This window comes from Vitis vinifera, chromosome 7 (assembly GCF_030704535.1).
Source record: "Vitis vinifera cultivar Pinot Noir 40024 chromosome 7, ASM3070453v1".
Lineage (NCBI taxonomy): Eukaryota > Viridiplantae > Streptophyta > Magnoliopsida > Vitales > Vitaceae > Vitis > Vitis vinifera.
Window position 1 is genome coordinate 1,363,953 of NC_081811.1, and position 121,896 is coordinate 1,485,848.

A 121,896-nucleotide genomic window follows, 5' to 3' on the forward strand; every position below is an offset into this window, starting at 1 on the left:
ATGAATATTATTAAACATAATAAAATTTTTATTTTTTTTAAATAGAAAGCATTTGAATGTAGCATAATTTTTATTTTAAATAATATATATTTCATATTATTTTTTATTTATTTCAAAAATTAAATATAAATATACTATAACATATTTAATTGGATATGATACTTTAAAATATCATATCCATTGAATATGTATATCCAAAAATATCATATTTCATTGGAAATCATATCCATTAATATACATATGATATACATATCCTGTCAACCAAACGTAACATAAATGGAATCAGTGTCACCTGACTCAAGGCTTCATAAGTTACCACCATAATCCATGAATCTAGGCAATGAGGATTCAGGATGACCAAGTCCCAAGTCAACACAGATTCAAGCTTAATAACAACTAAAGGCGAAATTTTTTAGCTCTGTATTGCCTGCAAGTATTAAAGGAGGATAAGCAATGTAGGAGCTGAAATAGATCAACCTAGAATCCCTCTTCTACAATTGAGATATCTCTTATGTAACACTAAAATTCAGGTAGCATGTCGTGTAATTACGAAAGCTAAAGACAGCAATGGTGAGAATGAGAAAACTCTTGCAGGAAGGACAAGGAAAAAACAAAACGTAGCAATGACTTGAAAGCACAACAGTATTATATGGTCCTACAGAAAAATGGAATGGCAGCACAATGTTGTGTGGTCCAACTAGTTGAGGTCAAAACCATTGATGGTTATAACAAGAAGGCACCTTGTTTGAAGAGGAAAAGAAAAACAAATATTTTGATATATCATATACAGCAAAAGGCATAAGCAAGAAGGAAAAAAAAAAAAAAAAAACCAAGAATCAGTCTCTGGCATGCATCCCTAAATATTTTCACATGCTCATGGCTCCTCTAAACATCTCTAATAACTCAGCAAGGATTATAAAATTTTCATCAGTCATGAATTGGAGGACTCATAATGGGAATCATTGGGGAAAAGGACCCAAATAAAGAAGAATGTATGAAAAGAAGGTGAGGTGCAGCGATATGTTTAAGGGTTTCTCATGCCTCAGCTAGTACTAAAATCTCATTATGTAAATAAGCTCTCACACCATAAATCTTAAACAAAACCAGTAGTCATAAAACCAAAAAATAAATCACGAGATGCCTTATTATGCACTTTTGTAGATAAGATAGAAAGGATGGATCAGGATTGTAATGGTTTTCATCCTGAGTTTGATATGCACAAGAGCACACTGATCAACAGCTTCATGATTCAGTTGCTCTAGCAAACGAACCAATTCAATATTCCTCATCAACCAAGACCATCATTACATCCTATGAAAGCCAAATTCATATGAAGCCACTTATGAGGAGGGAAGGCACATGAACTCTCTTCTTTCAGCACTCATAATCTCACATTCAATATGAAGAGAAATGTAAGAGCCTACTCGCATCAGCACATTATGTGATGCCTCCGAGAGGTGTGGAGAGTTCTCCATGCATTAGTCCCATGCCCTCAGTTGCTCAAGACAACCACTTCATATATCTCTCTCATTAGTTGCAAGATACTCTAGGGAATGGTTTCTCCAGGAGCCATGGAGATGCACCAAATGATACATTTCTGCCTTCACTCCAGTACCTGTGCTTTTGCTTACTCAGTATCCTACAGTCTTAGAGCCCTACTAGTTTGAGAAATGATTCTCGAAAATTTAATTTAATTCATAGACAAATTTAATCACATTAAAGTAAAATAAAAACATGAACAAGATGCTCACCAACAAAAAGGGAGCAGAAAGACTTCTATCAGTCAAGCAGAGTAAAGTTCAGGATCCAACTAATGAGGGGGATCAATCAAACTCTTCTACAACAAAGTCAAGAAATAATGCATGCCTACAGAACATGTCCAGTATTCATACAATTTGATTGTTTCAGAAAGAAGCCCAAAAAGGAAGCAACAGGGAAATGGATGAGCACATGATTAACTGGTTTTGAACTCACATCATACAATGCACACTGACAAAGGATAGATCGATCTCTAAAAATAAGATGATCACCGCTGAAATCTTCAAAAAAGAAACTGTTAAATCTTACAACTTCCTCATTAGGAAAAGAACACCAACAACATAACTAGGAAAATTCTACATCTAATCAACATTTCAGCTGACTAGTGAACTGTTAAAGAGAAAAGACATACAGATACAGAAACTGATTCACAATCATCATCTTACCATCATTAAGGCTGTCAATATTTTGCAAGCACTTTAATATATCTTTGCTTACCTATAAAAAAAAAAATTAAACTAAAGCCTTAAAACCTTATAGGGCAAGCCTAAGAATAATTTCCACAACCCACGACTGTGGAGACCTTACCCAAGCTGTTGGCTTATTAAGGGGGGAAATTTCATACACAGGTTCAATCATCTCTATGCAAATCTTCGCTGTCCCTAGGATGGAAACCTTGTATCAAACTCTACAAAGTGAAATCTAAACATTTCAATTTATGGATAGCAATTTTGATATGACACAACAACACAACTTGAGAACTACATAAACTGTAGCGAGTTCGGGATAAGTATAATCATATTTGTGTCATAATCATGTCAATCCATATAACCTGTTTAATAAACGGATCATATTCATGTTTGACTGCTCAACTTGTCTAATTTGTTTAACTTGTTTGCTTAACCATGTCTTTAACCCATATAAATTTATTAATTTTATATATTTAAAAATTAAAATAATTTTTTAAAATTTAAATAACCAAACTACTAAATTTCATAGATTTCATTACAAAAATTAAAAATGCAAATTAAAACAACTAACAAGTTTTTTAAAATAATACACTTATAAATTCAAAATTTTAAATAGGTTAAACAGTTCTAACCATGTTAATAGTTTTAACGAATAAAAATTGTGCTAACTGGTTTAACAAGTTGGAATCATGTTAGCAGATTTAATGGATTAGAATCATATTAATGTGTCATCCATGTCAATTCATACACAATCCAACTTGGGTTATATGGATTGTATTGGGTTATCCATGTAATAAACAAGTCATGTTTAGGTTGAATAAATTTTCACTATTTCTTACCTTAACATGGTGTGACCCATTGTCGCCTTAATTTTCATCCTTCTCCAAGGGACTTCTTTGTGCAATCTATTTGCAACATCCATAGGAATAACAAACATTGAAGGCAAGTAAGGAGGAGACTAGACTGGATACTCATCAATGTAGTAAATTTTCTCCTCTACATGAAAAACCTCTCTTTTGTCAAGCCAACAACCATTAATACTGCTCCACCACCATTGTTCCACACACATGAAACTTTTCATGTGAGCTCCAAAAAAGAAAAAAAGTCTCTACAATATGTTAGGGTAAGTGGGGTATGGCTCTTCGAGAACACAGATATAAAAGAAGGGGTTGCAAATGCCTTATATGGTTTTATTCTCAGAGGTAAGAGACTAGAAGCATAGTATCAATGAGATGTTCACTCTTCTAAAAAGTGCAAATTCAAAGAGTTTGGAGGCCCCTTTCTCAAAAAAGGAAATATTTTTGCCTTGTCTAGCTTGAGTGGAGATAAAGCTCTTAGGTCAGATGGGTTCACTATGGCTTTTTGGTAACATTGTTGGGATTTGTTAAGGTTAAGGTGACAGAACTTTTCAGTGAGTTTTTTAGGGTGACTCCTTTGTTAGAAGTTTACATGCTACTTTCTTGGTTTTAATCCCCAAAACAAGGGCAATAAAGGATCTAAAAGACTTTAAACCCATTAGTTTGGTAGGAGGGTTATACAAGGTGTTAGCTAACAAGTTAAAGAAGGCAGTGGGCAAAGCTGTTTCCGATGTTCAACATGCTTTTGCCGAAGGTAGACAAATTTGAATGTGATTCTTATAGCACATGAGGCCATAGACTCAAGAATACAAAGTAATTCCCCTAGGATTATTTGCAAATTTAACATTGCGAAAGCTTACGACCATGTAAATTAGAGTATATTACTAGCAATCATGGAGAAAATGAACTTCAATCAAAAGTGCATAGGATGAATGAAATGGTGTATATCTTCAATTTTTTTTCTCCGTTCTAATTAATGGGACTCCCATAGATATTTTTTTTCAAAGCTCTAGGGATTTGAGGTAGGTGGATCTCCTTTTCCCTTATTTATTTGTTTTGGCCATAGAGGTATCAGTTGTTTATTAATGAAGACTTTAGTAAGGAGATTTCATTTATGGCTTCAAGTGGGAGGGAGTCGTAATGATGTTGAAGTGACTCACCAACTTTATGCTAACAACACTATTATTTTCTCTGAGGCTAGCTAAGAGCAACTGGTTTTCTTGAATTAGACTCTCATGTGAGACAATTTTCGGGCTAAAGATTAATGTGGGAAAGAGTGAGTTTATACTAGTTAGGAGAGTAGATAATGTGGAAATGTTGGCTTCTAAATTAGGATGTTGGGAGGGGAAGCTTCCTTCCACGTATTTGGGACTTCCTTGAGGATGTGCCTTTTAGGTTGATGATAGTATGGGATGTGGTGGAATTTGATTTAAAAAAAAAAAAAGGCCTGGGCTGTGGTGAACGAAAGATTTTAGAAAAGGTTCTCTTGTTGAAGAGACAATATCTATTGATCAAGTTCACTCTGTCTAGCATATCAATATACTATGTTCTTCTTGGTGATTCCAAGAAGGGTGAGTTTAATACATGAGAAGATCCAAAGAGACTTCTAATGGGAGGTGGAGCTCATGAGAAAAACCCTCATCTAGTCAACTAATCAATGGTTTGCAAACCTAAGAAAAATGAGGCCTTAGCATTAGAAATCTATCTGTTGTAAATCTTTTGGGCAAGCAAGGGTAGAGATTGGCCTTGAAAGGTGTTCCTATATGGAAGCGAGTTATTATTGGTAAGTTTAGGGAAGAAGTGGGAGGTTGGTGCTCCAATGTGCTAAGGGAAGGTTTTGGTAAAGGATTGTGGAAGGAAATAAGGAACAAATGGAACGTTTTTAAGAGTAGAGTTTACTTTATTCGAGAGGATGAAAAAAGGGTGGTAAAATTTTGGTCAGATAGGTGGTGTGGTGACTTCACTTGGTGAGACTCATTCCCTCCTTACATGGTATTACTAGTTCAAAAGACTAATTGTACTTTAATGTATACTCTTGTGTATTTTAATGTGCTTCATTTGTAATTCTTATTTCATTTTTATATACATTGCATACTTATCAATATATATATTTGTGTGTGTGTGTTAAGATTTAGTCATTTTCCAATTCTTGAATGTTGTTAATGTCAACAATTACACATGTCTTTCTCTTGGAAGCAAATGCTTAAAGACTAGTACTCTCTTTAAATAGTAAAGAAGGTATCTATCTTTTTACATCGAACACAACCTCTATCCAATGAATCAAATGTCGATGCCTAATTTTATAGTGAAGGAGATCAATAAATATGTGGCATATATTCATCATAGAAACTAGATTCGGTAACAAGTGTACGTACATACAAACGTTATGTCAATAGTGCCACCACTCCATACAAGCTTTTTAATAGAGTACCACATGTCAACCCATGTCCATGTATTTCCTATAACCATAGCCTCTTGGTTGTCTTCTCAATTTGAAACTACAAGACATGGAAACAATCAAGCCTAGATACCTGCCTTATGGGTGGATGCATGAGTTACTTGGATGGTTGCACTCCTCAAATGTCCACATATGAGGATTCCCCTTAAAGATGAAGTGGGGAAAGCTCGTGTATCCATCTTAAGTTGGAAACATTAACTTCAAAAAGTAAATAAAAAAGAGTCAACCCTAACATGCTAAGGTGGGTGACGGAAGTTCACTCTCCATCTTCAGTTGTTGTGGCTCTATCAAGAGGGTATTTTCAATGGTTACCTCCATACCCTCTTAAGAGGGACGATTCGTACACGTCTTTATCATGCCAAGAGTATCTCACACTTTCTCAAAAGTGCCTAATAACAAAACACTCAAATTTTTTTTATAGGCAAATAGCGAAAATATATTAAAGATACCTAAGCAAAGGTGTAGCAATGTACGCACAATATATACATTTGACACACACATAAGGTGATGTAAGAAAAGGGAGAGAAAACTGTGTCTGAAGAGAAGAAATGATAGAAATGGCTGGAGAAAGATAGAGGAGGAGATAGAGTTCACCAAAAAACAGAGAAGATAGGAATAACTAAAAAGAAATGGAGATGAGGTTTTGAAAAAATGGAGAATTTATATGATGGCATAAATGTAATGAATGATAAGAAGGATAACAAAAGTAAACTTACATCTTACACAAGCCAATCTAAGGTAGTAAAATATCATGATGGGCCTAGACCTAATTTAGGCTTTCCAAAAGTAACTAGAACCTATTCTATAACATATTATACCTCCATCAAATCTATCTCATTAGGGCCAAGGTTTGTGTTAATCCCACCCCACACCTATTAACCCGTAAATCACACCGTGTATCTAAGTGTTTTTACATAATGACAAAATAAATAGAAGAAACATGCACATATATACAAAATACATATATATTGGGAAGTACAAAGTATAAAGTAACATATTATTGATTTCATAAAAAATAGTAGGATTTAAAGAGTTAAACTAAATTAGGATGTTGAAAAGTTCAACTCAATAAAATATATGTTTCATGCATTTATTCATCACAAAATATACAAAAAAAATAAACATTTTAAATATTTAGCTATGATTTTTAATTCCAAGTTCTAACTAGGCATCTATACTTATGTGTTGTTACTTGTGAATACATATGTATTTATATATCAACTCTAAACTTTAGGTTTTGCGTGTTTGTTACAAAGTAAACTATTAAGTAAAAAATTTTAATCACCAATCACCGTCGTTTTTAATGTCAACAATCAAATCATTCAAACAACAATTCATATTTGCCTTTGACAACAATTATGTAACTTTTTCATTTAGGATTATTTTACCTCTCTTTTATGATCAATTTCTAACCTTAAAGTGCATTTTAAATAATTAATATAATATTTTTTAAAAATAAATTGAATTTCATTTTTCTTAGAAACTATTAAAATACTTGAAGGTGCATATGCCATTGTACCATTGTATTGCTATCATAACATGTATACTAAGAAGATATACTTAAGGTATGAACTAGCATTATGTATTAGTTTCCATAAAAATATATCACATCATTGTATCTTATCGTGTGATGTAAGTTTTAACAACTATGATTACATTTATTGTCAAAATGGTCAACTAGTTATGCGAGTTTAGCCATTTTATTTGCTCACAAGTTCATTCTTTAAACTCTCCACTTGAAACTCTTTAGAGGGTTACTACTACATTCTTCAACCATTTGTTACCTTTCACTCTATTCCACTCTCTCCTTGAACTTGGACACCTCACTATTCATTTGAGTAAAGAATCTATTACAACTTGTAAGTAAAGAAGAAAATTCCAATTCATGTGGTCTTGCACCTTCTCAATGCCCATTTTCCAAACCAAGGATGGAAGCTAATGTTCTAAAATCAATTTCTGATTAACATATTACTATCTCAAAATTCACATTGAATGAGCCATTTAGCATGAGAAAATGATCCTAAGCAACACTATCCTTGGCTTGATGACAAGCATTTTGATATATAATGTCTATCATTAGGGTAATGGTTGTCAATTAGTCAAAAGTCATCACTCATCCCTTCTTTAGATTAGCAAGTTATTAGGCTGTCAGAATTAGGAATGAGAATTCTAGATAGAATAGCCCACTTTATGCCTAAGATTAAGATCAAAAATTACAAAATTCTACAAAATAGGGAAAATGACAAAAATATTAATATAGCTATATGTTTAAAAACATTAAAAACATTTGGAAAGGCTAAACATGAAGCAAAAAATAAATGAACACAACTATAAGATTGGGCAGAAAAGGCAATAGAAAAAGACCATGGAAAAATGGATTACAATGTAACCAGGGAAGTAAATTCCATCATTTTGTAACAGAATTACATTCTAATGCTTACAAGTGAAGGTTCTGAGTTTCAAACTTTTATTTTGTTTTATAGGTAACATATGGATATTGTCCACGGTAGGAAGAAAAGATGACTCTCCCCCTCCTACTAAGGAAAAATATATGAATCACAATGAGCAACCATTTGCTAAAAACACCAATAACCACTCTTACATTCTAATAATTGGTAGCAGAGACTCTTTTAAGTTCTTTTAACTTTCATATGTTACCATATAAATAATATTTCAGGCGCAAAGAAGGGTGGAGTTCCCACCCCTCCCAATAAGTGAACATATATCAATCACAACATGTAATCAATTTCTTATGCTTTCAATGATAATCATACAACATCGTAAGACTTTTGATCAGTGGTGCTAATGGAGTGAGAGAGTGATGGCAATGAGGGAGATACTCGAGAGGAAAATCGGAGAAGAAGAAAAGAGGGTAGCTTTGGGGTGGAGTCAAAGACGTTCAAGATCGGTGTAGAGGAGAAGAAGGGTAAAACACAAGTCATTATTGTGGAGAGCAAGGGAGGGGTTTCATCTTGGGTCCGTCTGGGGCCGATGAGTGTAGAAGTCTTCTTGGACAGTCTGAACCAATGCATCAAGGAAGAGAAAAATGGAAAATGGGAAAGGGGATGGAAAGAAAATGGGAGAACTTATTCCTTGGTGCGGGATGAGAACAGAGCAGGGTACTATCTTCGATTAGGGATGGTCAACAAGGAGAAGAGGAGGTTTAGTATCTTTATCCCGAAAGGTAAAGGCGCAAGGGGGGGATGGATCTCTATGGTGGAGATGTTACAAAGATTGGTAAGAAACCTTGGCAAAAAGGAGAACAAGCAAGAAGAAAGGGCCATGGTGAAACCGAGAATGGAAAGGTCGTACGCGGAAATGGTGAAAGGGTCGAGGGGCAGGGAGGGTAAAGTGGTCAGAGTGGAAGTTAGAGGGGAGGAAATCAGTGAAAACCTGCGCAAATTAGAGCATTGTCTTGTCGGCAGCTGGAACCCTAGCTCAGCAACAGGAGTGGATTTGGAGAGATAGGACGGTTAATGGCGAGGTCTTGGGGGTTGCAGGGTAAGTTAGGGCTGGCAAGGTTGGAAAAGGGTAGGATTATTTTGGAGTTTGAATTTGTGGGTGACCACTTTCCTGTGTTGCTAGAGGGTGGTGCTATAAGAAGAGGCCCCTCCCCTTTCAGATTCGAAAATATGTGGCTTAAAGTTGAAGGGTTTAAAGATCTCATCCATAGCTGGTGGCAGGGAATAGAGGGTAGAGGCAGTGCTAGCTATAGATTGGCTACAAAAATGAAAGAGATCAAACAAAAGCTTAAAGTGTGGAATAGGGAAGTGTTTAGGAGATTAGAATACAATAAAGTTGTTGCTCTCCAACTAGTGGACCACTGGGACCTGGTGGAAAGTGAGAGAAGATTATCAGAAGAGGAAACAACTTCAAAAAAGGAAGCTAAGGAGAGTTATGCTAAGTGGGCCTCTTTGGAAGAAACTCATTGGAGGCAGCATTCAAGGAAGTTATGGTTAAGGGAAGGGGGCAGAAATACAAGCTATTTTCATCGAATGGCGGCTGCTCATCATAGAATCAATCATATGGGCAGAATTAAGATAAACGGGGTGTGGCTGTCCGAGGAGAAGGAAGTGAGAGAAGGGGTAGCTAATGCTTATAAATATTTACTCATAGAAAATTCGGATTGGAAGGCAGATATAGAAAGGTTGCAGTTAGAGCATATTAGTCAGCAAGAAGCGGAGAACTTGGAACACCCTTTCTTTGAGGATGAAATTCATAGTGCCCTGATGGAGATGAATGGGGACAAAGTCTCAGGACCGGATGGATTTACTATGGCATTTTGGCAAAGCTGCTGGGTTTTTGTTAAAGAGGAGGTCTTGGATTTGTTTAAGGAGTTCCATGAGCAAAGTGTCTTCATCAAGAGTCTCAACAATACATTTCTGGTATTGTTACCCAAGAAGGGGGGGCTGAGGATCTTAGGGATTTTAGGCCAATCAGTCTTTTGGGGGGGCTGTACAAACTATTGGTTAAGGTGTTGGCCAATAGACTCAAGAAAGTGATAGGGAAAGTGGTCTCCCTAGATCAAAATGCATTTGTGATGGGTAGGCGGATCCTTGATGCCTCTTTAATTGCAAATGAGGTGATTGATGCTTGGCAAAAAAGGGAAGAGAAGGGTCTCATCTGTAAACTGGATATTGAGAAAGCTTACGACAGTTTAAATTGGCAGTTTTTTATGAAAGTCATGAAAAAAATGGGGTTCGGATCAAAGTGGTTGGGTTGGATGTAGAGTTGCATATCCACAGCCAAGTTTTCAGTGTTGGTGAATGGAGTGCCAACTGGTTTTTTCCCAAGTTCTAAGGGGTTGCGGCAAGGAGATCCTCTTTCTCCTTACCTCTTTGTTATGGGAATGGAAGTTTTGAGTACTCTCATTAGGAGGGTTGTAGAAGGGGGATTTTTGTCAGGGTGTAGGATCTGAGGAGGTGGAAGACAGTCGGTGCATATATCCCATCTGTTATTTGCTGATGATACAATAGTTTTCTGTGAGGCTAGGAAAGAGCATCGGACTCTTTGGAAGGAAAGAAATAGACTAGCATTTAAGAAAGGGGGGGGGGGGGGAGGGTGATAGCAATTCAGAAATTAAAAAATTCTTTTGTCTGTAATTTATGGTGTTGGGCTAGATTGTATAGTGGAGAGAGTTCGCTGTCTCTTATAGGCTTCTTGGAGTGGATAGCCTCCAGATAAGGGCTGGTGGGATTTTTTTGCTTTCTTTTTGGTTGTGAGGCTTAGCTGGTTTGTATACTCCCTGTATACTTTGTGGCTTTTTGGCCTCTTTTTAATATATTCAACGCTTATCTATCAAAAAAACACAAAAAAAAAAAAAATGATAATCATACAACATCATCCACATTTGAAATCAAGTAATATCATATTTATCCAACCACATGATCATAGAGAAAAGATATAGCTATGATTATAATAGAAGGAACAAAACAAAATAGAAAGATCATAAAATTTACCTACTCAATCTTCTGGGTAATCAAAACAAAAACAAATCCTAAAAAAAATCTACATTCATTATGGCAGTCTGCAGATAAGCAAGCATATAAATAGTTCCAGATTTCAGTTAAGCAAATGCAGAAAGTAGCTATTCCAGTAGCAGATGCATATTAATAAGATCAAAACTGCATTTAGAACATACATGACTTTGTAATACATTTCAGTACTACTTCAGTATCTTTCACCACATATGCATCATATTGTAATATAATGGAAACCATTTCCACTGAAAGCTAAACCAAAATACAGAAACAAGTTCAACTCCTCACAAACATGGTACTTCTGACCCTAAAACAAACATGCAGAACTATACAAGACCCAGTGATCTGACAGCCATGAGAAACTAAAGGCAAGAAGCCCATTCTATGCAAACGTGCAAGCTAATCTTAAAAACCTGACAGCTATGCACCACCACAGTTAGTACATGCAATTATGAGCCTATGGAGCTGCCTTCTTTTCCAGTTGAAAACCAAACTGATTCTTCATACGGCTCACCCTGCGGTGCTCATTCATGGCTTCTATTGGTTTTGCAGATGCTTTCTCCAGCTCCTTGTCAAAGATGATCTGTCTGTCACGGCAGTCAGAGGTGCAAAATGCATGCAGGTAACTGCATTGCATCACCCAATCTCAGTAAAGTTTTGAAAAACTACAGCTTAAATACCCAGAAAGAGAGGGGGGAGGGGGACTTAAAAACACACACACAGAAAACAAAATCTGAACAATAAAATAAAACTTCCATTTGATACATAATCATGTATATCAACAAACTGAACCATGTAAAATCATGTTAATAGAATAATACATATTTAACCTCCATTAGAAAGTGGACATCTCCCATCTCACAGAGAAGAAAAACAAATAGGGAATCTACAGATGCCAGTGCTCAAACCAAAATATAAAATGAGAATGAAAAGGAATATAACCTGATAGTTTTCTGCATCAGGAACTGCAGAAGCATGTCACAGTTAATGAATATAGAAATGACAAACATTGCGAAAAAATTTGGTTTGAATTCGGTTTTCCATTTTGTTGAATTCGGTCTTCCATTTTGTGTTCTTTCCATTCCCTCACCTTTTTCTTAGTGATCAAACTGAGGGCTAATGAAAAATTAACAAACATTGGGAGAAAAAGGAAAAAAGAAGAATAAATAACAAATAAAAAAAGAAAAGCAGCAATCCAATTGGTTTCTAAGAAAATATATAGGTGCACAAAGGTATACTTTAGATGTTGATCAAGTTACATGAAGGGTTTCCACAAATAAAATCTACTATGAAAAATCTTCCAATATACTCCAAAAATCAAACTTATGAATGCAATTTAATGCATCATAGAGGAATTTCTAGGCAGTGATTTGATCTTTTTTATAAGAAAGGCATCTAATGAGAAAAAAAAAAGGGGGGCGCAACCCATGTGCATGGGGGTATACAAAGGGCACCAACAGATGGGAAAAACAATATCCAAGGACCCCAATATACTAAGGAGTCCCCAAGCAGTCTATGAGTCAAACAAGGACAAGGGGGCCGACATCTATAGATTCACAGCATGATAGAAAAAGAAAGTCTTTAAGTGGTTGAACCAAATGCTCCACACCTTCAAAAGTTATGCAATTTAAGTTCCTACCAAATACTCCCAAAAAGGCATATAGCTGCAGTTCTCCAAGCTGTCCCCCTCTTTTTCCCCCACAAAGCTCCCTTAATTTGGTATTTTTAGAAATAAGGCGATCAAAAAAAGGTTCAGATCAAAATAAATGTCATCCTACAAATACAACTTATCCAAATAGGATCTTGAATGCCTTAAAAAGACATCTTTTTAGCACAAACCCTCTCTCAAATCCCCCCAATCAAGTATGATTGATTGACTTGATTGACCTGTCTTTCCATCTTTTGGAAACCTCAACAACAGATAGCATGTTATTCAGAATTTCATTTTCTTCTATATTCTCTGATTTTTCATCAACTAAACAGAGGAAGGAAAAGAAAATTAGAACAATGAAAAATAAATCAAATCTATATGGAAAATAATAAAAAGCAATAACAGATTAGATTTGTTGTTTCATATCAGAGACATAATTTTTTTTTAAAAAAAAAAAAAGGAAAAGGAAAAAGAATTATATATAGGAAATTTTGCATTAGATGCTAATTAGCTTTCAAAAAAACCCAAATATGATGCCAGTTTCAAAAGTAAAAGGAAAAAGGGGTGTAGGTGTGCATGCATCAAAGAAATGAGAGCTTATTGGAAAGAAAACAAAGTAAAATTTTAAATCTATGAATTCTCATTATTTACAGGCCAAAAGATAATCACTTAGTAGTGCCTAGCAATGGTATTAGCCAGATTGTCCTTCTTTTCCTCCAGTTTCATAGCAACCAAACATAGCATAATAGAAAACGACAAAAGAAAGCTAGACGTCAGAGCTTAGATAAGGACCAAGAATCATTGAAACCAATCTTGAAAAACGCATTAGGTACTTCACATGGTTAAAGCTCAACAGAAAGACGAAACAGACAACAGAGACAAAAGATCAGTGATGAGTTTCTGTTTGGTTTCTGAGAAAATAGATTAAAAAGGATAATAATAAAAAAAAAAAAGGAAAGAAAAAGAAAGAAATCAAAATTCTGAATCTCAGAATTTCCATCATGTAGAACTCAAGAAAACAAGAAATTCCGCTCAAACTAGCCCTAAAAAGCAAGTTGCCTTTAGAATCTTAACATTTTCTTCACATTGCTTTTCTTTTCCTTCATTTTCTAGGCAATAAAAAAGACCAAAAAAAAAAAAGAACCATACCCATACATAAAAACTTCAGCATTCTCATGGATCTTCTTCTTGCAATAGTAACACTTCTGGAGGAATCCACCAATGGGGCCCTCAAAACTCTCATCAAACTTCCCCTTCTCCGTCTCTGGAGATGCCACTGTCAGAATCTTTGGTCGAGACTGGTGGTCCGCCACCAGCTCTGAAGGCTTCAAAATCTTAGCTGAATCACTTGCCCCATTAGCTGAAGCAGTTTCTGCAGCTATAGCACTGTGCTTCTCCCATCGGAGGTCCGGCGACCCCATAGCCAGTGGAGATACCTGGCTAAGAAAACTAGCATCATCAAAGCTTAACGACCTACCAACCCGTGGGCGCTTCATCGGCATTTGAGAAATGTTAAGGTTTAGATAGGTTAAAGGTAGAATTGTACATAGCAGAGAGAGTGAGAGAAGGGGAGGGCTAAAGTGCATGGGAGGTATATATAGGGTATTGTGGTCCCCAGATCAGCCACTCCACTAACAAGCAAAGAAAATGATTATTTTTTATGGTGAACTTCGTGATTTTCCTACAGTGACGAAAGCTCCTGCAACCCCTCTATTTGGAATTTTGCCAGAATCTTTCTTTCAATGGCGGAGAATCCGTGGCTCCCAGTCACGAACACTCTATACTTGTTTAAACCACTTCATGTATCTCATAGAATGAGTTCCACAAGATCATGGTGTTTCTTATAAGGGGGAAAAAGTGTTGGACTCATTCTTGTGTAGGCACTTGCAAAATGACTCAACTTGCAGCACACTAACAAATGATGAAGTTCTACTGTGTGACTAATAAAAAGGTATTCTATGGCTAGGAGGTAATATCCATGGTCCATGGTTATGTCATAATCACATAAATCCACAAGGCCCCAAAACACAAAAATTCCCCAGCCAGTCTATGAATTCAAACAAGATAAAGGGATGAACATCTACCAACTCATGGAACCAGCCTTCAAGTGATTGAACCAAACACTTCACCCCTTCAAAGTTATGTGATTGTGTCCCTACCAAATAGTCCAAAAAAGACGTAAAAAGGAGCGTTTCTCTAAGCTTTCCCCTCATTTTACCAAAATGTTCCTGTGATTTAGTATTTTTTGTAACAAGGTAATCAATAAGAAGTTTAGATCAAAATAAATGCCATCCCATAAATATAAATCATCAAATTAAATGCCTTAAAAAGGCATCTTTTCTTTTAGCACAAAGCCATTCTCCAACCCAAAAGCACAATCTTCCCAAAAAACAAGATAAAAGAAGGAAATAAACCTGTGAACCTTAGATTTTCAATTTTTTTTTTTTTTCATTTGAATAAACAAAAGGCCTCAATCAAGCACAACTGATGACTCAATTGAGCGGTCTTTCCATTTTTTGAGAACCTAAATAACAAAATAACATGCTACTCATTTTCTTCTATTTTCACTAGTTTTTCATTAACTAGAGAGAGGGGAAAGGAAAGGAAAATTGAACAAAGAAAAGTAAATAAAATCTATATGGAAAATAATAAAAAGGAACAGTAGATTAGATATGTAGTTTTCAAATCAGAGCCAAAAAGTTCAAAGACAAAAAGAGAGAGATTATCAAGCCTCTAGTGTCCATATAGGAAACTTTTGTATTAATTTTTAAATGCTAATTAGCTCCCAAAGAAAACCTAGATCTGATGACAGTTTCAAAAGCAAAAGGAGGAAGGGAGTGTGGATGTAGGCATCATGGAAATGAGAAGTTGTAGGACACGAAAAGAATGTAAAATTTGCTTTTACAAATTTTCCTTATTGACAAGCCAAAGACAATCACTTAGTTGTGCCTAGCTATAGCGTTTGTTAGATTTTCCTTCATTTACTCCAAGTTCTCAGCAACCAAATAGAGCACAATAGAAAAAAGACAAACAAAGGCAGATATCAAAGCCTATATAAGGACCAAGACTCTTTGACACTAATCTTTAAAAAACCATTAGGCATTCACAAGGTTAAAGGTCAATAAAAAGAAGAAACAAACAACAAAGAGAAAAGAATAGTGATATGGTTCCTGAGAACATGGAGTAGAAGGAAAGAAGGAAGTCAAATTACTTAATCTCAAAATTCTTTTCACGTAGTATTCAAGAAAACAAGAAATTCCACTCAAACTAGTCCACGATCTAAACATTTTCTTCCCATTTCTTTTCTTTTCCTTCATTGTCTTGACAAACAAATAGACAACAAAAGTAACCAAAAAAAAGAAAAAACCTATCCATACATAAAAACGTCTATATTCTCATGAATCCTCTTCTTATAGAGGTAAGACTTATGAAGAAACTCCACAATCAATCCCTCAAAACTCACATCAAGCTTCCCCTTGTCCATCTCCAAAGATGACACCATCAAGATCTTTGGTCAAGACCGGCGGTCCCCCATCAACTTTGAACATTTCAAAATCTAAGCTGAATCGCTCACACCTTTGGTAGAAGCAACCATTGCAGACATAGCAGTTTGTTTTTCCCACCGATGCTCCGGTGACCCCATAGAAACCTAGTTGAGAAAATTAGCATCATTGAAGTTTGAGGACCATCCAACTTGAAACTGCTTGTCTAGCATTTGAGAAATAATAGGGTTTAGATTTGTGGGATAAAGGTAGAGTCGTATAGAGCAGAGATAGAATAAGAGAGAAGGGAGGAAGGGGTAAGGTGCAATGAAGCATATTATATAGGATATGGTGGTCCCCAGATCAGCTACTCAACTAACAAACAAAGAAAATGCTAATGCTTTATGGTGAGCTTTTGGGTTTTCCTATAGTTAAGAAAGCTCTATTAACCCCTCTATCTAGAATTTTCTTAGAATCTTTCTTTTAATGGCGGAAAATACATGAACTCCCATTTACATATGATTTTGACTAGAACTCCATACCAGTGTATCCCACTTTAAGGTTCTCATATAATGAGTTCTACAAGATTACACTTTTTCTTATAAACGGGAAAATGTGTTACACTCATTTCTGTATAGACAATTGCAAAATGGCTCAACTTGTAGGACACTTGCAAATGATTGAGCTTCATCATGTGACCATTGAAAAAACATTCTAGGATTGGAAGGTAATATCCATGGACCATAGTTACATAAAAATGCAATAGAGGAGTCCCTGACCAATCTACGAAGTCAAACAGAGACAAGGGGCCAGTATCTATGAACTTGAGGCACCATAGGATCATGGTAGAAATAAGAGAGGCATTAAGTAATTGAACCAAACATTCCCCTCCTTCAAAAGTTGTGATTACATTCCTACCAAATAGTCCAAAAAAGACATAAAGGAATGGTTCTCCATGCTTTCCCCTCATTTTCCCCCAAAAGCTCTTGTGATTTGGTATTTTTGGTAATAAGCCATCAATAAAATGTTCAAATCAAAATAAATGTTACTTAACTAATGATATATTCAATGCCCTAAAAGACATATTTTCTTTAACATAAATCCACTCTCAAATCTGAAAGCTCAATTCTGTGTAAAAGAAGGAAAATACAAATGTGGAATTTAGATTTTCAATTTCATTTGATTGAACAAATTAAAAGCCTCGATCATGCAGAGCCGATTAACCCAATTGACTTTTGATCTTTCCATTTTCTTGAAACCTCGACAACCAAAAACATGTTATTCAAAATTTAGAACATGTTTTGAGATTGTTCTTGGAAACAGTTTTCTGTTCCTTAGAACAAAGAACAGTTTTCTAACTAAAAAAACATGTTTGAAATTTTTTTTACTTAAGTGTTTTGAGAAACCATTGAGAATATTTTTTGTACTTGAATTCTCAAATAGAATTTTATTTAAGAAAACAACTGAGAACAGTTTTTTTTTAAAATTCAAACAGACCCATATTTTCTTCTATTTCCTCTGATTTCTGATAAGATTAGATCTGTTGTTTCCAAAACAAAGCCATAAAATTAATAACAACAACAATAATAATAATAATAAAAAAGTCTTTAGTGTTCATATAAGAAACTTTTGCATTCGACGCTAATTAGCTGCCAAAAAAATTCGAGATATGATGTTGGTTTCAAAGCAAAAAGTCGGCGTAGGTGTAGGCATCATAGTAGGGAACAAAAAAATTAAAATTTTGAATCTATGAATTTTCATTATTTTCAGACCAAAAGACAATCACTTAGCTGTGCCTAGCAATAGTATTTGCCACATTTTCCTACTTTTACTCCAGTTTCTGAGCAACCAAACATAGTAAAACAAAAAACCAAAAAAGAAAACATACAAAAGCTAGACGGTCAAAGCCTTTATAAGGACCAAGAATCATTGAAACCAAAATTGAAAAACCCATTAGGCACTTCACATGGTTAAAAGCTCAAGAAAAAAGAACAAACAGGCAACAAAGCGGTTTCTGAGGTTCTATTTGGTTTCTGAGAAAAAGCAGTAAAAGGAAAAAAAAAGAAAAAGAAAAAAAGAAATCCAAATTCTAAATCTTGAAAGTTTCTTCAAGCAGAAGTTTCCACTCAAACTAGTACTAAAAGAGTAAGTTGTCATTAGGATCTAAACATTTTCTTCCCATGTTTTCCCCCTCCAATTTCTGGGCAACCAAATAGACAAAAAACAGAGACAAAAAAAAAACCTTACCCATACATAAAAACTTCAACATTCTCACGGATCTTACTATTGCAGTAGTAACACTTCTCAAGAAACGCCCCAATCGGCTTCTCAGAACTCACATCAACCCTCCCCCTGTCCATCTCCGGAGACGCCACCGTCAGAATCGTCGGCCGAGCCTGCTGGTCCCCCGCCACATCCGAAGGCTTCAAAATCTTAGCCGAATTGCTCGGCGTAGCGCTGCGCTTGTCCCACCGGTGCTCCGGCGTAGGAACCTGGCTGAGGAAACCAGCGTCTCCAAAGCTCGAAGAGCGACCGACCCGCGAACGCTTGACCGGCATTTGTTAAATTCTAGGGTTTAGATTTGTGGAATAGTACAGAGCAGAGAGAGAGAGAGAGAGAGAGTGAGTATGAGAAAGAAGAAAAGGGCGGGTTAAGGTGCATGGGAGGTATATATAGGGTACTGTGGTCCCCAGATCAACTCCTCCACTAAAAAACAAAGAAGATGCCCCAATTTTTTTAAGCCGGTTTTGGTGTTATCCTTCAGTCGCGAAAGCTCCACTTACCCCACTGTTTGGAATTTTCCCCGGAATCCTTCTTCCCATGGCGGAAAATCCGTGACCTCTCTCAGTCAAATTTGATTTTGACTGAAACTCTTTGCCTTTCCATACTGTGCTTGGATCCGATGTCCCTATGCTTGTTTATTTTTTTTAAACCAATATAGTATATTTTACCCTGATTCTTAGCCACGTAAGCATCCACGTGAATTATATCAATTATTAAAAAATTAGATCGCTCGAATCACGCAAGTGATTACGAAATTTTTAATTATTACCGATATCAAATACGTGTATGATGACGTGGCTCTCCTAATTAGCTCCTGCATCCCTTGTAAATATAAGAAACCTTAGAGGGTAATGTAGTAAATTACATGTATATATATAGAAATGATGACGCATGCCTCTTCCAAATTCAGATGTATCCATCCTTCACTGCACTTTTTGACTTTTTCCAACTGCATGCATCCCTCGTGCCGTTGAGAAATATCGACCACAAAACCAATAAATAAATAAAATATGCCATTCTCTCCCAGCACCAAAATAAGATTACGTGTCATACCTATTTTAAAAAAAATTAGAATTTATTTTGGTAATTATTTTAAAATATAATTTTTAAAAACAATTTAAAAAAATTATTCTCTAATTTTTATAAAATTGTTTAAAAATAAAAAATGTTTTAAATTTCTTTTTAATATTTTTAAATATGTTTTAAAAATAAAAATTTATATTTAATATTTTATTTTTAATCATATAATTATTTGTTAAAATAGTTATTAGAAAATAAGTGAAAATAATATAAAATAACTAAAAGATATTTTTAAAAAATATCTTGTATTTTATTTTTAATAATATAAAATAAAAAATATTTTTTAGTTGTCAAAAGTGTTTTTTATGTTTTTTGTTCTAAAAAATAAAAAATATTCTAAAAAACAATTCCAAATACTTAATTTTTTTTTTCATATTCTTAAAAGTATAAAATATAATATTTTTAGAAAACACTTTTATAGTTATTTTTACTTATTTGAAAATTATTTTTAAAATAATTATATAATTATGAAGAATAATTACAAATAAAATATCATTTTAAAAATTAAAAATATGAAAAAAAAAAAGATTAAAAATATTTCAAATTCCAAAAAGGAATTTTGTTTTACAAAACATTTAATAATAATTTTTAGAATTATTTTCAAACACACCTTCCAAACAAAATGAAAATTTTTTGGGAAAATTTATATGTTAGGTTAAAAATAACTCTTTACTTTAAATTCTTTCTCCATGTAAATTAGATGTTTTTTTATTTATTATTTATCATTTTTTTAATTTTCTTCATTTATTCTTAATTTTTTAATTATTACCGATATCAAATATGTGTATGATGACGTGGCTCTCCTAATTCGCTCTTGCATCCCTTGTAAATATTAAAAACCTTAGAGGGTAATGTAGTAAATTACATGTATATATATAGAAATGATGACGCATGCCTCTTCCAAGTTCAGATGTATGCATCCTCCACTGCACTTTTTGACTTTTTCCAACTGCATGCTTCCCTCGTGCCGTTGAGAGATATCGACCACAAAACCAATAAATAAATAAAATATGCCATTCTCTCCCAGCACCAAAATAAGATTACGCGTCATACCTATTTTTAAAAAAATTAGGATTTATTTTATAACTATTTTAAAATATAAATTTTAAAAATAATTTTTAAAAATTATTCTCTAATTTTTATAAAATTGTTTAAAAATTCAAAATGTTTCAAATCTCTTTTAAATATTTTAAAATATGTTTTAAAAATAAATTTTATATTTAATGTTTTATTTTTAATTATATAATTATTTGTTAAAATAATTCTTAAAAAATAAGTGAAAACAAAATATTTTGAAAAAAAATCTTACATTTTATTTTTAATAATATAAAATAAAAAATAATTTTTAATTATCAAAAGTGTTTTTTATATTTTTTGTTCTAAAAAATAAAAAATGTTCTAAAAAATAGTTCCAAATACTTAATTTTTTTTTTTTCATATTCTTAAAAGTATAAAATATAATATTTTTAGAAAACACTTTTATAGTTATTTTTACTTATTTGAAATTTATTTTTAAAATAATTATATAATTATGAAGAATAATTAAAAATAAAATATCATTTTAAAAATATGGAAAAAAAATAAAAATATTTCAAATTCCAAAAAGGAATTTTGTTTTACAAAATATTTAATAACAATTTTTAGAATTATTTTTTAACACACTTTCCAAACAAAATGAAAAACTTTTGGAAAAAAATCTCTATTAGGTTAAAAATAACTCTTTACTTTAAATTCTTTCTCCATGTAAATTAGATGTTTTTTTATTTATTATTTATCATTTTTTTTTTATCTTCTTCATTTATTCTTAATTTTTTTCAATCATCTATTTGAATTCATGATTCTTGGCTTGGTGCCAATTATTGAATCATATTTTGATTATCTCATTTAAAAATCAATTAAATTTTAATAATAATAGATTAAACCTTGGTGAGATTCGATATACCATCTTACAAATTTCTTTTAATAACCATCATTTAAGTGTTCTATCTTCAAGCTCGTTTGATAGCGATTTTAGGAAGTGCTTCTAACTTTTTTTTTAACACTTGAAATATTTTATCATTCAAGTATTATAAGGACTAAAAATGTTCGATGGACTGATGTGGAGCTGCGGGGACCTTGGCACCTTTGGATTTTTCTTCCACAACGACATCCAAGCTTCCATGTTTGGAGATGGGTTTAGCTTCAATGGTGGCGGCAAAGATGGACTGAGCTATGGCGGCAATGACCTTGGCACCTCCGGATTTTTCTTTTCCTTCAACTGCTACGACTATTGTTAAGATAGAGGTGGATCAGCCGTGAATAGGTATTGAAGGATTGGAATTTGGTGTGGTGAAGACGGAGATGATTTTAGAGTTGGAAGTCACCGGAACTGGAGATGCGAAGAAGTTGCAACGGTGATGGTGGGTTCTGGCCATGATTAAGGGGAAGCTGGTGGTGATTAATGGCGACAGTGGCCGACGCTCACCTCGTGCGACGGCTCTGCTTCAACTCTCTTTTTTTTTCAGTGGAAAAACCTAGAAAACGAAGAAGATGACGAAGGAAGAGGGGAAATAAAAAAGATGAGCCAAGAAACCTCTTCAAATTTTGATCGATGTTGACATGGAGATTTGGATGCTGCGGAGGAAGAAAAATCCGAAGGTGCCAAGACCACTGCAACTCCACATCAATCCATCGCCGCCGCACCACTATAATCTATTTTTTTTTATCGGTGATGGAGATTGGAAGGGCAATCTTAGCACAAAAAAGGAGGCTAGCTCAAAGTGCATGAAGACAATATTATTTTCCATATTAAAATCTGGTTATCATATTTCATAAAATTGGGTTTCAAAAACCATATATTTATCAAATGACCCCATCAAAACACAAGTTTCCCAAAGAAGTACAAAATAATAGGATTGAACTTGGATACAAAGAATGAGATCAATTTCCCTAGGAGCACAGATAAACAGTTGATTTTTTTCCACCAGAAATTGAGAAGGGTGAGCATTGGTGACCTGATGCTATAGTCCAAGATATCGGTCGTTCCATCAGGTGAAGCTCGGCAGAAGAGTGTTGGTGATTGGCACCGAATACCCAGAAGGGTCTGTACAAAATTGAATATGTCAAAGCACTGGCTATGCACTCAACTCCAAGATGAGATGATGTCTCAAGACTCTCGGTCCTTGAAAGTGAGTCACTGTGAGCTCAGCAACAGGATTCATAGTCCTTAAGGGGTTCCTGAAACCAGTTATTTCATTCTCAGGATTTTCTTGGTGCCACAGGATTTTCTCACAAGATGGATTACCAACATGATATTGCAAAAGGGTTATTGAGGTATAGGTGTAGTTTAATCTCTCAGAGATTCTAGCTCCTCTGATACCACTGACTTCTTCATAGTGTGTTTCGGCTGAATCCTTCTGCAAGAACATGGTGCCAAGCAGCATTAGTCAGAACCCATATTGAATTTAACATTTTAAGACACTGATTAAGAATGAAACCAAAATATAAACTAGCGCACACCGGTTCAAGTGGGGTTTTCAGAGGTCGTCATTTATATTTAACCAAAAATTGAACAACAGAGATTAACATCCTTCAAATGGTCAGGAAACCACAAACCATTTTTATGTAGCATACAGAAACTGAACATTCATCAACCCAAAATGGCTCAAGAAGTTCACCCACCAGCTGAACCTGTCACCCAATCAATGATATTCATATCAATGTAATGCAGAGTATTATCATACAAAATTATGTTGCTATATACCATTTGAAAGCATCACAAATCTTTGCATGATTGACAATGGACTAATTCAAGTTGCATCCAAGGCAACTTCTCAAGGGCTTCTATTGGGAAAAAGAATCCCATGAAATAGTATCTTGTGGTCCTTCAGTCAATTTTCTATTGAAAGATTGGTAGGATCCTTTTGTAACTAATAGCATTTATAGTTTATCAGGCCCAATTATGCAGCAATTGGATAGATCAAGCTTTTCTCTCTTCAGGGTAGGGATAACAAAGTCATCAATCGAATGAGCAATTGAAGGTATCTTTATAAGGGCAATTAGTACCAACAAGAGAGAGTAGACCAAGTCAGTATCTTATGAGAACATAAATTTATACTTGTATTGAGAGCCTGTTCTTCCTTCCTATGTAGTACTAGAAATACCAGGAAACAAGAAAATCAAAATAAACAATAAGAAATTCGAATACCCAACATAAATAAAAAAAATCAATAAACATGCTTTAAAAGAACAAAACATCCAAAACCTTACAAGTGGAGTACATAAAGTGAGACCATGAAGAGAAAGAACTCTGTTCTGATTTTCTCCTGCATTTCAAGATGAATTTAGTTACTATTATCCATGATACCATTCTTAAAATATTATGAATTAACAACATGTAGGACTATTTCAGTCAACCCTTGGGATCATCCAAATACAATTTTAATCACTATGGATTTGGATGGCACTTTACATGGCCATCCAAATCACTACTAGTACTAGTTTTGCAAATCCAGGAGCACTAGGAAGACGAAAGTAATAAAGCAATCCACTAAACCACAAACAATGCCTAGTCCCACAAACCACTGAACAAAGCCCGTGACATACTGATATATTGCATAGTTTACATAAATTCCTTGGTAGGTGCCCTTCCAAGGTATCAACAGAAGTTTTCACTGACATAAAAAAGACTTGGAATTCTCAGTTTCAAACACAACAACCAAAAGCCTTTTGAATCTGATGAAAGAAGTAGGCAGCTGAGAATTCCATCCACCCAAAACCATTTTTTTGCACAATTGCAATTGACCAAAATAAACAATCAGGACATATGGTGATAATTCAGAAAAGTAGTCAGCGGTTTTAAATCCCATACCACCTTAGGTTGATTTTGAAGTCTTCTTTTCAATCTTCATCTGCATTCAAAATAACCACATTCTATCGCATTACCACATCTCACAGGCAGGATTTTGAAAATTTTCAGAAGTAGGATTCAAGAATCTGTCATTATGTATGGATGAGCAAAATATCAAAGATTTTAATTATGTTATGTTATTCATTTAATGGTATATAATCTATGACTTCACCAATATTTCACCTAGCACTCCTGGTAACTTCTTATGTAGTGATTCAGTTTCCATTTCAATAGATGTTAAGAACTTACGTATTTCTAGAACACAAACGACTAACGAATATGAAACCCAGAAATGCTGCCTGTGTGAATTAAGCTGGCAAAAATTAGGAGAGTCATACAGGAATCTGAAGTTAGCATTGTCTGATTTGTTTTTGAAATGGTACTTTCAAATAAAAAATAATACATATTGGAGAGGAGTGTTAAATAGGTTAGCGTTCAAGGGAGGGGTGTTAAATATACAGAAACTCAAAAATTCTTTTGTTTGTACCTTGTGGAGTTGGGCTAGGGTGTATATTGGAGAGGAGTCCTCTTCACTCTTAGGTTTTTTTGAGTGGCTAGCAACCACTTAAGGGAGGGTAAGGGTCTTTGTTTTTGTGCTCTCGTTTTGAGGCAGATTTGTATACGTCCTGTATGCTTGGTGGCCTTTGCCCTTTAATATATTTGCGATATTTATCAAAAAATAAAAAATAATACATATTAAGAGTTTAAAATATCATTTGAGGGTTACAGACATAAAAACGAAAGAAAGGCAACTCTTCATTGGTCTGATTTTTTTTTGAGATAGCACATGCTTTGGCCATTGTTATCACATAAAATGAACAAAATCTGTCAAAGCCATCAATGAAGATTTCTTTTTAAGTATCTAGCCCATGGAAGAGCAGGAGTTGGATATCATGAATTGCAACTGAAGAAGTTTGAGAAGAAAAGGGAGTCAAAAGGGCAAAATGTTACCATATTAAAACTCAATTTTGTTGGGGAAGACTGGCTTGCCAAACATGCAAACTCACTGCAACATTTCTACACACTTGAGAATCTCCTTTGGAGTTAGAAATGCAACAATTTGATCAGACACCCAAGAATGGTGGAAATGTAACACTTTGATCTGATCCCTAGATCATCTAAGAATTGGTGAAGCAATTAATTCTTTGCCTTGTCTCCACTTCTCAGAAATAAGTAAACAGAGGTAAACCACTGATGACTCAAAAGTTTAAGCTACTAGATAGAGCCAATAACATATGTTCAAGCTATTAGCGACTGAGTCAGTACTGTATATTAAGCCGACTCAGATGAAACCCTTATATACTGTGTCTAATGTGCAACCTTTTGCCACATGCCTAAGGGCTAAATAAATGGAGGGGAAAAAACAAGCAGTCGCATGGGCACAAATCTAGGGCAACACCAAGGCTAATACAATGTTAACCCATGAGTTGACTTTAAACTTTAACCTGTCAGGTAATGGACCAGTAACATATCAAGCCTACACAGCTAAAGCCCTAATCAACTGAGATAGACTCCATTATATTCTCATGTACAAGGAAATAAACATGGAACCAAAAGAGAAACTTTAGAACTATCCACTCAGACTTTTATGAAGTTATCACCTGAAATTTTATGCAAGATGAATGTACCTAACATGGACCTGTACCTTTTTTCCTTTTTTCTGTTGATGTTACTGAAGCAAGGAGGAAGTCAAACAGAAAATGCCATAAAATGAAAAAAGGTAGCCCAAACTATAGACTCTTAACTGATTTCATTTTAACTAGTTCTGAAAATGGCTATTAATCAAGCTCTCCACAAACAAACAACCAGTCAAAATTCAGAAATTCAACTAAAATAGAGTGTTGATGACACAAACATATTCTGCAGCTGCCCTAAAAGATTCATGAAAGCAACATCATCAGATCCAGACAAATGAGTGATCAGACTGGAATCTTAGACTACATAGCTCACAATTTTCAAATTTAAATCCCTTTGTACTGCAGCCTTACAAATATCCTACAGAACAAGGAAAAGACTATAAATCCTACTTAGTTTTATATGACATGATGAAAATAAAAACTAAATAATTAATGTTATGTTTTCATCCTCATCAAAACTACTTGAGAGAAAAAAAAATCCAATGCGTAGGGCACACCAATGAAAGGATCTTTCTTTCCCTGTTTAGCAGGGATTTCTCCCCATATTGTTTAGGTAAATAGTCAGAAAAGAGTGGTGACTCGTGAATAAATGCCAATAGCACCGCACACAAGAAGCAAACATGACAAAACAGTTTGAATGAATAAGTTGTGCTAATGAATGTGTAAGTTGTAATGCTCAACAGGTATCAGCAATCTTAACCTTAACATACATTTTTCTGTATTCAAGGTAAACCCCACCTGGGCCCTGTCTTCCAATTTAATATATCTACTTACCAATGCTAGTGCAAGAAAGCAGAAGATATGTGTAGAAGACAACTGGTGTAGCTTTGTAACTGTTGGAAGAATTTGTAGGGCATTGAGGGCCATTAGAGTAGACTCAGTAGAGCTCCGAAATGCAAGTAATAGACCGAAAGCTCCATTAAAACAAGCCTACCCATTTCTTAAAAGTCAATGCAGCATCTCTCCTTCTGAATTGGGCTTCTGTTTGGACTTTGGGAGGCTTGCTCTTATAAAGTGTTTTATGGTATTTCAAGAAGAGGGTTCTGTACTTATATTTGTCAATGAACATCTTTCCTCTCTCCATCATCTCCACAACTTCATTAGCTCTAACAAAAAAACCCCCTCTGACAAATGTATAAAGTACAGCATCTAGGAGTTCCTGATCAAACTTCATCGAGGAAGAAGAAGCAAAAGACTTCATCTCGCCCCACAGCTCTGTTACCTCCACATATTTTCCCCCAATAGCAGCATACCCAGTGACCATAGAATGAAAAGTTTGTGCATTTGGGGCATGCCCTAAACTCCTCATCTTCTTCAGAGCCTTCTCAGCATCTTGCATCAGTCTCTTCCTACAGAAAAAATGGATTACATTATTCCAATCATGAACTCCACAATCCACTCTTTGCTCTTCCTTGATTTCATGCAACAGCTTTGCCATCAGACCTGCTTCACCACTCTCTGCACATCCCTTAACCAACATCTCAAATTCTCGATGACCAGATCTTGGTATTTTAGCCTCTTTCATCTCTTTGAATACATGGAGGGCCCCTTCAGTATCTTTTTGAAGCACTCGGGATTGAATCAATGCTTCATAACAACTTGAATCCAGCTGGACTCCAGCCTTTCGGGCATCTCGAAGCAGTGATGTGATCTCTCCTGCTCGATTTGCTTTACAATATGCTTTTAGGAGGGAAGAATACACAGAAGAACCAGTTCTAACCCCAGCCAAGCGCATCTCATCCAGTAGGTCATGTGCTTGATCTAACCAACCAAGCAAGATGCATGAATTAATGACATGAACCAAGGCTGAATTATCAGTGGAAACTGGAGAATCTTCCTTTTCTGCCTTGATTAGAAACTCCGCCAATTGCTTCGTCTTGCCAGCTTCCAGAAAAGCCTTGACCAATTTCACATAAATTCTTTCAGTTGGTTGGAGAATTCCACGTTCAGTTGTAATAAACTCAACCTGCATCTGCAATTTTGCTAACAGCCTATCAAGTATTTCTTTTGCCTCGGCCTCAAGCTTTAAGAAATTTCTGTCTCTAGAAAACTCCTCATAAGATATGGACAGGCTTGTATTTGGTCTAGCATTCTCTAAACCATCTGACTTTCTATGGCTTAAGCTTTTTTCAGAAACCTGTTCTTGAGTAGATGTATTACCACTTCCAACAGCTTCAAACATGAGTGTAGCAGCTGAAAGGGAATTCCGTGCTTCCCTTGCCTTTCGAAGCATTTCCAAAACCATATGGGATGCAGAATCTAAATCCCCAAACTTCAAATGGCATGTAAGCAAACAATTGTAGAATTGCCGAAACTGAATATCACTTAGATTATGGGCTTCATCTATGTGTCTCTTAAGCTTCCTAAGATCTTCTCTTCGCCCATTTCTTTCATAAATATGTGCCATTATGATAAGTAAATTCACATCAGGTTTGACACCAACTCGAGGCATCATGTCAAGGAGCTTCTCTGCTTTCCTAGTAGTCCCAAACAAAAGGCACCCGGCTAAAGCAATGTTGAAGGCCGTAGTATTAGGCTTCATGGCAAGCAAAGGCCTATTACTCTTTTTACGCGGATCCACCCTGCCATCCTGGAACAAGTAACCTATCTCAAGAATCAACTCGGCAGCAAGATATGCTCCTGAAGCCGTTTGTGACATGTGGGCCAAGATAGCAGACCAAGCAGAGACAGGAGGGAACTCTTCCATTTCAACCAATTTCCTCAAAACAGTAGATGCAGGAACTGGCAATCCACAACTTGCAAGACCAAAAGAGATGTAAATCAGAGTCTCCTTCTCCAACAAATTCTGCTTACTCTCTGCAAAAGCCCGTTCCACCAACCCATAAGCCTTCTCAAGCCACTGAACATCAAGGCTTTCTGAAAAACTTGTCAATACCGTGTTCACGATGGATTTCCTAGGAAACCCTTCCATACCCATATGCTGTTCAAACAACTTCCATGCATCACTATACCTATGACCATCAATTGCATTCTCCAATTCCTCACATAGTTTAGCTGGGTCCCGAGCCTGGACCAAGATTGTTCCACCCATACTCGAAAAGGACTGAATTGACCCACTCCGAGAATCCAGAACAGCATTTCCCATGTTTAAGTTTGTCAAATAAGGGCTGATAAACTGAAAAAATGGCCTGTCTCTCGAGAACCCACGAATTCGGCATATGGGAATGCTGTGATCACTGCAAAGAAGCGAGGAAAGCAGGGAGTAAGGGGAAAGCGGTGTGATATGAGACTTGAGTTTCCTGATTGACAGCATTTTCTCAATTCAAATAACGAGTACTAAGACGAGCAAAGTTGAGACCAAAATGAGCCAAAATCTGTAATGCGCTCAGAGATATTGAGACTCAACAGATGAATGATACAACAGGAAGATAAATTTCAGAGAAATGAGATATCCCCATCGGGGTATAAAAGAGAGCAATCGAGTGAATGGGTCTCCAATTGCAATTTCAGAAACACGCCCAAAAGGGAAATTTCACATACTTGAGATTACAGAGAGGGGAAGGGTCTAAGGGTTTTGAGAGAGAGAAAACAAGGGTTTAAGGGAGGAGATGATTTGACACGTGGCAGAAAAGTAACAACCCCGTGATAACTCAGGTTTATTTTATTTTATTACTATATCAGAGGTTTTAATAGCCTATCTTATAATATTTTAAATTTTAATTTTAAATTTAAAAAAAAAAAAAACCGTTTGAATTGTTTTGGCTACGTGACTCTAAAGGTTTTTGATATTTTATTATTTAAAATTAAAAAATATATTAATAACTAAAAAAAGAAAATGTTTTCAAGTAACATATTTTAATTATTTTTATTTATTTTTAAAAAATAATTAGAAATAAATTACTATATATAAAAATTATTTTAAAATATAAAAAATATGTTAAAAATATTTCAGATTCTTAAATAAATATTTATTTTATAAAAAAACATAAAACAAATTTTAAAAAATATTTTTCAAAAACTGTTTTACAAAACAGATATCAACATTGGAGTTTCATTTATTTATTCATGGCCGTACACACTAGAGCAGCTAACGTTAACGCTCTGTCTCAATACACGAAGACATAGTAAGGTGGAATTAAGCAAATTCCTCCGCAATACCCTCTCAGCTAAAGCCCTGCCTCATCATCAATCTTCCTCTGATCATGCATAGGCATGGCCCTTATGATGATGATGGTGTTGCTGTTTTTGCAGTTGTGGCCCTGGGAAGAACAACTCCTCTTTCTGCTTCCTGAATACCTTATCCACCTCTCTTGCAGGGAGGGCAAAGGCCAGCTCCTTCGCCTCTTTCTCCAGTCCGTTCACAACGTTGCCTTTCCCTGCAAGAGGTTCTCTCCGGTTGTTTTCAGCGTTGATGCCAAAGCACACAATCTCCAAATTCCAGCTGGTTCCGGCGACGATGGCAATGGGGTGGCCTGCCGGGACGACGAAGAGTGTACCACGGCGCAAAGATGAGCTTACTTTCTGGTAAATGGGACTGGCCCCCTGTTGCTGCTGCTTCTCTCCAGAGAGGTGAGGACATACCATCTCCAAGTACCCTTCTCCTTCGAGCACTGCAGCCACCATTGTTGACCTTGAGTTAAAGAACGGACCCATCATTCCTTCCTGTGGGGAAAAAAAAGTCAGAATTCCGAATGAGATATTCGAAAAGGAGATGGGGTTGGGAGGAGAGAGATATATGTACTTGGGTGATGTTAGCATAAGAGATTTCAATGTCCATATCTTTCAGCTGCCTGAAGTCTTCCGCGTCTGCCTCATGGAGTCGTCCATAATTGTTACAAACGGAGGGATCCTTGTTCAGAAGATTGAATACCGGCCGCTTGGATTCCCCTGAGGTGAAGGGCCAGATCCCAGCTGCTTCCCCATGCTGGCCGCCGCTCAAGGCCTGAATCTGCTCTCCTGATGCTTTGATGAAGTGTCCTTTCGTCTGTTGCTGAAACACCCTCTCCAGTGTTCCTTCTTCAACCTGCTTCTTTTCCATATCATATACATATATAAAAGAAAAAACCCAATTCACAAACAGTAGTACCTTTACCTTAAAAGCAGAGGAGAGTAACTTAGGGCTGAATGCCCTGTAAAATGATTGTGGGTTCTCACCAGCTGCGCCATGAAATGGCTGCATCACAACTCACATCCAAGAACTTTAGTGTGTATATATATATATATACAGGTATGCCTGATGGGAAAGAAATTTCAATGATACATGGCAGAATGATCACCTCGAATCTGCCAGGAATGCCAACAGGTAGCAAAAAGTAGGCGATTCTCAGTTTCTGATTTTTGTGAGAGTTGATCAGGTGAAGAGTAATCCCTGCGGGAATCCTCACTATATCTCCTATTCTGATACGAAAGCTTATCCTCTTACCTTGGCACACCATTGTGATGGTTCCTTGCCCTGTAATGGAACAGACATGGTTCGAAATTCATGATCAAGAATGGTGGTCGACTTGGTAGAAATCGGAAGAGGATAAGAGGAGATGTACCCGAGCAGACGAAGCCGACGATCTCGGCATCATAGTGGGTTGGAACCACGAAGGTTTGAGGGTTGGCTTCAAGGCATATGAAACGGTAGTTCTTGAGGCCGCGGAGGAGGCGGGACCTTCGGTCGAACATCTCTAGGATTTTCACTTCGCCTTGGTTGGTCCGGAGGAAAGCAAAATGTTGGTCCCGGAACACATAAGGGTTGTTTTCTTCTTCCTCCTCTCCTCCTTCCTCTAGCTGTTGCTGGTCATACTTCTCCTGGCATTCTTGGTGGCACTGCTCTCTCTGCCTCCCTGGTTGCAGCAGCTCACACTGCTTGCGGCATTGCTGGAGCTGCTTCTCGGGATCCACGACAGGCCCGTGGTGCTCTCTGTAGTAATCCTCGCACTTATGCTCGCACTCTCCACTCTGGCGCTCGCTCACTTGCTGCTGGACCCGGCACTGGTGCTTGCACTGCTGGAGCTCAGGGTCTTCCTGGGCTGCAACTAGAGAGAGAGCCACCCACAAACAGAAAGTACAACACAAGAAGAAGGCGAAAGGAAATTTAGCATTGTTGATCACCATTTTTGGCAGAGAGATCTTGCTCAAGGAAAAGGGTGAAGATGGGGGTTATATGTGTTGTAGGTGGGGGAGAGAGGAAGAGGGAAAGGGAGGAGAGAGAGAGACGTGGAGTTGAGAGGACATGCATGGAGACGGGTGGCAATCATACGTGTCCATCACTAGTGTTCAGAATCATCCCCAAGTTTGAGTAGGGACAAGGATCTGACAAAAGCTCTTCTACCCTCTCGAAAAACCGCGAATTTGGCTTCTGGTTATGCTGAAACCACTGTGAATTAATGAACCATGGAGGAAAACGAAGAAACATAGGAAGTGAATTTCAAGTATTATGTCCCTGGCAGATAAGAAGAAAGAAGAGGCACTTTCAGAAAACAGTTTCAATCTTCTATTTAAAATGTTGTCAATTTTCTAAAATTAGTATTAAGAAACAAGGAAAATGCCAAGTATGAAGTCGATTAAAAGATTGGAAATGTTATAATATTAAACCATACCTATAATTAATCCATGGTTAATTTCTTCTGGATACCAAACTCACAAGCATATAATCTAACAGTTTAAATGAAACTAACCAGAAATGGAGGATTTTCGGATGAAATGAGTAATGAGAAAGAAAGAAGGGGAGGAACACAAAAACTTAGGAAAAGAAAGGCCGAGAGTAGGGCCTCTATTTATTTATTTATGGAAGTGGTTGGGCTTTACACTCATCTACATACAGAACAGCAGAACATCACTCAAGTCTGAGTCTTAATATACATAGATAATATATAAGAGAGAAGAAGCAAACTCCTTCATACAACCCTCAAAACTAAAGCCGCCTCCAACATAGAAGGATGGAAACCCAACCCACTCATGACTCAAGCCTCCACACCCCACCAGCACCAACTCAGGCGTAGGCATGGCCTCCACGTGGCCCTGGGAAGAACCACCATTCATTCTGTTTTGCGAACACCTCGTCCACCTCTCTTGCTGGGATGCTGAAAGCCAGCTCCTTCGCCTCTTTCTCCAGTGCATTCACTATGTTCTTGTCCCCTGAAATTTGTCAAAGAAAAGGAACTTAAAAGATTGTGGAAAGAGCAGGAGGAAGAGTGGAAATGGTGGGTGTTTAGTTCATTTGATTCAGTACCTGCAAGAGACTCCCTCCTGTTGTTTTCAGCATTCACATCAAAGCACACAATCTCCAAATTCCGGTTGTTTCCGGCGACTACGATTAGGGGGTGGCCTGCTGGGACAACGAAGAGCATCCCACGTTTCAGAGGTGAGCTTAGTCTCTGGTAATGTGGGCTCGCACTCTGCTGCTGCTGCTCACGCCTTTGTTCACCTGTGCTTTGTCCTTGGCCCTGCTGCTGCTGAGAGACATGGGGACAAGCCATCTCCATGTACCCTTCACCTTTAACCACCACAGCTATCTTAGTAGCCCTTGTGTTGAAGAAGGGACCTTCCATTGATCCCTGAAGAAGCAGGGAGAAAGGAAAAGAAGTTCAGAAATAAGATACAGAACTGAAAATTCAGAAAAATTAAGAAGATAATTAGAGTTGGGAGAAAGGAAATACTTTGGTGATGTTAGAATAAGAGACTGCAATGTCCATATCTTGTAGCTGCTGGAATTCATTGGCATCAGCCTCATGGAGTCGTCCATATCTATTAGAAATGGAGGGTTCCTTGCTTAGAAGATTGAATACTCTCTTGGATTCTGTTGACCCGAATGGGAAGGGAAACATTCCAGATTCCTCGCGTTGGCTCAAGGCCTGGATCTGTTGTTCTGAAGCTTTGACGATGACTCCCTTATTCTGTTGCTTAATCACCCTCTGCACCCTATCTTGTTCAACCTGCTTGATTTTAAAATCAAAGACATTAATCCACATGTACAAGAATTAAAAGGAAAACCCATTTCATAAAACAAAAGAATCATAAACTCAAATCCAAGAGAAAAAAAAAAAGTGAGAATGTCAGAATCTACCTTCAAAGCAGATGAAAGTAACTCTTCGCTGAAAGCCCTGTAGAATGATTGTGGGTTCTCACCAGCTGGGCCATAAAATGGCTACATCAGAACAAAAAATCAGTATACATATGTGTTTGTTGAGAGGCTATATGAGTGTAAGGCCACAAATTCACCTGGAATTCGTCTGGAAGAGCAACAGGTTGTAGCAGCTTGGCGATTCTGAGTTTCTTATTTTTGTCTCTGTTGATCATGTAAATGGTAGTCCCTGCGCGGATCCTCACTATATCTCCCTGTTTGATATTGAAGCTTTCCCTCTTACCTTGGGACACCAGGCTGAGAGTTCCTCGTCCTGAGATCAAATTAGTATAAACCCAGATTTATTAATGAACTTGGTAGTTAGAAAAAGGAAGGTAAGGAAAATGGGAAGAAATTATGGCTATACCGGAAGCGACATAGACCACGGCCTCAGCATCAAGATGCGCTGGAAGCACAAAGGTTTGGGGGTTGGCTTCAAGGTAGACGAAGCGGTAGTTCTTGAGGCCGCGGAGAAGCCGGGACCTTTGGTGGAACCTCTGAAGGATCTTGATTCTGCCCTCGTTGGTCTCTAGTGATGCAGTATAGTGTTGGTCCTGGAACACATAAGGGTTTTGCTCTTGTTGCTCTTGCCCCTGCTCCTGCTCCTGCTCCTGCCCCTGCTCCTGCTGGCGGCCTTGTTCGTCCTTCTCTCCTGACTGCCCTCCTCCTCCTTTACCTTCCTCCCCACGTTGCCGCTCATAAGTGTCTTGGCACTGTCGGCGGCACTGCTCTTTCTGCTGTTCCCTCTGGCGCTCGCACTGTTTCTGGCATTGCTGGAGCTGCTTCTCGGGGTCAGTGTTAGAGTTCAGCACAATGCGACTGCCGCCGCCACCTTCTCCTTCACCCTCTCCGTGATTCTGTCCGTGGTAATCCTCGCACTTTTGCTCGCACTCCCGCCTCTGCCGATGGCTGAATTCGTGATAGGTCCTGCACTGGCTCTTGCACAATTGGAGCTCCGGGTCTACGTTGGCGACAGCTAGAGAGAAAGTTACAGACAAAAAGAAGAGGGAGAATAGTAGGAAAGCAAAGGAAAGTTTGGTGTTGATCACCATCGTGGATTCTTTGCTGGACTACAACTCTCAGAGAGACTTTTGACACTGTTGTAAAGAAAGTTGAGGATGGGGTGTGGCATTTATAGGTGGGAAAGAGGGGAGAGATGGGAGATAGAGGTGGGGATAAGGGAAACATGCATGGAGACGGGTGGCAATGCCATACCAGACGTGTCAATGATTTCACATATACATATCGCCGCGTATGAAAAGGACAATAACCACAACTCACTGTCACCTGAGCTGAAGAGAGAGAGAGACGTGGCGGTGACAAGGACTAATGTGTCGCAGTTGTGGAGGCATGCAGGGGGGACGCGTCGCCGAGTCTGGACACCCTCTTCACGTGCCTCTACCGTCACATGCGTGTATGTTTCTGCCGTCACTCCCCCAAATCAAACACTAGCTTGTGTTTGTTTTTTGGTTTAATAGAAAAAGCCAAATATTTTACTTTTTCTATTCAGCTAAAAATAACTCATTGACATCAACCAACATCATTAAACTAAACTTATTGATAATAAGTTCACTTTAATTATGTTGGTTAGTATCAATAAGGTACTTTTAGCTGAATAGAAAAAGTCAAAATATTTAACTTTTTCTATTCAGCCAAAAAACAAACACCACCAGCTATCACCTTCCACTTTAATTTTTTTTCGACGGCTTCTAGTTTCTTTCCCCTCGAGCGTTTTTAAAAAAGAAAATATTGAGAAATTTAGTAAGGCATCAGAGTTCATTATAATTATCCTCTTTATACCCAAGGAATAACACCCAAATATATACACACAACATCACATCATCTATGATGATTAATTTTAAATTTAAAAAATATTTAACAAAATTTTAAATAAATGATTTCACAAACTCCGGGGAGTTCGTGAAATTAACCCAATTATGAGTAATATTCTTTTATACCATGGTCTCTCTTCTTCCTTTTTCCCAGTCATTCAGTCTCCACATTGGAGTATTACCCTATAGAGCTTTTTTATTGTGAGGAAGTACATTCCAAATCACTGCAAGAAAAGGGTTGGAACGGAAAATGAAAAAATCTTACGAGTTCTTGATATACATGAGGATTGCTTGTTGGCACTTGGTACCCGGTGACAAAGCAGTTATATGCCAAGAGACAAAAAGCCCACCACATGGAGGGCCTTATCCTTCCCACCCACAAAAGAGAAGCAGAAGAAACTTAACAATATAAATGTTATTTGGAATAATAAAACCTGCATTTTTCATAACCCTAAATCCAAATCCTTCTACTTTGGATTCAAAACATCAACAAATTTATTAAGTTTCATTCCCTCTTGATTAGCAACTTGCAAGTAAAGGATGACAAATGCTGATCATAGAAAATTTTCAGACTAGTCTCGGGACATTGGACTACAAAATGGTTTGCTTAAAGACCAGGCATCCCCTTGCCGGTTTTAGCATCGTATGTCTTCTCCAACACAAGATCCATGGGGGTATCCTTGGGACCAGCTGCATAAAAACAAACCGACAAATTTCATCAGAAGATCAAAGCATGTGATTCTTCACAACAAATAGGTATATTTGCAAGCATATTCATGGAGGAAGTTGAAACTTGAAACATATCATGGAGTCTACTAGTCTAGGAACCACATTTTCATACATCTTATACTTTTTAGATGGGAAATGTGATCTGAACTAGGCAATAAAGAAATGTTCTGGCAGTAATGAGATATTAAAAGCTCCATTCAGAAAAGAAATCGTTAAACTACTCCACACTCTTGTCGATTAGACTCACCTAATTTAAAGTTCAAGTAAAGGTTCTTCACTTAAAGAATAAATGCTCAAAATGCTAATCTTCTCAAATCTCTCCTCTCATTAACAGGAAAACCCCAAAATTAACATTGCTGAAATCAGAAAGCGAATGGCACCATCAACCTTCCCAACTTGCGAGGCGCAAAACAATAATCTTTAACTCCGATACCATGATCGATATATTTAGAGTTCCCAAAAAATCACTTTCGTTGATCGATTCTTGTTATGAAATTTTAATTTGAACTTGGTAAGGAATTTAATACCATCCACTATACTCTTTTCTTATGTTTAAAGCACCATTCCAAAGCTGACAAATATCACTAAATTTGATATAAGAGTGCAAGTCCATGTATGAGTAGGATCATTAATGAGGGGAGTGACAGTGAACTCAAGTTTCACCATGATTATATTGGCAAGCTAGTACAATCGTGGCGCACATGTTTAATAGGGAAGTTCCAAAACTGAATAGAAGAGTTAAAACAACTTGGGAAAACTATGCGAATTTTAACTAGAAGATTCCTGATTTCAAGATATATGCATTTTCCATAAATCTTTTTTTTTTTTTTTTTGTTAATATATGCTAATATATGCATTCTTTCAATTTCTTATCTCTAAAATCTTTTTTTGTATATGCGTGTGTGTGTGTGCATGTGTATATATGTTCTCAGAATATGTTTGCCTTTTGATTCCAAATCACTTCCCCATTTCATTCTTCCCATGTCTTTTAGACATATTCCTGCTTCTGCTTCCCATTCTTCACCCTGCTTCCACTTCTCATTCTAGATATTATAAGCCTTACATCCCCGGAGCTTTTGTCTCACACATTCAGCTTTCCTAATGCAACTACCCTCAAAACACTAATAAATGCATCCCTAACTTCTATAGGTGTCAGTTACATGCAGAAATGGACTTCAGTCTGAATCACATGAATACAAGCAAACAAAACAGATATCGGGGATCTATATATAACAAATGTTAAAAGAAAAAAACAAAGGTGATAAACTTCAAATATATACCGACTGTAGGTCTTGGAGTGGTCCTTATCTTTAAGATCTCAGGACGAGGGATTATGGATCCTGATGCTCCTTGACCTCTAGAAACTCTAACTTTTGTGCCATCTTCTAAATATCTTATTCCAATCTTAACAGGTTTCCTGCATAAGAAAATATCAATAAGTACTCTCTTTGAAAAAAAAAGGATAATGAGGAGGCGAAAGATTCTCAAATATGATATTACTGTGTGGCAGGGTCAAGAATTTGAACATTTGAGGCATGTAGTGGGGCTTCAACGGAAAAAATCCCACCTTCATGACCTTGGCCTTGCTTGATATGCTTCTTTACCTGTACTGAGGATAAAAAAATTAAGCCCACCCTTGTCTTCAACATGCATACAAAGTTCAATAAAATCCATACTATTCACTGAAACCCTACAAGTAGAACAACAATATATCACAAAGATATTACATATAAAAAAAAATAGATCACACCACATGCATGCGCATACAAACTTTTAAATACGATTGTTATGCAGCTTGGATGTGAATCAACAGAATGATTGTTCTGAAATCAACTTAAATATCCCAAGCCATCTTTGGCTAAGCGGGCAGAAATGAAAATAAAAAGTTGTGGCCCAGAAATATAACCCATTAAATCTGATAGTCAGCTACACATTATCATTTTCCAAATTGAGTTTGCACCAACTACAATAGCATGGCCAAAAAATATTGTTGCCATAACAATTTCCGCAGCTAAGAAAAAGATGCCATCACATCTAAAAGATGATAAAGCAAACAATGATAGGCTGCAAGCAAGGGCCACTCACCAGATTTTTGCCCTCAACAATAACACGATTTTGAGAGCGTATAACACGCTTGATAACACCAGTTTCACCTTTATCTTTGCCCCTGATTATCATCACCTGCAAATTATCAAGATAAGAAAATGAAAAAAAAAATAAATAAAGTTCATCTATATATATACAGATACATATATCTGTATATACATAGATGAGGAAACAAAAGGTCTGAACAATGGCATTCTATTTTGCCTATCAAATAATAATAATCATAATAATAATAATAATAATAATAATAATAATAATAATAATAATGGAATTTTATTTCTCCTTACATTATCTCCTCTCACAATCTTCCAATTCTGTATGAGTTTCTGAGCTGCTTTCCAACCCATTTCAACAGGCCTCTCCCTGTGGGTATTTGCAAGTCTCCCTACCAATCAAAATTAACATCAGAAATTTTGACAATTGAATAATGCTTTTTATTTTCTGTTTTCAAAATCAAAAAATAATAGTAACTTTTATATAAGATACAAAAACTGTTAAAGAGGCTTACATTGAAAGAAAAAATGGTTTTAAAAACAGTTTTAAAAAATGAAGCTTCCAGTGTTGGCCTTCAAAAATTGGCACATACTCAGATTTTTGTCCTAGTGAATTGCAATATCCAAACTCCATTCCTTAAAATGATCAAATAGGAATAAACACAAACACTTAGCATGCATTAGGCTATCTATATTGGTGCATTCACAATTTGTCCCATATATAAATAGCTTCATTCCTATGATCAAATCTACAACTATGTAATCCATAAACAAATCAAGGGAAGCAATAGTCAATCACAAACTAACATCAAAATGAAATCATATAATTTTCTGCCAATAGCTCAAACAAACCTGCTGAAACCAAAATGAAAAATGAAATCACATCATTTTCTGTCTGATAGCATTTCAAACAAGCCAAAGCCACTTCCCAAATCATTTAAAATGAATCTACGTTTCGACTGGGCCTAGTTCAGTATCCAACCTAGAAGTATTTTCTCAGCATCCAAACAATTCTATCTAACCTAAAATTCGATTCATCGAACTGGAAATAGAAATTGGAGCAGTACCTTAAACTCAGCGATCGATCCAAACGCAACGTTGCGAAAGGAATGATTGAATGCTGATGTGCAGATGGAGATCGGGGCTTCTTTCACTGCCGGCAAACCCTAAAGCTCTATACACCGTAAGTTTAACATCAGTCAGGTGATAATGGGCTGAGCCCAGCCCGGCCCAATTTATATGACCGTATCTTTATTTTCAACTTCTTTATATTCTCTTTATTTATATATAAAATATTTTTTTAATATCACGTTTATGTTCCAAAATAATTTAATCAATTTTTATTATTCTTATCATCTTAAATATAAAAATAATTATTTAATATTTTATTTTATTTTTCATTGTGAAAAGTATGAAATTTTTTCATTAAAAATAATTAATAATATATTTTCAATAATTATTTCGAACCTTTTTCTTGCGATCGGACAAAAAAATCAAAATCCTGATCAGAGTAAGACATGAACGAATCGATGATTTCAAACCCGAGCCACCAACATAATGAAAGCGGCAGAAATTATATTAATTGCAGAAACAACATCCTCCACATTCACAATCATGAAAATCAATTTTATTACAATGTCTGAAACAAAGTTTCCGAAATTATTCCACAACAGCTCTTATTCTGTGTTATTGCATGTACCATGCTCTGCTCCACCCTTCCTCTTCCCTCAGGGCTTGAAGGCGTTGAGTTTTTCTGCACCCACATTCCAAACAAGAAAACACATCAGTTTCTGTCTATATACGGACGGACCCTTTGCAAATCACTGACAGGTAGTTCAGACTGTTCTGATACCACATTGAACTATCAGTTTTTAAAATTCATGGAAACTTACCAGCAGCAACCTTCGCGAGGCAGTCGGTGTCGCACTTCATTTCACAGAAGGTGTCGCCGTTGCCTTCGGATTTGCATTCTTCATCGCAGGGCTCGTAACATGTCTTGTAACCATCGTCGGCCACGGCCTGGCGAATGTGCAGTGTTGCCATGACCACGATGCACATGAGAAAGACTGAAACCAGCTTGTTGGCCATTTTTCTGTCTAGGGTTTTTTTTGTTTTTTCCTTCCTTTTCCTGTCTGGGCTTTGATCAGTTGGAAGTTTGAATGAGAGTTGATGGGGGTGGAGGGAGAAGGAGATGAATGGGGGGTATTTAATGGGGATGCACAGCCTGTTTTGGGTAAGGAGGCTTGAAAGTAGGAGAAGGTTTGTGGGTTTTATGGGGTTGGAATAAATTGGGTTTGCTAAAAACATGGAGGTCCATTTTTTAATAGGGTTGGAAGAAATGGTCTCTGATTGCAGCAAATTATGAAAACTAGCATACCCTTTTGACCCTCCATGACTCTGAGTCCTAGTACCGTACTGTTTTTAGAAAACACTTTCTAGTATGAAAGAAATTTTTGAAGCAAAATAATAAGCTTTCACAAAATTAAAAAAACAAAAACTTTTAAAAAATTTAAAAATTACTTGTAATATTTTTTTAAAAAGAAAATTAATTGGTAATTCTTTGAAACACACTTTTAGAGAATACTTTGAATAAAAATGTTGTTACATATATTTTTAGTATATATACAAAAAAGTGTTTAAAACTAGAAAAATAATGGATAGGTGATTTTCATTATTGTTGAGGTGATTTTCATTCTTCTTGAAAAGTACTAAAGAAATTAAAAATGTTAAAAAATATTTTTTTTTCATGTTTGATTTTATTGTGGAAAATATTAAAAAAAAATGAAATATAATTAAAATTAGTTGGAAATTTGTACATTTTTATATTATTTAATTTTTATATAAAATAGTTAAAATAAGTGAATGAATTTGAGATATTGTATAAAAATAATTTATTCACTTTAAATTTATTTTTTATTTTTTTACCTTTTTTTTTATTTTTTACTTTTTTTTTTCTTTACAACTGATTTTTAAAATTTTTAAAAGTGTTTTCTAAATTTTATCAAATATTGCATTTTTCTTCGAAAACACTTTTGAAACAAAAAAGAAAAATCATTTTTAGTAGTACTTTATGGAAAAACACTTAATAAATAATTTTCTTAAAAATATTTATAAAGAAAGCATCTCAATTAAAAGCATTTGATAAAAAACAATTTTCATAAAAAATAGATAATGCGTTTGGTTGTAATTTTAGGAAGTATTTTTAACATTTTTATACTTAAAAAAGTATTAAAAAGAGTAAAAACACTTTTAAAAATTACTACCACCATAGACACTCTTAAATAAAATTTTAAAAACACATTTATTTTTTTTTTAAATTTGTATGTATTTAAAAAAACTTTTAAAAAAACACTTCAACCAAAAATATTTTAAATAAAAATACTACTCTTCCGACCAAGCTTTTTATATAGATAAGATAATTGAAAGAATGCATTAATTATTATAATTTTTTTTTCTTTCATTTTGTATAAAACGTTAAAAATCTCCATTTAAAAGTTTCGATAAATTCTCATATTTTATATTACATATATATATATATATATATATATATATATATATATATATAAAATGTTGCCAATCGAGACTATAATTCAAAATTGAAGAATTTTGTTAAAAGAGCACGCATTGGGCCGAACTATCGGGCCATTAAGAAACACTAACCAATTTCATTTGGGCCCATCTACAATATGATCTGACAAAAATAACCCCATCTGTAATCAAAATACCAAGTGGCTCCTTTTCTTGTCTCTCAAGTGACTGCCCTCTTTTCTGTGTATCTCTCACCTGCGGTGTCAAAGGGAAAAAAGAACAGGCAGAGAGAGAGAGAGAGAGAGAGAAGAGTTGCAGAGATGGAGTGCGTGTTCGGATTGGTCGGTGATGGCTTTGCTCTGGTGGTGGCGGACTCGTCAGCCGTACACAGCATCCTCGTTCACAAATCCAACGAGGACAAGATCATGGTTCTTGATTCTCACAAGCTCTTGGGCGCCAGCGGCGAAGGCGGCGACAGGTCTGTTTTTTCTCTGATCGGGGATTTTCTGTTGGGTTCGTGGGAAAACAGGGGGGAAATTTGAGAAAAGGAGATTTTGAATCTTGTGTTCCGTGACATTTTGGATGTTAGGCGAGTCAGCTAAACTGAGCTCGGAAAAGTTTTGATTTTTTCGTGCATTTCCGAGAGACCAAAAGGAGGATGATTGATGTGATTTGTTTATTTATTTTGAAGTTTTGGTAATTAATGTTTGTTTTTGGTTTTGCAGAGCTCAGTTTACGGAGTACATACAGAAGAATGTAGCGTTGTATCAGTTCCGTAACGGGATTCCGTTGACGACAGCTGCCGCGGCGAATTTCACTCGAGGAGAGCTTGCTACTGCGTTGCGGAAGGTAATGCTTTGGAGAATCATGTTTTGTTTTCATAATTTTGTGTTTATTAGGGTTTGGAGATATTTAGCTTTTTAGGGTTTGGATAATTTTTGTTCTGAATTTTTTTCTTTCGTTGTTGTTGTTGCTCTTGCTCTTGCTCTTGATGTAGTGATGATGTTTTTGATACTATTGGTTGTGTAATCTGATATAATTAGAAATGAAATGAAACCACGCATGGAAGATAAGTTTGGGCTTTTTTCTTGTTTTTCTTCTTTTAATTATGTTTGGGTTTGCTTTCTTTTACAATTTTGTGAAACTTGATATGTTTTGCGATCAAGTTTGATCTGGTGTGATTCATCATTTAGTGGTGTGATATGATGTTGTTAGAAGTGAAGCTCTACATAAATGATAAGGTTGGCCTTTTTTTTTCTTCTGTTCGTTTTGTTTGCTTTTGGGATTCTCTTATGTTCGTCTTGTGATTCTGTTGAAGTCCGACCTTTTATTGATTCAGATTAGATTTGATGTGGTTCGATGTTAACAGTTGCTTGCATTGGTATGAAAATTTTGCAGAGACTACTTCATCAATTTATTGAAAATTATTATCTCATTGCCCTTGGTTGGTGCTGAGGTTTGCCTTTTTATTTGGGACATCTTTTTTTTTTCTTTGACAAGTAAGCAAGAGGAAAAATATGTTAATGAAAAGGCCTATACACCAACGTACACAAGTTTTTAATTGGGACATTATCAACATGAGCACTACATGACTTATAGGTTGGGGACGTTTTTGTTCAACCCACTGAGATATTAAACCATATTGTGTGTATCATGATTTCCACATTGCTTAATTCTTTTGGCATCTCTCTGGTCATGCTTGGGTAATGAGATTGAAGTGAATTCTGTTATTCAAATTTGATGCAGGCTCTTTATTTTTACAATACTGCCAATTCCTGCCTGTACTCGACACCTAATGATAATGTTGGTTTCGTTAAGCAGTCTAATTTACTATAAAATGATCCATTTGCTAAGGAATTTAGATGTCTAGACATTTGTATAAGATTTGTGATACTTTTTTTTTTCACCCCTCTTTTTTGATAGACAAACAAACAGAATGCATTAAGAGGTGCCTAACAAAAAAAAGGGGCATGATCCAAGCATATATGATGTATATAGGAAGCTCACAAAAACACTAACACCAAAAGCTGGGCTAACCAATTCCTATACTATCTACAAAGTTTGTAAAAAGGCAACATATGATATCCCAAATCCCTATCTGACCACAAAAGTAAAGACTTTAGAACCAAATCTTTCAGCTGTTCCACTCCTTTAAATGTTCTTTTATTATGCTTTTTCAAATGATCCAACAAATGCATAATTGATCATCCTCCAAACAAGGTACAACCTTGTGCATGGTTCAACGAAAGAGCTGTTGGCTTCTCTAACCTAATGGGGAACACCCAAGACACACCAGAAAGAGAGAAGATGAAAGACCATAATCTATGGCTCCATTTTCCATAAATGAGGATGTGGGCTATAGATCCCCATATCATCTTTGCAAAGACAACACCTCTCTTGATAAGCTGGTCTAAAATCAAGAATTTGTTCCAAACTACTTTCATGCAAAAGAACCAACCTTAGAAGGCAGTTTAAAGTTCCAAACCAGCTTAGCGGGAATGGAGAAAGGCTTCTTAGAGAACAGGGGCAAGTAATCTGATCTAATTGAAAATAAATTCTTTCTATCATTTTTTTTGTGCCCCACATTACTTGACATGGATAAGGGATTTAGAGATGCAACAAGAATTGTACTGATGGCATCTCAATATCTGAAAGGTTTATTCTGAATCTAGGATTTTACCAATTCCCATCCATAGAATCTTCCACCTAAACGTCCTTCCAGACAATCATATTGAAGAGCTCCGAAAATCCTAACTGCACCAAGGGTAATGTCAAAACTTGATCCCATTTCCCATGGTCAATCCTGTTCTAGGGAAGAAAATCAGCTCCACCCTTCCTTATGACTTCCCAAAGGCTTGAGCCTTAAGCACCTCTGCCTTCATTAAATAGCATAAACATATGATCAAAACAATCCAAAGATAATCTATAAACTCTTTCTTATTAAAATGGAAAATAAGGAAAATAAGGAAGAAAATAATAAATTGTGCATTTTAACATAGATTGTTGAGATGCACAAAGATTAAGATCTGGATCATGATTAGACTCTTATAGGTACTCAACCATTGGTTAACAGATGAAATAAACAACGAAAGTTCGCTTCAGGGATACAAGTTTCAGAGTGGCTAAATATCCAAAACATAGCAATGATGTGTGCTATCTTTAGTTTTTCCCTTGTTGGGAGAAGGCACCATGTAGCTACAAATGTTAGATGATTCAGCTGTGTCCTCTGCCACAAAATGGATGTAAATGAATTGGACGAACATACCTCCGTTTTTTCCTGGTTCTTATGAGAGTGGTGAGTTACAAACAAGAACCGGAATGAGAAGCTAGATTACCATCTATTGTCTTTTGCATAAGCTCGCCTGCTTGTCTTAACAAACTTTCTATTTAAGGATGACTTCTAGTTCCTACTAAATTGGCATTACTTTTCTAGGATATAAATCTGATGTTTATAGCGAATAAAATCCTGATTATGCAGATCAATTTTCTAATATTTCTTCTGGAGAGCCAAACACCTGATTTTTAAAAACTAGAAGTCAATGTAATATGCTTCATGTTTTGAGAATGGATATACATGCTATTGGTTCAGATATTTGATTTGGCTAAATTATTGAACCTTGTTTTCCAGAACCCATATGCTGTCAACATCTTACTGGCGGGATACGACAAGGATATTGGCCCATCTCTTTACTACATTGACTACATTGCCTCTCTTCACAAGATAGAGAAGGGCGCCTTTGGTTATGGATCCTATTTCTCTTTGGCAATGATGGACAGACACTATCACAGTGGAATGACTGTTGAAGAAGCTGTTGATCTGGTTGACAAATGCATCATGGAGATCCGATCCAGGCTGGTTGTGGCTCCTCCAAATTTTGTGATCAAGATTGTTGACAAGGATGGAGCAAGGGAATATGCCTGGCGTGAGTCCATCAAGGATACCACTGGTGCTCCTACATCCTGAGACTTGGCAAGTTTAGCAAAGGACACCTTTTTCATTTCCCTGTTTTTCTTTGACATATGGTGAACTTGAGATTGTTTATTGAACCATCACTACTTTCCTTGATACATATTGATGTTTTAAAACATTATGGAATCCATGATATATCAGAAGTGTAGCTGCAGCTCCATCGATTCGATCGCAATAGAGTTGCTTATGCTTTCAGGATATCAAAGTAGATTATTGTGATTTGGCATCGTAGCATTTCCATTTCTTTTGTCATTGTTTGCCGTGTTCCATCTAAATTATTTGAGTTAAGATGACTGGCTATCCATGGATGCATCCTTCTTTGGATTTTGAGCTCAGAAGTTGATTCATGAATTAGATAAATTGAATATGGTTAATGCTTTAGTCCTATATCCCCTAAAAATGGACCCTTTAAACATGCTTGAAGGCCTTAAATCATCAGTTAGTTTATACCATAAGATAACAAACAATTAACTCAGTTTTATTTATCACAGATAAGACAACAAATGACGTGTTATTGCTCTCATCAAGTTCAAATCAAACCCAAAGCTATAGAATGTCACCCACGGAGTGAAAAGATCAACAAATGATCGAACACAACACCTGAGACAATAGAGTACTCGACAACTTAGTAGCACTTGAGAAACATGATTCCTAGAACTATTAACAGGAGAGGTGAAGAAATGTAAGATGGATTAGAAGCTGATGGCGTAAGCACTGGTCGGATTCCCGGAGTGGTTGTTGTTGGAGTTTCTGAATCCACTGGTGGGGATGCCGGTGATAGTTCTATAGCTGTTTCAGGTTCTGGTGCTGGAGCCAGTGTTGCTGCTGCTGCTTTGGAAGCTGCAAGCAAGAGATTTACCCAGAAAACAAAGGTATTAATGCCCTAGATTAGCACTGATATTACTACCATTTTTATGAAATCAGTACTCTTAATACGACAATAGGGATCAAAATTGTAGAGCTAATTACCTCGTGGACTCAGGGGAGCAGCGGCTGGAGGTGGGAGAGTTGGCCCCAGTAGGACAGGACCTGCCAATTAGACTCTAGTCAATACATTATCAAAGTTTTCGTATGCAGTTTCAGATAGTCTTTGCCATATAAGTTTTATTTAGCTGATCTATTGTATAAGGGTCTAGAGGCTTTTCAAGCTGTTATGGTACCTGGAGCTGGTAGGGGAGTACCAGAGGCTGCAAAAAGCCAAAAAAATGCAGAGTTAGAAATTTCAGTTAGGTGATAAAACACACATGAAAGGGGCTTAGAGAATTTAGATTGAACCAACACAAAGTTGTACCTTTACACTGTATTGGCACACTTCCCATGTTACAAGCTCGAGGGAGGGAGATAGCCAGTGTTCGGTTAATGGGAAGTTGAAGAGGAACACTCCCAGTTATTATGAGACAAGCACAATCCATGGTAGTACTCGTGAGTGATCTTAGTGAGCTGCAGCAGCCAGCTGTTGGCGAAGACCCGTTGCCGCTGGTGCTCCCTGTGATGAAATTTAAGCATGGCGTGAAGCTGCTGATCATTGAGGTAGTGCAGGGTGTACTGATCTGCGCATTAGCTGAAATGACTGAAATAGCTAGCAGAGTTGTGTATACTGCAACCATATGTTGGAAAGCCTTGAGCCCTTCCATGATTTTTCTTTGAAGAAGTTGGTGTGAGATTTGTGTTGCCTTTGGGGTGGAGATGAGAGGATGATTTATAGATTGATGGGTTTAAGAGATTTGGGGGAAAAAAATTTGGTAGATTTGAAGTGGGTTTTGGAGCTCAACTACCTCAGCTAACTGCTAAATAGGAATTAAATACTCCTTTCCTCACTGTTTTGGCCCAAAAAGGGACTGGAGTTCTACTCTATACTTGTAATTTGACAAGCAGATGATTGGATATGAAAATCTTAAGATAGCATAGACTAGTTACCTGACCAACCAGGTGATTCCATTCATCCTTCATACTCTGTTAGACACACTAGAATGTTGACAGTAACCAAAAAAGATGGTTGATTTTTGTTATTTAAATCATCTAATAAACATTAAATTCGGAGCAGGAATGCTGTTGGAGGTTGCCCATCTGCTTGATGAAAATTGTATCGTTACCGTTACATCACTAATTAAGCAAATCTCAGACCAAAATCTTGAGGCTGTTTAAATAATTGCAATTAGTTATCAACCAACACATTACTTTAAAACAAAGTTGGCTACCCAAATACACCTATTGGCTTGTCTCTTCCATGGAAGCCTCTATAAATCCAGTTCCCTTTTTCCTCTTCGGATCCAAAGTCTCCAATACAATCAACAAACCATTCTTATCACAAAAGTTCCATATCTGTCTCCATAGCCAAAATTCCCAGAAGCATCAAATGGCTTTGAGAATGATTGAGATAGGCTTAGTGCTGGTCCTTGCGGCCATGCTATGGGGTGGAGTTGCAACAGGGTGATCATGGGCATGACCTCAGCCTAAACTACATTACAGGAAATTGATCAACCCCATCATCTTCATGCTGCTCACAGCTCGCCAGCGTCATTCAATCACAGCCTCAATGCCTGTGCTTGGTGCTCAATGGTGGTGGTGCGATGTTAGGTATCAATGTAAACCAAACTCTTGCTCTAGCTCTCCCGGTGCCTGTTATGTGCAAACTCCACTAGCTAGCCAGTGTAACGGTAAAGCTCAACTCCGATTTATCCCTAGGCTTATGCTTATATTTTGCTAAGCTTTAAAAGTAAAGGACTTATTGGATGGTGGAACAGCTGCCAGTGGACCTACAACTTCAGCAACTTCCCCAGGGAGCTCACCAGCAGATTCTTCAGATGACACTCCTGATGTTCCAACCACACCATCAGAGTCAGGCATCCCTTCAGGTATATAGAGATATTTGAAGTTCTTCACATATTCTTTTAGACACCTTAAAATACTGAACCTTTTGGATTCCTATCTTGATTCCCAACCAGGAAACCTTACTCTGAAAATTCTGTTTAGTGTATGTATTAGAAGCATTTTTTTACTTCAAGGCATGGATGAATGCAGGAGCAGGGTCTAAAACAGTTCCATCAACAGATGGGAGCTCATCTGATTGAGGAATCATGGATTCACCTCTCCATTTTGTAGTTCTTCTCTTCATCACATCATGTGTTTCAACATTTACCAGATTCTGAGCTTTCTGTAGAGTTCTGGGGCTTGCTATAGGAATTGAAAATGGTATCTTTTTGTACTGGAATAATGCTGATTTGTGTTAGTTTTTCTGAGTGTTTAATACAATAATGAGGGGATTTCTGTGTCTTTTTTATGCTGGATTGCAAACATATTGGCTTCACTTGCCAAATACCAGAGCTTCCTCCCACCTGTTTTCTTGGCAACCAAACAAAGCTCAAGGGCAGACTTGAAAACTTCACATTGAAATTCTAAAAATGATCCTGCTGTGGGAGTTGCAATAATGGCCTCATTTTAACCTTTCCTTCCAGAATATAATGGAAATATTCCATTTCCGTGGATTCCAAACATGCCGAAAAGCTCAAGTAACCATCCCAATGCATGGTTCAAAGTCGCAGTATCAATTGCCAACTAGACAAGTTCCAAAGGTGCATTGATATTGGTATCTTCGATCGATAAATAGTAAATACTAAGTGCTACACATAATATGCTATGTAATTTTTTTTTTTAAAAAAAAACTACTAAAAATTTTAGAAAAATAACTACAATAAGATAACCTCAATAAATTAATAAATTAACATTTGTTACATTTAATATTATCTAAATAATTATAAAAACATGCATGAAAATTAGTTTACGATTATGTTCAAGATTAAACAATTTAAAACACTATCATATTCATTTTTACACCAAGCACTGATTTTTAATAATGGCATATCTTGAAAATAAAATAAAAAACGGAGAAACGTTAATTAGTAAAAATAATTATTTTGAAAATTAATCAATTTAAATTTTTTGTGTTGTAACTCTATATTGGACTCGTTGTAGTCATGGCCGAAACAAACACGATTAAGTCAATTGCATCTGTATCGATTGATACTTCAAATCATAGTCAAGTCACATTATATAATATAACAACTATACATTGCAATCAACCAAAAGAAATAATCCACTTTCTTCTACGATTGCGAACTAGGAAATCGCAAGTCCTATTGAAGTACAATTTAAGGTAGAAACTATAATATTGCTTGAATTAAAATAGATATAATTTAATAAAATTCATAATAAGTTGGTCACCCAAAAGCAAGGATGAAAATATCGGTAATCACGGATATATCGGTAACTTGATTTTACGGATATATCGGATATATTGGAGAAATATCGACGGATATTTTGGAAAAAAAATTTTGATAGGTAAAAAATTGATCAAAACTCATAAAAATGTAAAAAAAACCTCATAACAATGTAATTAGAAGTATAATAGATAATTTAAATTTATTTTGTTGAATAATTTGATATATATATTATATGATTTGCGATATTATATGTAATTATATTATGTGGGTCAATAAAAAATATGAATTTTGTAATTACGCATTCATTATCAAACTTCATAAAAAATTTGATTTTATTAAATACAAATAATTTATATATATTAACTTGATTTCATTAAATACAAATAATTTATATATATTATCGCATAGCTGGTTCACTTTGGATCGTTGGATCACATCCAAATTCACTTTGGACCATCACCGTGGAGTAATGATTTGTTTCCATTTTTTTTTTTTATCTCTACTGAATTTTTAAAAAATCAAAAGGCCACCCATCCGAAAAGCCCTTTTCTGAATACCCGCTTCTCTCACTCGGGCATCAAAAAGCCCTTGGCTGAAGCTGCCCTCCGGACGAGAGAATCGGCCCCAATTTCCTCTTTCACTCTCAATCCTCGCAGGTTCTAATCTAATCATTTATTACTTTTTTTTTTTGGCAAACCCTGTTTGATTCCCAAGAAAATCCATCCCCCATTCGATTTCCGGGAAAATTCATCCTCGTTTGATTTCCGAGAAAATTCGTCCTCGTTTGATTTCCGAGAAAATCCATGCAAAACCCTTAAGGAAAACCAAAAAAAATTGCTTTTTTTTTTTTTCTCCCTGTGTTTTCTGATCTGTTCTAGGGTCGCTTTGCTTTTGTGCCATTGGATTTAAAATTCACGAACCCTAAATCCACGATTTTTGAGCCAGGCTGAAAAACAACTTTGCCTGCGAGTCATGATCAGATTACCAAGGAACATCTTATGTTTTTAAAAAAAAAAATAAAAATTGGACAGATTTTGTATCCTGTGCGCGGGCTGGACTGGTAGGAAATATCGGGAAATTTCCCGAAAAATCGGCGATACAAACCGAAATTTCACCGATTTTTTGCTTACAGCCATGTTTCGGTGATTTTTTCGCCGATTTTAACAGAAATTTGGCGAAATTTCTCCCGTCGAAATTTCGCCCCCCTCTTTCGTATCGCCGGCCACCGAAACCCGAAATTTCGGCGAAAAAAATGGAAACTTTCATCCTTGCCCAAAAGTACCTAACGTATCCATCCTTGTGTATAGCTTTTGGATACAAACCTCATCTCTTCACTTTTCCTTTCCAACCCAACCACTGATCATAGGTAAATATGATAGTTTGAGGGGTTTGTGAAGAGAAGAAAGGAGCTAGGTGGTTTAGAATTACTTGCAGGCTCAAAATCAAAGAGAGTGACTAGACATTTTTCACCCCCAATGTGATGTAATTTTTTATGAAATCAATTTTTTTAACACACGATTAGCCCATGCGTCCACATGACTATAGATCACGTGACAGGCAGGGAGCACGTGCCAAGTGTAGAATGACCAAAATGCCATTGGACAGGGGAATAGCCGAATCCCCACTCCGTAGTTCTTGTAGGGTAACCCCAGGCCAAGGCAGACCCATTTCTAACGCTCATAAAAATAAAAAATAAAAAATTAAATCAAAATAGAAAAGAGAAGAAAAGTATAGATTACCATAAAACCATCAAATTCTCTTATAGAGACTCTAGGACGTTGCCGTAGCTCTCAAAAGCCTCACCTCATTTCTTCACATCCAATCCAACGCTACTCTCTCTTTTTCTCTCTCCCATTCTCTGGAATCTGAGCAGCGCTAACACAAATCTTGTTCTCCTCGGTACTGGGTTCTAGGTAAAACGGCCTCTCTCTCTCTCTGCACTGGTTTTTGGGTTATTGTTTATGGGCAATTACTGTGTAAACTTCGTTTAGATTTTCAAATTACTGAATACCCTTTTGTTTTTTATGTTGAATTCGAGGTGGGTTTTGTTTACAACTCAAGAATTTCAAGTGTAACTGTATTTTCTTATTTTATGTTGCATGGTGGTTTGTTTCTGGTTCTGGGGTTGAATCTTAGGGCTTGAATTTTAATTTGGGGTGTTTGTGTTTCGCTTGATGGGGTCAGTGCATGAATTGGTTAATGAAGTCCTTATAGGTTGGGTTGCAGTCTTGTAGTTTCAGGTTTAGTTGATTTTGTGCAGTCAAGAAATGTATGTGTATTTTACTTAAAATTAAGAACTTGATGACTTTTCAAGTATGCTGAGCAGGGATCTTAGATTATCAGCCATGGTGGTTGTTGCTGTTTTCTTGTGAAATTCTTAGTATTAGTTTGGTAAGTCTGTGAGATTTTAGGGTGTACAGATTGAGGGTTTAAGATGTCTTCCTTTTGGGTCCTAACTCAATTCTCAAATAAGGGAAGATTAATACAACAAAACAAGCAGAGGACATGCTAGGAAAAGAACAAACTTGTTGTCTCTTCACAAGCAAAACAGCGAGGATATAATATTTCTTTTTTTTTTTTTCTTTTTTAATTCCTTGGGTGTTTTTAACAATAAAATTTTCTCATCCACCAAACAGAGGAAAGAAAAGATGGCAAAGGGGCTGATATGGGCCACAGCAGAGGACTTAGCTAGGAACCGAGGAAAAGTGTTATCACTGTACAGGCAGATACTGAGGAGCATAAACTCACCCAAGTTGGAGCTGAGCTTGGCTGCACGATTGGCAAAGAAAGCAGAGGTTAGATCAATATTCATGCTGGCTGCTGAGGAGAGGTCTCTGCACAACATTGCTGATCTAATTGACACTGCTCACTACTCTCTCTCCCTCTTGAGGAATGGCCAAATCCCCAAATACATCCAATGAGTCAAGAGTAATGTTGTTGTTGCATTTGCAATAAATTCTTACTCAATGTGATTGAATTTGGTTGAGAAAATCTTTGGGAATAGGTTGGGGAGTATCAAGCGTTTTGCATGAATGAGTGATCAATTTGATTTGTTCTTCTTTCTTTGACTTAGCTTTCTATTCTTTCATGGAAATGCATTATTTGTAGAAATATTTTCCATGTTTAGCATATTACATTCAAGCCATGTTTGGTATATGAGAATATGAAATGGGAATTAATATTTTGTTTCCATTCCTATTTCTTATTGAATGGGAATGAATTTCGTGGTTCCATTTTTTGTGTTTGGATGAGCCTAGGAATGTAAGGTTAGAAGAATCAATTGTTTACATTTTGAGGGTGTTTGGTATGCGGAAATAAGGAGTCGGAATGGACATCCCATTCCTTTTCTCCCTTATTCCCATGTTTTGATAACTTATATGAAGGTAGGAATGGAATAGAAAATGATTCTAGTAGAAATGAAATCCCACTTATAAGTGGGATTTCAATTCATTACTCATAGGTGATATTCTGATTCATTCATCCCATGACATAATGTAAAATAGCCTAAAATTAACTGCTAAATAGTAGATTTGAAGTGGTTTTTGGAGCTCAACTATTGAACTAACTGCTAAATAGGAACTAAATACTCTTTTCCTCTTTGTTTTGACTCAAAAAGGGACTGGTGTTCTACTCTATACTTGTAATTTGACAAGCAGATGACTGGATATGAAAAACTTAAGATATCATAGACTAGTAACCTAACCATACCCAGGAGATTCCATTCATCCTTCATATTCTTGTCAGACACACTTGAATGTTGACAGTAACCGAAAAAGATGGTTGAATTTTGTTATAATTTTGGAGGTAGGAATGCTGTTAGAGGTTGCCCATCTCAATACGAATAATATTGTTATCATTATATCACTAGTTCAGCAAATCTTAAACTAAAACCTCGAGGCTGTTTAAATAATTGCAATTAGTTATCAGCAACATGTTACTTTAAAAAGTTGGCTACCCAAATACATCTATTTGCGTTTGTCTCTTCCATGGAAACCTCTATAAATCTGTTGGTAAAAAAGAGGAGGAAGGCTTGGAAGGTTGCTCCGTTGTGTCTGTTTTGGGCTTTATGGCGGGAGAGGGATAGGAGGGCTTTTGACAACTTTGAAAGCACGCATCAAACAATTAAAAATTCTTTATTGTATCTATTTTGGGATTGGGTTAGATTGTACATTGATGGCGGTTCTTTATTATTGTTAGACTTTGTGGATTGGGTAGGCTCTTGGTACGCATGGTAACGGGTTTTTGTGTCTTCATGCCTTTTTTATCTTTTGTTTTCTTCATATACGACATGTATATTTTCTTTCTTTTAATACAGTTCTTATTTATCTATCAAAAAAAAAAAAAAAATGGGAACCTCTATAAATCCAGTTCCCTTCTTCCCCTTCTGATCCAAACCCTCCAACACAATCAACATACTATTCTTGCTCTCTGCTTTGAACTCTTATCACAACAGTTCCATATCTGTCTCCATAGCCTCAAATGGCTTTGAGAATACTTGAGATAGGCTTAGTCCTGGCCCTTGTGGCCATGCTATGAGGTGGAGTTGCAGCTCAGTCTAGTTGCAACAGGGTGATCATGGGCATGGCCCCATGCCTAAACTACATTTCAGGAAATCCATCAACCCCATCATCTTCATGCTGCTCACAGCTTGCCAGCATCATTCAATCACAGCCTCAGTGCCTTTGCTTGGTGCTCAATGGCAGTGGTGCGTTGTTAGGTATCACTGTAAACCAAACTCTTGATGTAGCTCTCCCTGGTGCCTGTAGTGTGCAAACTCCACCAGTTAGCCAGTGTAATGGTAAGCTCAACCCTGATTTATCCCTAGGCTTATGCTTATATTTTACTAAGCTTTAAAACTGAAGGACTTGCCAAATGGTGGAACAGCTGCCAGTGGACCTACAACTTCAGCAACTTCCCCAGGGAGCTCACCAGCAGATTCTTCAGATGAAACTCCTGAAGTTCCAACCACACCATCAGAGTCGGGCATCCCTTAAGGTATACATGATATTTGAAGTTCTTCACGTATTCTTTTAGATACCTTGACATACTGAACCTTTTGGATTTCTATCTTGATTCCCCACCAGGACTAAAATTGATAGAAAAATGGAATTTGGAACCATACTTCAAAAATTCTGTTAAGTGTATGTATGTGTTAGAAGCATGCTTTTACTTCAATGCATGGATGAATGCAGGAGCAGGGTCTAAAACAGTCCCATCAACAGATTGGAGGTCATGTGATGGAGGAATCATGGATTCACCTCTCCATTTTGTAGTTCTTCCCTTCATCACGTCATGTGTTTCAACATTCACTAGGTTCTGAGCTCTCTGTAGAGTTATGGGGCTTGCTGTTGGAATTGAAGATGGCATCTTTTTGTAGTGAAATGATTCTGATTTGTGTTTTTTTTTTTTTTTTTGGTGTTTAATACAATAATGAGGGGATTTCTGTCTCTTTGATGCTGGATTGCAAACATATTAGCTTCACTTGTCGAATATTAGAGCTTCCTCCCTCCTGAAAAGAAAGAAAAAGGAAAATACAGTTGTGAACTTACAAAACAAAAGAAATTGGAATCTATGATATATTTTAATAATCATTAGAGGTGGGCATGACTACAAGAAGATTTCAAAATCTCTTTTCTTCTCCCCTGTTTTCTTGACAACCAAACAAAGCTCAAGGGCACACTTGAAAACTTCAAATCCTAAAAATGATGAAGTTGCAATAATGGTCTCATTTTAACCTTTCATGGTATTAGTAACCCTACCAATGCATGGTTCAAAGAAGTGGTATCAGTTCTCGGACACCAAGTATTTATTTTTCATAATGGTATATTTTGAAAATAAGAAATAAAAATGATAAAAGGTGATTAGTAAAAATAATTATTCTGAAAAGGAATGGGTTTGAATTTTTTGTGTTGTAACATCGAATTTAACTGTGAGTGGATCAAGTCAATAAATGATTCATGTTTGAGTTGCAACCAAATTATTATTGAATCAAATGATGCCAATTTGGATATCGGACTCGTCATGACCGATGACCGAGTCGTATACAACTCAGTCCATCTTACTGGTATTGGCTGATACTTTGAACCATGGTCAAGTCACATTGTATAATATAGCAACCATGTATTGGAATCAACCAAAAGAACAAAAAGAAATCATCTGCTTTCTTTTACAATTGTGTGTACTAATTTTTAATTTAGAAGGAACTGATAACCAAGAAGTCCCATGCACATTTAATGCTATGCACTATGATCACTACAATCCAAAATCCTATTAAAATAGATACTTGGCTTTCAATGGATACAATCCCAACAATTGTGTATAGAAGTAACTTCTCTAGTAGATGCAGTCAACTTCCATGATGCCAGAGATAAATCCCATTGATGACACTAAGCACTTGACATGCCACATTTCTTTGTAGCAACATCTATCTTGGAAAAGCTTGGGGCCTGTATGAATCACCTAAATAGCTGCTATGCTCCTTGTTCTTTTGTACTGTGATTCAAGAAATAAGTCCTTAATTCTAGTATCTCAGTCTTGCTTATATAATCCCTTTTGAGGGTTAGAAATGATTAACAGTTAGCTGTATTTGTGAATGAAAGTAGTGTTCAAGCTCAGGAGAGAATTGAACCCTAGTTACTGGTCTAGGTTGAGAGACTTTATGAACAGAACTGAACCTGGATTTACGCTGTCTTTAATTTTGTGAAGGGCCATTACTGATCTGCACATCTGAACAATCATCTTGATCATTTGAACAATTGGTTGTCCCAGATGACCAGATACATATTGCATATTTATTCAACCCATCATTTCTGTTGGATATCATTTTGTATGATCAACATGATCATTTAGAGCAAGGAGACCGGTTTTTTTAGTGGACGATCCAATGTTGTAGATGCCCTCAGTAAAACTTGTTGAATACACTCTTTAGTCATTTCTGTTGGAATGGTGTTATAAGTTGGTCACCCAAAAGTACCTAATGTATCCATCCTAGGGTCTAGGTTTTACAAACCTCATCTCTTCACTTTTCCATTCCAACCTAACCACTGATCGTAGGTAAACATGACAGTTGAGGGGTTTGTGAAGCTAAGAAGGGAGCTAAGTGATTTTGAATTATTTGAAGGCTCAAAATAAACGAGAGTGACTAGATATTTGTTACCCCCATTTTCAGAAAGGTTGGTCACCCAAAATACCTATTCGTATCAATCCTTCTGTACAGCATTCTCATACATATAGCCCTCCACTTACCATTTAGTTTCAGCCCTGATACCATACTACATCTTTTACATCATCTTATCTCGCAACTCTGCATGGGTACAAGGGGGAATCAGATGGGTCTAGCCCTGGTTTTACTGACACTGCTTTGGCATGGAGCCATGGCTCAGTCAGGCTGCACCAGGGTGCTTATAGGCTTAGCTCCATGCCTGAACTACATTTCAGGAAATTCCTCAACCCCATCATCTTCCTGCTGCTCACAGCTTGCCAATGTGGTTCAATCCCAGCCACAGTGCCTCTGTGCTGCTCTCAACAGTGGTGGTGCAGGACTTGGAATCACCATTAACCAAACTCTTGCCCTACAACTTCCAGGTGCATGTAATGTGAAAACACCCTCTGTTAGCCAGTGTAATGGTAAGGCTAAGCTTAACATATAGTTATTATTGTTTAAACAAGGACATTGTGTTATGTATATGTTAATTCGGTTCTTTTCTGTGGTCTGGCAGCTGCTAATGGGCCAACAGCTTCGGCTATTTCCCCTGAGAGTTCTCCAGCAGATTCTTCAGATGAAACTCCTGATGTAACTCCAACCACACAGTCACTGCCAAGCATTCCTTCAGGTAAATAAGAGTTTTGAACTACTCATTTATAATCAAAATTGAAATAATTTCACATAAGTGAAATTCCCATGTCCCATATATCATGGTTAGTACTAATCATAATAGATGTTTCTTTTTCTGCACCTTAAAAGTTCATTGTGTTAATGGATCAATGAATGCAGGAACCGGATCTAAGTCAGTCCCCGCAACAGATGGAAGCACGTCGGATGGAACCATCATGGAGCTGCCTCTTACTCTTACCATCTTGGCTCTCTTCATTGCTTCACATGCATCCACTTTTACTGGATTTTGAGATTTCTATGGTGTCTTGCGGCCTTTTCTACTATTTGCAGCTGATACCCCACTTCTTGCTGGGAGTCTGTCTGTAATTTCTGTTTGTTTCCAAGTAATATATGTTAGGTGTGTTCTATGTATGAATGAGAGTGAAGCCTTTCCCACTTCCTCATATTGATTATAGACAAAATTAGTTCACATTACTATAATGAAGCTGAATTCAAATGATCTAGAAGAAATTTGACCAAAAATGATTTCTCATCATGAGCAAAACCATCAGATGTTACACATTCTTCAGACAAAAGAATAAATAAAAGGAAAGAGACAAGAGAGGAGAAGAATGCTTCACAATTTTTATAATGCTACAAGTATATTGAATCAAGTGGCCGCTGGACCACATATACCAAAATGAAAGCATTATCATCCATGAACCATTATCCCGGTCAACATATATGACTTACAATCATGAATCCATTTTAATAAAGTTTCAGTGTAGAAATCAAGCATGGATCCATCATCATCATCTCTGCCTAATTGCGTTAATCATCAAGAAAGGCGGCATCAGACAATAGACCTCTCATGAAAAGTAACCGAGAACATGCAAAAAGAAAAAGAAAGGAACAAAGAAAAAAGAATAGAAGGAAAAGTCTGTGATTCGTCAAGTAGGCTAAATTGTGAATAAATGTAACGATCATTTTCAATTGTGTAGATATTATGTGTTCTAAGCTTAATAGATCCTCTTAGTTTTAAAACACATTTATAAGATTTAAAAAAAAACTTATTAATATATAATATCAAGAAGTTTAAGAACTCTGTCTTCTGTTTAATGTAAGATATCACAATCATCCCTACGTTGTGCCTCACAAGATTTCGTTTTATGGGATTTTAATGTGCTCCTGTTCTAGTTTTGGCTCTTGCTCATTTGGGATTTCGTGGGAGAGATAAAACCATTGTTTTTTCTGATATGAACCCATAGAAGGCTTGTCCAAAATCTGACTAGAAAGTCTAGAACCAGTGGCCCATTTGGTAGAATTTGTACTATATCATCATCTTGCAGGGTGGGGGCAGTTCTTGACCTGCCTGAATTAGACACGTTGCCAACTCTCATAGTTTCTTTTTGAGTATAAGAGAGGTCCCTTACACAAAAAGAAAGCCTATGGGAATATTTTCCCTATCCGTTTGGTTTAGTGGAAAAGCTTGTTTCAAAGCTAATAAGCAAAAATAGAGAGACACGTAGGGCTTAGTTTGTTAGAACAAATACTTTCTAAGTTCCAGAAGTTAGTTGTTTACCAAAGAATCTGTTCTAAAGTAGGAAAAGTTGGTGACCCGCGTAAACCATCTGTCCTTTCCCTCAAAAAATTTCTCTTTATAAACCACACAACACGAGACCTTGACACTCAGAATCTCCCCATTATACATTGTTGTTGTCCTTGTCCACAAATTTGATAGTATCCAATGGCAGAGCCAAGGATGGAGACAGTCCTGACCATGATCCTTGTAGCAAGCCTGTGGGCAGGAGCCATGGCTCAATCAAGCTGCACCAATGTGATCATCAGCATGTCACCATGCCTGAACTATATCACAGGAAACTCCTCAACCCCATCTTCAGGGTGCTGCACACAGCTTGCTAGTGTGGTCAGGTCGCAGCCACAGTGCCTGTGCGAGGTCCTTAATGGCGGTGGCTCGTCGCTGGGGATCCAAATTAATCAGACTCAGGCTTTGGCACTCCCCACTGCCTGCAGTGTCCAGACTCCCCCTATTAGCCGCTGCAATGGTAAGAAACATCCTCTCAAGGACTCTTGTCAAATGGGAAATGGCTTTTTTTTCTCTCCACTTTGGATATGATGATTAATTGATCTTTTGTCCTTGGACAGCTTCTTCCCCAGCTGACTCTCCCGCAGGGACACCAAATTCAGGTAAGAAGTTATGACCAACTGTTTACAGATTGTCCAAACCCAAAGGGCATTTGGTTAAAACGTGTTACTTGGTTAAGAGTAGCTCTTATATATATATACTTTTTCCTTAATATGATATGAAATATTACAATCACCCCTTAATACAATATTTTTGTTATGTTTCATAGAATTACAATCACCCCTTTTATTGACACAACATTTGTGTTGTACCCCATAGAATTATGGGGTCAAACAAATTGATACAAGGGCGAACAAACCGAACCCTTACCAAATTAAACATACATATCAAGGTGATATGTCAAATATTGATTTTGATACTATTTATAATAACCTATTTTCAATAATATATATATTATCTACATCAGGTTTAAAGGACTTTTATGATTTTAAAATACGTCTATCAATTAAAAGGAACCTAAACACAAATAATTCTCGAAAATTCTTCTCCATTTGACGTGAGATATTTTGGAGTCCCTTTTTTTTTTTTTTTTCCTATCTCTGCTACTGTTTACTTATCCATATCTTCATGTTGATGCCTTGTGGCTGCAGGAAGTAGATCAAAGACAGTGCCAGCAACAAATGGGGACTCATCCGATGGAACTTCTATCAAGTCACCATTTTCCCTGACGTCCTTTCTTGTCTTCTTTGCATCATGTGCTGCAACCTTCACCAGCATCTGAGCTCAGGCCTCTTTCTTCTTCTGCAGTCTGTTGACTCTTCTTTGGATCATATGAGCCTTGTAGTCTATTTCCTTAATAGGGTTTATTTATTTGTATGAGTCATACAAGTACTGATTATTTATTCTTACTTAAGCTCTCCTCAATTTTTCAATAGGGAATATTCTTGGATTCAGTATAATGCTTGAAAGTTGTTTCTTGACCTACCATCAACCTATATATTTGGAGGGTTTTGGGATTGGTTTGGTTTGGTAGTTCCAATCTCAAATATTAATTTCATTAAATTAAACGCCCATCAACATCTAACAAAGTTGTTTACACACTATATGTAATTGATTCATCATGAACATATAGATGCGTTTTTTAGGCCTATATGGAAGACAAAAGGGAGCAAATCGTTATCGAAAGTGATATCAAAACTATTCCTACACCTCGATATTTGATATTTGGACGAGTGATTTGAATGGTTCCACATTTTGAAAAATGACATGACATGAGACCAAAATAAAAATATGAAAAAATAAAATAACAATTTAAATGAAGATAAACCAAATCACAAATTGGAAACATCATTTCTATCTCGAATATTCAAATTCTCATCACCCATTGTCTCAGGTTATTATGGGATATCAGATTGATATCGAATGATATGACGAATAAATTAGTTAAAAAAATTTTAAAAATAATAAAAATTCAAAAGGGCTCGAGAAATTATTAATACTCATAAAATAACATTTGATGTATTCCGGTAAATATAAAAAATTATTGCAAGAAATAAAAAAAAATATTTTAAAAATAAAAAATAAAAAATAATAATAAAAGAAATGTAGGTGACACCGAATTAACTTCTAAGTTTGGGATCATTTTGTCAAAATCTACCTAATTATTTTTTAATTCAGTTAATGGTACGTGATGTAATTTTTTTGTAAAATCAAAGCTCTTTTCTACACAAAATCACATCACCGTAATTCACGTGACAGGCAAGGAGCACGTGCCAAGTGTAGAATGACCAAAATGCCATTGGATGAGGGAATATCCGAATCCCTACTCCGTAGGTTTTTGTAGGGTAACCCCGAACCAAAGCAGACCCATTTTTAACGCTCATAAAAATAAAAATAAATAAATAAATAAATAAATAATAATAATAAAATAATAATAAAAAGAGAAAGAAAGGTATAGTGTGTGCATAATAAGATTACCATAGAACCGTCAAATTCTCATATAGAGACTCTCAAGACGTTTCCGTAGCTCTCAAAAGCCTCTCCTCATTTCTTCACATCCAATCCAACGCTACTCTCTCTTTTTCTCTCCCTTTCTCTGGAATCTGAGCAGCGCAAACACAAATTTGTTCTCCTTGGTACTGGGTTCTAGGTAAAACGGCCCCTCTCTCTCTGTCTCTCTCTGCACTGGTTTTTGGGTCATTGTTTATGGACAATTACTGTGTAAACTTTGTTTAGATTTTCGAATTAGTGAGTACCCTTTTGTTTCTTATGTTGAATTCGAGGTGGGTTTTGTTTACAACTCGAGAATTTCAAGGGTAACTGTATTTTCCTGTTTTCTATTGTATGGTGGTTTGTTTCTTGTCCTGGAGTTGAATCTTAGGGCTTGAATTTTAATTTGGGGTGTTTGTGTTTCGATTTATGGGGTCAGTGCATGAATTGGTTAATGAAGTCCTTATAGGTTGGGTTGTAGTGTTGCAGTTTCAGATTTAGTTGATTTTGTGCTGTGAATTTGTTGTTTCTGTTGTTTGTGGGGTTGAATCTTAGGGTTTGAATTTCAATTTCGTTTATCTCTTCGTTGATTTGTCGGGCCTGTGGATGGCTTGGTTAATCAAGTCAATATTAGTTTTAGATTTAGTTGATTTTGTTCAGTCAAGAAATGTATGTTTATATTACTTAAAATTAAGAACTTGATACTATTCAAGTATGCTAAGCAGGGATCATGCATTATCAGCCATGGTGGTTGTTTCTGTTATCTTGTGAAATTCTTAGTATTAGTTTGGTAGGCCTGTGAGATTTTATGGTGTACATATTGAGGGTTTAAGATACCTTTCCTTTGGGTCTTTACTCAATTCTCAAATAAGGGAAGATCAATATGAAAAAATAAACAGCCCCCTTTTGAGAAATCCCTTTGATGAAAATCATGAATAACATGGACATGGGGACAATGGGTTTTCTCTTTCATTTTAAATCTATATGACCATCTTTTTGCACTGTTTTCAACAATATCATATCCACATAAGATTCTTGATCTTGAGATGGGATTTCTCATGAATATCATTTTTCTTATGAATATTTGTTACTTGGTTCTCTTGCATTCCAACTCTTTGAACATGAATTTCTTGGGCTCTTAAAATCTGGGTTTCCTGTCTATGAAGTAACATTTGTGGTATTGCTTGTGGCTTTTGCCTCTTGCCAAATTATTTTGAAGATCTTTACCTTGTAGTTATGCAGATATTGAATATTGAATTCTTCTTCTGATTTTTTATAGGCAAAGAAAAGGAAACACATAAATGCCCAAATGCCACATGGAAATTATACAAGGACCACCCAAGAGCAAAGGAAATAAAAAACAAGCAGAGCAATAATGGCTAGAACAAGTGCCCTTAGGTTCCCAATCATCTTATGAAATCCGACAGACAATCTTCCGTTCCTATTGATTTCCAAAACCAATCATATGAAAACTTAAGGAACAAAGAGCAAATGACCAAACAGATTTTAGTTCTTAAGGCACTTGTTTATTTATGCAATCTAATTAGCTTCAATTCACTTTTTGTCAAATTCCAAGATGTTTCTTATACTCAGAGTTTCACATGGAAGCTAACACAAACCTGTAGTTTTAATTGTTTTGCCATCATATATGTCAGTTTTTTTATATTGGATTTCAAGATGTCTCTTATATTTAGGAGTTTAATTACTTATTTTGATGATACACTGATATCTAATTTTTTATGATATTGACACATACAGGGAGTTATAGTGAAGGAGAAGGACTATTTTGTTGTGCATCTTTTAGAAACTGGTAAGAGGCTTTGAGAGGTCTTGATCTCATGTAAATGAGCTATTTCTTTATTACAGTTGTCATTGGACTCAGACATCATTTTAACATCGACAAGTTCACAATAATGTACACCTTTTTGGGGGACAAATAGGAGATATTATGGTGCCTTTTTATAGTAAATTCACCGTTTCTTAGTCTTATAATCTTTATTATGAGGTTTTTCTGTTTATTTTTTTGGGGTTAATTGCTTCCTTGGTACTTTTGAGTTCCTATTTACGGTGGTGGGTGTTAATGGTTGATGACTTCAGAACTTGGAGATACAACTTCCTAAAAATTTTTAGATGGTTACCGATCTCTAGAGTTGGGTGTGAGTGACTTTATGTACTGCTCTAAGATTTTTACAATTTTTGCATAGGAGTTGATCTTTCTTTTTCTTCTTAATAAGATAAGTGGCTCTTTAGCTGAATCAGGATACCTATCACAAGTTGTGAAGACAATTTTGATTTTCCAATACATCATAAAGGGGTGTAAATATTTAATGTCATTTTCTTTATTCATCTATCTCTGTTTTTTAAGTGGTTATTACAATTTCACGATAATTATTATCAGTTGTACTTTGTTGAAGAGTCATAGCAAAACTGTTTATAGTGTACCTAAGAATTCCAAAATGCTCAATTATGTAACTTTTATGATTGGGATTTTGTCAAGTAGATTTGCTGCAGGAACATGATTATCAGTCAGGTACACATGTTAGATCTGTGGATGCTATGGTTTCCATAATTTTACCTTTTGATAAAATATAGTTGGAGTTAATAGATATTTTAGATATCTACTCTCCCTTCTGCCCCTGCACCGCCCGCCGCCCCCCCCCCCCCCCTTTTCTTCCTCCTTGTGCGGGTGGGTGCATGTGTGTCTGTTGCACGTGTCATAGTAGCTTGTTTTTTTTGAGTTCTACACATGCTTTGAGCTTGGATATGTTAACCTCTCCCTCTCCCTCTCTCTCCCACATCTGTTTTGTGCGTGCACACATGCAAATAGTAGTTTGATTCTTTGGAGTTCCACATATGCTCTGAGCATGGAAATGTTGACCTCTTTTTGTCCAATTTCTAATCATCTTTTTCTTTTTTACATTTTTAGGGATGCCTTTGTGTCACGTAATCAAATAAGCAGACTTTGCAAAGCTACAACCTTTAAATCACTAGGCGCTGGATCCACTAGCGGATAATTAATAAGACAATTAAGCAACTTGAACTGGGTGCCCAAGTTTAAAGGTATATGCAGAGCTGTTCACAAGTTTTGAGGTAATTCCAAAAAAAATGGTTCTGAATTGGTTAATAAGGTGTTGAACTAGTTGAAGCAAATTCCTTTAGTGTTTAGCATAGGTCTGACAGATGGGGGCACCCTTGTTTTGCATGCTGAACCAAGATATATCTAAGGTTGTACGAATTATTGATATGGTAGGTGAATTAATAACGTAGTTATTTATTGATTAATTGCCTATCATGGCACTCAAAATGTCTCAATTTCATTGAATGTGGTGGATATTTTGAGGATTTAATGAAACCTTGCCATCGCTTGTGCTGATTGTTTTGCATCCAATGTATGCTGATGATGTGTGGCTCCATCTTCTCTAACCATTGAATCTAGATGATGCTTTTGTTCTTGAGATACTCCGGGTGCTGATGCATCCTGCTCATTTTTATTGATTTTGAAATTCAAGTACTGTAGTTTTTTTTTTTCCATATATCCATATTCATATATGTACTTTTCTGTTTCAGATTGTGTATCCTATAGTGTCCACTATAGCCAGCAAATTACTATTGTCATTGAGCAAAGAATCATTGAAAGTGGATGTAAAGTATCATGTCCGGGTTGATTGAAGGTCTTCCTGATGCCGTTGCCCTAAGGTGCCTTGCATGGGTTCCCTTCTACCTACATCCCAGGTTGGAGCTTGTTTCCCGCTCCTGGCGAGATGCCATTCGTGGTCCTGAATTATTTAAAGCTCGACAGGAGGTTGGTTCATCAGAGGATCTACTATGTGTATGCGCTTTTGACCCTGAAAATTTATGGCAACTCTATGACCCTCGTAAGGATCTTTGGATTAGCCTTCCTGTTCTCCCCTCAAGAATCAGGCACCTTGCCCACTTTGGTGCAGTCTCCACTGCAGGAAAGCTATTTGTACTTGGTGGTGGCAGTGATGCTGTTGATCCATTGACGGGTGATCAAGATGGGAGTTTTGCAACCAATGAAGTCTGGTCTTATGACCCCATAATTCGGCAGTGGGCCCCACGGGCTCCTATGCTTGTACCCCGAGCCATGTTTGCGTGTTGCGTGTTAGATGGAAAAATCGTTGTTGCAGGTGGTTTTACCAGTTGCCGGAAATCAATTTCTCAAGCAGAAATCTATGATCCCGAGAAGGATGCCTGGGTTTCAATACCTGATCTCCACCGCACTCACAATTCAGCTTGCTCAGGAGTCGTACTTGATGGAAAGGTGCATGTCTTGCACAAGGGTTTGACTACTGTTCAAATCTTGGACAAGGTTGGCCCTGGGTGGAGAGTCGAGGACTATGGTTGGCTCCAGGGTCCAATGGCAATTGTTCAGGGGGCACTCTATGTAATGAGCCATGGAATCATTTTCAAGCAGGAGAGAGAAGTGAAGAAGATGGTGGTATCGGCATCAGAGTTCCGAAGGAGAATTGGGTTTGCAATGACTGGATTGAGGGATGAGATATATGTGATTGGAGGCGTGATCGGGCCTGATAGGTGGAACTGGGACATCAAGCCATTGTCTGATGTTGATGTTCTGACCATCGGAAGTGAGAGACCAGCTTGGCGTCAAGTGTCTCCAATGTCCCAGTGCCGAGGAACTATTTTTGGGTGTACTCAGCTGAGAATTTAGGTCTCCAGACTGGTTTTTGTTGTTGCTTTGTTGTGATTGAGGCACTAGAGTTTGAGAAGAAGCAAAAAAAAAAAAAAATCCAGCTTTCTGCCAGCTACCTACCTTTCTTTTGTTTGTAAACCAACCTTGGCCTTGTTTTTTACTCATGATCTTTTCTTTGTAGGGCTTGAAGCATTGGGTGGCTTAGCAGGCATTGAATATGAGCTTTTACATGAAAATTATGAAATGTTGTTAGCATGAACAGAGAAAAAATTCTCTCTTTTATTACTTCACTTCAATTTCCCTTGTATCCTTCAGCTTCCTTGTTTAGTAGTAGTCTTCTCTTCTGCTCTGCATGGTTGGAGTGAGAAGGATTAAAATCCCATGACGAACTGTTTGAAGATCCGGAGTCTTATCCGGGAGATGTTTTGTTCTCGTCTAATGTCGTCTTAGAACATCTGCGTTACCTTTTGTTTGCGAATAGACTTTCGATAAAGTTGGCTTTCCTACTACCTAATTTTAGTTATGGTCTTGGTGTGCACACCGTAATGTAGGATTGATATACACCTCCATCCGTTGCTTCCTCACTTTTCCCCCTTTCTTCATAATTTTTAGTAAGAATGGGTGATGGTATTCTACCTAAATACTTAGCAAAGTTTTGCTTTTCAATTATTATAAACTTCGATTTGGTCAGAGAATTTTGAAAACTAATTTTTTTCAATTTGGTTTTTTGTTTTCTTGACTACAAATCAATACAAACCTAATATGACGTTGAAAAAATTTGAAAAATATAACCCAAATCAGATTTAATATTTTTATAATATTTATGATGCATATTATCTTATATAATAATTTTTTTAAAAAATATATAAATTTATGCTTATTTTTTTGTTATATTGAAATTTTGTTTTATTTATTATTTAAATTTTAATATAAATACATAAAATTTTGTTTTTAAAAAATTATTAATAATAGATTTTAAATTATGTAATCAAACCAACCCTATCAACTCAAATTTAACACAACTAATTCAAGTCTAACTTAAATAACTAAATTTAACCTGAATTTAGAGAAATAAAGTTGAGTTGGGTTTGGGTTAAAATACCTCAAATTAGAGGTCGGATTGGATCGAGTCCAAGTTGATTATTTTCTTAATTAGGATTGGGTTCGGATTAGTTATTAACAACCCACCGAAGTTGCAACTCAAATTCAAAATGTGCGATCGCCAAATGGGCCTGCAGCCATGCCATTATTGGAAGTCCAGTGGGCTTTGTGGAAAGCCTAATACGCAAACCAACTGGACCGACCAAGCCAAACGGCAAAACCCTAGAACGACCCTTACCTTCTCTCTCACATTGCAAAAATGGAGGAACCTGCAATCGAGGAAGGAGACAACCACCGAGATGTTGAGGTGGCTCCAGCCTTAATCTCAGTTCATCCGGACCATAAATTCATCGTAGTCTCCATCGGGTCGGACCTCCGAGTTTTCGATCTCCAGTAAGCTATTTCTCCTCTTCCCAGGGTTTATGTTTGGTTGCTGAGAAAACTGGAAAGGAAAGAAATTTAAACTTCTGGTTATCAAGACTTTGCTGCTTAGCCTCTTTCAACTTTCAAGTGCCATTTTTTACTTCTAAAAGCTAAAATAAAATCAATGATTGTTTTCTTCTTTCTTATTTTGATGTTCCAAGCAACAAAAGTGCTTCCAGTACCTAAGGATGCAGAAGGAAATGCAAAATATCGTACTCGGTCAAATAATTGTACAATAGTTCTTCTAGTTTCTCAGCAACCAAACAAAGCTTTATGTAAAATATCGAACAGTTGAATGATTGCATGCGAGTGTTCGTGAATGCTAAATCAAGTTATATGGAGAGTGAGACTGTAACTCGAGTAGCATGTAGTTTAAGTAATGGTTCTTTTACAGAGGGGGTTGTTCGGTGACGCTGGTGGATGATTCTAGTGGACCTCTTCATAAGGATTCTATTAGAGCTATTCGATTTGGTGCAGAAGGGAAGCTCTTTGTATCGGCTGGTGATGACAAACTAGTCAAGATTTGGAATGCAAATTCTTGGCACTGCATTAGTACTGTGTAAGTTCTTGAAGTTTTCAGAAGGGTTTATTAGTTGTGAATATTCCATGATGCTAAATAGGAGAGTTTTTTAGGTTGCTCCCCAACGTCATAAAAATTCATATGACGCCATTTTGAGTTCGGACATAGGACCTAACTTTTACCATTCTGTGTCCCAACCACCCCAAATGTTGATGCCATTTTTTATGGCATAACCTCCAGTCATTTCCTATTATTTTGGTTTTTTTTCAGATAGACTTAAATTAAGTAAACAGTTCAAATCTGGAAGATCAAATTTGAATTTGGATTTGGATTTGGTTGTCCACCCTGGATTGAATTGGACTAAAGTTTGTTTAGAAAAAAATTGGCCAGAAATTTGGGAATTTGGGCAAGATTGGGATTTGGTTGAAAAAGTTTGGAAGTTAACTGTTGTATTTATTTATTTATGAATAAATCTGAAGTTGGGTTGAAAACCAGTGGAGTTTGGTTGAAAAATTGAGGTTATTTAAGTGGCTGAAAATTGCATTCTGGACGAGCAAATTTTCCTGTCAGTTTGTTAACCAAAAACCAGCAGTAATGTATGCTATGCAATGAGTCCATAAGTTACATGGTAGGTCCCACAATCATTTGTGACATGCCTATTGATTTGTCATCATTTTGACCAGCAACATTCAGTTTGTTTCTGCAGAAAATTTCTCATTTATACTCCTACCAAACATCACCTGATTGTTTTAAATGTAACAGGTGCTCTGAGAAGAGAGTGAGTGCAGTTGCTATAAGTAAGGATGGCCTGTTTGTATGTTTTGCTGACAAATTTGGTGTTGTTTGGGCCCTGAATCTGGATGGCTTTGATGAAAATCAAGTTTTGGTTGATAAGAAAGCAGCACCAGTTCTTGCTCATTACTGTAGCATCATTACTAGCCTGGTTTGTTATTTATTATCGATCATCTTTTTCTGTTTCTTTCCTGCTCATTTGTTTGTGTGGGCCTATTGGTGGGCGAATAGGCATCACCGACATCTGATTATAATTTTGCATACAGATGTATATATGTTTAAATTTTTTCTGTAGTCCTGGGTTATGCTAGTTTTGTGTCAATTGTTTGTGCCCTTTTTATTTTTACATTTTCCCTTTAGGATTTAAGCTTGTTGTCATAGGTTTCTCCTCTACTACTAGTTTGTTTCAAATCCAGTGAATCAGCAACTAGTTTTTTGATAGGCAAATAAGAATTTTCACAAGATGCATACCTAAAAGTACCAAAAAGAGGATGAAGCCCACAGGATGCATTCAAGAAACATTCAAAAAGAAAAATGTTGAGACTGAGATAAGGCCAGTCCTTAGGCTAGAACCAAACTCTCAGTGAATTCAAGAAGGACAAATCCCTGTAAGGCTCTGTTGAATTATGGAAAATTTGAAGGAAAGGAAGAAGAAAGGCAAAATGTATGAAGGGAATATGACTTTAAGCTCAATAAATTTTTTTCTCCCATGTTTCTTCAATCTAATTCCTCTTTTGTATAGAAAATGAAGCATTTGAAAATATACTAATTTTTAACAATGTTCTTTATGTTTTATTTTTCCTTTATAATTTTTTCCATGGCAAACCAAAAGACAGAATTTAAGATTTTTTCCTATTCTTTTTCCCTTCCTCTGCTACTTGTGCAATACAAATGGAGCGCAAATCACCAATATCAATCTCTGTGAATGAGAAACTATTGTCTAATTTTCCTCCTTAACAACAGAGAAATAGGTCATCAGGATAGATTTTGTTGCACTTCTCCCCATTTCTTCATAGTTCATATTCACTCTTTTGAAACTTCTAAAAAGTGTTGCTTCTTCAAGTATTGTGGACTAAGATAATGTTTAATTTATTTTGTCTTACTCCAACATATGCTGTCGTTTTTATTTATTTACATATTTTCCTTTGAACCTTGTTGTGATTAGGCTTATCGCTGGGTTTGATGCCTAAATCTTCTTTACCAATGAGGTGATTATTCTTAATAGCAGTATATTTGTGCAGGAATTCTCACTGGATGGGCGATTCATTATTAGTGCTGATCGGGATTTTAAAATTCGTGTACTCCCTTTGCCCATTTAATCAATGAATGGATAATTTGGTCGTTTATGTCTTTTACACATTTTTTTTTCTTTTTTCTGCTGACAGGTTTCCGTGTTCCCCAAGAAGCCCTTAGATGGAGCTCATGAGATCCAGAGTTTTTGTCTTGGTCACACAGAGTGAGCAAGTTTTTATGAGATTGTTCCTTTTTTAACATGACACGTGTGTATGCACACCCACACCACATATACACACACACACGTGTCCCCATGTGTGTGCATGCACGCATATGTATACGTACAAACTTGGTATTTGCCCATTACCTGGTGAAAATTGATTTACATCCATTGTCATGAATGTGTTGGCAGGTTTGTATCCTGTCTTGCCTTTGTATGTGCTCCTGATTACCCAGAGGGATTTCTTGTTTCTGGGAGTGGTGATTCAACAGTGAGTAATAATAAAAAAATTAAAAATTAAAATTTCAGGATTTGCTTCATGGGCTTTTGTTTGTTTTAAGATGCAGAATATGGAATAGGAATTTTATCCACTTTGCTTTACAGGTTCGTTTGTGGGATATTACCTCTGGATCTCTCCTTGATACGTGTGAAGTTGGATCACAGGTAGCTCACTCATTCTAGAACTTTTTCATGAGGCTTCTGATGGTGTCATTAGTCCTGCCTCCTTTGTTTCTGGAACATTACCTACTTTTGCTGTCAAGGTTGTTTGATTTAAAATCAAATATGAAACCTTAGATTTTAGTTTCATATAATTAATATGTTAATCAAGCGGATATTCAAACTAGGGATAGCATCGAATATTCTTTTATATTTGGAATGACTAGTTTTTTAAATAAGGCAGGGAGTCCTGGCATCTCAGTTGCATGTGTGGCAAGTGATATCACCAGAAATTCCAGGGAATATTTCCGTTATTTCATTTTTTCTTTAAACTTGGTTCGAGATTTAAAATCTATTATTTTAAAAAAACTAGTGGCCTGTCATTTGCATGGCTTTTGTTAATAGCCTAGTTATTTCATCATCTTTTACTTGATTTAATTTCCATTTGCTTCCTGAAGGCAGGGTTTTTAGAGTCTAATGGAAGGGGAGAGGAGCACTATTCTGCAGTGATCGATCTATGCACTACTCCTGATGGTACACTGGTTGCTGCGGCCATTCAAAGGCAAGTCTCTCAACATTTCTTACTATTTTGCCATCTTTGAAGGGTTCTGTTTATTCATTTTCTTAATACTTTTGGCATGGTGATTTTACTTTGATAGCTTGCAAGGAATAATGCTGTTGAACTGCAACATTTCTGCTAAAAGTCTTTCCATTGCCAAGGTAAGTGCCTTATAAAACAAATATTCGGTTAAGCGTGATAATTTTCTAAAAGAACAAACTATCCAATGAATGGGCGCTACTAGCAGAACTGGAGTCACATCACCCGTTGTCTGGTAGATTTGTATCATGATCTTGCTTTACATAACCATGGATGTGCGCAACTACTCCATCCCTTTCATCCTTCCATTTTGCTCACCACCTGAACAGCTCCCATGAAGAGAGATTTTTCAACCGCCTAGTTATTATGGATTTGAAATACTCTTTAGAAAGGGTATTTCAATCATTGCAAAAAGTACTGTAGTTGAATCAGGATATTCAATGGCTCAAATGCTTATATATGAATCCTTGAAACAAACTCTTGGAGAAATTAACTTCCAAGTCTGATAACATGGCGGCATCCTGTAACTGCATAATCATTCAGAAAATAATCTGAAACCCCATAAGCAATGACCTAACTATTGTGTTCTTTTTCAAACTGGTTTGATTCTTGTAGGTAGTTTCCATCACGGGAGGGAGTTTTATTCCTACAAGCCTAGGCACTGCATCTTGTGCAGAATTCTTGTGGATGGTTACAGGTGTCTCTACTTTACATGGGTTAGATTCCCACTCTCTCGCTCGTGTTAGGGTAATCTCTGGTTTTAGAATAAGCAGTCCAGACTCTGTTGAACATGAGCCAACCATGTTGGAAGATGATGAGATACCCGGGGGAGAGAAACTACTTGAGAAGTTGCAGGGAAGTGTATCCATTGAGAATAAGGTCTTCTCAGCAGCTGCTGAAGCTGTAAAAATGGCAATGTGCAATTTGTTAATTAAAAAACAGTACTCTGCAGATAAACGAGAATTCAGAAAGAGGACGAGAAATGACAAAAAGATCAAACAATAGTACAAATTGAACAGGCAGCAGCCACTTTAATCAAGTCATTCTTGGAGGTAACTGAATCATCATCTAGTTCCCTCCATATGTTTTTGTACCCTTGGTCTTTTATCATGAATGGAAATGAATGTTTGTGGATTTTAATTTTACCAAGTGAATGTACTATTCAATCAATAATATCTAAAGCTCTTCCTGTTTCAAAAACTGAGTTGATTCACATGACTTGATCATACCATCAGTTAGTGGGTGCCCTTTTTCAAAGGTTCATGGGAATTAATTCAACATATATTGTCATTTTTCTCGTGATCTTTTGCACCTAATTAGGAAAAATACACACAGAACTGAGGCGCCCGAAGGCGAATGATATTCCTCTTGCTACGCAGTGGCCTCAAGTTTCATATGTTTTGAGCCTCTTTATTCCAGGGGGCCACAGGTCCTTATCTGAGTATTTTGTAATCATCAGTTTTGCATATTTCCCTACCACTGCATTTAGTCTATTTTGTCATTGGTATTATTGATTGCTTATTCCATAGAGAGAGTTAGGCTTGTCAATCTTGCCAACTTGGACCAAGTTAGAATGATCTTTGGTTGGTAAACAAGTGTTTTCATCAACAGGGAGGCTTACATAATGAGGATGATTTGGCTTATTATTTAGTTCCGTACCCGAATTTTGAACTAACACCACAAGATTTTTGCCCAATGATGATGGAAATAGGCATGGTTTGTTTTACTTCATCCATCTCATTTCAGTTTAAGATTTTTATGGCCTGTTTACTTGATTCCATTGGAATCAAAAGCAAGGAGTGATTCCCTTTCCAATCATTCCCATCTGTACTTGAATTTGGAATGAAAAATTGTGTGCGGTTCTTATAACAATCTGAGGAAACCCATTCCTGAAATTTGAGCAAACCCATTCTCCCACTCAAATTTGAGGAATCAAATTTTGTTCTTGTGCTCCAATATGCAACAATTGCTATGCCTCTAATATTATAGTATGATAGCTATTTATCATGTGACTAATAATTTTTATTAATAATAAAAAGAGAATAAATTAATTAAACTCCAATTTTATCCAAAAAAGACATATAATAAGTTCTATTAATGGTTTTAATATTTTTGGACAGTAGAGGTTATGTGTAGGTTAGAAGAATGAATGAGGTGTGATTAGGCTTAAAGGAGAGACAAATCCATATGGGCATGGCCTACTTGTATTAATGGTTTCGTCTATTTATATTTTCCTCAACTTGGTCTGGAGGGTGCCCCTCGTAATCAATTTTTGTCTCCATTGTATGTCATTCTCACAATTACAACTTCTTAACCATGCCTACATCATGCTCTCAACCCTACAACTTCTCTATTCTTCTCAATAACATCAATCCAATTTATCCCAACACTACTACTATTTTCTTCAATGGTCAAACAGGGAAGAGGATTATCCTAATGGAACATGAAGTTCATAGACCAATTGAGGAACCTGGTTTTTGCCACGTGGTGTGTTATCAAAAGGACACCTGGCTAAAAAAGGAGAGAGAGAGAGAGAGGACAGTGGGATTGCCTTGTTAAACTAGTTCACTACATTGAAGGGGTCAGCATCATCATCATCCTACTTGACCAGCCAACACCATTGCCACCCCCACCCCTAATCTTATATGTGGGTGAGAAGAAAAATATCAAGGGAAATGCCACGAAGGTCAGTGCACCAATCATGTCTCTACATTTTATCCATATTGAATCATGCAGTGCTACGTGGCATGATGAAAGGGACCTCCACTTGGATGATGGTGATTGGTGGGGCCAACATAGGGAAACAGACATTTTAGGGGTGGTCCCACTTGCTCCTCTCCCAATTGGGTGATTCCATGTGGCACTAAAGGATGAATTGACTGTGACACCTAATTTCTTTGGATAATTGAGATTATAGAGGAATGTGCCTGCGCATGTAAAGAGAGTGATTGCATGGATAAGGGTTGAGATGGAGAGAAAAAAAAAGGGGACTACTGAACTCATTGGAGAGAGAGAGAGAGAAAGAGACATAAAAAAAAAGAGGGTATTGAATTCTCTACCAAATGGGGACCATGACTTTGGTCACCTTTTTTTTTTTTTTTTTTTTTTAGCCTTCTTCTCAAAATTGAATGCCAAGGTGAATTGGGACCATGCCTTTGGTCATACTCACCCATTTCAGTGAAAACTTATATGTAAATATACTATTAACCTCTTTGAATTACTTCTTCTAATTATTTTTCCAACTAGTAGATAAATTTTATATAGAAGCGTTTTAATACATTACAGGATATGAAAGACATTTGTGCAGCATATGTTACTATGAAGTAATTGCCTGAGATTGACTGATGAATAAAAATTCTTCTTCCAGAAGGGGATCAAGGATTGAACTGATTCTCTGAAAGGGAAATGTAGATTGAAAGCCCCCCTTTCATTTCCCTTTTTCTTGATTTGGAGGGTATGTTTCCAATATAAAAATGTTAGGATTACTTTTCAACTTTCATACCAGGATCATTGGTTGCAGGAATGTCAATGACTCCATCCTCCTACAAATGATTTGATTTGAATTTTGTTCAATGAAAATAAACAAAATGTTTAGTACAATTTTTATCTTTGTTGAAAGTATACGATAAAATATAAATTATTGAATTAGGATACAAATAATTAGATCAAGATATAAAATGACGGTTGAAGATTTTTTTTTTGAAAAAAAAGAAAAAAAATTAAAATATAAATTAGTAACATTAAATTTGGTATAAAATAGTGAGATGAACTTGCAAAATGGATAGTATAATGCAAGGGAAAATGAAATTGTAAAACTGTTAAAACTTAAATTCTATTTACAAGATTTGATCATAATTGAATTTTGAACTTGTGCCAAGTCTCATCATATTTTTACATCCCTTATCTAGGGGTCCAATCATCCAAATGTGTCCTTCATTGGTGATGATGGGGCAGCCACTGTGCCACAGAATTTGTAGGTCCATGTGGTGGGTCAATGGTTGGACATTGTTGTAAACCCAATAACAACTTCTCTCTCTCTCTCTCTCCACCACACACATTTCCAAGATTATATGTCAAAAAGAAATGGAAAAAGGCAGAATAGGAGATGACCCACACCACCCTTCTCCACAACTGAAACAAGGGGTCCCCATGGTTTTTAGTTTATACACATTGTCATAAATACTTTCAGCTCTCAGTGGTTGTTTGCCCATATTAATTAAGAAGGGTTTCTGGCCACCCACTTGTGTCTAAAGCTACAAGAATGAATCATTTTTACACAAGGTTGAGGTGATTGACAATGAGTCATTAAATTAAAAAAAAAAAAAATACAAAAATACAAAAGTAATTGTAAGGTTTTGAGGGGTGTGAAACCTCTTTGTTGTGATGTGTTGTTTCTACTTTCTTTTGGCACCAAGAAAAACAAAAGAGTGATTGAGTGCATGTGGGACTCCAGGGTTGGGAAAATTATTGTTTGCTAAAAGAGAGTTTGAGTTGGATCTTAATCTAGGGTTTACACCCAACTCAGTCAATTAGAATGATACTATTTTGACCAAGTCATTAATTTTTTTGTTAATCACTTCTCTTTTTCAATAATTTCATTTATGATATGATTTTTATATGCATGAGACCAATTACTTATGCTTTTCTATAATACAACTTTTGTCCTAAGTGTTTAAAAATTACCCTCAAAAGTTAAATCTAAACCCCAACTTTAATAGACCTCATCCCCTTACCATTTGGCATTGGAATTTTGATAATGCCATTCACTACAAGACAAATTATCAGATTAATACGAATTAGTCTAACTTGACCTATTTGAAAAAGGTAATCACTTAGAAAAATAGAATGAAACGTGTTTCGATAGGTTTTTAATAATATGGTCGTGAATCGTGATTTATTATTCTACTGTAAAAAAAAAGCAGAAAAATCAAAATCAAAATCAAATAAATACTATAACAAAAAAAGGTTACTCCAAATCGATCGTTCGAAATGATGAGTTGTAATAACTTTAGTAATAAAATTTCATGGTAGTCAAATTCATTTATTTTTAATTATGAATGAAAATATTTAAAAAAATTAAAAATCAAGAAAAATATACGAGGCCCATATTTTACCAAACATGCATACTTATTATGAATAATACAAAATATCAAGCCGAGAAGAGGCTAAGAGGGCCCACCAAAGGTGTCAAAGTCCACGTACTGTCCCATCTGTCATCACGCCCGGCCCATTTGGGTAGGGGCCCAAAAGGAGGCCCCAGGTACGCTGAACGATTTTACGCCGAAGCACTGCTGTGATCAGGACTACTTGACAATCACCTGAGTTGGGCCCACCATGTCTGACTGAACTTAGTGGACCCCACAAGCCCATACATTTTACATGGTCTGCAGGTGTCCACCGTTATTTCAGTGGGCTTGCAACCCAACCTAGGCTGCATAGTAGGTAAAAAAACAAGTAAATTAAGAATGTTTATTGGGCAGTTTTTTTTTTCCTTTTTAATATATATTTTTTTTCATTTTGGGAAAATATTTCATATTGTATTTTAATTTATAATAAATTTAATATTTAAGGGTTTTCCAATAAAAACATTTTCAAAAAAATAAGGTGATTAAAATAATAATATATTTGATTTTTTTTATAACATTAGTCATTAATGATGAGTAAGATATTGATTGTTATTAGGTGTACATGATATCATTTTTAATTATCTAGAATCAATTTTAAAATAGTAAAATTATTTTAAATGTATAATATAATTAATATTTTAAATAAATAAATAAATATATTAAAAATAGATAAATATCTTAAATAAGTTAAAAATAATTAAATCATTTTTTCTATTTAATAAAAAAACAAACATCATCTTACAATTTTTTTGGGATCACTTTAATATTTTTTAAAAAGGAGACCCATAGTTTTGGTAACTTAAAACTGAATGAATTTCATCAGATAGACTTTTCTAAATCTAAGGATTTTATGAGTTGGTGGTGAGCACTGTGAGTTTGAAAAAGGGAAACTTGTACCAGCAAGAAATGGGGATGAAGAAAGGTGTACGAGCAAGGGGATAACTCAGCCTTCAAGTGCGTGCCTTCAATTTAATTCTGCATTGAAGGGGGGAGAGAGAGGAGAGAGGCCGGTGAAGAAGAGGGAGTCACGACAAATTCTCATATAGGGGGACTGTTACAAGACAAAATTCAGAGGGGTTTTAATCTTTTCTAAGGGGGAAAAAAAAAAGGGCAAAAAAGGAGGGAGAGTTACAGTGTTGTTGTCGTTGTTTTGATGGAAGGAAAAAGCAGGGAGTGATTGGGTTTCATGCACACGCCACTTCTCTTTAAAACCCACACCAAACACTCCCTTTTTCCTTCAGAGATTTTTTTCTTCCTCTATCTCTTTCTTTTTCTTATTTCTTTGTTTCTGAGAGGGAGAAAGGTGGGGTGAAATGAGAAAAACCCGTTAAAGTTTGGTGGTGGGTTTTTCATGGGGAGTGGAGAAGGAACAGTCCACACTGGTTGTGGGTTGAAGCAGCGATGGAGTTCTGTTTTTCCTGTCAATGGCGATGTTGGGCTTCACCTTTGATGCTGATCGTGTGGTTTGCATGCGGGTTATGGTGATGGTGATGATGATGGATGGTGCCAATTGATTTTTTTTTTTTTGTTCTTTCTGAGTGAAGAAAAGGCAAGAAAAAGAGGGAAAAATCCAGGATTCTTTTTGTTTTCTTTTGTGTATGTTCTTTTGGAGGTTTCAGGGATGGAAGCTACTGAGATTTAGCAGTGCTTTTGATTTCCATTTCCTGGTTAGAGTGAAAACATCGAGCTTTTTTATTATCTAGCAATTCATGACTGTTTCTGGGTGAAATTTGTGGCCATTTTAGGTGAGTTCTTTGAGTACAAATCAGTATTGTTTTTGTCTGCAATCCGTTTTTATTTTCTGAAAATTGAATCTTATTCGTACTTTTTTTTTTCTTTTTAATGTTTGGCAGATATTATTTTTGCTGAGAATTATTGGATTCGAGGTAGTTATGCTGAGGAATAGATCAAGAGCAGTGGCGAGCAAGCAAGCGATAATGGGCGATCACAGTTCTCTGCCATCTCCCACTGAAAATCTCACAAAACCCATTTCATTTCTTCTCGGTTCTCCGAAAATTTTCAGAGGGTTCATATCAAAGTGCTTGCCCGAAGCTGAAGATATCATAAGTCCAACTTCGATTTTTGATACTAAACCCTTTTCTGGAAACCCATTTGAGTACGAGAAAACCCAGGCTTCTCCTGGAACTTTCTCAGAAACCAAACGCTCCTGGGAAAATTTGGATTCAATAGGCATTGGTGTTGCTCTTATTGATTCTGACCCAATCAATGGAGAGGGCGCAAATGAGAATTTCTCTAAGCCCAATAGCAGAATGGTTCTGTTTGGATCACAGCTTAAGGTTCAAATTCCTCATCTTCAACCATCCGCGCTTTCTCCGGCGGAATCGCCAAAATCTCCAGCTGACTTTGGGATCAAGACCCGAAATTCTCAACTGGCTTCCTTATCCCCATTTGGGTCTCTGAATTCCGGCATCCAAACAAAAGATTCTCCTCGGATTTTCACTGGAATGGAGCTTTCTGAGGAGTACACATGTGTGATCTCCCATGGGCCTAACCCAAGAACAACTCATATATTTGATAACTGCATTGTGGAGAGCTGCTGTGGTGTGTCTGCATTGAGCCAAAACAACTACTGTACTTTCCCGGAAAATCCCAACTCTCCCCCTGAGAATTTTCTCAGCTGCTGTCATACCTGCAAGAAGAACCTTAGCCAGGAAAGAGACATTTACATTTACAGGTTGGACCTAGTTCCTCTTCCTAATTCTGATCTTTCTCTCCTAAATTTATCTAACTTAGCTGAATCTGGTTAATTAATCTCTCAAATGACATGGGTTTGAATTAGATTTCTACTTTCCCATCAAAATTCATTAATATTGAACTAATTCTGATTTTCATAGATGCTCTAATTTATAGATTATCTCTATGGTTCTGTTTATGAGAAACAATGGAATTGTTCGTTTTCATATTGTAATTAATCATTAATCCATTGTGTTTTTGTTGGATTATGATATAATATGATTTAAAATGGCGATTATGATCGGGTTAAGCTCGGTCTCGATGTTAAATTGTTAATCTCTTGTGCCATGCCATAATGCTAAAAAAGGATGAGCACGGTGGACCTTCTCCATCACTTGTATCTCAAATGAACAGGTCAATGGATTCGAATTATGTGTAGCATATATTATTTGACTAGTTGTTCATTTCTTTAATCAAGTTTACAGTCTTGTAATTTTCATAACCCGAGCTGAATCTAACCCGAGTTGATCTCCCTTGTCTTGCAGAGGTGAGAAAGCGTTCTGCAGTCACGAATGCCGCAGCCAAGAAATGCTGTTTGATGAAGAAGAGGATTTGGAATTCTAGGACGACTCCTTGATCCCCCATGGTCTGTCTTTCCTAGTCCCATACTCCAAAAGAAATCCCAGCAGCTTGAGAAGGATAATCTGTAAATTTTCACCAAATTTTCCAATCTTGAAGATGATCGATGGAGATGGCTACATCAATGTGTTTTCCTTTTCTCTGAATAAAATTGTCCTTCTGGGTGCCCTCTCTCCTGCACACACACATACAAGAAGAGCTGCTGAGATTATTGTAGAGATGATTTTGATAAGGAGCTGACCAATTTGATTGCTTATGGCGGATGATGTATGATCGAAAACTTCCATCATCTTTGTTCAATTAATTATCAAGCATGGGACCAATGGCATCTTGATTGTAGATTCTGAATCCTTCCTCCTCCCTTACTGAATGGTTTTTTCTCTCCGTTTTCATTATGGTTGATGATTCCTGTTTATGGATAGTATCTATGTCGCGTCAAAATTTAGGTATTCGATGAAATAGATTAACCCAAATATGACGCACATAATAATCGAGTCGAGTTAAGTCTTCTCAACCTAATCCAATATGTTTATGATTCAACTATCTATTTATTTAAAATCAAATTAACATAATTATTAAATAAGTTACACGGGTCAACACAAATTTTATTCAAATATGAGTTACTTATCCAAATCTACAGAAAATGTGTTGCGTTTAAAGTCCTGTTGATGAACCATATCCGACATGTTTATACTCAATGTTTTGCTTGCGATTTGTGCTAATGGGTCGCATCAAACTCCTGTGAATTCTAATTTTCATATCCATTTTTGTCTTATCATAGGTTGAGTAATGGGGTGGAGGATGATTAGTTTATGAGAAAGTTTGAGCAGAAGCTTACTTTTTCAAAGGAATAGATCCAAACTCCAGACTCTTCAGACTAATCATGGATTAAATAATTGAATGGAGAAGTGGTTAAAAAGTTTGATTCCTTTTGCAGAATGCGTACAAAATCCCAAAACCTAATGGTAATGTAGGCGTATGTATATTTTCTTTCAATGAAAATCAGTCTCCTCTCATTTCATATTTGCAGGTGCCCCATCCCATAAGCGAAAAATAAGACACTGACCTGCAGACATTCTTTGGGGCTCTCATCTTTGCCTTCTTGAGGAAAACCAACCACCACCTTCCTTGTTGATTTAAAATATCAAAGAAAATGAAATATTATGAGAATTATTAAAAAAAAAAAATTATATACTTTTAATTATAGTTTTCTTTTTTTTTTTTTTCCCAAAATAGTTGTTAAGAATATCTAGATAAAACTTTCAATCATGTATCTCCCACTGTTCTTTGAAAATGTCACAACTATCACCATCTTTAATGAACATCTGAACTGAATGAGTGGATAAGTCAGAATACTTTTCAGGCTATCTTCATGGATAAGCCATCCTAGGTGGGAAAACTTCACAATTAGCCTACACTCCTTGAGGAAATCCTGCTATTATTCTTCTCTTTTCTTTTTGAAATAGCTAATGTGTTTATTGGTGGGTTAGTAGAAGAGAAATCATAGATGATGATGATGATGAACTGGTCAATTCTAACATGGAATCCCAGCTTACAAGTTTTGAGTTGGGTTGCCTTTTTTCTTTTCCTACAATTTAGGTCCCCACTTGTCATCTTAAGCTGCAGTTTTGCAGGGCTTAAGTCAAGATTCTGATCACCCTTCACCCTTTATTTTCCATGAGTTAATATGAATAGAAAGACAAAATGACTCCAAAAGGTTGCACCTCTTCATCTTTGGTGGCTATAGCATTAGGGGTTTATATTTGATATGATAAAAGAAGTTAGATTTTTTGGAAACTCATCTTGAGAATTTGGTGAGAGAAAAATTGGAACAAAACCCTGTTTGGAAGGGAAGAAAACCATAGCACCCCATATTTCCTCACACAACTTGACCATGTTTTGAAGAAATGAAAAAATCAATGAACACCCATGTATTTTATCATCAAAAGCAATGTGAAACAAATTCTTATTTAATTAGAAGTCCTAACAGCATCATTAATCACCCTTATCTTTAATGAAAACAATCTTAAAATACAAAGCCCAAATTTAAAATTCAATAAAGCAAGACCTAAAAGGACTAATTAGCCTAATTATATCAAGTTCAACTCAGTTCAAAAGATGTGTTAATAGAAATTTCCCAACTGAAACTTGGGGCAGAAGTATTTTGTCATCCAAAATACTGTGGAAGAATTGGATAGGACATTCTTTTTACAACAGTCTTCAGTACTTTTTAAGTATGCCCTAATAGCTCAGTGATCAAATTTGATCACCGCACTTCCCCATCAGAAAGTAAAGAAAAAGGACTCGGTGGGGGTGAGGGAACTTTCAGAAGGACCACAATTGAGTGCCTTCTCTGAAGGCTAAAGGGTGTGATCAAAAGCTGAAGATGCTCACTCAAATGGGTTATAGGGCACAAAGAACAGGTTGAGGCATCCATGAGTAGTCCAGATGGTAACTTAAGCTGCTTTAGGACCACCCAGCACTTCCTGATCCACTGCACAGACAGGAGACATCTAATTCTAGAGTAAGAATAAAACTGGGCTCCAATCCATGATATGGAGCACAATTTCGATCATCCTGTAAGCTCCTCTACTCACTGGATTTTCAATGTCCAGCAAACCTCAAAACTCAGGGGTCTAGAACCTTGTCTTGGAACTTTGAATACATCACTTAAACTGACAGGTAAGCTGATGAAAGAAGTGCAAAACAGAGTACCAGGCAGACCATGAAAAAAAAAATCACATCGCCTTTTACAAACAGAAAAGCCTATCGGGCCATAGAGACGGGCGAAAAAAAAAAGAAAAAGAAAAGCCTATTAAAAAGATTTTACAAAGTGGGGAAACAGCTATTACCCAAAACTCATGAGAGTTGGGGTAAGGAGAATAAAAGCAAGACAAAAGCCCCAAGCAAATGATTTCCTGGTTCCTTCAGAACATGGCCAATGCCCCCTAAATGACACCCAATCATTAAGCCAAATCCTTGAAATAGGAATACCTCCCTGTAAAGTGAAACAGATAAAATACCCACTTGGCTTACTAATTGTCAAAACCCACTCACAGATCAAAACAACCAATGAAAAATTGCAATAAGCTATCTTCAATTGAAAGTTACAGCATACAAGCCGGTTTCCACTGTGTTCCTCTGCCAAAATTAGTGCAACAAGTGCAAAAGTAACCTTAGAAAAGACCATCGTTGACCCTGTAGAATAAACCAATATAAAATAACATACCAATACCAATAATAAAAGACCAACTCATCCATCCAGAACGATGCTATAGATGCTTCTCAAGAAATGCCAACAGGGATCTGATATTGCAAACTAAAATTTTACATGAACATAAAAGGGTTGACAACAATTTCAGTTTCTACTTCAAGGCTACTCCTGGTACAGTACACAAACAGCCAAACATAGGTATTAGGCAGTTCCTGAATACAAGATACAAGACACAACTGCGTGCAGTTCCCTGCTATATTTACTTCAAAAGACAGTCTATATCCACCACGAACACATCATAACTGGAAAAACAGCCTCCTGGAAGTCCTTCTATTCGCTTCCTGGTTCAGTGCTGGGTTCACAGATGTAAAACAAAATAAATTAATGACAAATACAACCTGCTTTAAGATAATCACCATCAACTAAAGCATTGAAAATTATGAAACATATTCATGTTATTACCTGATAAACAGCTCAATATGATCAATGATTCCCCAGGAAGATAAGCCTTATGACGAACAACAGGAATAGGTGGTCCAGGAGCAAACACCTAACAAGCTCAATAACAGAATAGGTGGTCCAGGAGCAAGAGACTAGCGGGCTCAATAACAGGACAGGCAACACGGATGGAACTACTCGATAGCAGAAAAGAACAACTACTTTCACTTCCCCTTCCCACTTTTTTCTCTTTAAAAACCTGAAAAAGATGGTGAAGGGGAACAAGGCCACCCTCATGGAGGGTTCCTAAGAAGAAGAATACTAACTAGGGAAGAAAAAGAAAAAAGAAGGAAATGACAAAAATGAAGATGAAGAAGAGGAAAAAGACAGCCAATTCAGGCCATCTGACATAAAGAAAAACAAAGAGGCAACTCTGAGTATTGGATTAGTAGAAAGAAAGGATACTAAGCACATAACTATGGAATAAAAATAAGGACAACAAGAATAAAACAGAAACCTATAGATGATCTACTAGGAGTAATCCGTTAAAATTTCTAAACTATATACATGGTATCTGAGACTAGAGACCTAAACCTTAACCAAGAACCAAATCTCTGAAAATCAACTGAGGGAATTATCCGGAGGACTTCAATTCTACAACCAACTAGAATGCAGTTTCCATCAGGCCCAATAGATTAGAGAGCAGTTAGTTTTTCCACACCATGCCGAAGAAGAGTACAGGCAACCAGTCAATTCAGAAGCAAATTCCCATGCATTAGTTCCTTCTGCCTCATCAAACTTTCAATACCCCATCTTTCCGTGTTGCAATACCCAAATTATATATATCCTGCCACCTTCTAAAGAGAGAAACCCGGGTCCACATTAAGCAAACAAATTCTTAGTGAAAATTCCGAAGATAGCTTATCAACCAGCCATGACTGTTGTTTGTACCACCACCACCACTACTGCAAAGCTAAAATAACCGACAGAAAAGGTCACACTATCGACCTGTTTATTCACTCTATATACAAACTGTCACATACCCTGTTGACAAAGTCCGATTATTTACAGGAGCACGGTGCTCCTCGAACTTCAATCATCCGCGATATTGAGATTGAGAATTCGCCGGAGATTCTTAGTTGCAAAGTCAGTAAAATCTCTGGGAGAAGGGTACGGTTCCCTTGTTGGGGAAGGGGGAGCAGACTTGGCGATGGCGTGCATTTTGATAACAGGAGCGGAGCCAGGCAAGTCAAGCGAGACAGTGCGCTTTGGCCGCATCGAAAATTTGGGTATGGGCAAGGAACTAGGGGGTGGCGAGTTTGAATAAGCGGGTCCAGCCCAGAGCTCACAGTACGAGAAGTCATCATGGAAGGACTTCTCATAGTTAGAAGCCTCGGCAAAGGGAATTGCAATTGCACTGCTTTTTCCAGTTGTTTTGGCCTGCTTGCTATCTTCAGAATGAGGTGATGGGGTTTTCTGAGAAAGAGGGCACGCCCCTTTTGCTACAGGAGTAGTACAAGCCTTCAACGGCGTTGGGAGTATACCTGCCCCAGATTCAAAAGTCCTACAATTAATCTCTCTGAAATCACTGGATGGTGACGACACAAATCTATCAGACCCATGAGCCTTGCTTCTGCCATAATACTGATTCCTATGCTGCGGCACAACAAGAAGCGTCTCCATCGAAATACTCACTGAATCAACTACAATAACTCTAAACCACCAAGATCTACACCTACAACTCCGATCAACGAGTCCCCCAAATATAAGCCCCTAAAAATCACAACTTTACGGTCCCAATTGTACAGAACCCACCACAGATTCTAGATCTCCTCCATGACATTTCCAAAACAAACATCGAAAACCAAACTTCAACAAAACCCCACCAGTTCAACGACTCCACAGCCGCTGATCTAACCACAGAAATGCTGACAATCAAACACCAGAAACCCACCAAACACCACCCTTCAATCACTGCGAAAACCAAAAACGCACAGAAACGGATAAGCACACACAACAACAACAACAACAACAACAACAACAACAACCAAAAAAAAAAAAAATGGAAAAATAAAAAAATCAAAGCCCCAAATTTCAGGCACAAGCATAAATATTCCATATCCATTTTCTTGAGAAAGTCAAAAAGGGGAAATTACCGGAAGTGGCGAGAGAAAATTTCAGATTTCCAGTCAAACAACACCGGTTAGATCTGAGAGTATTAAAGGCAGCTTCCAAGAGCTATAATTTTTCTCTGATTTTTCCTATAAAAAAAAATAAAAAAAAAACAAAAAATTTTCCCCCTCTTTTCACATCGCCATGAAAATCGAAGACTGCTGAGAGCTGTGGATCTGATAGACTCAGAGTCGTATTTAAATATCAGCGGTAGGTTCATAGAAATGGAGGTGACTTCATTTTCATAAGAAATTACCCAAATGCCCTTCCACTCCTTTCTCCCCTCTACAACTACCCCTTTCCTCAGTGACCATTTTGCCCTCGGACTGCAATTACCATTTCCCCCCTTCTTATCTTAAAATTAGAAAAAGATAAAATAATATAGAAAGTATATTTAAAAACAAGACTCTTAATATCATTTTCTAAAATATTCTTAAATTCGAAGATCTTATTTTTATAATTTTTAAGATAATAAAAATATCACTAAAATTGGAAAGAAGAAACAAAAGTTTGGGAATTTTTTTATTTTTGAAATAAATTTTATGAAAAAAAAGGACAACATTTTGATGTGTATAAGGGTAGTTTTGGAATTTCAAGGATATGGGTGTGGGGCCCAAAAAAGTCATGCAATGGAGTCTGTTCAAAGGATTGAGACAAAAGATAGAGATAAAAGGTTAGTTGGAGTGTAGTGGGTAGGGCTCTGGTTACTTTTTCTTTTCGTACAAGTTTTAGGGGAGCGAAGACCCGGTCGCATTTGCCGGTTTCAACCGGTGATAAAAGGTTAAAGGACAGAGCAAAGAGAGAGAGAAAGGCGAAGGGCCATGTTTTTCTTGACAAGAGCAAAAATCTGAATGGTTCTTTGCTTGGAAGAGTAAAAGGGCGAAAAAGCTGCCAAAGAAATAACGCTTTAATTCAACTTTGGACTGCACGCCGAAAGGAATTCCAAACAGCCCTTTATTCTGATGTCTCCTCGGGCCCTCCTAAATTTCAAAAATAATTTTTTACATAAATAAATTTGACCATTGTTTTTTTTTTTTTTTTTTTTTTTGAAATAAAAATCTCATTTTCTTTCCTTTGAAACTTAATTTTTAAATTTAAAAGAAAGAAAATGAGCTGGGAAAAAGAAGAAAATAAAGAGGACAGGGAAGCAATTATGGTCACATGGGAAAAAAATGTTAAAGAAAAGGGTAATATGGTAATTTAACATGATTTTTAAATTTAAAAAAAATTATGTTTTAAAAATTTGTTAAATACTTGATTTTTATAATAAAATAAATTTTTAAATAATAAAAATGTTTTTAACTCTTTCAAAATCACTCTCAAACAAATATTTTAGGAATATAATCTTGTTATATTAAATTTGTGTGACAAATTTTGCTAGGAATGATGAAAAAAATTAGTCAAAATTTGTTAAGAAGTAATATAGTTTCATATTAGACCAAATGCGCGACTCCATCAAAGCTTTTGCTTGTTAGCTCAAGGCTAATTTAGGAAAGTCAGAGAAATTTTGGGTTTGTTTTAAAAATAGCTTTTAAAAATAATTTTTTATTTTTAAAATTAGAAAACAATTTTCTAATTTAAAATATACAATTAACAAAATTTTTATAAAAAAAAAATTAACAGTCTTTTATAAAAAAATTAAATTAAATTTAACCACTTTATCAAATAAGAGTAAATGTTTGGTGGTGTTTGTTTTTTTACTTAATTCTAAATAAAACCTTAATACTTAATAGTGCTAAATATTAGGTTGTTTGCTTTTATAGTATTTTATTTCTATTAAGTATTAAAAAGTAAAAAAAATCAATATGTTATTTTTTCTATTTAGAAAAAGCTACATATTTTGGTTTTTTCTATTTAATAAAAAGTTTATAATAAGTCATGAAAAAATAGAAAAACAAACAATCTAAATTTTAAAATTAAATTGTTTTCAGCAAAAAACCAAAAAAACAAACATCACCGAAGTCTCAATTATTAATTCTGCTTTAGTTTTTTAACCTGGAACCCTAATTGTCAATCAATATTTTAACTAAAAAATGAAGTTTCGACCGTCAACTTCAATTGAGACTTCATTATTTAACTAAAATCTCAATTAATAATTATGATTTTATTTTTGAACTAAAATTAATTGAAACTTCATTTTTTGTAGAAGGATGATGTTACACTCACAGGTTGAATATAAGTTTAAAAAAAGGCCAAAAGGAACATTTTTATAGTCAAAGGGCCATTTTGAGCCCTAAATTCATGAAAATAAATTATTTTTAGTTTTTAATCTTTTAATTAAAATATTTTGCGTAGTAATAAAAATTTGGAAAAATATTTTAAACTTTTTTACACGATGGACATGTAAAGTAGCTTCATTGAAAGTGAGATGAGGAAAGTCTTATTGATATGCAAGTTTTCAAATAGAATTTTATTATAACAAATAATTAAAACATTTTTTAAAAGCGCTTTTAAAAAGCTTTTTTTTAATAAGTAATGTCCAAAGGTTTGTTTTGAAAGCCTTTATTTGCTTCAATCCATTATAATGTGTTGATTCATCCAATGCAATTAAATGCCACTTTATTTTTGACCTACCATTGTAGGTAGCAAAGAAGACATGGTGCTTTCCCTTTGAAAATGGGCCTTTAGAATTATTATTTTTGGCCCAACCTTGGTGGTTTCCATATCAAAGAACTTGTCAAAAAAAGGGGACCATACATTATTATAATAATAAAATAAAATTAAAAAATGGGCCCATATACCTGAGTGATGTACCCTTGCACTAATAACAATTCAATGTTGAATCATCATAGCCAAATGCTCGAATAGACTCGATCCATTAAAGCTTTATGCACTTGGAAGAGCACCTCTAACCCCTTATGATGTCACGTGGAGTGGATAAATTAGGTAATAAGCATCACCCCACAAAGTCATTAAGATTTGAAATCAAATGGGACAACGATTAATGGAACAACGTGAGGGTCAATTCATGGATGCTTGATCAAAAGACCTTGTGGAGAAGTCAAGACATTGTATTGCTTCAATACAATCATTTGCCTCACTTGCATTAAGTACTCAGGGAGATCACTCATTTTATTAAACTTGTTAAATTTGGGGATGGCAATGCCACTGGTTGAGTTTCTTTGGTATGGTAAATCAAGGTATTTCTTTCCACTAGAATTTATCGACCACCAATGTCTCTTTTTATCGGTAAGTAAGTGGAATCCATTTTCTTAATATACCCTAATTGTGTGTGTTGGTCGAAGGATATGGAAATAAAGGACTAATTCAAAAGACACAAATAAATAACATAATGAATAAGAAGAAAAACTTATCGAGTGAGGCGTGATAAGTACTGTCCTTGAAATAGATTCACCCTCTTCAAAGACAAACTCGATGTACTAGGATACTAATGGTCTACCTCCAAAATTCAACAGACAGATACGTGTAAAAATTCTTCATGATAGATATATGAAAGGCTCTCCGAAAAATTCATATTCATATTTAGAGAGTGATGGATGAACTACTTTTATAGGTCACTAACATGGTTCTAATAGGACTCTATTTGTAATCAAAACAGGACAATGAACTAGTTAATAAACCCACTAAAGGTGCATCTTTTTCCTATGTGGGATAAGCAAAAAACACTTTTGATACAGTGTGTTCAGGCATACTATTCACTCTCTCATTTTTTTTTTTTTTGGCCAAATCTCTTCACTCTCTCTTTTTTTTTTTTTGGCCAAATCCTTCAATCTCTTCACTGTCTCCTCCTCTTGCTTACCCATACTCTTTTATCCATTGTCATTATCCGTTCTTGTAGTGGCACAAAAAGTGGTGGACCTTTATGGTGTTCTCCCACTCGTACATGTCTATGCCATGGTGTTGGGTGATAGTTTTTTGTCAAGTTCCCAAAGGTAGTACTACTCTATTATGCACTACTCTACTAATAGAGAACGTCACACTTGGGAGCAAAACCAAGTAGCCTCGACCCTACACAAGAATTACCAAATATCATTAGAATGGGAGGCCAAGACGACATTCACCCTCACGATACTCAAGCCAATCATAGTTCTTTTAATGATGAAAAGTAAGCAAAATATAAGAAGATAGAGAAGGGAAATTAACCACCTGTTTTTCACTAACCCCAATGATTATTAGCCGTTGAAAATGTAAATTCTCACCCACAAAATCACCTTCTCATCCACTTTTGGATCTATTCTACACAATATTGAAGCATGATACTGAATCTGATACTTGGCCCAAAGGCAAGTGACTGCCTGTACTCATCAGAATGGTACTCTGATATTAATTTCTCATGCATGCATGCATGCATGCCTGCCAGCTGCAACCTATCTTCTTTCCCACCCATTCTCCATAACTTGTTCAACTACCAAACAATTCCTCTCATCATCAGCTCGTCAGCTATATTGTGAATACTCTCCCACAATGCTCACCAATTATATACATGAGCCAGGAACCAAAAGCCCACCTCCACCCAATTTTCTGTTACCCTTTCTAAGACATGATGAGCTGAGTATGGTCAGGCATGTGATGCTGGCGTTAGAGAGATATGCTTGGAGTTGGAACAAGGATGAAAATATCGATTTTTATCCAAATTTAAATTGTAAAATGGGCTGGGCTTGGAGACGGACACAGCAACCAAAATGTCAGGAAAATATCGCTCTGTCTATGGCACATGAGTTGAAAATTGCTGATCTCATGGAACTGTAGGCCGCAGAAACTTCTCCCCAACTTTAGGGGGCACTTCCATCCTTGGATTGGAGTTTGTAGCAGGAATAGTGGGGTATGAGATGGAGAGCCAAGCTGTATCCATTGCCTATACAATGAATATAGTGACATGTCTATAATATTTTCTCAAGTGAATTGCATCATGGATTGTCATTTTTTTTATATGGGATTATAGATAAAAAATAAAAAATAAATTTAAAATTAATAAATTATTTTTATATACTATGTTAAATTTTTTTCACTTTCTTAACTCAAATTTTTAATAATTTTAATTATATTTGACTTTCTTTCCCGTTTTCTACAATAAAAAGAAATAGAAGAAAATCATTTTTCTTGACATTTTTTTTTTTTAATACTTTTTGAGAACCAAACATAGCCCTAGTAAATTTCACAGATTTGATTTATCTAGGTTTGAGAAGAAAGAACATCCATGTTTTCCCCCAAAAACAATGTGGAAAGCAAATTTTTATTTCATTAAATTTTACAAATATTAAAATTATCTCTCCCTTCGATAAACACATTTAAATATGTTAGTAATGAAGGGAGGATCATATAACATAAAATCATGCAGCCATTATTAGTGTATGCTTTTAATGTGACACATTCCCTTGTGACAAAGCCCATAAGATTTTGGTGGGCTGGCCCGAAACAACATTCACCAACCCAAACCAGACGAGATGTTTTGGGTCTGGGTTGAGTTTGGACCAGCCCAAGCCCAAACATTTGATCTAAATAGGAAGGGTAGTTTTGATAATATGGTGAAATACATGGGCGATAAAAGAATCGCCTTCGCCTTTCCACTGCAAGTATTCCCTCTCCTCCCTCCCACTTTGTCTCAAATCCAATCAGATGAATCGCTTTCACGCCGAAAGCTAAGAATCTCTCTTTCTCTGTTCGCATTTCGGGTTTGAATTTGTTCCAGATTTCCGATCGTTGGACCATTCTTTCATAATTTTCCATCCTATTTTCTTGTCCTACAACTTTCCCAGAAAATATTTGGGGTACCTGATCAAAGAATTTGAAACATTCCGCACGCTTCTCCGGTTTAGGGTTTTTCTCTGTCTGTCCTTTTCTTGAACCAAGCAAACCCCCGAGGCCATGAAGGCTAATCCCACACCCAAGAAGAGAAGTATCAGCCTCCAATACGACATCGTTTCGACTCTCTCAGAAGCGAATCGGCTGGTTTCCAGCCAGAAGAAGCTCCGAAGACTCCCCCACATATTCACACGAGTTCTGGAGCTTCCCTTTCGGTCAGACGCCGACGTCTCCGTAACGGAAACCCCCGACCACCTCCGGTTCGCCGTCACCACCGACGACGTGGGCGACGATGTCCGAACCCAGACAATCCAACTCCACCCTGGCGTCACGAAGGTGGTGATCAGAGGCAGGAACTTTCTGGATTTGTCCCTGGACGGACTGGGGGTGGAGCTCGATCTCGATTTGTGGCGGTTCCGGCTCCCGGCGTCGACGTTGCCAGAGATGGCGAGCGCCGCTTACAGTGATGGAGAGTTGGTTGTGACGGTTCCGAAGTGTGGTGCTGATGATGATGAAGAAGGGGTTTGGAGCGCAGGGACTAGGCCTTTGGTTCTTGTACAGTGAATTTTAAGAACTGATTTTTCGGTCCAAGAAAATAAATTGGTAGTGAATAAACTTTTTCTTTTCTTGGTCAAGTTTGAATCTTGAATTCTATCACTAAGATGATAGTTTCTGAATCTTTCAACTTAACACCATGTTTGGATGAGAATAGAATTCAATCCGATTGCCCAAATCCTTATCATTCAATCCCGCTTGGATGAGGTTTTTTTCGATTAATTTGAATCTTATTTAATATTTTTATAATATATATCAATTTTTTTTAAATAATATAGATTTTTTTATTTTAAAATTTTGTCTTTTCAACTATTTAAATTTTTTATAAACATATAAAAAAATTAAATATTATGAATTGATTTTGAATTACTTAATTCAAATAATTTTTATCTAATTTAACCAAGTTTTGAAAAATAACATTTCAATTTCTAATTTAAAATACTAAACTCAAAACTCGACCTGATCTTAATTTTTTAATTTTTAGGATATATTTGGTTCCGAAAAATATAAGAGAAAATTTTAATTCACCATCATTCTTATCATATTTTCAATCATATTCTTATACATCAATAATTAGAGTGCTTCTATATCAAATTTCTCTATTAATTGGAAAAATAATTTAAAAAAGTAATTCAAAGAGATTAAAGCTATGTTTAGTTTCCAAAAAATGCGATTGTGAGGGAAAATGAAAGAAAAAAAAATTAAGAAAAGAAATAAAATAAATTTTAATAAAAAAATTTTAGAACTTTATTTTATATATATTTATATTAAAATTTAAATAATAAATAAAATAATATTTCGTATAACAAAAAAAGTGCAAATAAGTTTACATACGTTCTACAAAATAAATTACAATTTGATATTTTTCTTTAAGTCTAATATTAATTTAATTTAATTTTGTATTATTTATTTTATTAAAATACAAAATATAATGTATGTTGAACTGATGACACCTGTCTCTCTCAAAAACCCCATTAGCTTATTGGCATGGCGCTTCAAGCCAGGTGGCGGACAAACAGGGGGAGAGACGTAAGGGCCGCCACCTGTAACACTGCCGCCACAACCTCATCTTCTACACCCAACGCGTGTTACTATAAACCCTCCCCGCTGTTAAACCCTCGTTCGCTCCAAACCTCCATTTAAATGAACCCCATGAGGTGGTGATCACTCTGCGGTAAGTTTGTTCTTGTTCTAATTCTATCGGTCGTCCAAAATGAGCCAGCAACAACGCCCACGGCCAACCCAACCTACAACAGAACCCATCAAATACAGCGATGTTTTTCCTGTTTCCGGTAGCCTTGCGTCCAAACCCATTGCGCCCCAGGATGCAGCCACCATGCAGTCTGCTGAAAATACTGTTCTGGGAAACACCCAAAAGGGCGGCCCGGCCGCCGTCATGAATTCGGCGGCCACCAAGAACGAGAGGGCCGGACTTGTCAGTCACGAGCAGGTTACTGATGTTGTCGCCACTGACGGTGTGACTATATCGCAGGCTAACGTGGCAGGCAGCCGTATCATCACCGAGGCGGTCGGTGATCAGGTTTCGATCAATCTTCAACCATCCTCAAATTTTTAGAAATTCCCCCTTTGTTTTGGATCTTTGGTTAATACATGTGATAATATCGATTGGTTCTGCAACAGGTTGTTGGCGAATATGCTAGGCCACCACCGGTGGCAATGACTTCCCCAGCTTCCGCTCTCGACCGCGACGCCATCACAATCGGCGAAGCACTGCAGGCCACGGCTCTCTCTGCCGGCAACAAGCCCGTCGATCAGAGCGACGCGGCGGCGATACAAGTAGCCGAGATGAGAGCCACCGGAAGCAGCGAAGTAGTTCCGGGTGGCATAGCCGCCCAGGCACAATCTGCAGCAACAACCAATGCCCGTCTGATCCTAGATGAAAACAAGACTAAGCTCTCCGACATTCTCACGGTGAGAGCAAGAAACTTCTCTTAAATCATCCGATCGTCATGTAACTTCATATGATAAATTTTCAAAGGTGCAACTATTGGCTGACTGGGCTGTGTTGGTTTCCCTGGACAGGATGCGACGGCTAAGCTGCCGGATGACAAACCGGCGACGCGTGAAGATGCAGAAAGGGTGATAGGTGCGGAGCTAAGGAACGATCCTAACATGGTTACGTACCCTGGTGGAGTGGCGGAGTCGGTGGCAGCAGCTGCCAGGCTCAACCAAAGTACAAAGTAAAAGTAGCGTTTTTTTTTTCCTTCGTTTTTTTTCGCTGTGGCATAACATCGAATAGGTGGTGTGGGTTTAGAGTTTCATAAAAGACACTGAACTTTTCATTAAGAGTTGAAATGTGTGTCATAAAAATAGATCGTTTGTGGGATTAATTTTGCTTAAAAGTTAAGCTTGATGGATTTGGGTTAAGAGAGAAAATTTGAATTCATTTGAGACCTCCCACCAAACCAATCTGGTGGGCTCAAGCCACGGGCTTTTATTTTGCTTGGATGTTGTTTCTCCGCTGATTTCCAATCAGGTATTTGCTTCCTAGGCCCTGAGATTGGATTGGGCTGGGCTTTTGCTGGATCCAAGCTCTAATGGGCGGTGATCAAGTGTCCTTTATCCAAAGGTGTTTTTTTGTATTTCTTCACAATTTTCAAAACCCATGTGCACTAAAATGATATAAACTAAATTGCCCCTCCATACATCTGATCTACTGTGATAACAAATCGGAGCCCAATAATTGAAGAGTAATGAATTTATTTTTTATTTTTTATTTTTTAGGGTTTTAAAATGTCAAGACAGGGAAGATGGTGTTGGATGAGGAGGCAAATAAGGGTGATGTTGATATATATTGATGGGCTTACATTATTGACTGATTGCAATCTCATGGAAGTGGGCATGTGTCACTGCATTTTGCACACGGCTTGGCTGGCTTGTGGCCACACTCCCCTACAAAGACAACTGCTACAGCTAATGCCCTTACATCTCATCTCCTGATCTCCATTTGCTTGTGGTCACCCCCTCCTTTAGGTCTTCCACAAGTGTGGGTGAATTGGTCATTTAATAGGAACTTAACAGGGTATTAGAGTCTGTTTGAATTGGTCATTTTTTTTATTTATTAAATTCATGTACAAGTCCAAAAAAACTATCCAAATTTGCCAACCACTTGGATTAAAAAACATTTGAAAAGGAGCATCACAATCAACATGTGTTTTCAATGTATTCAATTGCTTATTAGATTATTAAATAGGTGGACCCTCTAACCTAACTCATCAAGATTCAATTATCAACACTATTGTTGAAAGGAGGAGACGAAAAAGTGAGCTTAAGAGAATGGGTGTTTGCTCAAAAGGGAAAAATTTGGGATGTCAAAAATTTTGGAGGAAAAGTCACTTGGGGGACGGGTGTTTGTTTCTTGGGAAAATAGAAGAGAGTAGGAAGTTTGGGGCAGTGAGAAAAGTTTGGAACATGGGCTCGTGATGTGGTGATTTGTTCAAAGGACAATCATGCAGAGAAATCCCCATGGTCATCCGCTCAGGGTGATGTTGATCTTTCACAATCTGGCTTTGTTCTCTGCCAGTCTCACACTGTGCATTGTCCTCCCAAAAGTTTAAAAGGGCTTATTCTTTTTAATATATGTCCTTCCAAAAGTTAAAAGTGATTATTCTTTTTTACAATATACAAATAAATATATATTGAGAAGATGCCTTTTTTGATTAAATATTTAGAATATATATTTGTTGAAAACTATTCAAATATAGAAAACAAAGAAATCCCTTTTGGAAATGAGGATCATCACTTAAAAATTTACATGATTAAACTAATTGATACTATCATAACGTGTTTTTCAACGAGAAGATTTTTAAAATTTGTAAAAAGTGATATTTAATATGTCCTGATATATTTTAAATTTATAAGAGTCAAATGAGTCTAAAATAAAAAATATTTATATTAATCATCATCAAATAATATCAAAATTAATTTTTATTGTCATTAAATGATATTAGAGTTGTTTTCAAAGTATGAAGACTTTTATAGGTTGTGATAAGGACATAAATAAAGTTTTAGGTTATATAACAATCAGGAGCACCTACTTTATCATCTGGTGTCATTGTAACTATAAATACCATCACGATAACTCATAAAATTCAGAATCTATTTGATATTGTTTTTAAAACAGTAGTCTAAAAAGTGTTTCTAAAAAAAAATTAGGTATTTGACTAAATTTAGAAAACACTCTAAAAATTATTTATAGTGATAAAAAAAATTGATAGATGATTCTCCTAAAAATACTTCGAATAGAAACAATATCAAACCCTCAATATTCCTTATCATGGGGTTAGGTCGATGGATCGTCTATCATGCTTTTATCCATCAATCAAAGAGAACTAATTAGACTAACTTCATCATTTTTTCCTAATAAGAACTCTTCTTCTTTTTTTAATTCTAACTTCTAGTTTGGTTGATTTTAGTGACGAGGGTGATGGGAAAAAAGGGTAGGTTAGGGTTAGGGAGGTGGTTGAAGGGTCCACCGAGCATGTGGGTGGTGAGACGGTTGTGGGGGTTGGTTGGACCATCCTAATAGCCTACCTGAACATTGCCTTGTTTGAGCCAATACCTGCTCTCAAAGCTTTTCCCCATATGGATAATGGTGGAAGTTTCTTCTTTCTCCATCAGGTGTGACTTCTTCCTCTGTTATTTGTGGGAATGTTACGTTTCCACCTTGCTTGTGTATTTTTGAGTAATGCTGCCGAAAGCTTTCTGTTTTGGATTTTGTTTTGGACTTAGCTACTTTACTTTACTCTCAAATATGACTCCCTCCAATTAATTCAAAATCTTCGGAAAATAACTACAATTTGTAGTATCAAATGTTTTTTGAAAAATACCGGGATACTGATTCAATACCTATCAAACTTGCAATCTTAAGTATTGAAAATATATGGTGAAATCTAGATTACTAACTAAACATGCGTGTATATACGAGATTAGGGTACCAATAAATTATAACAAAGTATAAAAAGAATGAGGATCACAGTAAAAACTCATGAAAGGTAAGTTGAGATACAAAGTAATGAAATTAAGTAGTCTACATGATATTTTGTGATTGATCTCATTTTTCGGTAAATATTGATTTCATAAGGTTGATAGCTTTTTGTATAAGCTAAAATCAAAGTTGGAGCTATGATTTTAAAACATTAATACATTGGTATTATAAAATTAAATAAGAAATAATTTTTTAGGAAAAAAGAAAATCAAATTAGGACTTTCAAGATAATCACTCTTTTCTAACTTTTATATTAAATTATTCAAATAAATATACAAACTTTTATTAAGTTCAAAGACACAGATCCTTCAAATTAGTTTTTACACATTTATTTATATCTATTCTCATTCTCGTCAAATAAATAAACGAGACAAGGTAGTGCAAGTGACCGGTATAGGAAATTCATATACTCTCGCCCCATTCTACCCCATTTATTTTTTTTATTATAAAATTTTAAATTTTGTTAAAAATAAATATGATTTTATAATATAAAAAATTATAAATATTTATTTTTATAAAAAATAATATTTCATTTATGTTAAAAAAGTTGAAAAAAATCAATTAAAACATTTTTTATTTAAAATGATATATAATCAATAGGAGAAAGCCATATTCCATCCTACCTCAAACTCATATCTAAATTTTTAAAATCTTCTTAAATTCCTCTCAAACACATTTTTCTTTATTTTAAACTTTTCGCATTAGAAACGTGATGAGATGAATACCCGAAAAAGCCCACTTCATTACCGTCCCTAAACACAACCTTTTAGTTTAATTGCCTGAATCGATTTAAAACAATGGACTAAACATCTACCCATTTTAATAATGGTATAATTTGTGAAACATATAATAAGGTTTATTCATGAATGCGATGTCCCACAAATGAGAAAGCACATGCAGGTCACATGACATAGTCAGAGGGGAGGAGAGTGGATGATTATCTTGCAAAGGGGAAATGCACTGAAATGTGAATTTCAAACCAAATAATGAGAGTGGGAACTGTACATTTTGCTATACACACAAAGATGAAAGGGGTGGGGCCCAACAAGGGACAGGACCTAGTTGAGAAAAATTAAACAAAAGGCTCTGTAGGTCAAGTGATAAGACAATCACAGCCATCTGATCTTTCACTTTCCTGCCCAAACTAGAGTCAATGAATAAGGGCCTCATCACACCAAACACACAAAATTATGTTAGCATGCTTGGCCCCCTACCCTTTTTGCATGTGCTCCTTCCTTAAACCTAGTTCTTCCCTTCTCTTCCTCACGCGCCTTCTCTACTCGTGGTGGATGGTGAAGTAGATTTCCTTTTTTTTATTTATTTAATAAATCAGGGTTTCCACCAATATATATGATCCTTTGAATTTGAGCAATCTATAACTCAATTTCAAATATTTTTACGATTTTCACGTCTTCATATGTTAATATGTTGTTTCGAAAAGCCCTAGTATGGTTTAGCATAGATCCTAATATTTTGATTTCAAAAAAACATATGATAACACATTTTTTTATATTTGGGTTATGATAGAATATCAAATCGATATATCTTTAAAAAATTTATCAATCAGGTGACGTCATATGTACGGTTTTATTATTTTGTATTGGTATTAAATCAGTGCATATTGAAATACATGATCAATCAAATCATGTTATATATACATTTATACCTCATTATTTTGTATTAACGTCCATCGCATTATTTATGTATATTAATTTCACTATCTATACCTTGGACTTAAATTTTTTTTCATGCTCTCCATAATTCAAATCATGTGTTCAATAAATACCGATTCATAGTCCAATTCATACTTAATAAAATTTGGACATAAGATTCTAACAACTGTCAAATATTTTCAAGGGGGCATAGCATTTCCAATTGGTACATCAAATAAATTCACTAGGGGTGAAATTAGGTTGCAATTTGGATAATATTAAGCGCGTGATGGAGAGGGGGAGAGAGAGAGAGTGAGAGGGTGATGGCGGTGGTAAAAAATGGTCCACATTCCCAGTGTCCTTTACGGCTGTGTAGTCGCCGTTGAACCGTAACTACAAACTACAAACGCCACCACCACCACCAGTAGTCACCACCAAGGATGATGGACCCCACAACCACCACCTCACCCTCCTCCATCCTCCACCCTTTCTCTCTCTATACCAACTCCCATAAATAGACCTTCGCCCTTCTTCAACTTTTCTCTCATTTCTTACTCTGAATTTTTAATAAAATGCCAACCACACTCGGCAAGAATCTCCATCTCTGCTTCTCCAGGATCAAGCGCCCAGAATTCCCCATGCCCCAACCTGACGATCACAGCCGTCCATTGCCCACCGCCGGGGCCGCCCTCATTAAGAACTTCAACTCCATCTACGACCTCACCGCCGCCACCTCCAAGTCCCACAGTGGCTCCGTGGACGACGACGATCACTCCTCTGACTCGGACTCCGACTCCGACTCCGAAGCCAAAGCCACCGCCACCCCCGACTTCGCCACCGTCTACGCCTCCCAGCGCTTCTTCTTCTCCTCCCCGGGCCGCTCCAACTCCATCATCGACTCCTCCTCCTCTTCCTCCTCCACCTCCCAGTCCTCCGACACCCCGCCGGAGTCCGAATCCCCCATCACGGGGGGCATTGCCATCCCCACCTACTCCCCGGATCCGTACATGGACTTCCGGCGATCCATGCAGGAGATGGTGGAGGCACGTGACTTGATCGACGTGAGAGCCAATTGGGACTACCTCCACCAGCTCCTCCTCTGCTACCTCTCCCTCAACCCCAAAACCACCCACAAGTACATCGTGGGCGCTTTCGCAGATCTCCTCGTCACTCTCATGTCGCCACAAGGCTGCGCCGTCAGGGACCCCGACCCCGACCCCGACCCCTCCAGCGGCGGCGGCGGTTGCGACAACATTCCACGGCGATTCATGTAATGTACTACTGGCAACTGCAGTTGTTCTTTCATCAGATAACATTAATTATTATCTAATCTTTTTGTATCATCTAATTTATTTTTAGCAGTACATATAAAAACATAAACACAAATATAAATATCTGTGGGTGTGATCAAGTGATGATTGGTCCTTTCAATTTTCCTTTGTCCCCTTGTCAAACCACCTTATCCATTTCACCATGGATCTTGTTTTGAAGCTCCCTCTGAATCTAACCACCCCCACCCCTTTTTTTCCCATTTTTTGGGCTACAAATAATGTTGTACAAACCCAATGATGACCCAACTTTTTCCCATGATTTTTTGTGTTACAATAATAATAATAAATGCTTCCCAAAAGGATAAATGAATATTACCTTTCTATGGTAGGAGAAGATCAGTTCCCACAATAGGGGGTGCACTATGGATATTATGCTAAAGATGCAGGCTCTGCAAATTTTTGACATGAAAGTATAAATCTAGACCATAACCTATGAGTCTACAACTGTTTTCTATGCCATGATCAATTTCATCATGAATTGATGTTTTACATTTTGGGGATGGAAGAACACAAAAGGGCAAGTTGTGAAAGCCCACAATTTCCTAGATAAACAAGAGAAGAAGCAACATCCACTGGTCCAAGATTACCCCATGGAGTAAAAAGTGTCCCAATTGATTGATCAAAATGAGGGTCCCAAATTGGATGGACAATAGGTCTTACATGTGAAGCTGACTCATGTCTATTATTCAAGATTTCCTTATCAAGCTACATGCAATAGATTTTCAAAAGTCCACAAAAATATAGATATTACTAATTGCCCATAATTGTCCAAAAAAAAAAGGAAAATGAAAAATAAAAATATTGGCGTACCAAGTACCGATAGTTAATCGAGAAGGGATGAAATTATCGTAAGTATTATTATACAATGTAAACCTGCATGAAATGATTATATTTTGATAATGGAAGGAGGGTTTAAGACGAAAGGTGGAAGGCCTAATGAGCATATATGCATGTGTGGTGATGTATTAGTGTATTGTATAGTTTGGACTGGGGAGAATCCATGCATCCAGTCACTGTTGAGATGAAGCCAAATGAGGATCAATAAATAAGTAGTGCCAAACACAGACAGAATCAGGGAATCTTGATTTTGTCTTTCTTTTTTGTAATTTTATTTATTTTTTGGACTGGGGGATAAGTCACACAAAAGATTCCCGCAGTAAAATGTCTGTGGATTAATTTATGGGAAGATGCCATCGATGCTGACTTGTTTCTGAATATAAATTGTTGTTGTGTACCAACTTGATGGTATTTAAATTCAATTATCTTATGTCTTCATATTCATATTTCCTAATAGTTGGACGAATCATGGTCATTGTGGCAGTAAGTGCCCTAATATATATGTATATTATATGATATGACATATTGATTCATTGATTTGGTAGTTTTGTGGCAATCCAGAGTCATGGAGGTATCATCGTGGGCCTTTTGTCAAACCTGTGTGTTCATAATTTAGGCCTAGTTTGGGAGATTTTCCATGGGCCATGAAAGGGGCTGAGAGCCCATATGGTGAGCCCTCGAGAGGGGTCATCTCTCTGCATTTTGGAAGAATAAGCAGACAATTCCTGAAAGAACACCCTACAACAATTAATGATTTATGCCTTCCCAGATTGCCACATAAAAACCAACTTTTAGAAAGAATCCGTAGTATAATTTGGAGATCATATGTGACAAGAAAGCATAAATAAGAACATCCTCAAGAAAATTCAAATGGGAATAAGTGAAATCATAATATCATTAAAAGAAAGATATGAGAAGTAATCACTACTAAAAACATCCAAGAACAACTCAAATCGAGAGAGAAACTGTGCTCATGTAAATGTTGTTGAACAAACTAAACTGAGAAAAACAGCTGACACCAATCAAAAATGCCCAAGGACAAAAGTGCATGTTAAAAATAGGGAATAGAACAGATCATCGCTTCTTGGAGACACCAACAGTCTTTCCCCTGCGGCCAGTTGTCTTGGTGTGTTGCCCACGGACACGAAGACCCCAGTAGTGGCGGAGACCACGATGGTTCCTGCCGATTACAAAAGAATAACAAATGAAAGCAAGCTCAAGGAAACCAATGATATAAGACAAAAGAAAACAATGAGATTGGTTTTAATTTTAAACCCATAGCTTTAAAAGAATGAAACCGGTTTAGCTGAAGTTCCAACAATAATTCCATCCACACTAGAATGATGGCAAACCTGATCTTCTTCAGTCGCTCAAGGTCATCCCTCAGCTTCATGTCCAACGCATTGGAAACAACCTGAGAATACCTCCCATCCTTGTAATCCTTCTTCCTGTTAAGAAACCAGTCGGGGATCTTGAATTGGCGAGGATTGGCAACAATCACCATGAGGTTCTCAAGCTCTGCAGCTGAGAGCTCGCCAGCTCTACAAGTATCCCATTAAGTCAGTTTAAACAACTCAAAGAAATGTAAAAAAATAAAGGTTGTAGAACAGCCAAAAACAGAGGTCAAATTACAAGACTATATTACCAAACAGTAAAATGGTGATAAAGAAAGGAGAGTGAATATAGAAAATCAACAAATGTTTAAAAGGAAACATTTAATTTTCCCAAAGGGAGACTCTAGCTGAACTCTTTTGAAAGGATCGACATAAAAGAAATTTTAAGATCTTGGATAATTTCTCTTTCGTGGCATCAAATCAAGTTATATGTTCGGTATGCCATAAGAAAGCTGATCAAAGTAGCAAGAAATCTTGCAACAAGAGACATGTCCATGTTGAACACAATCAAACAGGACACACCTCTGACACTAGAGGTTACACATGACATTTTTGGTTTAGAATGTCACTTTTGGTTTAACAAAAAACATATAATACATTTTTAAAAATAAACTTTGTAAGAAAGGATGAATACTAGCATATATAATTTATCAATATTCTCCAAAGTCCTTTATCCAAATTATGCATTTTACACACAGCCAACAAAAGTCAGCACACAATGGACGAGTTAGAATGTCACTTTTGGTTTAACAAAAAAAAAAGATGATATATTTTTAAAAATAAACTTTGTAAGAAATGATGAATACTAACATATATAATTTATCTATACATTCTATATTCTCCGAAGTCCTTTCTCCAAATTATGCTCTTTACAGCATAGAAATTTAGACAAATTACTTAAACTCATATTTGCATCGAATAATTATATAAAAAATTTATGTTGATACATTGTCGTCATGATGCCCTTGTTCAATGTGTTGGAAAATTCAAATCAATTTTTCATAACATAGACCCCACTTTGACAATAAGAAATTTATTCCAATTGCCAGCAAAGCAAACCCAATGTATATGAGTCTGCCCCTCTACCCTATAGCACCTAAATACCAAGGAGGCTTAAGCTCAGGCCCTCTGGTTTATTGCCAGAGGACACCACCAATAATCTAGACTCAGGAGCAGGGATGGGGTGGTATTGGGAGTGGAATATTCACATCATGTATGTGTTATATAGGGAGATTACTTTCAATTCAAGAGGCTGGATGAGCACACATATTGGCAGTCTAAATAAGAGCTGTTCATCTAAAATTGCAAAACATCTTCCTTCAAATGTAAAACTTAAATAGACTACTGCACTCATTTCATTATTCCTGATGTTTCCAGATACAACCTGTAAATATTGGATGCTTAACCTTTATGTTTAACCCATATTTGCAATTACTAAGAACTCTATTTAGACCTTACAAACATCTAACAAAGCCAAGAACTTCCACAATACTCTTACAATAGTTTCATTTATTAGAAATTTATCATAAGCAAATGTCTCTTTATTGAGCTTAACGAAACCCAATAGTTTCTCAGAAAGCAAACATACCATTTAAGCTTAAAAAATGATAATGCCCGAACAAAATCAGAAGAAACTTGAAATAATTGAACTTTAATATCCATTCGTCCAAGAGAAAATATATATATATATATATATATATAAATCAACTGAATCAAGTCTAGAGCAAAGATTTGGCTTAACTAGAACGAGTGGCCGTTCTTTTTTTGAACCAACACAGCCAAATAAAAAGAAAAAAAAAATTCATTTCCTTCCTCTCTTATCTTCAGAATTAACAGCAAGCAAACAAATCATGAGGACAAGAATACAAATTCCAATTGAAAACACAATAACTAGATCTATAATCAAAAACAAGAAAACAGTAAATAAAAAGAGAGAGAGAGAGAGAGAGAGCGAAGCAAAACACTGTAAAATCTGTGGAACGGATAAGAGGGAACAAAAGGGAGAAAGTAAAAACCTCTTGTTCATGTCGACATCGGCTTTCTTGCAGACGATATTAGCGAAACGGCGGCCAATACCTTTGATGGAGGTCAGAGCAAACATGATCTTCTGTTTCCCATCGACGTTCGTGTTGAGCACACGAAGTATGTGTTGAAATTCCTCGTTCGCTACCAAGGACTGACATAGACAAATAAAAAAACATGTGAATCAAACATGAGAGAGAGAGAGAAAGAGGTACAGATCCAGACACAGATTGAATCACTCACCATGGTTAGGGTTTCAGATGAAGCTCTGCGAAGCTGTTCGTCTCAGACGGCTTCAAAGCGCAGAGAAATCGAAGGAGACTGAAACCCTAGACTCCCAGTGAAGGTTTAAGACGTTTATATAGTTTGGAGAAAATTACAAAACGAGGCCTTGTTCTAGTTTTATTTCGGATTGGTACCTGAACTTATGAAAATCACAACTGTGGCCCACGGGCCTCCACAGTTGTAAATTGGGCCAAACAAAGCCCCTTTGGGATTTGAGATTACACAAATTCTTACATTTAATTTGATATTAACAAATATTTTATATTTGGGATTTCACTTGAAAAAAAACACACACACAAAGAAAACCCAGTTCTACCCCCCTCAATCTGAAGAAAATATTGCAAAAATTTAAATTATGATTGATCAATGATCACATTTGATGTTCACTCTTAGCTAGCAAAATTTCTACTTCTAATTCTTGATGATAGAAGTTAAAAGCTATTAGAAATTTAGAACTTCAAAGCGATTCTAAATAAATATTTTAATTAATGTTGTTTTAAGTAATACCTTCATTAAAAACGCTTTTAAAAAGAATCACTAATGTTTGATTATAAACAAAGAAATTTGTTTTGATAGTGTTTCTTATATATCTTATATAACCAAAAAAAAATTATTTTTAAAAGAAATATCAAATACCTACCTTCAAGTGATTATCTAGAATTTTAAAAGTATTTTTGAATATTTACAAAACACTTAATTTTGAAATATGAAAAGTGTTTCCAAACATTAGAAAATGTTTTTAGCACATCTTAAAATTACTCTTAAATGGGCCTTAAAGTTTGTTTGACAACACTCTGGAAAAACACTTCTAATATAAAAAGTAACACTTGAATTTTCTAAAAACATTTTCATAGGAAAAACATTTCAACTAAAATTACTACTCTTAATTAGGCTGCCAACCTTTTCATTTGCAAGTAGCAAGGTTATAAGCATGAAAACAAGGCACAACCTAATCAAGATGTCAAAATATGGAAAAATGGAAACAGCTATTTCCTATCAATTAGGCTTGACTTTTTCCACATTTACAATGAAGATGGGGCAAGTCTGCTGTACACCACCTCCTCTGAATCAAGGTAGCATTTAAGTCATGATTGAGATTTGAGGATACTACTAAGTTACAGACCTCTTTAAAGCTATACCTGGACAAAAATTTTAAACAAACCCCCAAAACTTTGAGATGATCATAACCTAAATGACACAACTCTTCTGTGCTTACTTGTTTGTAGTTTTCACCACCAAAAAAAAACCCTATTGATATCCCAATTGAGAAAATGAAAGTTGAGTCTGTGAATCCAGCAAGAAGAGCACTCCCTATCATTTGTACAAGGCTGCTTTCAGAGGGGCTGTGGCTAATGGGGAGAAGAAAATTAACTAGCCTGGTTTGAAACTACCATCACCTCAGGAGCACCACCTGCTTTACACCCACCGGAGGCACAGAGAAGGGCCATACCAGAACCTGAGCTTGAGTGGTCAGCCACAGAATCAGACTCAATGACAGTCTGAGGCCTGTCTGGAGGAAAACCATCATCATGAGAACAAAGGCCGGTTTCACTGGCCTTATGGGAGTCTTTAGGAGTTTGATGGCACATTCCAACAGGACAAGTGAAGGCACATGCATCAGACTCAGGAACATCATTTCTGTCAAGGCCTGATGACAACTCCATGGGCTGGAGATGTTCATTAGGTTCTGTGGCGGCATCAGAAGGTTGGCAATTAGTATTAACTGAAGCAGCAACATATTCTAGTTTATGAGAATCAAGTCCATCACCCTGACAGGAAGATCCAAGATCACAGCCAACCAACAAAGCTGCGCAGGGATCATTTGCTACATCTCGCACTTTTTGGGGAGTAGATGGGGGCATCAGGTGAGAAACTGCATCATTTGAAGAGGTGCACCTCTGGCACAGAATCTCAGAACAACACTGAGTAGATGTTGGACATGCCCCACCTGGTGCTGAAGGATTAGGACCAACAACCGCAACCCCATCCTCAGCTTTGAGAGTATTTAGCACCTTGTCATCAGCTTCCAAAGTATATCCTATGACCTGCAACTGCTGAGAATCACTGTGCTTTCCATCCTTTGCATCATCAGACATCTGACTTCTAGCCTCAAAATTAAGGCAAGCAGTATTCTCACCTGACCCATGTAAAAAATCCACATCCAGGTGTTGAGGATTAATATTGTCATCCAAGGAATTATTACTTTGTTTTATAATGTCATTTTTCAGCTCAAAACCAACAGTTTCCTTACCCTCCTTGCATGCATGAAAAACTTCTTTCTCACAGCCAGTTGCTTCAGACCCAAGGCAAGAAACTCCAAGTGGTTTTTTTTCCATGTCACATGTTCTCTGTTGATTCAATTTGGAGTCAGATTCAACAGTCCTCTCAGCAGGAGCCAGAATGATAGAATCATCAACAGCAGTTTGATGTTTATCAATCCCTTCAGTAGCTGAGTGTGCATTTACTGCATGAGCATCACAAGCAGAAGGCTGAGGACATATGACAGTTCTATTTTTCCCCTCCAGATTATCATGGACTAGACTTTTTTCATTAGTAGCAGATTCTGGGAAATTGGTTGTCTCACTTGTGATGTCAGATGAATCATTCAAGGAGCCTTCATTAAGCTGTGAACCAGATTCCACAGCAGCAGGCCCATTGCATATTGCCAGAGAAAGATTGGCACCCTTGCTGGAAATATTCAAATCAGACCCAGGGGAACATGTCTTATCAGAATTATTTGCTACCCCATGCTTAATATCAAGATCCTTCTTAAGTTCATTGGACTCCAAAACTACAAGAACAAAGAGAGTTAAAAACAGAAATGATAAAGATAAAAGTTGATGGAAGGATTTTATATCTAAATAATAACTGAAAAACTACCTGCACTGGGGATCATGCTTTCTTCGGCGGACTGATCTTTCAATAGTGGTTTCTGTAGCATGTCTGTACCATGGAAGACTAACATATTCATGTTCCTCATTTCTTTTCTGCTTGACACTTCAAGAGGCTTGAAACCAAAAACTGAAGTCCATGTTTGCATGAGTTCGGAGATAGCAGGTATGACCAATTTCTCAACATTGAGAGAGTGAAGAGCCTGAAAAAGAGAAAAAAAGAAAAAAAAGGTTTGGAATAAGTGATATAGAAAAGGAATAGTTAGTTTGAAATCACTATGATTAAAGGAGATGGTTTCTGATGAAATAAATGGACATCCAATAGGATCCATAAGACTAATAGAACTTCTGCAGATGCATATTCCAACCCAAATAGAGGCATGCATTCAAATGTATGCAATTAAGCACTCAATTCAATCCCTATGAATGTAGAAAGTGTGGATCCTGATGCATCCTTCAAGCTACAAGTAGCGAAGCAGCGCAGAACAAGACTAAGGAATTATCCAGATGGTCATCTTTCAATAAGGCATCAATCCCAACAAAAAGAGAGAAATATATGTTCTGAAACAAAAGAAAACGAATATTTCAAGTAATAATTGTCATTTATGCTATAATATGATTTTAGGTTTCATGGTCAACTCACCAAACACCATCTAATAAAGGCAAGAAGGAATTTTTGCGGTGTTACAAATGTATTCTGGATTTTGCGAAAATATAAGATAAATAAATAGTGTAGCATAAATGCTATTGTTACTGCTTCCTTCCCTTCTCAAATACTTTTTTCTAGCTTTTTTTCATTTCTTCTGGACTTTAGACCTGTTTGGAAGTAACTATGGTAAAAACACTTTTGCCTTGTAAAGCTTTTATCACTAGCACCTATATTAAAAACTCTTTTATGGAAAATTATCTAGAGTTTGGCTATAAACAAACAAAAAAAAGTGTTTTTGATAGTGTTTTTAGTAATATATTATATAAAACAAGAAGTAAATTTTCAAAAAGTACCCATTAAATTTTTAAAGGTGATTCTTAAAGCTTGCATTAAATACCTAATTTTTGTAAAGAAAGTGCTTGCAAACATTAGGAAACACTTCGAACCTTCCCAAGATGGCTCTTCCACATGAATATTTACAAAATTTTGCCATTGTTGGGCTCAGATAAACAACACCATATCTTGCAAACCACTAAAATCAAATGAGCTTAACCATCAAATGCAAAAAAGAAAATACTCTTCAGAAAGATAATCCTATCAAAATAATAACAATATTCTTCAGAAAATCCATGTTTAAAGTAATAATTAACACAGGGAAATGGTTCAAACTATAGGTATCAAGTTAACAGTAAAAGTAAATGAAACTCACTGAAGCAATTAACTTGCATTCACAAGCACATGAAATGTAGGCAACAAGTAATGAAAAGAAATTTGATTGAAAACATACAGATTCAATTGCATTCAGAAGCCGACGGCACATCCCTTGGCGCCTATAAATATGGCGAGTTCCAATGAATGGCATCTCAGCTAACTTGTTTCCGTGGATCCTGTTCGACCAAGTGGAAAAAAAAGAAAGAAACTGTTGGGATTTAAATCTGTAACAAAAACAACAGCATGCACATGCAAAACCCAGAAAGTCATATTACTCTGAGCTAGGATCACCAACATCAACCAAATTCACTCTATGAAGAGGAGCATAGAATGAATTATCAATATTGCATTACTTAGATTGCATGACAATGTGTCTTATTAATTGATGCACTGGGAGAAAAGCAAGGGTGGAGGGCAGTTTTATAGGACATGAAGATCCAATACACATACATCATGATCAAAAATATTTCCAGCTTAAAGGGCAAGAAATGAAATAAGGAAAGTCATGATATGTATACAAAATTTGGTAAATCACTGATAGGAGCATGTGTACTTACAAGCAGAGTAGTGTAGGGAGCAAAAAAAAAAAAAAAAAAAGGGTTTCCCAGAAGCATATAATGCAATAGCATTCTCCAATTCATAAGCATGTTGAAGACTAATACAAGCAGTGACAACCACCTCTTGGTACATTTTACTATAGGTACAGGGATCATAAAACTTTGGATTGAATGAGACAGCAACATCCATGTCTGATCTTTTCACATATGGGTTTTTCCCCCTTTAATAATTACATTCAGCTGTTCTTGTTTATTTGGTTTCTAATTTACGGTGTAAAACTAATCAATACTTAATCATAAACAGATGTGGAAAGGAACAGTTATCCAAATCTGTCTGATCAGTTCAACTAACTGATCATACTCAGACATGTTGATCTAATCCATTACAACCTGAACCTAAATTGCATACATAACCCCTGGGTAAACAAATGGCTTTGGAATGATCAGGATGAAACAATCAGATGTCTATCCAAGAGGCTGGTTAAACAAAAAAAAAAAAAAACTTAGACGTGATTATTTACAACCTAGTTAGTGGCATGAATTGGTTAATGGGCAAGTAGCCTATGGTTCGGACTGGTGAAAAAAGAGAACAAAAAAAATAACTCTCACTCAGCAAGATCCCAACTAATCCACAAAATAGACAAAGGCATTGAGTCTTGTACACATATTTAATGAAACCATAAACAATTACACAAGTGAAAGATTAACCAAAATCCTAACCAAGGATGGATAAAAACACTCACCAAACATGTTTTATGAAGGCTAAATTTGCACCTGGGATCATAATTGCCTTTTCACTCTAATACCATGCTAGTAGTTCTATCACACAAATCTTAGAATATATGCTTATTCCCTTTACACTGTATAAAAGAGCCCCAACATATTTAATTGGAAGTTTACCATAAATAATCCATTAAGTGTGAATGCTCACAAGAAACCAAGAAGAGGTTTTTATTCATAAGACCAGCTGACCCAAAGCTGCTTCATAATGATGAATTAAGTCCAGTTATTACTTCAGAAAATTTTTTATTTTTAATAAAATATAACATTGAACAACCAATTTTCCTAAAAGCTTGAGCATATAAGATTTGAGTCCTCCATTTATATTATGCTCTTTAACACCCTCCCTCACATGCAACCCTATACCCACTTGTGGAGAGACACAGATTCAAAGACAATCAACCAACCAAAATCAGCCTCTTTTAGGCCTACATGTGGGCTCCACAAATTAGGGAAGTAAATATTTTGCAAAAAAGATTGAATACATAACCTTCCGCTAAGTAAAGCTCTAATACCATGTTAAACTACCAATTTTCCCAAAAGCTTAAACTTGCAAGATTTGGATCCACAATGTATATCATGCTCTTTAACAGATAAACAAATGATCAGCACAAAGAAGAATACAAACAGTGTGCTCTTTCGCTAAGATCCTTGAGGAAACAAAGTTTTCAAACCTCGGCAAAGTACTTCAACAATAATAACAGGATTTGGGGATAAGCAATAAGTTGTACATGCAATTTAAATCAATTCTTAGAAAAATTAAATTAACAAGTATTCCTAAAAGCTTAATCTTGTAAGACTGGGTTCACAATGTATATCATGTTCTATAACAGATAAACAAATGATCAACACAAAGAAAAGTACAAACAATGTGCTCCTTTGCTAAGATCCTTGAGGAAACAAAGTTTTCAAACCTCAACAAAGCACTTCAACAATAATAACAGGATTTAGGGATAAGCAATAAGTTGTATATGTAATTTAAATTAAGTCCTAGACAAATCAAATCAACGAACACCATCATACTGAAGTCCAATCTCAACTAAAATTAGGCCTTTCAACAAGTTCCAAATTCAATACAATACCAATACACCCCTCCAAATTTTTTGCAACAGAGACTGTAATGGAATTCTAGCACTAACCTAAATCACACCTGACTCACTCAACAACAAGACAATAATGAGTGAAAATCTTGGGGAGATAAAAGTTCTGCTTGTGAACAAGAAGAAATTCACAAAATACAACTTAATATCCTTCTTTCTTGAACATCGGTTACTTACAAATCTAAAGGTTTTAGGAAACAACTTCACCAATGCCCTGATCTATGATACCCAAACTTTTCAACTTCACCCAACATAACCATGACCACATGACATGACAAGGGTGTGGGTGTACAATCCTTGATGGATACTTGTATTTTGCATCAGATATTGACTATTGCAATTTTTTTTTTTCAAAAATAGGCAATAAATGGAAAAAGAGAGAGAGTTTTTTATCGAGGATATGTTACTTTTTTCTTTCTTATTGACTAATTGATTTTTTTTCTTTGTTATGCCACATCTAAATACCATTCAAGATCCTTTTCCAAACGAGTCACTATGTTGTAGAATTTGAAATATGAAGGGTCAAACACCAACACACACCAGCACAATATCCATACCCGAAAAGTAACATAGGTGCTGATAGTTATTAACTCAATTATGATTTTCAGCGGCACACATGGCCCAGTGGTAAAACCGTAAGCCTAGGGTGAATTATAAACTCAAACAACCTGGATAGACTCCTATAGGCATCAAAACACTCAGATTTACTAGAGACAAGTGTTCTATGAGTGATTGCATGTATCTGGGTCACATTAAGTCCTTGTACAAAATAAGTGATCAGGGCGTTCCCTCGTTTATCAGAAGAAAAAAAATGTCAATTTAATTCTGTTTTCAAATGAATAAGAATATATGTCAATTTTGTGGTTTCAAGATATAGCTAAAATGAAACTCGCCAAAGTAGCCCAATTGGTTAGGGCAAGTGCTAGGAAGTGTGGTCTCAATAAGTGGCACATGGTCATGAGTTCGAATCCTATCATTGATGATACCTTGAATTTACCCAGTGTTGAATGTTGTGGGGCGGTCAGCACCACAAGGTTTAGGTCTCCATGGAGAATCCTAAGGGCTTGGTCATGCAAGGTTCCTCGGTTATCAAAAAAAAAAAATGATATAGCTAAGACAAGATATTTGAATTCTGAACTAAGAGAAGAAAGTGATGATAACACTCTCAAAAAGACAAATGTGATGATAAATCTCAAAAAAAAATTATTGTAATGATAATTAATTTAGGTGGAAACATACCTAATAGATGCAGCAGATATGATCTCCTCCCCCCTCTCAAGAATAGCAGTGAAGAAGCCACTATAATTGAGCCTATTAAAGTTTGAACTTCACAAGGAAAAAAAAAAAATAAACAAAAACGCGTAAGGAAAAATACACATACAAATCATTAAACACCAAGAAATGCAGTTAAGAGGGATAATTTACTATTTCTATACAAGCAAAAGCAAACAAAAGAAACAGGCTAGTTGCAAGACAACAAAGAACCGCCAAAAAGGGGTTTGGGATTGTTGTTTGATCTTTTTTTTTTTTTTTTAATATCCTTTCAAATTGATTTGTTGGTCATCTTTGGCATTTCTAGGTTTTTGTTTCTCCTTTGTTACCTTGGGTGAGGCTTTCTTTGTATACTGCCGGTGCACTTAGGGAGCGCCCCCTGTTTTGGCTTGTTTTAATATGATTTCTTCTCTTGGTTTATCAAAAAAAAAAAAAAAGGAGATAGGTTTCATTTGTTCATTTGAAAAGTCTTCTATTAGGGTAACTATGTTAAATTCATCTTGTTTTTGTACGATACAAAAAATGAATTCCATTTATATATGTGGTATTTGTTTTTTCAGACATTATCAGGAGCAGATATTAAAGCAGAAGAAAAGAACATGTAAACCTCAGAAAGTTGTTCAAAGCATTTGCCTTTGACAAGCCTGTAGAATATTAGGTATGAAACTTCCACAAGGCAAACTAACAAGACTAGTGTTGCATGAAAACCAACATAAATGTGAATCCAAAAGCTACCATCAAAAAGAAAATGCAATGATGTTTTCCTCATAAAAGAGATCTCTAGTCTCACAACTATACATTAGACAAATTCTCCAAAATTTTCAGAATAAACTTATATATAGAAAAAAAATTGGTAATCTTTCTTACAAGGCCAGTAGCCCACATGCAATGTTCAGCTAGTACACAGCTTTTCTAGAGGGGCAAAAACAGTTCAAGATTGCTTACCCACAATTATAGAGAACATTATGAATCAAATTGATCCCACTTCTTTGATCAACTATAGGCAAAAAGCACTCATCCATAATAGACAATGCAACAGCTAGCTTGGAATTGCATTCAACCTTCTGAGGTATTCCATTAAGGGATATATCAAAGCCAACCTCAGTTCGCTGAACAAGAGTCCATGAAAATCCATCTTCCAATTCATGTTTAACCCCAAGAAGCATCTGTAGTTGCTCAAAGAGCTGGAAAGGCAACAGATACATACAATCATTTCAGTGAACAGAAAATACCAAAAACAGATGAATTACAAATTAAGTAGGACAGTCAATTTACCTCTTTAAATAAAAAGAGAAAAAAAAGTGTTAACATATGTGTCAAGAAGAAGATACACACAAAGGCACTACAACTGTGCAATTACAAATTAATTACATGCACATTAAGTCTTTCAAGTACAAACAATCAGACTGCCATGTATTATCCAAGAGTGCAAATCTCCCTTCACATGGAAAGTAATAACTGTCAAGCATGTCATACTTAATGAATGGCTTTTCAAGAAGACCCCTATAAGGATCCACTCCAAATTATGTAGATATCATCTGCTCTTGACTTCATGGGCCCTCACAACATTAAAACGTATCTACATGATTAAGAGAAATTGTACATATATAGTATCAAGAACTTTTTCTCCTATCTAAGGTGGGATATCACAATCACCCCTCATGCAAACATAACATCCTTGTTGTGTCCCACAAGATTGCAAAGTCAAACAAACAAACATCCCTTGTAGGGCCAAACAAATTCCCACACCAAGATTAAGGATCGGTTCTGATATCATTTGTAATGACCCACTCTCAACCATGATGTTGTCTGCTTTGGGCTTTCACGACTTTAAAATGCATCTACATGGTTAAGAAAGATCTATACACAGTGCTAGGAACTTTATCTCCTATACAATGTGGGATATCGTAATTATATAGATGTGTTTTAAAACCGTAAAGATCCTTTAAGCCTAGAGTGGACAATATCTATATGGAAGGGAGCGGACTATTACAAATGGTATTAGAGTCAATCCTCAACCCTAATGTTGGAGTTTGTTTAACCCCATAAGAGATGTCTATCTGTTTGACCTCACAATCCTATGGGACACGACAAGGACATTGTATCTATATCAAGGGATGATTGTGATATCCTACATTGGATAGAGGAAAAAGTTCATAACACTATATATATATATACTTGTATAGACACTTAATCATATAGACGTATTTTAAAGTCATGAGAACCCATTGGACCTGAGTAGACAATATCTACATGATTAGGAGTGGGTCATTACAACCCCACTCTAAGAAATGTCCATTAGTAAAATTATCATGGCTATTGAAGTGAGAAAAAACTTACTGAGTGAAAATTCTAACCTTAATTATCAATACACTAAAAAAGCAACCTAATAGTTAATCTTGGAAATTTAATAACATGCAATTCAGATGAAGAAAGCAAAGCCGGCTCCTAATCACTCCAGGTCCGTGCAATGAATCCAATTTTGTTAATGCATCAGCAAAGATAACCCATTAATATAACAAATTTTTCATCTTTGTTTTATCAAGAAATGCATTTCTAAGCATAAACAGCAACATTAATAGTAAACATAAATAGATTAGGGCATTAACATAACTAAGTCTTCTGCCAAAAGTTTCCTTACATGTTACAGGATACCCTCCTCCCAAAAGCCCTTCTATATGAACTCTTCTCCAAGATTGGCCCCAGTATAATAATAGCCAGGATTAGCTACATCCACTTCAATTAAGCTCTCTAAGGAAATTCCTACAGGCTATGCTGTTAGATTCAAATCTAATTGTGATCATTAGGAATTTAGATCAGAAATTTCAAAGTCCCAGGAATTGGTAGAATGGTAGTTGTTTACTTGAAAAGATTCCCAAGAATTACATTTCTGCCTTCTCCCCAATTCCCCTGAAATACAGCAGCCCTATCTTTCACATTATTTGGTAGCAATTTATAATTTCTTCCCAGGTCCTTGAGAATTCCTAATCTCATAAACTGAAGTTCATTCTTTTCCCCAAGAAACAGGAAAAAAGCTTTGAAAAGTTAGGAAAACTTTGCTGCAAGTGGTTCACAACATTTACAGGCATTTGGGTCATCGGTGAAAAAATATATATTAGATCAAAACCTTGTTTTTTTGTTTTTTGACTTGTATGACCCAGAATGAACAAAGAGGAGACCCATGTGGTTTAGTTCTAACTTCAAAAGATTGGCAGCCAAGAAGAAAATTTTGGAAAATGAGGCTCCTGAAAACATTGATCATGTTGTTCACCATTTTTTAATCACATTCATCCTTGCAAAGGGAACAACTAGATAACCTCTGTTCAAGTTAGGCCAGAACATAAAGGAAAAGAATTGACATTATGAGACATATATTCAAATTTTCATGTACATCCAAACAGCATTAATCTCAATTCCCAAGAATTCCAACTCTTGAGAGTATAATTTGCAACTTCTGAGCATTGAAACTCTCCACAGATAAACATGGCCACATATCTTGGTTGTGTTTTCCCATTAACCAAAGAACAGCCGATTAGCTTAAATAAGCTTCAGTTATCTTTAAATCCCTCCATCTTGGACAGTTTCTAATCCCTAGAGGCCAAGCAAACCAAAGGTTATCGCTAGGTACAATGCTTTTAGCCATTATGGTATGAACCCCATCAAGAACTTCACCCTCGCAGCCAAATGATTTCCAGAATGAACTCCAATAATAAACCAAGCAACAGCATGGTTAAGATGATGATAGACTGAGCACCAAAATTAGATTCTCATAAGAAAAAACTGGGGATGACCAATGCATGCAACTTATTTCCTTAAACAACTCTGATTGCTTGTTCCTGTCAAATAAACCAGAAAGTGGTGATAATTGTTTAAATTACTAATAAATTTAGATTATTATTTAAAAAACATTCAATATCAGAAAAGGTTGGGTTGGATTGGCCATCCCATTAAAACACTTGAATCGCTGATTCCAAATACTACATAACACACAGCAGCAGCAAATTGAAGACCTGAATATACATATGGCCATTAATTTGAACATATCTAGCAAGTAAATGAGATAATCAGCAGAGCAAAACAGAGAAGGGCACTACTACATAATGAAGCAGTAAGCAACAAGGCATTAAGAACTTTAGCCACTTCTGAAAAACATGGAAGGAAAGATACAACTCTAATATTTATTATTAAAAACAAGTAAAACCACATTATAAAGTTTAAGCAGAAACAGCAATAAAATGATACCTCTCGGCATGTTTTCCCACAAAAGGAAGGACTACTGGAATCATCAAGTATAGAATCTTCTCCCTGAGTACACATGTGATGATCTACAATAGCAAAATCAATAATGCTTTCAGCCATAACTTCTCGCTTTAGGCCACAAAGCCTTTAAAGGGGGAAAGTACAAACATAAGAATCTACATGCAACCAAAACAATTGAAACATTAAGAAGAATAAAGGTAGGTACATTTTTCCTCACACAATTGGCAAGTAAGTAATGCAGAATCGTTTACATCAAGATTGTAGTTCATTTGATCTGTGTTCCCACTGAACATTCCACAAAACTTGCATGAACAATATATACAGTGCCAGTCACCTGAAGGGAACTTCTGCAATGAGATTAAACAAATCAATGCCTCATCTGCCAGAGTAAAACAATATGTGAACCTATTCTACATCTAACAGCAGCAATGAAGTATCTATCTTCTAAAGCCAAAATGTGTTTCCCATTCTGGCTATCTTTCACGAGTATATATCATAATGCAGAAATTCAACAGAACATTTCAACCACAACCAGCACATCCCAGTTTGAATTAACAAGGAAACATGTCCCCAAATTTTATTTTTTATTTGTTTAACTTGCACTAGTTGCATTTATCACCCATATGTCTACACTAGGGGTGGCAATAGGCAATGACCCCGCCAGGACTGGGAGCCCAACCCAACCTAAAGAAAAGACTAGGCAAGTTCCCTAAGCAAGACAGCCATGAGTTTGTAATTTTCTTTCCGATTGTAGTATTTAAGGGACAAACACTAAAAGGGCATCACCTACAACTTGGAAAACTAGAAAATTGTTAACATTATATATAGAAATTCATACGTTTGAACCATATTTATCTATTTGTATTCCTTATTTAATAAGGTTTTCCACAGTCCGTGCTTAGCAAGTGCAATTTACAAACATAGAACATGGGCAAAGTTTTTTTAGGATGTGACCATGTTCCTATGAACAGCAGTTGGGCAGCCCAACCCAAGCCCCTCCAGAAGCTAATTTTAGTCCCGCACTTAATGTCACATTGTGAAACCTGAAAAGTGTTAGCACCATTCGCCAAGAATCAAGATCAGCTTTCAGGAACCTTAGTGTACTACCAGAACAAAATGAGCCCTTAATGCCTGTGAATACCAATAGCAAGACATCTTCACCACTTTCTTATGCTGCAAAAGCTAAAACCTATTCAACATGTCATGAAAAAAAAATTAAGCAGCTAAAGAGAAAGCAAGATTATCTATCAATGAAATTGAAACAACAGATAAAACAGTAAGAGATGTAATATATCCATACTTGTATATCCAAGCAGCTTTGGTGGAATGTTGATGGACAACCATCACAACAGATCAAGTCCCCACCATCTCCGCATATGCCACAGGTATCATCATTTGGATCATCAGCACCAACGTCTACAAGGTGGAACCCACTTCTTTCAGACTCCTCTTGTTTATTCCATGAATCTAGCTGGCACTGTAACAGAGAAATCCCAGTCTCTAAAATTATATTTTGAGATGGTTCGCACAATTTCATTCCTGCATGAATCTCAAATTTCGAAATTGTGAATATTTCACTACAGCAACCACAGCGAATGCCATCTCTTGAAATCCAACCCTCAAGCAGTGCCCGTGTTTTTCTTCGGTTCATATATTGCACCTTTGCATTGAGTGGCACAGTTCCCAAATCAACCATCCAGGAAAGCAGTGTTCGTTTCCCAGAATATGGTACATAGCCATCAGTATCTGTAGTCAACCCTTCCTTAGAGTGGCGGGCCAAAAGAGCAAATCGTTTTGTATTTTGAGTTCTTTGTAATTTGCGGTTCCTGACTGATGTTAATATTCCCTTATGTAGCATCCCAGTTAAATTATCTTGCCCAGAAAGAGATGATCTCCCTTTCATTTTCCTGTTTGATGACTTCCCTCCAGCATGTTTATTTTTTCCAGATTTCTTTTTTACGATACAACATTTCATCTCACCTCCGCTGTCATATTCTTGCTCCAATTTCAATCTTCTCTTCTTTCCCTTACTAGCATTCCTCTTCAGTTTCGTGAGAACCCCATCTGGTATTGGAGTAAATGTAAAACCAGGCTCACAATGACCATCTTCATAGTGGCTTTTAAGCACATTGTAAGCCAAGGTGACCGACCAGTAGCCCCGCCCTGTAGGACTTGTATACACTGCATCATTATACTCTTTATCCCTCCTAGGCCTATAATCAATTGTCCAACCCGCCCTCATAAGCATATCTATTATTTGCTCTCTTACTAACTTCTTTTCGGCAGCTCTACCATCTTTGCTTTTTCCTTTCTTGTGTTTAGCTTTTCTTCCTCCCCTTTTCCCTTTCCTAAAACCAAAAGCACCCACTCCCTTGCCTCTTACACCTGATGAAGTTTCATGCTCCTGTATGCCCAGTTCATGGGATTTACTTTTTTCAGTTAATGAAAATCTGCTTGATTCTGTCCCTATATGACTGTTTGGTCCATTCCGCTGGACAATGCCTTCCAACTTAGAGGCCCTCGTGTTTCTCTTTGACCCACTTGCCTTTTTGTTCTTTACCCTCTCTAACACCACATTTTTCCCCAGTACCTTAGGAGGCCTGCCACGTTTTCGTTTCACTTTCTCTGACCCACTTGCCTCTTCTTTCTCATCAAGTACCCTCTCCAACACCACATTTTTCCCTTGATCCTTACGAGGCCTCCCCCGTCTTCGTTCCACATGAACAGGTCTCCCCTGTTTCCCTTTCAACTTCTTTCTTGAGCCACCATCAGATTCATCTTCCTCTATCTTCACCCTTTTCTTGTCATAATGAGCACTACCACTGTCCCTCTGGCCAACCATATCGCTTTCACTCTGTTCAAGATCAACTTCTTTCCCACTCCCATTTTTTTCCATCTGAATGGCTTGCATTGCCACAGTCTTTGACCGTAGAACCCTACCAACAACCTCAACTTTACATTCCAAAGACTCCTTCACCTTCTTACAATCCCCAATCCCACCTTCACCACGTTCAGACTTACTCTTCCTACCCCTTTTCCTCCCACGTCGTCCCGGTTCGCTAGCTTTGCCAACTTCTTCACATTCACACTCAACTTTCACACTTTCCTTTGGCAAAGGCACAATTGCAGTTTCCTTGGACTCTCCATTCGCCTCCAAATCACTTGAAATCAATAGCGGGCATCTCTGATCATTTGAATTCAAACCCTTTTCTTCACTCTCTAAACCACCATTGTTAATCACCTCATTTCCCCTTCTCCGAACAATCACACGGCTCGAAGGCCCATTCCCCCTCTCGAGCTGGGCCGCTAAACTCCCAGATCGCAAACCCTCCTTCATCTCATCAAATCACCCCCCAAACCCTAATTTCAAAAACTCCGTCCTGAGATTATCACAAACCCACCCGAATCAAACCAAGATACATGAGCAGCCAAGCTCAATCAATCTCCAAGCAGTACCACGAAGTTTCACTGCACAAAATCATAAGCTCGATCTCACCAACAACCCAAAGAACCCAAAAAAGACTAACAACAATAATTCTCAAGATTCAAAAACAACTAGAAAAAAAAATTTAAAAAAAAAAAAAACAAATAAATAATTCGAACAAAACAGATCAGAACCTGATACAGTGAAAACGCATACCAATGCCGAAGAGCAGACAGAAGCCATCACCGAACGACGTCGTTCGGCGGAACCGTATCGAGCCTCCGCCGGTGATGTCTGAAAGAGAAGGACAATTGGGGCCGAATTCGGGGAAGGGGGTTTAGAGAGAGAAAGTAGAGAGTTTAGAGAGAGAGGATTGGTGGATTTTTATTTACCGTGACGGGGTTGTACCTTTGACACGCTGTAGACTGTTGTACCACATTGTAATGGGCGGGATCGTAATTTTGGATTCACACCGTAATTCCAATTTCCCTCCATAAAGTATTTGTGGGAAATTAGGAATCAAATTCTATCATACCATGTGTGCCTTCTAGCCCAGCCGCCCTGGCACGCCAAGCCGGTGGCCTCCATCCCTAAAACTTTGATCGGTTGAAGTCAACATCATTTTTTTTTTTTCTGATTATTTTGTGATTTTGTTTGGATTTGAAATTGGAACCGGTTGGTTGGGTCCGGGTCGAGCCGCGAGCCAATGGGTGTGCGGCTCAA

At 36.4% G+C, this 121,896-nt stretch overlaps 19 protein-coding genes across 35 annotated transcripts; 9 read left to right on the top strand and 10 right to left on the bottom strand.

Moving 5' to 3' along the window:
* Positions 1-11,146: 11,146 nt before the first annotated feature.
* Positions 11,147-19,030, bottom strand: LOC100853829 (uncharacterized). Of its 2 annotated transcripts, none has more exons than XM_010653690.3 (2): positions 13,824-19,030; positions 11,147-11,649 (listed from the first exon to the last, which is right to left on the bottom strand). In XM_010653690.3, the coding sequence occupies exons 1-2, from the start codon at positions 14,258-14,260 to the stop codon at positions 11,481-11,483; spliced, it is 606 nt and encodes a 201-aa protein (XP_010651992.1). In that variant the 5' UTR covers positions 14,261-19,030; the 3' UTR covers positions 11,147-11,480. The 2 variants fall into 2 exon arrangements, with proteins under 2 accessions (XP_010651992.1, XP_003632340.1); XM_003632292.4 differs by having other exon boundaries at positions 18,404-18,978.
* Positions 19,031-22,303: 3,273 nt separating this feature from the next.
* Positions 22,304-29,629, bottom strand: LOC100853788 (pentatricopeptide repeat-containing protein At1g03100, mitochondrial). Of its 3 annotated transcripts, none has more exons than XM_010653689.3 (3): positions 26,819-29,629; positions 23,114-23,188; positions 22,304-22,914 (listed from the first exon to the last, which is right to left on the bottom strand). In XM_010653689.3, the coding sequence occupies exon 1, from the start codon at positions 29,316-29,318 to the stop codon at positions 26,964-26,966; it is 2,355 nt and encodes a 784-aa protein (XP_010651991.1). In that variant the 5' UTR covers positions 29,319-29,629; the 3' UTR covers positions 22,304-22,914; positions 23,114-23,188; positions 26,819-26,963. The 3 variants fall into 3 exon arrangements, with proteins under 3 accessions (XP_010651991.1, XP_019076395.1, XP_003632339.1); XM_019220850.2 differs by having other exon boundaries at positions 23,018-23,188; XM_003632291.4 differs by lacking the exon at positions 23,114-23,188.
* Positions 29,630-30,026: 397 nt separating this feature from the next.
* On the bottom strand, positions 30,027-32,559 carry LOC100853754 (vicilin Cor a 11.0101). The gene is made up of 5 exons (XM_010653717.3): positions 31,546-32,559; positions 31,282-31,457; positions 31,098-31,178; positions 30,747-31,028; positions 30,027-30,667 (listed from the first exon to the last, which is right to left on the bottom strand). The coding sequence occupies exons 1-5, from the start codon at positions 32,105-32,107 to the stop codon at positions 30,206-30,208; spliced, it is 1,563 nt and encodes a 520-aa protein (XP_010652019.2). The 5' UTR covers positions 32,108-32,559; the 3' UTR covers positions 30,027-30,205.
* Positions 32,560-32,735: 176 nt separating this feature from the next.
* LOC100852645 (vicilin Cor a 11.0101) lies at positions 32,736-35,259 on the bottom strand. 2 transcript variants are annotated; one of them, XM_019221260.2, is made up of 6 exons: positions 34,483-35,259; positions 34,214-34,389; positions 34,059-34,139; positions 33,652-33,927; positions 33,225-33,549; positions 32,736-33,130 (listed from the first exon to the last, which is right to left on the bottom strand). In XM_019221260.2, the coding sequence occupies exons 1-6, from the start codon at positions 35,165-35,167 to the stop codon at positions 32,985-32,987; spliced, it is 1,689 nt and encodes a 562-aa protein (XP_019076805.1). In that variant the 5' UTR covers positions 35,168-35,259; the 3' UTR covers positions 32,736-32,984. The 2 variants fall into 2 exon arrangements, with proteins under 2 accessions (XP_019076805.1, XP_059593813.1); XM_059737830.1 differs by having other exon boundaries at positions 32,736-33,549.
* Positions 35,260-36,347: 1,088 nt separating this feature from the next.
* Positions 36,348-40,002, bottom strand: LOC100852679 (uncharacterized). The gene is made up of 6 exons (XM_010653688.3): positions 39,843-40,002; positions 39,070-39,167; positions 38,762-38,857; positions 38,177-38,280; positions 37,957-38,093; positions 36,348-36,637 (listed from the first exon to the last, which is right to left on the bottom strand). Exons 2-6 carry the CDS (start codon positions 39,127-39,129, stop codon positions 36,555-36,557), a joined length of 480 nt encoding a protein of 159 aa, XP_010651990.1. The 5' UTR covers positions 39,130-39,167; positions 39,843-40,002; the 3' UTR covers positions 36,348-36,554.
* Positions 40,003-40,310: 308 nt separating this feature from the next.
* LOC100852600 (uncharacterized) lies at positions 40,311-41,089 on the bottom strand. The gene is made up of 2 exons (XM_059737746.1): positions 40,668-41,089; positions 40,311-40,528 (listed from the first exon to the last, which is right to left on the bottom strand). Exons 1-2 carry the CDS (start codon positions 41,080-41,082, stop codon positions 40,503-40,505), a joined length of 441 nt encoding a protein of 146 aa, XP_059593729.1. The 5' UTR covers positions 41,083-41,089; the 3' UTR covers positions 40,311-40,502.
* A 1,403-nt stretch (positions 41,090-42,492) lies between these two features.
* LOC100852565 (proteasome subunit beta type-2-A) lies at positions 42,493-46,471 on the top strand. The gene is made up of 3 exons (XM_003632268.4): positions 42,493-42,781; positions 43,029-43,152; positions 45,932-46,471. The coding sequence occupies exons 1-3, from the start codon at positions 42,624-42,626 to the stop codon at positions 46,265-46,267; spliced, it is 618 nt and encodes a 205-aa protein (XP_003632316.1). The 5' UTR covers positions 42,493-42,623; the 3' UTR covers positions 46,268-46,471.
* A 259-nt stretch (positions 46,472-46,730) lies between these two features.
* Positions 46,731-48,005, bottom strand: LOC100852532 (non-specific lipid transfer protein GPI-anchored 16). The gene is made up of 4 exons (XM_003632267.4): positions 47,565-48,005; positions 47,434-47,460; positions 47,243-47,302; positions 46,731-47,113 (listed from the first exon to the last, which is right to left on the bottom strand). The coding sequence occupies exons 1-4, from the start codon at positions 47,905-47,907 to the stop codon at positions 46,899-46,901; spliced, it is 645 nt and encodes a 214-aa protein (XP_003632315.1). The 5' UTR covers positions 47,908-48,005; the 3' UTR covers positions 46,731-46,898.
* A 54-nt stretch (positions 48,006-48,059) lies between these two features.
* LOC100853719 (non-specific lipid transfer protein GPI-anchored 15-like) lies at positions 48,060-49,546 on the top strand. The gene is made up of 3 exons (XM_019221262.2): positions 48,060-48,930; positions 49,018-49,128; positions 49,295-49,546. The coding sequence occupies exons 1-3, from the start codon at positions 48,768-48,770 to the stop codon at positions 49,342-49,344; spliced, it is 324 nt and encodes a 107-aa protein (XP_019076807.1). The 5' UTR covers positions 48,060-48,767; the 3' UTR covers positions 49,345-49,546.
* A 1,483-nt stretch (positions 49,547-51,029) lies between these two features.
* Positions 51,030-67,381, top strand: LOC100855343 (F-box/kelch-repeat protein SKIP30). 8 transcript variants are annotated; one of them, XM_059737832.1, is made up of 4 exons: positions 51,030-51,149; positions 51,525-52,406; positions 64,161-64,212; positions 65,970-67,381. In XM_059737832.1, exon 4 carries the CDS (start codon positions 66,055-66,057, stop codon positions 67,090-67,092), a length of 1,038 nt encoding a protein of 345 aa, XP_059593815.1. In that variant the 5' UTR covers positions 51,030-51,149; positions 51,525-52,406; positions 64,161-64,212; positions 65,970-66,054; the 3' UTR covers positions 67,093-67,381. The 8 variants fall into 8 exon arrangements, 7 of the variants coding, with proteins under 7 accessions (XP_059593815.1, XP_059593816.1, XP_010651988.1 ...); XM_059737833.1 differs by having other exon boundaries at positions 51,626-52,406; XR_009465978.1 differs by lacking the exons at positions 51,030-51,149; positions 64,161-64,212; positions 65,970-67,381 and adding exons at positions 53,130-55,291; positions 55,378-55,488; positions 58,212-58,325 and having other exon boundaries at positions 51,177-52,406.
* Positions 59,979-61,429, top strand: LOC100852418 (non-specific lipid transfer protein GPI-anchored 5). Its single transcript, XM_003632264.4, has 3 exons — positions 59,979-60,372; positions 60,473-60,514; positions 61,064-61,429. The coding sequence occupies exons 1-3, from the start codon at positions 60,054-60,056 to the stop codon at positions 61,192-61,194; spliced, it is 492 nt and encodes a 163-aa protein (XP_003632312.1). The 5' UTR covers positions 59,979-60,053; the 3' UTR covers positions 61,195-61,429.
* A 992-nt stretch (positions 67,382-68,373) lies between the features above and the next one.
* On the top strand, positions 68,374-73,599 carry LOC100855304 (COMPASS-like H3K4 histone methylase component WDR5A). Its single transcript, XM_003632260.3, has 10 exons — positions 68,374-68,568; positions 68,993-69,157; positions 69,881-70,061; positions 71,152-71,208; positions 71,296-71,366; positions 71,556-71,634; positions 71,748-71,807; positions 72,260-72,363; positions 72,461-72,521; positions 73,015-73,599. The coding sequence occupies exons 1-10, from the start codon at positions 68,435-68,437 to the stop codon at positions 73,402-73,404; spliced, it is 1,302 nt and encodes a 433-aa protein (XP_003632308.1). The 5' UTR covers positions 68,374-68,434; the 3' UTR covers positions 73,405-73,599.
* A 4,668-nt stretch (positions 73,600-78,267) lies between these two features.
* LOC100855273 (FCS-Like Zinc finger 8) lies at positions 78,268-81,197 on the top strand. The gene is made up of 3 exons (XM_003632259.4): positions 78,268-79,270; positions 79,379-80,220; positions 80,765-81,197. Exons 2-3 carry the CDS (start codon positions 79,418-79,420, stop codon positions 80,841-80,843), a joined length of 882 nt encoding a protein of 293 aa, XP_003632307.1. The 5' UTR covers positions 78,268-79,270; positions 79,379-79,417; the 3' UTR covers positions 80,844-81,197.
* Positions 81,198-84,140: 2,943 nt separating this feature from the next.
* LOC100855240 (uncharacterized) lies at positions 84,141-86,872 on the bottom strand. 2 transcript variants are annotated; one of them, XR_009465979.1, is made up of 3 exons: positions 86,667-86,872; positions 84,535-86,484; positions 84,141-84,424 (listed from the first exon to the last, which is right to left on the bottom strand). XR_009465979.1 is itself a non-coding variant. In XM_059737834.1 (2 exons), exon 2 carries the CDS (start codon positions 86,191-86,193, stop codon positions 85,603-85,605), a length of 591 nt encoding a protein of 196 aa, XP_059593817.1. In that variant the 5' UTR covers positions 86,194-86,484; positions 86,667-86,872; the 3' UTR covers positions 84,141-85,602. The 2 variants fall into 2 exon arrangements, 1 of the variants encoding a protein (XP_059593817.1); XM_059737834.1 differs by having other exon boundaries at positions 84,141-86,484.
* A 4,994-nt stretch (positions 86,873-91,866) lies between these two features.
* Positions 91,867-93,080, top strand: LOC100855206 (uncharacterized). The gene has a single exon (XM_003632257.4). The coding sequence runs from the start codon at positions 92,509-92,511 to the stop codon at positions 93,007-93,009; it is 501 nt and encodes a 166-aa protein (XP_003632305.1). The 5' UTR covers positions 91,867-92,508; the 3' UTR covers positions 93,010-93,080.
* An 811-nt stretch (positions 93,081-93,891) lies between these two features.
* LOC100855168 (late embryogenesis abundant protein D-34) lies at positions 93,892-95,347 on the top strand. Its single transcript, XM_010653681.3, has 3 exons — positions 93,892-94,540; positions 94,642-94,932; positions 95,044-95,347. Exons 1-3 carry the CDS (start codon positions 94,214-94,216, stop codon positions 95,203-95,205), a joined length of 780 nt encoding a protein of 259 aa, XP_010651983.1. The 5' UTR covers positions 93,892-94,213; the 3' UTR covers positions 95,206-95,347.
* Positions 95,348-100,123: 4,776 nt separating this feature from the next.
* On the top strand, positions 100,124-101,091 carry LOC104879755 (transcription repressor OFP12). The gene has a single exon (XM_010653680.3). It carries the CDS (start codon positions 100,233-100,235, stop codon positions 100,932-100,934), a length of 702 nt encoding a protein of 233 aa, XP_010651982.1. The 5' UTR covers positions 100,124-100,232; the 3' UTR covers positions 100,935-101,091.
* Positions 101,092-102,699: 1,608 nt separating this feature from the next.
* LOC100855135 (small ribosomal subunit protein uS13z/uS13y/uS13x) lies at positions 102,700-105,637 on the bottom strand. 2 transcript variants are annotated; one of them, XM_003632255.4, is made up of 4 exons: positions 105,488-105,637; positions 105,238-105,398; positions 103,181-103,369; positions 102,700-103,008 (listed from the first exon to the last, which is right to left on the bottom strand). In XM_003632255.4, the coding sequence occupies exons 1-4, from the start codon at positions 105,488-105,490 to the stop codon at positions 102,903-102,905; spliced, it is 459 nt and encodes a 152-aa protein (XP_003632303.1). In that variant the 5' UTR covers positions 105,491-105,637; the 3' UTR covers positions 102,700-102,902. The 2 variants fall into 2 exon arrangements, with proteins under 2 accessions (XP_003632303.1, XP_010651981.1); XM_010653679.3 differs by having other exon boundaries at positions 102,700-103,369; positions 105,488-105,622.
* An 861-nt stretch (positions 105,638-106,498) lies between these two features.
* Positions 106,499-121,632, bottom strand: LOC100853644 (uncharacterized). Of its 4 annotated transcripts, XM_010653678.3 has the most exons (10): positions 121,368-121,632; positions 119,050-121,217; positions 117,955-118,096; positions 117,732-117,814; positions 114,435-114,673; positions 113,457-113,543; positions 109,857-109,956; positions 108,410-108,623; positions 107,781-108,320; positions 106,499-107,666 (listed from the first exon to the last, which is right to left on the bottom strand). In XM_010653678.3, the coding sequence occupies exons 2-10, from the start codon at positions 121,084-121,086 to the stop codon at positions 106,897-106,899; spliced, it is 4,212 nt and encodes a 1,403-aa protein (XP_010651980.1). In that variant the 5' UTR covers positions 121,087-121,217; positions 121,368-121,632; the 3' UTR covers positions 106,499-106,896. The 4 variants fall into 4 exon arrangements, with proteins under 4 accessions (XP_010651980.1, XP_010651979.1, XP_010651976.1 ...); XM_010653677.3 differs by having other exon boundaries at positions 106,499-108,320; positions 117,955-118,093; XM_010653674.3 differs by having other exon boundaries at positions 106,499-108,320.
* Positions 121,633-121,896: the final 264 nt, after the last annotated feature.

Coding starts and splice junctions, on each gene's coding strand:
- LOC100853829 (XM_010653690.3), bottom strand. CDS start 14,260: ATGCACTTTAGCCCTCCCCTTCTCTCACTCTCTCTGCTATGTACAATT. Junction 11,650..13,823: donor GCTGAAGTTTTTATGTATGG/GTATGGTTCTTT, acceptor GATGCAATGCAG/TTACCTGCATGCATTTTGCA.
- LOC100853788 (XM_003632291.4), bottom strand. CDS start 29,318: ATGCTGTCAATCAGGAAACTCAAGTCTCATATCACACCGCTTTCCCCT.
- LOC100853754 (XM_010653717.3), bottom strand. CDS start 32,107: ATGGTGATCAACAATGCTAAATTTCCTTTCGCCTTCTTCTTGTGTTGT. Junction 31,179..31,281: donor GCATTCCTGGCAGATTCGAG/GTGATCATTCTG, acceptor GTTGTGATGCAG/CCATTTCATGGCGCAGCTGG. Junction 31,029..31,097: donor TACTCTCCTCTGCTTTTAAG/GTAAAGGTACTA, acceptor GAAAAGAAGCAG/GTTGAAGAAGGAACACTGGA.
- LOC100852645 (XM_059737830.1), bottom strand. CDS start 35,167: ATGGTGATCAACACCAAACTTTCCTTTGCTTTCCTACTATTCTCCCTC. Junction 34,140..34,213: donor CTCTTCCAGACGAATTCCAG/GTGAATTTGTGG, acceptor GTTCTGATGTAG/CCATTTTATGGCCCAGCTGG. Junction 33,928..34,058: donor TACTTTCATCTGCTTTGAAG/GTAGATTCTGAC, acceptor AAAATCAAGCAG/GTTGAACAAGATAGGGTGCA.
- LOC100852679 (XM_010653688.3), bottom strand. CDS start 39,129: ATGGGTTGGAAAGCAGCTCAGAAACTCATACAGAATTGGAAGATTGTG. Junction 38,281..38,761: donor TTGTTGAGGGCAAAAATCTG/GTGAGTGGCCCT, acceptor TCCTCAGTACAG/GTAAAGAAGCATATCAAGCA. Junction 36,638..37,956: donor CACTCCAAGACCTACAGTCG/GTATATATTTGA, acceptor GTTTTTATGCAG/CTGGTCCCAAGGATACCCCC.
- LOC100852600 (XM_059737746.1), bottom strand. CDS start 41,082: ATGTTTTTAGCAAACCCAATTTATTCCAACCCCATAAAACCCACAAAC. Junction 40,529..40,667: donor CCTCGCGAAGGTTGCTGCTG/GTAAGTTTCCAT, acceptor ATGTGGGTGCAG/AAAAACTCAACGCCTTCAAG.
- LOC100852565 (XM_003632268.4), top strand. CDS start 42,624: ATGGAGTGCGTGTTCGGATTGGTCGGTGATGGCTTTGCTCTGGTGGTG. Junction 42,782..43,028: donor AGCGGCGAAGGCGGCGACAG/GTCTGTTTTTTC, acceptor TTGGTTTTGCAG/AGCTCAGTTTACGGAGTACA. Junction 43,153..45,931: donor TTGCTACTGCGTTGCGGAAG/GTAATGCTTTGG, acceptor CTTGTTTTCCAG/AACCCATATGCTGTCAACAT.
- LOC100852532 (XM_003632267.4), bottom strand. CDS start 47,907: ATGGAAGGGCTCAAGGCTTTCCAACATATGGTTGCAGTATACACAACT. Junction 47,461..47,564: donor TGTGCCAATACAGTGTAAAG/GTACAACTTTGT, acceptor GGCTTTTTGCAG/CCTCTGGTACTCCCCTACCA. Junction 47,303..47,433: donor TACTCCCCTACCAGCTCCAG/GTACCATAACAG, acceptor TCTAATTGGCAG/GTCCTGTCCTACTGGGGCCA.
- LOC100853719 (XM_019221262.2), top strand. CDS start 48,768: ATGCTGCTCACAGCTCGCCAGCGTCATTCAATCACAGCCTCAATGCCT. Junction 48,931..49,017: donor ACTAGCTAGCCAGTGTAACG/GTAAAGCTCAAC, acceptor ATGGTGGAACAG/CTGCCAGTGGACCTACAACT. Junction 49,129..49,294: donor AGAGTCAGGCATCCCTTCAG/GTATATAGAGAT, acceptor GGATGAATGCAG/GAGCAGGGTCTAAAACAGTT.
- LOC100852418 (XM_003632264.4), top strand. CDS start 60,054: ATGGCAGAGCCAAGGATGGAGACAGTCCTGACCATGATCCTTGTAGCA. Junction 60,373..60,472: donor CCCTATTAGCCGCTGCAATG/GTAAGAAACATC, acceptor GTCCTTGGACAG/CTTCTTCCCCAGCTGACTCT. Junction 60,515..61,063: donor CGCAGGGACACCAAATTCAG/GTAAGAAGTTAT, acceptor TTGTGGCTGCAG/GAAGTAGATCAAAGACAGTG.
- LOC100855343 (XM_059737832.1), top strand. CDS start 66,055: ATGTCCGGGTTGATTGAAGGTCTTCCTGATGCCGTTGCCCTAAGGTGC.
- LOC100855304 (XM_003632260.3), top strand. CDS start 68,435: ATGGAGGAACCTGCAATCGAGGAAGGAGACAACCACCGAGATGTTGAG. Junction 69,158..69,880: donor TGGCACTGCATTAGTACTGT/GTAAGTTCTTGA, acceptor TAAATGTAACAG/GTGCTCTGAGAAGAGAGTGA. Junction 72,522..73,014: donor AAAGTCTTTCCATTGCCAAG/GTAAGTGCCTTA, acceptor TGATTCTTGTAG/GTAGTTTCCATCACGGGAGG.
- LOC100855273 (XM_003632259.4), top strand. CDS start 79,418: ATGCTGAGGAATAGATCAAGAGCAGTGGCGAGCAAGCAAGCGATAATG. Junction 80,221..80,764: donor AGAGACATTTACATTTACAG/GTTGGACCTAGT, acceptor CTTGTCTTGCAG/AGGTGAGAAAGCGTTCTGCA.
- LOC100855240 (XM_059737834.1), bottom strand. CDS start 86,193: ATGGAGACGCTTCTTGTTGTGCCGCAGCATAGGAATCAGTATTATGGC.
- LOC100855206 (XM_003632257.4), top strand. CDS start 92,509: ATGAAGGCTAATCCCACACCCAAGAAGAGAAGTATCAGCCTCCAATAC.
- LOC100855168 (XM_010653681.3), top strand. CDS start 94,214: ATGAGCCAGCAACAACGCCCACGGCCAACCCAACCTACAACAGAACCC. Junction 94,541..94,641: donor CCGAGGCGGTCGGTGATCAG/GTTTCGATCAAT, acceptor GTTCTGCAACAG/GTTGTTGGCGAATATGCTAG. Junction 94,933..95,043: donor AGCTCTCCGACATTCTCACG/GTGAGAGCAAGA, acceptor TTCCCTGGACAG/GATGCGACGGCTAAGCTGCC.
- LOC104879755 (XM_010653680.3), top strand. CDS start 100,233: ATGCCAACCACACTCGGCAAGAATCTCCATCTCTGCTTCTCCAGGATC.
- LOC100855135 (XM_010653679.3), bottom strand. Junction 103,370..105,237: donor GATGTCGACATGAACAAGAG/GTTTTTACTTTC, acceptor GGATACTTGTAG/AGCTGGCGAGCTCTCAGCTG.
- LOC100853644 (XM_010653674.3), bottom strand. CDS start 121,086: ATGAAGGAGGGTTTGCGATCTGGGAGTTTAGCGGCCCAGCTCGAGAGG. Junction 118,097..119,049: donor AAAGCTGCTTGGATATACAA/GTATGGATATAT, acceptor ATCTCATTGCAG/AAGTTCCCTTCAGGTGACTG. Junction 117,815..117,954: donor CCAATTGTGTGAGGAAAAAT/GTACCTACCTTT, acceptor TTGCTATTGTAG/ATCATCACATGTGTACTCAG.